Source organism: Ochotona princeps, chromosome 17 (assembly GCF_030435755.1).
Source record: "Ochotona princeps isolate mOchPri1 chromosome 17, mOchPri1.hap1, whole genome shotgun sequence".
Classification (NCBI taxonomy): Eukaryota; Metazoa; Chordata; class Mammalia; order Lagomorpha; family Ochotonidae; genus Ochotona; species Ochotona princeps.
Window position 1 is genome coordinate 24,087,976 of NC_080848.1, and position 144,179 is coordinate 24,232,154.

Consider the following 144,179-nt stretch of genomic DNA (forward strand, 5'->3'; position numbering starts at 1 on the left):
AGTAATCCTCAAAAATTTAGAATTAGTGGTAACAATAAAATTATGGTGAATATTTATACCATGTCTTTTAGGGGAAGCTACACAACCACTTAGAGAATGTATCAATGTAATAGTTGCATTATGTTTAGAGACAGATTCACAGAGATTTTTCACAGTTAACTCCTACGTTTGTCTCTTATCCATACCTTTGAATAACCAAAATTCTCGACCTTCTTTGCGCCTGTCCAGTAAATCCAATTGACAATAAAAACCAGAGGATAGTTTCAGAGCAAATTGTAGATAGAGACCTCATCTTTTATTTTCTTTCATTATAGATATCTTTCAGCTTTGTCTTATTTTTCTCTAAACTTTTTAAGCTAGTCAATACAAAACTGTTGAGTTCTTGCAGTGTATCATTGCCTTGTTTCAACTGTTTCATGAAACTTTGCAAAAAACTAAATATTTTGGGTGTGATTTTCAGTAGGTCATAAAACAAGTAAGTGCTGCGGATTCAAAGTCCAGATGCGTGGTACTAAGTCTTTTTACTGTACCATGACTAGTGGTTTGTTTGTTTTTAAAGGCAGAGACACAGGGATGGGAGAAAAAGACAAAATGAGCCAAAGGTCCTTCATTTGCTGGATCCTTCTTCAGATATCTGCAACACTTGGTGCTGGGTCAGCTTAAAGTCAGAACCAGGCCCAGTGCTAAATCCTCAACTTACAATGGCCAGGTATCCGATATGGCACTGGTTCATGTCCCAGCTGCTCCATTCCCTGTTCAGCTCCCTGCTTGTGGCCTGGGAAAGCAGTAGAGGATGATGCAAAGCCTTGGAACCCTGCACCCACATGGGAGACTTGTAAGAGGTGCCTGGCTCTAGATAGGCTTAGCTCTGGCCATTGCGGCTGCTTGAGGAGTGAACCAACAGATAGATCGTAAAGTCAGGTTCCACCTAGGTACTCCATAAAAGGATGCAGGTGTTCAAATGGGAACTTAATCACTGCTTTAAATAGCTATCTTTTCCCATTTGTTTTTTGTTTTACAGAGAAAGGGACACTTAATATGTGATTACTATGCTAGGAGACAAAAATATTGTGGTTGTCCTACATTTTTCGTTGGTGCAAAGAGTTAATTCACATAATTCAACCTAAATCTTCAAAAATAAACATTTTAAGTGACAACAGTGTACATCAGTTGACTGCATTAGAACTCTCCATATTATATGTTTAGTAATATATAATTTGATGATTATAAACACAAATCTAAAAAATATAGTAAATTCTTAGTGATTCTTGTTAGTTCTTACGCATAATTAAGTACTCTTTTGGTGTAAGTTTGCCACAATAAGACAATATGCCAGACAGAGCGAGGTACCTAGCAGGTCTTCTTATTCCAGCAGAGTAGGGATGGGAGCAGAGGTAGAGGAAGAGGGAGATAAGGGGAACATTTCCTGCCATGGTGGCAGGAGGTGGCTGCAAAGCAAGGGTGGTGGTGAGTGTGGGACAAGACGAAGGAGCAAGGGAGAAAGGCCGGGCAGAGGAACGGATAGCATGCCCAGAGAGGGGAGACAGACACCACAGTGTGCCTATTTTGTGGCAAGGGTAGACATCACAGGGCAGTGAGGGCTTGGTGGATAGGATTGTCAGAGCAGCAGGAGATTGGAGGGCGGGCGGGGATGAAGGACAGTGGCTAGAGGGCTTGGTGGATGGGGTTGTCAGCGCAGCAGGGGATTGGAGGGCGGGCGGGGATGAAGGACAGTGGCTACAGGGCTTGGTGGATGGGGTTGTCAGATATGGTGTCATGAGGTTACAGCAGATTGGTGGAAACAGGATTAAAAAGTTACAGTGGATTGGCAGACAACAAAATTAGAATCTGAAGGCATGCGAATCTGAAAGAAGCTGAGTCCTAGTGAAAGCAGATATTTAAAATAGTAATGAGCCCAAAATGGCTGGGGCCAATGTTTGAGTCACTCCTCACAGTTCTGATTTTGTTGGTATGTGTCATATATATATATATAAACACACACCAAAATATTAAAAATAAGAACACAATCTTTTCATCTGTAAGAAAATAATTAGTTAATCCTTTTAGGATGTCTATTATAATCATTGTGAGTCATAACTTTAATTAAATAAAGTTATTTTCCTCTATTCTATGCTTTAGATAATTTAAATCTTCATTTAAATGTTAATTGCCAGCAACACCAAGGAAAGTCGTTTATAATTCAATTTTATTCTGCTTTAATTTTATAAAATTGAAGACTTGTTTTACTATCAAGTATGATGGAGGATAACAATTAAGAAAAGGTAAAAATGAACATAAATTTCTGCAGTAGTGTCTAAACAATTTTGCACGGTGATTCTAAAAGAATCAAATCTGCTGCTTTCAGGTTAATTTCAGTGAATGGAACTTGAAATCACAGACAGTTGCAGAAAGCTGCCAAACTCTACTCATGCAAAAAAAGCAAATGCTTACCTTCTGGTCTTTTCATTATTATCAGCAAGTTGTTACAATTAGATTAGGAATGGCTGAAGAACTTACTTTCCATTTCATTCCATGTTACATTATCTATACAGAGCATACTGTGTATTTAATAGACGTTTAGGAAAAAGGTAAAATAGATTTATAATTTTGATGGGCTCAATAAGAAACAGAGCTATGGTTTCTGGTCAAATGAAAAATAATTTTTAAATATTAAAATGCAAACTGTGCTTGATTCCAAGCAGAATTATTGTTGGCCCATTCATAGACAGATGCTGGCTTGGCGTTTTCACAGGTGCCACCTGCATATCTAAGAAAAATCTGTTGGTCTCAGAACATGAACAGTTCCAAGAATCTCATGTTGAGATAGATGGTTGTTTCATCATTAGTAAAGACAGCTCACAGATTTAATATTTTTTTCAGAGGCCAGAGTTTAGGTTCGTAGTAAAGATGAGTCATCATTCATTCTAAGTAAGCTCTCACGCCTTATATGTGGCATAGTCATCACATTTGTGATACCTTCAACCTTTCCTGTACTCAATGTCATTGTTCTAATGACTTTTCATTTTTCCCCTTCCATGCTGCCATGTAACTATCCTGACCAGCACATGCCAGTATTTGACATTTACACAGATTTTTTTAAGCAAAGAACAAACAAATCCACTTAAGCTCTCACACCATTTTCATGTTTCTGTGAGAACATACTTGGGATCACCTATTGGGAGATGAAAAAAACATGTCTCCATTGCCCCTGTTGCTTCAGCCAGTAGTCAACCAAATACCAAACTGGCATGTCATCCCAGTACAACCAGAAGAACCATCCTGCCAAGTTCAATTATCAACCTGAATTTGTGAGATAATTTTATTCTGTTACGTTATTTTTGCTTTGGAGTGGTTGATTATGCGATGATATTGTGGCAGCAGGAAATTTATATGCTTTAACAAGCACCATTTCAAATAAGGAGATGAAAATGGCGGACTATTATAGCCAAATAAAAAGTGCCTTATCAGAGCACTTTCCTATTACTGGTGGAGGAATAAAAAAGGGGCCAGGAGCTGGGAAATCAATGCACCTCTCCCATTTGAGTCAAAGGTACTCCTCCTTGAGTCATCACTCTGCTGCCTCTACTGGTATCCATTAAGAAAGAAAAGACAAAAAATAGGGGGTAATATATTATTCAACACAGGAAAAAACACTAGTATTTATCCTTCTTTAATGGGTATAGAATGTGAATGGCTCCTTCAGATTTTATATCTGTAGTACAGGGAAGCAAAGTCATTCTAACCTAGCAATGTTAGCATAACCCTTTCACTTACCAAATGTTTAGTGGAAGTCAAATACATGTTAAGCCTACACCAGCTATAATATACAATAGGGACAGAATGGCTCCTTCTAAATGTCTTACAGGGTAATCAGAGGCACTTTGTTTACTATCTCCAAATGTATGTTTTTCAGCTATTGGAGTACAAGGGAATGCTTTCCTTGTCATTTTAATATAGTAATAATGCCTTAGTAGTTGTGGTTTAACTTAAAAAGTTGAAATTTAAAAAGAGATCAAAAGGGCAGGCACAAATGGAATGCAGGACAGATCGTACCAGTCTGCTGCACAAACCAGCATGTGCAGGAGCCAGGGCGGGAAGCAGGGTTGGTGGGGGTTAATGGAGGTTGCTCTGACTAGCTACAGTTCCCACTTGTGTGCATGAGGGGAAAGTGTGTGATGGGCAGGGTTGGACTCAGCCACAGCATCCATTGGTTTGTGTATGAAAGGGGGCTGCCGACAGAACTGACGGGTTACTGCAAACACCAGTGTGTGTGTGTAAGCTGGTGTGGGTAATGGACTGAGCCAGACTGGCTGGCACACACAGGAGTCAGGTCAGGGGTCACTTTTGACGAGGTATCTTTGGAGACAAGACCCCCCCCCCTCTCCAGACTGGACCACTCCAACCATCGGGAAAATCACAGGACTGAGGTCTGTTCATGGAGTGCAGGTGTCTGAACTGGGCCTCCTCAGGTGCTGAAGACAGTGCAGTGAATGAATGGTATGTTCATATGCTCATGGGGGATGTGACAGAGGTCTGCAGAGGACTTCTAGTAGCATGGCAGAGGATGGAGGGCAGAACAAATTGGATAACACCCACAGTCAAGCTTCGACAGAAAGTACCTGAACAAGTGGAAACTCTAAGGTGGACTAGGTCAGCTAACTGGCCTCAGAAGGGTTTCATCAACTTGCAGCAATGAAATTAGCAGCATCTCAGAACTTCTAAGGAGTACCCTCAGGACCTGCTCCACACTGGGGACCCTGGGATGACATCAAGTGCCTGTCTCACTTCCCTGTGTAGTGATGCAGTTAAGACTACTGGGTGCAACCCTCTCTACTCCTCTCCCTGCTTTGTTTAGGAAAAAAAAAAGAGAGAAGAAAAGAAAAGAGAAAATTGGAAACAATCACCTCATCCACTTTGCCTTTTTCTTCTCCCCTCTCCACCCTACTCAGCGGGCCACATGGGCATGCATCCTTCTCTACTATGTAAATATCATCAAAAATAAAATAAAATAAATAAAATAAAATGGCAAGCACTTGATATAGGGCTTAGGATGTGCTTGGAATGCCTGCATCTCTATCAGAGTGCCTGGGTTCAAATCTCGATCCACTTCCTAATGTCGTTGTTTGTGGTCACACTCTCCAAGAAGCAGGAGTTAATGACTCCGGTAGTTGACTGGGCAGCTGTATATCAACATGGGGACTTGTACTGAGGTCCACATTCTGAGCTAAAGCCTGGCCCAGCCCTACCTGTCATGGCATTTAGGAAATGAGCTAATGAATAGGTTTCTTTCTCTCTGCCTTTCAAGCAGATTTTCCAAAAAACTAAGAAATAATAGTTTCATCAGTTACTTAAATATTTAAGAAAACTTTACCACATAGGAAGATGCTTTTATTCTTAATATTGTCATATTACATCCAAAAAACCTTTTCTGATTTAGATGTGTTTCTGTTAAAACAACACATAAGTCAACTGTAAGACATTTTAAAGTATTATTTTGGGTTTCATATATGACAAATGTCTCACAATACTATCAATTCAAGTATTTATTTAGGGGAAAGTTTCCATCTTTAGTGGAGGAAATAGGCACTAGGTCCAATTTCCAAACAAGTATGAAAAATCAAAAATTATTTAAAAGCATAAGGCTAGTCACAAAAATACTAGATTATGCAGCTTTTACCACTGTAATAATACACATCAATCCACACAAATTCAGTGATTTCGGCACCACTTAGTGAATTCTCCTTCATATTTTCTTGGGTCAGCTTCAGTTTAGCCCAGCTTTGCAGCCTCATCCCCCAATCCCAGCCTCCCTGTGCCTCTCACTTTGAGAGTCACGCTGAAAGTAAAGCTTCAGTTCAGGGCACATTCTTCTCATAGCAGATGTCAGAGGTTCAAAGGTACTAGCAGAAATACACCAAAACTCGTACAGCTTTAGCTAAAAACTGACACACTGTCACTTCTCTACCCACTAAAGCAAATCAGAAGCCAGACCCACATCACTGAGGTGGAAAAATGGGCTCCTACAGAGGGGACATGGACTGAGGGCATGGTTGGTGAACATAAAGCAAATCACTCACACTCATCATCAGCTGTAAAATTTAAAGCATTCGTCAAAGACAGTCCAACTAATCAGATATACTGCAAATTAGTATAAACATCAAACAGCAAGGTGTTGCTTTGGAGAAATATGCTAACAGAAATTTTAGATGGCTTGAGTTTGACTTTCATCAGGATTGGAACTTTCTTCTTTTTCTGGTACATAATTAGATTTTCTTGCAGAAACTGCTCTTGTAAGTCATCTGTGATTTCCACCCTCTATTTAATGTGTAGAGGAAAACCTAAACTATTCTGAATACACAGTCCCTCTACATTCTGATATTTTTTTCTCTTTTCATTTCACCCGTGTCTAATTCAATATCAATTGGGTTTTTCTGCTAACTTAATTTTAGTGACTGTAAGCATTCAATGTAACTTTCGTAGAAACAATACTTTTTGTCTTTAATGTAATTAAATCTTGTTACTGATAAGTACTGCTATTATAAAATGGTTTGAGGGCAAACATTCAATCATATTAAGTACGAGTTTAGTTAATAGGGGCAGAAGTGTACTGTCCCACTACTGTAGTACCAGGCTGTCCTTTTAATTAATGAATCATTGTGTTCTACGATGGGAATAAAGACTTCATTCAACTACATAAGTCAATTAGGTGGACAATGTACACTGCTAATTTTCATGATGTTGATAATTGAATGAAACAAAAACATGTCATATATGTATATGTAAAACACATGTATTTTCCCAAAAAAATTGTTTTGTTTTACAAATATAAAGTGACTGCTTTTGCAAATATTAAAGTGACTGCTTTGTACCCAAATATGCAATACAATTTAGTGCTATTATTGTGTAGTCCCTTGATTTACACATAAATTTTTAATTTGTTTTTATGTAAAAAAAAGCACCTGCTGATTTCAATTAACATTATTTTATAGTAAAAATTGGACTAGAAAGAACAATATTCATCCATAGGAACACTTCTGAAAGAAAACTTCAACTCTTTTTTTTCCTTTTGCTTTGCTTCTTTCCCTTTCATCAGAAGAAGTTATTCGTTCATTTTGTTCTCCAAGATTAGCTGTTAGTGGTGTTCTATCTTACACGTCAACTAGAGCAGGACACACAGTTCCCTAATATGTTATTCAACATTATTATGTACATAGTGTTTAGTAGCAGTTAAATTTCCATATCCCTGGCAGTCTATTGGAACCTGCAGAGGATACCTGGCACCACAACAGAGGACAGAACAAATCAATCAACTACCCCAGCCATATGTTAGCAGTGAAAAACTGGGCAAACGGAGACTCTAAGGTGGACTATGTCAATCAGAAGATTCTTCAGCCACCTCATCGTGCTTGGAGTGGCGAGATTGGCAGCGATTCATAACTGTTGACTACATCATCTTTGTCTTGCTGTTGACTTCTTATGCACAAAGTGTTCTTATCCAAAAATAAATGACTGGAAGACTTCTTCAGAAGATAAAACTAAATCTTCCATAAACTGGAATCGGTTTACCATAATAAAAATGGCCTTAGGAAATGGTGATACAGTGTGATTTGCTTTACCACAGGCAGGGGAGAGGCATCTTCCCACACTGAGGGAACATGATTCTCTGAGAGCAGTGGGAGTTTTCAGTGTTGTAGGAAGGAGTGAAGCTGTGCAAAGGAGATATTCTATGAATATGCTAAAGTGAGAGACCCTGCTATTTGCATCACAACTTAACATATTTTAACAAAAATAACATAATTTATCGAGTATGTCAAGCAATAATCATGTGATATAGAAAAGAAGTTTATTATTAACACCTTTTTATATATGAACATTGCTACTCAGCTTAAGTGTTTTAGCAGAGTCATACAGCTAGGAAATGCCAAGGTTGTGTCCTGAACACACGAGACTGCTATTTTATTGGCCATTTTTACTAAACCATGTTTTATATTCCAATACTACCGGATGAGATGGCTTGAAGAACACTCTGTTCTCTAGTTTATCTCTGTCCTGCTTACCATCCAATCATGTAATGGACACTATTAGGTAACCAATTACACAAACTTGATGCTTTGTGTATTAACAACTTGTTGAAAAGTTAATGATTAGTGAAATCCAAAAGACTAATACATGTATATAGAGTCTGCTCTGTTCCAGCAGCTTTAGGAGAACTAAACTGGCCAACACAGATGGGTTGAGTCCTGTTTCCAGAATAAAACTTGATCACCTACCATTTCACTTGCTTCAAACTGTGTTGTCCCTGTACTTGGTCCTGGTTCTCTCTTGCAATATACCTGCTTTAGAATATCTACTGTATACTCACTTTCTCTCATGAAGTTAATGCCTCTTTCAATTCAACTTTTAGTCCCCTGACCTCTTTCATGGTGACCACTGCTCTATCCCTTTGAAATTGAATGGTTAAATATACCTCCTGATAAAGGAGAATCTTCAAAAGTATTACTTACAGAACCAAATAAGATTAGTAATAGGGAGAAGGGCAACATGCCTGAATTATTAAATTCTTTTAGAAACTTCAACTATATTCTTAGCTAAATGATTTTGACTTGTGCCTAACATACTCCTTCAAATTCTCATTCTGATGCATGGTGCCACCTACCACAGTGGATTTTCACAAATCAACCTATATTCTCATCTGACCCCTACCTGTAGCCCATACTCAGCTTTCTGAAAAAACACCTTTAAAACAAGCAAGAAAGGAAACAACTCAAACGAAAGCTCCACTACCATACAACATCAGTGAATGTTACAGATATTCCACGAAATGGAAGAAAAATGGATGATTCAACTGATGAACTATACAGAAAACTTAAAATTTCTGATTAAATACATTTATTCTTCTCCCTGAGTTTCTGCCCCCAAACCAGTGATCTATATAATGTCTCTTCTTTTTCTGTTCTATTCTCCCAAATAGCATTTCAAATAGCTTCCTCTACCCAGAAGTTTCTTAGCATTAATATGTTACACAATTGTGACCTTGGGGACTTGGTGCCCCTGTAGGCTTCTCTCCAGACTAAATTATTAATGTATAGAATAAATCTTTAGGGAGGTATGGAGAGTCACAGGATGGCAGCAGAGGTGAAGTTACTCTGGTTTTTCTAAGAAACAGAAAATCATTCCACATTTTTACAATGATGCTAGCACCAAAACTATATTACATTTTCAGACTTTCTGCCAATTTTTTGCTATAATATATGAAAACCCTTCTTACCATTTCAATTACTCATATAAGGATTTTATACAAAAATACTAAGAATCAACACAACATATCAGAGATGACCCAGTGTATGTAAAAGAACACAGATGGAAAGATGTTGCTGGGGAGAATACCAGACATGTTCAGAGAGATTTTACATACATTAAGGAATTTAGTTCTCAGAATAACACAAAGAGGTTAACAGGGTAGATAGTATAGAAATGTAAGGTTTCCTTAGTCTACAAAATCAGCGTGTGTTTAAGTGGTTATGTTCAAATCGATGGTATCTTTGAATTCAATAACTTTAGAGTCATTAACCTGCTCAACAGGTCTTCGTGTATTTTCTCCTTTTGGACATAGCAGGATTTCACGTTGTTGTGTCATCTTAAGACAGCTGTGTAGCTCATTTTGATCAGGGCAACATGGATAAAAATGATAAATCAATCACTTCTGGGTGGAAACTTCGGGAAAGATCACAAATTATCCTCATTGCCCTCATATGTCATGATGTTAGAAGAAGCAAGTACCAAAATAGAGCCCTTCTAAAACTCATCCTTGAGTATTACAGTAAGAAGGGGCCCACTGTCAACTGTCACTGACATTTAGAGTTTTGTGACATTTTGCAAGGTTTAAGAAACTACAGGGGCCAGCATGGTAACTAATAAGCTAATCGTCAGCTTCTAGCTCCGGCATCGCTGATGGGCAGTAGTACAATCTGTTTCTCTTCCTGTCCAGCTCCCTGCTTATGACCCAGGAGAGCAGCAAAAGATGGACAAAGGCTGTGGGCCACTGTACCCATGTGAGAGACCCAGAAGAAGCTCCTGGCTCTTGGGTTCAGATCAACCAAGCTCTGGCCACTGTATCCATTTGGGGAATGAACTAGCAGATAGATGATCTTCCCCTTTGTCTCTCTCTTCCGTAACTCTAATTTTCAAGTACAAGCAATAATTACGTCTTTTTTTTAAAAAATTATAACTTAGGAGTTACTTGTTGCCACAGCAAAAACAAATCCATCCAGAGTTACATGCTTTTTGACTTCCATATTTTTAATCTACTCATGCAACATCTTCACATAGTGTGAAGAAATAGCTAAATGACAACAGGACAATGAGTGTGAATGACAGACTAGTATCTTAATATTGTTTCTCTGTCTATAACTGGTAGTTTTGGCTAATGAAGAGAATTATCATTCTATCTTTTGCAAGAATTCCTTCCTAATACAAATCAGTGAGTAATTTTGCTATGTATCATCTGCCATTGGGAAATGCAATATAATGCAAATTAACTGAAGGTAATGAACACTAGGGAGAGTTACATTCAGAATTTGTGCCAAAAAGCATTCCTAGGCGGTATGAGCAAGAAGAAACAAGAGTGAACAAAGTGGTGCTGGGGCCAGTAGTGTTGTGCAGTGGTAAAGTTGCCACTTGCAAGTTAACATCCCATATGGTCAACGGTTGGTGGGCTACCTAGTTTATCTCTGTTACAGCTCTCTGCCAATGACATGGGGAAAGCAGGGGAAAACGACCCAAGTGTGTGAGTACTTTTCACATGAAGACCCAGGACAATCTCCTGACTCCTGGCTGCAGCCTGGCCCAGCCCTGGTCGCTGCAGGTGTCTGGGGTTTCATCTAGCAGATGGAAGATGTCTCTGTCTCTCTCTTTCTCTCCCAATTTTAAGCGGTGTTAACATAGAAAAATTACAAAAAAAAAAAAGAGTAAACAAAAGATTGAGAATAATGAGTGATTAAAGAAATAGGAGGAAAATATTGCCCCAGTAATCTAAGTTAGCTATTTCTTTTGTATTTTGTATCTCCTAACTCATAGAAAATAAAGACAGATCTAAATGCCCATAAAAATTGGGAATTTGTGATCTGTCTGCACTTGCTCTATTTGCATACAGATTCAGTGCTGATTATAAAACTGCTCTTCCTGGGAGTTCTATGCTGAATAGCAAGTATTCTAATAAGAAGTGGATAGTGGCAATTCTTATAAGATGTGTCAAAAATGTGATTTGAGATTTCATGGTGGAGTTTTCCGTTCACTGTATTTTCCAAGACTAATTTATAGTGTAGAGAAGTTGAATGGTCCCCTAGGTATCACAATTTGTGAGGGTAACTGAAACTTGCATGTCTTCCCAGATACAAATTGGTTTATCCTCTATTCTCCTTTATTTGTATCTTTCATTGAAAAAACGTCTTTCAGAAAAGATCCTTTATACCGAAAATTGCAACAATCACGGAGTTTTCCTTATTGGTATTCCTCTGGATTAGATATTTTCACCCATAGAGAGCTGAATTCAGAGGAACGATGTTTCTAGGCTACGGATTCTCAAATTTTAACATGGATATGGATCATCTGAGAATTCTTTAAAGACAGATTCCAATTCTGTAAGTCATGAAAGGGCTTTGAAATCTTGCACTTCTAACAATTACCTCAGCATGCTGATAGGACCACTGCTTAAGCAGAAAGGACATTAAGCCCTACAGCCATTGAGCAATTTGTCAGGGCCACCTTAGGAAGGGATAAAGCCAATCATGTTATCTGACTCCACAACTTTTACTCTTGGTCACTACTGCAATGCTGAAGAATCTCCTGGCTCCTGGCTTCACATTGGCTCTACTACTGTGGCCATTTGGGGAGTGAGCCAGTAGAAGCATGCTCTTTGGCTCTCCACTTGTCTGTGGATCTGTCTTTCCAATAAAAATAAATAAATCTTGAAAAACAAAAATAAAAATGCTGTAATGCTCCCCTCTAGAGAGATGCAGAGAAAAATTCTCTGGAAAGAAAGACATCAGCATGGGGGCCACGGATTATTAAGCCAAACAAAACAAAGCAAAACAAAACAAAACAAAAAAACCAGCTGACTTGTCAGTCCTCATTCTCCTTGGGGGTATCTGTGTCTTAAGCTTTCAGCCTTATACAACAGCAGCTGTTTTCACAGCTCCATCCTCTGAAGTCCCAACGTGGACTCACTAAGGATATTTACTGAATGAGTGATTTGCTGATAGTCAAGAGCAACTCTCTCCACCAAAGCAGCACAGGCTCTATGCTTGGAAGTTACATGACTAGACAAGACCACGGAAGGCATTTACCAGCCCTTCAACTTCGTATGGCGCTTCTCACTGCTCTGTGGAGTTTCGTGTTTCCAGTGTCCGCCAAGGCACACCAACACAAGAAGGGGAGGAGAAAGGTCTCCTTCAGAAGTCTCCAGGAATCATCTGGTGCTTCAACATTGCTTCTCAACAGCACAGATCCTCTGAGCAGAAAACAGGAGCAAGCTAGATGACATTAGCAGGAGAAAAACACAACAAACTTCGAAAATACCAAAGAAAATACCTCCTTAGTTTGAAAATGCAGCTGAACACAGAGACTGAGAGGAAGACCCTGGGAGGGCCAGGAAAAATCAAAGATAACTGTTTCTAATTAAAAACTTCAGGCAAATCCTTTTCTGTTATCAATTAACTTGGAAGAGATGCAACAACTTAGTAGCTCAAATAGGTAATTCCCCTGAATCTTTCTACACCTACACGTCACAAGGAATTCTAGGATCCTTCCCCATGCTGTCCCCAAGTCATTCCTTTCTGGTGCTCTTATTCCTATTTCTCCACCAAAAATGAGAATCTATCCTCCCTTTCTGCAAGTCTCTGCATCTCCTTTGCCTCCTCCTTGGTCCAAGTGGCAAGAGCCTTCCTACTTGTTCTTTGCTTTAAACCTTGCTTCCCCATGACAGCATGCATACATAGCAAACACAGCAACAGTTTTCAAATGAGAATTAGATCATGTGCTTCCTGGTGGTCTTCCCTCACACTCTGTAGCATCACAACACTGGTTGCAAATGACAAGTTTTACAAAATAGCAAAGACCAATTACACCGAATTCACCTCTTACCTAATGACTTCTCATGGCATCCAAGCTCGTAAGCCTTCATTCTATGTGATGTGGCCTGAAACACCTCTGAGTCTCATATGACTTGTTCCTCCTCATCTTTGCCATTGCTGTCTACATGCCCTCCTTCATAATTAGCCCAGACATCACCTCTTCAGGAGGCCCTCTTTGACCATCCTTGATTCTCTCTGTCATAGCATCCTGAAGCAATTAATCTCTGCTTGAAAATACCTTCCTTGCTCATGTCCTGACCTACACTGTCCTACTTGAAAAACATGTTCTAGTGACAAAAGGATGTTGGGTCTTGTTCGTTAGCTCTGGCTCAATGTAGGCAACTCGATCAGTACACATTTGTGAAACTGTATTGAATGAATTCCCCATGCAGAACTAATCACTTCTTATCAGCGCCCTCAAAGCACTCCAAAAAAGGCTCTAACAAAACAAATGTATATCCCATATTTTACCTACTTTAATCTGTGCTGGTTTCTTTCTAAACTATGAGTTACTTCAGTGTTATATGTCATATTTATCTTTCTATGTCGGCTCCCTATAATTGCAATAGATAATAGCTACTTAGTAAAATTAGGAAATAAGAGCGATTATACTATTCACTGCCATTAGAACGTTTCAAAAATAAAACAAAAACATTTCTTAATAGATAAGCCTGTAGATATGGCTATTGGGAACTAAAATCTTTTAGCACTGAATGAGTGACTTTAGGAAAATCAGGATTTAACATCAGGGAATGAAAACAAAACAGAACAAAATTTTTTAAGATAAAGATTGATCTCTTAAATGCAATGAAATTATCTTAACAAAATTTCCTTAAATCATGTTCCTCTTTTTTTTTCAAGAATGAAATCCTTATGAAAAGGTCATAACAATTCAGAAAAAGCAAATTTGACACAAAAGGACAGGGAGGTACTATGTGGCTACAATAGGACAGCAGGAGCCCTGAGTTGTAAGAATCAAGAGAAATCTGATAGCAAATATTTCAGAATGCGGTCAGGAGCATGGCCTGTTGAGGTCAATAAGCCTTAACTCTGACTCCTCAAGTTTCACCTAGTGGTACCAAGAATAGCCATGGCATACACACAGAAATTTATTTATCATGGAGAAATCAAAGATCAGTTCAAATGGAGTCAATGCTACCAAAAATATTTCTACTCATCACCACCTCTATGGCTTTTTATCCACCCAAGCTCTCTTGCAAAAACATCACCAAGACCCTAAGAAATGTATCTTGGCTTCTGACTTCCCATAGTGATTCCATTTAGGGTTATCTAACTAACAAGCGTAATTACTACATCCCTTTAATAAATTCTGTCTGATTCTGAAGTGGAATGAGGGACTTGGCTGGCTCAGGCAATTTGAATGGTTATCCCAAAAGGTTATGTTTGATTTTGTCCAAGGTGAACTGGTGAACAACGCTGGTCAGGCTGCTTTACAGCTCTTTGGTTAAGGCATGTTTTTTTTTATCTTCATTATGGCTTAATTTTTATTTACAAAATGGGCAGACATGAATGCTAACTTTTAGGTTTCTTACAAAGGTTCTGTGAAATAATCCAAGTAAATCATTTAGCACCATGCATGGCACATTCAGTACAAGATGGGCATGCCGATGAAGTTGCTATTGTTATATTTTTGGTCATACAAAGAGGCAATACTGGCAGAGATGAGCTCTTAAATTTTGAAATTCATCCCAGTCTGCAAATGGAGTTGCACAGAAAGGCCTTAATTTTGCTCATCAGGTTGGTGATTGATGCTTGTTTGCTAACACGGAAAATGTTGGCAAAGGCAGGAAGGAGGGCTGGCAGAGTAGCTGTACTAATTACTGGAGGTGCAAATTCAACATGTAGCACTCTTGCGAGGCATAATGAGCCTGGGCTGAGGTGGAGCAGGAGGTTTGTTACATACATTAGAATTAGATGCTCTAATTACTGAGCATCCCAAATGTGAATGATTCCTTGAGAAAGGAAAGAAAGCAATCCACCCACCTCTACATAGCAAGAAAAGAGTCCTGTTCCATTGAACAGAGAGGAAGCAGGGAACCAAGACATAAGGCTAATTTTCTCCAAACAACAGTTGATTAGATACGCTTCTCTCTGTTCTCAAATACTGCGAAAGAAACAGAAGAAACAGGAAGGGAACAATGTCCCTCATCAAGGGAAACCCGTAGCATTTCTTCCCCAGTTAATGTAGGAAAGAGTGGGTCATTTGTGCTACAAATTTGTTTAAACCATAAACATGGAACTAGCTGATCAAGCAATAACAAAGCCAGAAATAAGAACAGTTTTCGGTTTTAAGGAATACCATGTTTTATCCCAACTGAATTCAAACAAATTACACTTTAGATTTTCAGAATTTAGGAGAAATACATGCATTTGTGCCATTCTACAATTAAGTCATTTAACAAATTATTCAACAGTGCCACCTGTAGGCAAACATACTTCCTTCTAATGGAGTTACAGGAAGCTTGTCAGAAGAGAATTGTTATCACACAACATGACTTTTGGATCCGACTTAAAGTTTTAATCCTAACTCTGACTTTCATGATCTCCCTAAATTTATGCAAGTTGCTCAAACTTCCTGAACTATTCAACAGCTACTTTGCACCTAATAAAGCCTTTTTAGAAACAACAGACTCTACAATTATGAGTGGTTTCTAAATTTTTATCTTTTATTTATTTGTAAAGCAGAGAAAGACCCTGTATTGTTGGTGAACAATACCCTAAACTGGTTGAAGGCATCGTAGTAAAACCCCCAAACTGGGCTAGCTTGCCTGAAATATGGAAAGCCAATCACTGACATCAGGGTGGTAGAAGAAAGTAGGTATTTATTGCAAAGCACAGAGCAAGGAGCCAGGCAACTATTGCTTCATTCTCACACTTCCCAAGTAGTCAAAGGTCATAGTTCTTAAACATTGGGATTGGAGCTGTGAGGTATGTGATCAACACAGTACAAGTGCCTGTTTGGTCAGTGGAGCTTGTGATCTTCCTTTGATTGGTCAGAGAGCCCCACTCTTTAAGGAATACCTGGGCCAGGTGGGTTCCAGTTGGTCTAGGAGTGACAAAATACATCAGTTACATTCTGCCCACAATTGGAATCCTCCAACCCAATCACTTCAGGACTATTGAAGTTCTTATCTAATGGAGAAGTAAATAACTCCTCCTTTGGTTTGGTGATTAGAAGCCTGTAAGACCACTGGATCACAACCTTAAGTCAGTGAATTCTTTTCAATAAAGGGCAGGCAAAGGCAAGGGTACCCTGTACTAAAAGAGACAGACAAGAGGCTAGATTCTGCTTTTCCATTATGGGGGTTCAGTTTCTGCTGTTTCACTTCCCAAATGTCTGCCATAACCAGGGCTGGGCCAGAGCACAGTTAGAACTCTTGAACTCAATCTGAGTCTCACGTGGGTAGTAGGGACCCAACCACTTGGATTATCAGCTGCTGCCTCATAGGGTTATATCAGCAGGAAGTTGAGACATGAAACCAGGATTCGGATTCAGACACTTCAACACAGAATATGGGCATCCCAACCAGTATCCTAAGTGCTGTGGAAAATATCCACTCCAGAAATTCTTTATTGTGCCTGTTCGATACAACTGTATTAGCCATTTCAATTTATCCCCTGGAGATACTTAGATCTTTCACTGATATAGTTTTAAAATATTAGAAAACCACTATCCTGCTCCTGCTTAATCTTTCTTCTTCTAGACTAATTGTGATGAGTTGCCCTAGTCACTTTCTTATATGAGTTATAATTGAACAATAATCACTACTAACATCAGTAGTGGCTTTATGTATTGAAAATATTTTCTCAGAACTTTGGAAGGCATTTTTATTAATAATTTCCATCCATTTTCCCTATACTGTTCTGTTGTTGCTGTTTCTGTGTTATTCTCAGGTCTTTGTTAAAACTGAATTTGTTTGTTTTTGTGTAAACAAAATGAGATGGGCACTTGAGCTTGGAAGCATTTTCAATCTAATGAAAGCAACAATTTTCCAATTCCACCTGAGCTTTTAATCCTGCATGTTCACGTACACATTCACTGAAGCCCATCCTGGTCTCAAACACTCAGGAAACTTGCTGGGGCCTCAAATTAAACACTTCAATTTAAAAGATATTGAAGAGATGAACTTTGAACTTCTATTCTCCGCTCCATCTCACTTCCCACTCATCTTCGACAAATATTTTGACTCCGCACATTTCAATAAGTAAAACATATCTCTCAGCTTTCTTGATGTACTAAACACAGCTGCTAGTGCGTTTTCACACCAGCAAACACAATTTACCATTAAAAAGCCAGAAAGCTGCTCCGTAATTTGCAATTTGCACAGTTGCAGCGATTTGAAAGCTAGCTGCAGGTGTGTGGTAAGCAACCACCCTGAAGCCTGTCTCCTAGAAGGGTCAGCATTCTATACAAAAGAAAGGTGAGAGCATTCTTGTCTGGTGGAAAGATAGAAGGTTCAGGCTCAAGAAGTCAGTGGAAGTGTGAATCTAAAGTTTTCACAGGAGAGAAGGAAAGATTGCCTTTTGAGCTATCTTTTTCAGCTCTGTGAAGGTACCACAGTCACCAATCATCACTAGGCAGCTATTGTGTTTTAGGCATTGATTTTTACGATGAGGTACAGAGAATAGGCAAACGCTGAATTTTCATTAGCTCCTTGGGGAATGCAAGCATCCTCCAAAACCCAACTGTCCAGAACATATTACACGATAATTTATAAAAGCTAACTCAATGGAACTTAAACAAACAGCAGCAGTAGCAATAAAGCACTTCTGGTTGAGTTGCTAATTTCAACTAGATCATATCCATATTAAAGAACTGTCTGCTAAAAGCACTTCTTTTTCTTTTTACTCAAAAGATTTTAATGGGCAAACCAGTGTTTTCCTTTTTCTTCTTTAGTATATATTTTACACAGAAGATCACTATGACAAAAATCTGAAGAGTTAAGAGGAAACTCTGAATTAATGATACCTGAATTAAAAATTAAAGTCCCAGTCACTGATACTATATTATGCACTCAGACACCTAAGTAAGGTTTGGGGAAAGAAACTGAATGATACACTGCCACTGTATGGCATTTATGAAACCCTATTTGGCACCATGATCACTTGAGTACTGCCTTGTATAACTCTAAAGTTCTTTTTTTAAAAATTGTTTATTTTGCTTTATTGGAAAAGCAGAAAGAGATTTTCTATGTGGTACTTCACTCCCCAAGTGTTCACACCAGCTGTGGACTAAGCAAGGCCAAAACAAGGACTCTGTTCAGGCCTCCCACATGGGCAGCAGGGACTCAAGTAACTGAACCATTGCCTGCCGACTGTGGGGTGTGCATTAGCAGGAAACTAGATTGGAAGCAGAGACAATACTGAAACCCAAGACTTCTGGTACAGGATGCAAGTGTCCCAAGCACTGCCTCACCGTGTGAACCAAACACCCACCTGAAAAATAAAGTTCTTGAAATAAGAGCTGTTTTGCTTTTTTTTTTTTTTAACTCGGTGCAGTACCTAATGGATTGGCTCATACATGCTGAGTCCTTGCAAATGAAATATTCACTTCCTCTGCTAAGAATGTATCCTCTATGAATAAATTATGTGAGGATTTCTGTGTAAAGAATTTCCTGCAGCTATTCATTGTTTATATATATTTGATCATCTTGTGCACTTCCTGGGTGCCATGCCTGCTCTTCGGATTACTGAGAGAAACACAAGTGGAAACAGTCTCTACTCAGCTCACAAAAAAACTGGGAGAGTGACCTAAGTCAGACAGTCATAAAATGTAGTAATATCTTGAAGATTCATCAGAGCAGCATGGGATGAGTCAGACAGGAACCAGGCTGGGTAACATCTCGAAGGCCAAACTCAGATGGTTAAGCTTCAGCAGAGCCGCATGGAATGATATAAAGGGATTTAAGGCAGCGATGGTGAGAAAGAACAACATCAGATTTTCAAGAAATGTACCTATCCGGCAGTTCGCAGATGACAGGAGAAAACAAATTCAAGAAACAGTGGGTATTGTAGTGCAGCACTTTAAGTCATTGTTTGAGACACCCATATCCCATGGCAGTGTGCAGGCTTGATACCCAGAGGCTCCACCTCTCATCCAGCTTTCTGCTAAAATTCCTGGGAGAGCAGGAGGGACCTTGCCACACACATGGGAAATTCAGATGGAGTTCCAGATTCTTGTGGTTAGATTGGCCCATGTCAGGTGTTGCAGGCAATTGGGAAGTGAACCAGCATAAATATGTCTCAAAAAACACAAGCAAATAAACAAACTCAAGATCAATTGATCATGTTGCAATGATTCAAGCCATTTTTAGTGTTGATGAAACTGATGAAGAGAAGTGCATGAATTTGAGAAATCCTTAGAAAATGAAAGTGATAGTACTTATGAGGGATTTGATGAAAACTAAGTAGGAAAGTAAGAGGTCAAAGCTATAACAAATACATGCCTAAGTGTATACGATACAAAAAGCCTGGAAGAGAGAGCTTATTTGGTAAATTACATACATATTACTTCATCATATTAAAAAGAATGGGAAGAGATAACATTCACCAGCAGCTTAAATTTCCTTTGTGATTTTTCTAAGATTGATTTTTTGCTTTGAATATGGATAGAATTACAGAGTTTTATGAATATTTTTCAGTATATAGTATAGAAAGATGGTAGAAAGATAATAATAGGAAACACTTTGTGACATTTGGTTACTTGCTATAAACACTTCATTAACTGGTAGAATAAGCACATGCATGCACGTTTCGTTTCATTAAAAAATGACTAAAAACAGAGAAAGCACAAAGGCTAGGAATTTGAATAACAGCACATATCTAGTACATTTCTGAACTGGGAAATCATGTATCTTCTATTATTCCATTTCCTTAGACAATGTTATAGGGATGTTTTGAGATCATTTAGGTTTAAGATATTAAATAGTAGATGAGGGATAAGCTTAATCAATATACATGTAACAGTGTTGGGTTACAAAAATATCATTTTAGAATAGAATTTATTCTGTCTCTTCTCAAAGGAAAATTAATATATGTGAGAAAAAATTATGAAATAAACCTGCTTTAATAGGATAGCAATTTGAGAGTATATTAAATGGCCTAGGGGTGGTGCGAATTAGGCAGCTGCTGTCTGGGACACCTATGCACTGTATTCAAGCACCTGGCTGATCAAAGCCTGGCTGATCAGCTTCTGATTCAGCTGATGCACCTGGAAGGCAGCACTTGATGCTCCAAGCACGTGAGTCCTGGCTACCTACGTGGGAGACCAGGATGGAGTCCTGGCTTAGAGTTTCAGCTTGTCCCTGCCATGGCTGTTGCAGTGCCTAAGGTACCAGAGAAACTTTTATGCAGCTTGAGCAGGATTTGAACTGTCAGTCTTAGAACTGAAGCTTCCCCAGGTGATGTCAACATGACAAAGTCTACAGTTAGCAAAGCCAAGTCCAAGACCATTCCGTATGATAAAGCTTGTAGCAGACCAGGTCAGGCAGTTGGGAGGAAGAAATAGCAGGTCCAAAGAGTTTGAGTCCTCTCTCTCTCCTGTTCCTACAGTGATCTCCTGATGACGGAAGACATGTCAGCATGAACACAGACAGTGCTTTTGCTGAGAATAAAAGTAGCCGTGTGAGGCTCAGTCTGCATTTCTCTCTGCTAAGTAAAAAGGAATCCTCTGCCCTGACCCCACTCCAGCCCCCATCCTTTTAATTTTGTGTCTGACTCCTATCCTTAATTGCATGCTGTTTCGTTCAAACATGGCTGTGCAGCCCCAGTACTGCAGTCTTTCGGGGAGTGAACCAATAGATGGAAGAGTGCTCTCTCTACCCCATGCCTGCCCCACCATGAGTGAATGTGTCCCCTCCCTGGCTTCCAAATAAGTAAAAATTTTCTTAAAAAGAAAACAACCTATACTACTTATTTTTTTAACAAAAAAATCTTAATTCTTCATTACCAACTTTCTTATTGATCCTAGAAGTGATCTACTGTTTCAGATATAAACACAAGGTACACTAAACAACATTATGATCAATGCCTTCAACAACCATTCAGAAGGACTCCAAATACAGCCATTTCTTTTAATTATGCTAATCAAAACACTAAATTTATGAAGACGCTTTTATTGAGTGGCACCAAATTTATGAGTTCAGATCCAGATTTTTCTGTGAATATAGTTCAATTTAAAGAACTGAGAGCTGAATTGCAATCATGAAAACAAAATTAAAAAAAGTATAGTCCTTGTTCTCAGGGAGAAGACAACATTTAAGAAGTCAAACTAATGTATTATTTACTCTTATCTCTGAAAATTGTCTGTATCTAGTCAATGTATTAGTTAAAACATCCAAGGCCTTAACAGACAAGGTACACAAAACAAAATCACATCACTTTCTTTATTCTTTTACATTGTTTGCTATGTTTGTTTAGATGTTAATTGACTTTAACCAAAATTTTCAGATTCTGAACATTTAGAAATTGAGGTCTTACATAGAATTAGTACCATGTAATTTTGAATGATGTCAGAATGAGACTGAGCCAATTAATGCACAATATCATTTGTCATTATTGGTTTGGGATCACTTTTCCAAAAACGCAGGCACTATGACACACTGGAAGTTAAGTTATCACATGGGATCCCAGCATCCTATGTTGGACTGCCTAGGCTAGAATCCTGCTTCAACTTTGAATCCAGCTTCTTGCACACCCTGGGAGGCAGCCGATGATGCCCAAGGGCACGAGTCCCTGCTGCTCCTATGGGAGGGCTGGATGCAATTTCTGTCTCCTGGTTTCAGTCTGGCCCTGTCCAGGCTGCTCTGTTCCTCTCTCTCTCTCTCTCTCTCTCTCTCTCTCTCTCTACCTTTTAAATAAATAAGGAAACAAAATGATTCTTATTTTAATTTTCCTATATTTATGGTTAATCTTTGTCACTTAATCTATCAATTTACAGCTATTTCACTCACAGTGCATTCTATGTGGCTGCGAGGACAATACTGACACACCTTGGCCCTGTCTGCACCACACTCCTTACAGGATAATTTTGCATGAATTCCCATCAAAGGCAGATGCATTTGCCCCTTCAGACTGGGCTGGCCTGTGAAAACTTTAGTCAAGAGAACATGGCACAACAATACCGTTCTGATTCCGCACTGAGCCTTAAAGACATTAACAGACTCTGATTTCTCCCCTGGAACCCAAGTGGGCTACATGAAAGTAGCCAGTGTGGTGGGATGGACATTGAGTGTCACGTGGCCTACAAGCCTCAGCTTCCCCAACTGATTATCAATCAGCTCCAGGAAGAACTGTCTGTTTGATCCATGACGGATCAGGTAGATGACTAAGGATAATCTCAACTATGACATGTATATTTAGGCAGTTTTTCTTCCTTCATGTTATTAGAGAAGTTCTGTAGGTTCTTTTTTTTGGCTGAAAGTAGAAATAAAAAGCTGGGAATTGGTTGCAGAGAAGTTTTATTTGTAAAGTGATCAGGTGAATGTGGAAAGAAGAGAGAAAGGGAGAGCACTTCCTGGGAGACAGCCAGGAGGTGAGGTGCCTATTGAAGGGAAAGAGGGAGAGACACCAAAGATTTGAGCAAGGCTCTGAGATTTTAAGCCTTCCCTGATGCCTCCTTGTTGGGCAGAAACCTACAGGTCATAGATTCCCCATTGGTGGTCTCTTAACCAGTCAGGAAATGGGTGGGAAATTCTTATGCCACCCACTTGAAAGTGTGGCCAATAAAGAAGCCAGCTGCAGGACAAATGACTGCTGTTCTCCTGGTTCTATACACAGCCCCAGGGTTCACTTGTTATTAACTGATATGGAGAAGTGCTGGGAAAATAGGGATATTTTATCTGGCTCTTGCTCAGCCAAAGAAAATTACCTTATATTTCCTGTGATTAACTGTACTAAAAAAAAAAAAAATCCACTATAACTTTTCAAGACTTAAGGTTTTTGTTAAATCTTCAACTTTTGTGTGTTTGGAACTCAGAAAAGACATCAGGGATGAGTTGTACAAATGAATAGATAAAAACTGTTTGCATGGGTCTGATCTTGAAATGTAAATTGTGTCTTCATAATAGCGTTGCTGAGCACTTATCTCTAATAACACTGATTACTATATTTTAGAAATGTATCTCTCTATGATTATGTCATAAGAACAATATCAAATTTAAATTCAACTTTAATTAGCTATAATTTACCCTCACAAAATTTATCACATTGAACAATTCAAGTGACTGTGTCAGTCATGAATATTATTAAATAACAATGAAAGGTTTATAATTCTGCCTCACATCAAATTTATACATACTTTCTACAATATCGTAAGTATATAATCATTTAGCCATTGTATTAATGCTATCTATTGTTGGAAAACTTCAATTTTGAGAAAATTCTTTCTACATTGAGATAAAAGCGAACTTCGTATTACTCATTAGCCTTAGATATAGCTGCAAGAAAACATAAAACTGAACTTCCTTTTTGTTTGCTAGTCATTTCAATACATTAATTAGCCTTCCCATTTAAAGTCTCTGAGAATAAACACCTTGTATGTAAATTTTCAGATAGTTCTTAAAATATAATAACTATTACATATCGAAGGGGGCAAGAACTCAAGTTTACTCCTTATCCTCTCAGGATAAGCAGAAAATCTCGCACTGGGGACAATAACATTGTCTTTCAAGGACCAGTCTAACCTGCCTCCACCTCACTCTGCATTTCCTTCCAACTACCTTGCCCTAGGGAGCAGCACCTATCAAGGTTGAAATGCCCTACAAAAGCTGGCCTGATCCACCTACTCCTGCAGATATCCCAAGACCTTGAACTACAAAAAGCCCAGCCTGCTCAAGGACTGGACCTCTGCCATGTGGTCACTCCATTTCCTTGTGGGTAGATGGACACCTTCTTTGAAATTATTAATCTCTAATAAATTTAATTTGTTTCTTCTGTATTCTGTGCTCCTTTTCCTAATACATATGAGTATAGGTTCATCTATTTCCTTTATAAATGTTGTGATTAACATTTAACACTATGTAACATATGTGATTAAATGAGCACAGAATTCACTTGATCTATCACTTTTCTTGATCTGGAAACTGCACTGAATTAATGAGATTCCTGAAAGTGCTTTTCTTTTTGTATTTGACTGGTGCAACTACTGGCTCATCTAATACTATTTATGTTCATTAATGTTTTAAATAATACTAAAGTGCAATGTCCATCTATGAAAATGTATCACTTTCTAGAAGCAAATCTACCATCTTAAGCAATATGTTCATATATCAGAATTTTAAGGCATACACACATATACTCACTTACTTGAAAGTCATAGGAATTTATGCTGCTGGTCAGTCAGAACAACACATGCCTACTCCCTGTTTAATCGTGCTGTAATTGCCGACCACACAGTGATGGTTGTAAGGATTTTCTATGCTCAGTTAATATAAATGTCCAAATCTCCGGCCCTTTTCCTCAGTGTGCTTAACTTCCCAAAAGAATGCTCTAATTCAGGTGAAAAATCAAACATGTTTGGTCTGTTGTCAATGTGAAGCCTTAGGAACTTTACAGAGAAGTTAATCTCTTATGCTCCTCTGATAGACAGTAATACCAAGCTAATTAACTGAATCAGGCCAAACCAGTGACTACGTGGATTCCTTTTCTAAACCATTTGTAGTGATGCCATGAGCTCAATTTCAGGACTCCAGAGAGATGGGATAGGAAAGTTGAGCATTAGCATATTGACTCCCAATTGCCTTGGCATAAATTTTCATCATTTTTATCAGCCACAGTTCCCAGTCTCCATAGTAGTTCCTTAATTTTGCCTTAAGTTCCCAAAGGTGCATTCAATATTCAAGACTGAGATCCTTGGCTTGTGAACGCCCCTCTAATACCTCTGCATACGTGCACACATATGCATATACTTCCCAATATACAATTCCACTGATCCTGTGGATTTTCCTCCTGTTATATCCTTCATCAGGAATGACCACTCTGGGCCAGCACTGTGGAGTACATTGTGCTAACGCTGCCTCTTTAGATTCTGGTTTGTGGCTTATCTGCTTTGCTTCCAAATCCAGCTCATTGTTCATGCAGCTGAGTGAAAGCAAAAGATGCTCCAGGTATTCTGGCCCATGTCAGCCATATAAGAAACCTGAATGAAGCTCCTGACTTCAGCCTGGTTCAGTTTTCTCCCTCTGTGCCTCTCGTAACTTTGCTTTCAAATAAATAAATAAATCTTAAAAAAAAAAAAAGATCACACATCTTCTCTCTTCCATCCATATCCTATCCATCATTCTGATGCTGGTTATTATACTTCATCCCTCTTGTGAGGAATCTCAGCAACTCAAGAAGTTCCCAGCAAATAGGGGAACCAATTCACTGGGAGAGCAGCAGATAAAGAAGTAATTTTTGGGGGGGGGCCGGCGGCGTGGCCTAGCGGCTAAAGTCCTCGCCTTGAATGCCCCGGGATCCCATATGGGCACCGGTTCTAATCCCGGCAGCTCCACTTCCCATCCAGCTCCCTGCTTGTGGCCTGAGAAAGCAGTGGAGGACAGCCCAAGGCTTTGGGACCCTGCACCCACGTGGGAGACCTGGAAGAGGCTCCTGGTTCCTGGCATCGGATTGGCGCAGTACTGGCCGTTGCAGCTCACTTGGGGAGTGAAACATAGGATGGAAGATCTTCCTCTCTGTCTCTCCTCCTCTCTGTATATCCAGCTTTCCAACAATAATAAATCTTTAAAAAAAAAAGAAGTAATTTTTTTAACAGAAGTCATACAAATAAAGATGTTCCATGTCCTTGCTAACCCGTCTCCAAAATTAACAACCAGGGTAGGAGAACAATCAAGAAGATGATACCCACAGGGAGACCTTAACTGTCCTCTCGCTGTAACTGACAGCATATCAATAACAGCAAACACAAAGCCTGGCACACTGTAACCAAAGAGGTAAGGGTAGTCTGGCCAACATCTGGAAAACAGATCTTACGGAAAATGTGTGAAACAGAAGTTGGAAAAAGACAGCTTGCAACTGCACTTCTCAGTGTGATCTATAGGTTCTGGGGGTTGCTATTATGGCACTAAGATGCTGGTATCCTAGATGATGCCGGCATCTTGGATGGTTGCTGGCTTGTGTACTGACAGCTCCACTTGCTCCGGCCAGCAGAGCCAAGAATGTGGACATGAAGAGGGTCTGGGGATGAAGCACCGACAGGAGACTAGTGATGGTACAAGTCTCTGCGAAGTCTCTTTTATTGCCCCTTCACCTCTTCTTATATACTTATATACTTCTTATATACTCTTCCCCCCCACGTCCTAATTTAGCAGATATTGGGTATAGATGAGTCCAAATAGTCTAGGTGTTTTTAGCAACAAGCCCAGTTCCTGTTCCTGCCCAGGCTAAAGAGCACTAATCAACTCCTTAACCCACAACATCCACTTCCAACCATCTCCATGCTAATGGTTTAGGAAAAGCAGCAGAAGATGGCCCAAGTGGTTGTGTCCCTGCCTTGACTTGAGAAACCTGGAAGAAGCTCCTAACTTTGGCCTGGAAAATTCCTGGCCTTTGTGGCCACCTGGGGAGTAAACCCACAAATAGAAGAGTCAGTCTCTCTCTCTCTCTCTCTGTCTCTCTCTCTCTCGTATGTGTCTATATAACTTTAAATTTCCTCTCTCGTATGTGTCTATATAACTTTAAATTTCAAAAAGAATAGACCTTATAGGAGAGAAAACAGCTTAATGGGAATAATACAGGGGTAATTGAATTAATATGACTATAGTAGCCAAATAACAAAAGATTGAGTAATCAGCATTTGGAAAGTATCCTGCATCTCAAATAGACACACAAACCTAGGGTGGTGAGGAGAAAGATGTGCTAACCTATTTCTCATGCTTTGAAAATAGATATTATGGGGAAAACATCAGCTACTGGGCAACTAAGCACATTTTGCAAGGACAACAGAAATGTCAAAGGGATCTGAAAGCTTATTCTCAATTACATGAAACATGACCTGACCTTTAGACACAAACTTCAGAAAGTGGAAGGACAGTGACTGAAAAGTACAGAGAAAAAAATACATTTCCACATAAGAAGGGGATTTAGAAAACAGAGCTGCTTTCCCATTGATATGCTCTGAGAGACTCTTAAACAAAAGGAGAAATTGTTGGCCAGTGAGATGTCTTACAAGGTACCTTCTATCCGAAAGTCTATGATTTCTGATTCTGTGACATACTCTGCACTCCATGCTAGAAGGAGTATGAGCTGGATCACCCACATAAGAGTCACCTCAGGCAATTAATTAAAATCCAGATTTTTAGTGCAGTCTGAGGGATGCCACTCAGATTGTCCTAAGGAGAAGGTTGGAATCTACATTTAAACAAGAACCAGACTATTTTTTTTTTAAAGATTTTCTTATTATTGAAAAGCCGGATATACAGAGAGGAGGAGAGACAGAGAGGAAGATCTTCCGTCCGATGATTCACTCCCCAAGTGAGCCGCAATGGGTCGGTGCGCGCCGATCCAATGCCGGGAACCTGGAACCTCTTCCAGGTCTCCCACGCGGGTGCAGGGTCCCAAAGCTTTGGGCCGTCCTCGACTGCTTCCCCAGGCCACAAGCAGGGAGCTGGATGGGAAGTGGAGCTGCCGGGACCAGAACCAGTGCCCATATGGGATCCCGGGGCCCCCAAGGCGAGGACTTTAGCCGCTAGGCCACGCCGCCGGGCCCAGAACCAGACTATTTTTAATGCCCACTAAAGTCATGGGTTGGATTCTTTCTCACCCTTAATAACTAACATCATTCCTTCGCACCTTTGGTTCTTGACATTTCTACCTTCAAAGCCCTACGCTATAGAGGAACAGAAGGTAAGTGCACAGGCTCACTGCTCCTCTGGTAAGAGTGCTTCTGTTGGCTGCCATTCACTTTGCTCTATTTTCCACAGCCATTTAAAAAGCCAGGAAAATCTGCAGACAATAGTGCTTCCCAGAAAATAATACTTTTTTTGGCTAAAATGTCATATTATGTAAGCATCCCAAATACTATTAATATCTGTGGCTATTTTATGAAATATTCACAGTGTCTGTAACACTGAAAAGCAAGTGCATAGAAACATCAAAAGAATCTTCACAGTAATATCCAAGCAAAGAAAAAAAGAACCCTCTCCATTTTAACAAGGAGCGCAGGGATGCCTATAGCAAGCCATTGTGTACAGAATCAAGTCAAACTTGAAACTTCTTGAAGCTTCTTATCCGACCCTAATACCTCCCTTCCTAACTCTCTACTTGAATCAAGGGTCCCAGCACTAAACCCTAACTACTTAGGGAAAGGGTCATCGTCTATATTTAGTCTCAACACCCACTCTTAGCTACATAAGAAGTCACGAAGGACATAAACAGCCTTTGATTGGAGCTTTCGAAACTTCCTGTTGCCTTCCTCTTTTCTTCTCTTAGAATCAGTATCACATGAGTTCTCAGAGAAACGGGAGCCATGCTAAAGAATCTAAAACACAGGCCTTCTTTATTTTTTTCCTTAGGAGAATTCAAGGAACAAAGCCTGTGAACATACGTGCCCTTGTCCTTCCAAATTTCCAAATGACTGCCTCTTTTATTCTATCCAAATCCTTTTATGACCTGGTATTTATACAATATCAAATAGCATTTGAAATTAAAGACCCATTATTTACAGATTAACAATGCCACGTGTATACTGAATATATCTAATATTTATATGGAACATCATGGCTAAATAATAATAATAATTGAAAATGATAATCACTACCACAACATCAATAGTAAAAATAACTTCCCTTAATCCAAAAGGCTGAATTTTTTTTAAGATTCATTTATTTTGGTTGAAGGGCAAATTTACAGAGAGAAGAGACAGAAAGATCTTGCGTCTGCTGGTTCACTCACTAGGTGGTGCAACAGCCAGAGCTGAGCCAATCCGAAGCCAGGAGCCAGGAGCTTCTTCTGGATCTCCCACATGGGTGCAGGGTCCCAAGTCTTTGGGCCATCCTCGACGGCTTTCCCAGGTCACAAGCAGGGAGCTGTTTGGGAGTGAAGTAGCCAGGGACAAACCAGTGCCCATACGGGATACCAAAATGAGCAAGGCAAAAAATTTAGCCGCTAAACTATCGTGCTGGACTCAAAAGATTGAATCATAATCATTTTCTGTGAACTTTTCTAAATGCTTTATCTAGATCATCTCTTATACACAAGGTTAAATGATATTTCTAACCACCATAGTGTTATGTGTTAAACTTGTTTCTCAACATTCAAATATGAGATCTCCAAAAATCTTATGGAAAATGAAAATATATATATATGCATGAGTCTCAAAAAAGTTCATGCCAGAGTAATCATAGTGGTGAAGCAAGTTAAGCTGCCTACTGTGACACTTCATCCTATACAAGTACCAGTTCAAGTCCTGTTTGTTTCACTTCCAATCCAACTCCCTTCAAATATGTCTGGGAAAGCAGCAGGTCATGTCCCAAGTGCTTAGTCCCTTTTCACCCAGGAGAGATCCAGGTGGAGTATCAAATCCCTGGCTTTGGCCTGGCCCACCCCAACCCTTTCAGGCATCTGGAGAATGAAACAGTGAATGAAAGTGCTCTCTCTCTCTCTTTCTCTCTCCCTCCCCCTTCCTCCCTCCCTCCCCCTCCCTCTCTGTAGTTCTGTCCTTCAAATACTTAATATTTAAAATGTGGAAGCCAAAAATTTAAAAAGATCTTTAATTCTGTTTCCATTTTTTACCACTTAGGAAAAAATAATGCCTTGTCTTAACTGCCAATGCTTCCTAGTACAAATGTTTTTGGAACAGGGTCTTAAAGAGGAAATCTGAGTTCACTGGAATCCTAGGGTGTGTCTTCATACAACATGACATTTGCCCTTATATAAAAAGAGAGACAGAAGGGATGAGGGTGGAGAAAGGGCCATAGGAGGCCACAGAAAGGCAGCCATCTGAAATTGAAGGAAGAAGCTAAAGGGGGCAAGAACTCAAGTTTACCTCTTATCCTCTCAGGATAAGTAAATAGAGAATTTCCCACCAGGGACACTAACACTGCCTTTCAAAGACCAGTCTAACCTGTCTCCACCTCATTCTCTGCATTTCCTTCCAACTACCTTGCCCCTAGGGAGCAACACTTACCAAGACTGAAATGCCCTCCAAAAGCTGGCCTGATCCACCCACCCCTTCATTTTCTTGGAATTCTCTCGCCTCTAGGGACACCCCAAGACCTTGAACTACAAAAAGCCCAGCCTGCTCAAGGACTGGACCTCTGCCATGTGGTCACTCCATTTCCTTGTGGATAGATGGACACCCGATTCGAATTTATTAATCTCTAATAGGCTCAGTTTGGCTGTGAATTTGTTCCTTGTTTCTTACTGTGCCTCTTTCCCAGCATTTGTTTTCTGTGCCATTGTCGTAACATTTGGTGCCCCATTTTCTGCACCACCCTGCTCACAGATTGAGAAACAAAATCTGCCAACACCTTGATCTGACATCCAGCCTTCCAACTGCAAGAAAACACGTTTCTGCGCTGAAGTCACTAGCCCATGGTATCCTATTATGTCAGCCTCACCACACTGATTTTCATAGAAGACATGATGTATTTTAGAAAGATTACCTTGTACTTCTAAAACTGATTTAAAGCAAGAAAAACAAATGCAATTGAAAAACCAACCAAAATGCCCATCAGCAGAAGACTGGATAAGAAAGCTATGGTTCATCTACTCCATGGAATACTACTCAGCTACTAAAAAAAAAAATGCAGTTCTTTGTGGCCAAATGGGCGCAACTGGAAACCATAATGCTAAGGGAAATGAGCCAATCCCAAAAGGTTAGATACCACATGTATGCCTTAATTTAAGATGAAATTATGTCAATATGTAAAATAGTACCTGTAAGATGTAATATTATCTCAACATCAATGTGGTTAAGAACTTGTATTTTTTTTAACATATTCGTTACCCAACACTCTGTCCACTAATTCCATAACATTATAAATTGTTGCTGATGTTATGTTGGGGCTTTTAATTGATCAGGATGACACTCTACTGGCTCTACCTTCAGACCAGAGATGGTCTCCCCAAGAAGCCGTTGAACTTATCTGGACAATAAGATGCTGGACTCTATTTGGTATATGCTTGCAATGAAAGAATCTCAATTGAACTTGAACTGTGGCAATGCAGCAAGGTGGAGGAATCCACCACGGGGGGAGGGTTTGGGGAGGAGTGGGGGGAATCCCAGTACCTATAAAACTGTGTCACATAATGCAATGTAATTTAAAAAAAAAGAAAAACCAAGGATTGAATTCTAGTGATACTGTAAGGAGTTATTCGAATAGCCCATCCTGGACCCGGCACCATTTCCTCTTCCTCACAGCTCACAAAATCTCGCCAGTCCAGCTGTCCACCAATTAGCCATTTCACCTGAGAATCCCACTCCCAACTCCCCAGCCCCATCCCCAACTCTGCCCACTTACCAATCATTCTTAGACAATCACCCATTTTCCACTTGTGAATGATAAGAGAAAGCCTAAGTGGAGCTCATAAGAAAAATGCTTTTCATTATCTAAGCCCTAAACGTTCAAGAGACACTAACCGTACGATTTAGAGTTGGTTGCCTTCACAGCAAGGAAGAGCTCAGACTCTCGAAAGAGGGTCCATAGAGAACTCGCCTTGAAAAATCAAGTCCAGGTACAATTTTTCACTGATAAACTGCTGAAGGAAACGGAAAGATTGTGGCTAAACAGAAGTGTGTTTTAGCTCAATCTGACATCTGAAACAGTCAGTTCCTTAGTGATATTTTACAGAAAAGTAGCACGTTTTTATTCACATGTCTTACCAAGTTGAGAAATCTACTCTTCAGTTACAGTCATGTAAAACAAGAACAATGAGAGTTACTGTATTTTCTAGACGATTAGTATAGAAGTCTACCTCATGCTTCTGAGCATGCCTGAGTCTGTGCCAGTCCTCTAGCTAGGTTCATTAGGATGGATGCTGCAAGTCGGCATGGCAACCATGTTTTCTTCTCAAACAACTTTCAACAACCTGAACCAAGTCCTTCAGTATTAAGTCAGGGCAAGTCTCTCTCCCACGCTAAAACCATTCAAAAACAGCATTTGTTAAGAGCTTATTGTGCAGGCGATTTTATGCTGAAGAAAAGTAACAAAGAAAAATCAGCTTTTGCACTGAAGAAAATAAACATCTAAAATACGGGAAAAATAAATACTGAATGCAAAGGAGAGGAGCTGTCACAGATAGGAAAGTATCAATAAACTATGGTGGAGAATCAAAAAAAGGAGGGGTACGTTGCGGTGCAGGATAGAAGTACATCAGGAAGCATTGATGAAGGAAGTAAACTTTAAAATGGTGAAGATGATAACTGAAGATGTAATCTAAAAATGCTGAAGAAACAACGGTAGAAATTAGATAGCAAATTGCAAGGGATGGGATAAGGTTATTCCTAAAGCATTGGTAATGGTATATTTGTTATTAATAAAATCATCATAATTTTAAAGTATTTGATTTTTTCATTATTCAATTTAAATACATTAATAAAAATGTTTAGACATATGCTCAGCAGAACTCTGAAAAACTAGTAACAAAATAAAGAAACTATACTGTAGCTAGATTTGTTAAAACCAAACTGTGGTTCTTTAAAAACAGCACTAATTAAATATTAGCTCATCAACTGAAGGCCATCATAAGAATTTCAGGTTTGGGACCAGTGTTGTGGCATAGCATGTAAAGCTTTCTCCTAAAATACCATCCCATGTGGGGGCTGGTTCACATGTTGACTGTTCCATTTCTGATCTAGCTCCAATCCAGTAGCCTAGGAAAGGCAGCAATGGGAGATCCACACCCACACGGGAGCACAGACAATGCTCCTGCCTTCAGGAACCAGAAGATGGAAGAAGGATCTCTCTCTCTCTCTAGCTCTGACTTCCAAGGCAGACAAGGAAACCTTTTCAAAAAAAGGTTAAGAACTTTAGATTTTATCCAGAGTTAGATGGAAGCCATTAGAAGGTTGCAACAAGGGCCCGGTGCAGTAGCGTAGCAGCTAAAGTCCTCACCTTGCACACACCAGGATCCCATATGGGCGCCAGTTCTAAACCTAGTGGCCCCTCTTCCCATCTGGCTCCCTGCTTGTGTCCTGGGAAAGCAGTCAAGGACAGCTCAAAGCCTTGGCACCCTGCACCCCTGTGGGAGAACCGGAAGAAGCTCCTGGGTTTGGATCGGCTCAGCTCTGGCCGTTGTGGCTGCTTAGGGTGTGAATCAGCAGATGGAAGATCTTCCTCTCTCTCCTCCTCTATATCTGACTTGCCAATAAAAATACAGTAAATTTTACAAAAAATAAGATTGAGGAGTTCCAGTGGTGCAAGTAGTAAAAAATAACCAGATTTTGCCTATTTTTAAAGTCAAGATCACACACACAAAAAAAACCCCTTGAAAACTTGGTTAAGATTTATCATTAATGAGGACATGGGACTACAGGAGGGATGGTTTTGTGGAAGACATTCTACAGATCTGTTCTGGGCACATCAAGGTTTAGATGCTTCTTAGGCAGCCAGTGACAGTGCCCAGCAACCAAGAGAGTTCACAGGTGATTAACTGGGCCTTAACGTTCACCTCGACCCACTAAGGCTAAACAGGCTTCTTGCTGGTTTCAAATTCCCCTTTCAAATGATCTTAAGTCACTGTAAATGCTTTCTATCACTTTGTTATATAAATATTCTCCCAACCTCTTACTAGCTTGACAACTCAGAAATGTCTTTTCTCAAGGGCTTGAAGATCACACCTTTAAATATTATTATCAGGCAAGATAGAGCCCCTACCTTCCAACCTTGGTGGGCGTATACTTTCAATCCACAATTACAAGCACAAATAGCCTATTGCAACAGATTTAAATAATGTCTCCCACGTTTATTTAACTCCATCATGTTCAATTTTGTCTTTCACCAGAGAAATATCTATACTAGTACAAAATATTTGGAAGTCAAAGTTATTTCCTTTAACGTAACAGTTTTCTCTCTTAAAATCAATATTTTACAAGCACAAATACATTTATGTATTTTATTAACTGTCCAACCATTAGTAAAAATCAATTGATTATTAACAATCACTGTAATTATCATGACTAATGTTATACAAGATGAATTATCTTAGCTTTTGAAGGTCTTATTCCTGGAGCTCAATTACGCTATTCATATTCATAACTTCACCATGAGTCCTAGACTCAAAATCCTCTTCTTTTTTCCTTGTAAATAATTTTTATTTAAGAAAACAGATTTCACACATTTCACATCCATGATTTAAACCTATACGATACTTCGCAACTACCATTTTCCCTCCGTCTTCCTCCCCTACTTTTTAAAGTTTTTACAATAACATAATTTTAATTTACTGCATAGTCACAAGATTAATCCTTTACTAAACAAACAATTCAACAAGTAGAAAGAACACTGTTTCATTAAAGTATAGTTAAGGGTTACAAACAATAGCCCAATTTCAAAATGACAGTACTCACATACAGTTTTTATACTCTTATATATTAACGCCAAAATTAACAAAAAACTATGATACTTGTCTTTTGGAAACCGACTTATTTCACTGAGCATAATGGTCTGTAGTTGCATCCATTTTTTTTGCAAAACACTGAATTTCATTCTTTTTATGATTAAGAAATAGTGTATGTATGCCTCCCTTTTTTGGTTTTTACTCTCATCATCTTTTCTCTGTTTAGATGCATTGTCTTCATGTGTGGTTCCTGTGTGGGGAAAGAAAGTTCTCCATGCCTAAGCTAAAATAGGACCCAAGAGAAGACGGTAAATGGCTAGCTTGAGACTGATGGTATAGGCTTTTCCCTGCTACAGTCCCTCTTCAGTCCTTACCTCTGAGATGATTCTCTCAGCTTTTTGTATAAAAGGCCAGGCATACAGAATGTCGACCTTATATAGAGAGTCTCAAGAGAACAATGTGTCTCCCTTAGCTTTAGGCAGCTTCACTTTGTCTCTCTTACAGGCAGATACATTTTTTTTTCCCAAAACAACATTGATGCATGATTTAGCACAAGCCACCATGAAAAGGAGCTTCCAAATTTGGGCTTAAGGTCTAAATAAAAACTGGTAACAACGCCAGCCCTGTGGCATAGCAGGCAAAGCCACACCTGCCATTCCATGATCCCATATGGGCACTTATTTGAATCCCCAGTGCTCTCCAGCTCCTTGCTAATGTGTCTTGGAAAACAGCACAGTGTGGTCAAAGTTCTGGGGTCCCGTACCCATGTTAGAGACACAGAAGAAGCTCCTGGCTCCTGGCTTCTGGCTTTGGATCTGTTAAACTCTGGCTGTTGCAGCCACTTGGGGAGTGAACCAGTGGATGGAAGACCTGTATCTCTCTCTGTCTTTCTCTCTGTTAACTTTACCTAATAAATGCATAGACATCTGATACTAAGGACAGAGGAAACACCATGAGTAGACGAATTTTCAAAAGTATAATGTAATATCATGAGCACTCATTTGGCAAGCTGCAATTACTATTAGGGTCAGCAAAATTACAAATTTAGGCCTCAGGCCTGTGAGCTCAAGCTAAATTGAACAGCTGTTCAAAAGAAGTTCATTCCTATTTGCTTGACAGATGGAGAATGGTGAACACTAATGGCCCAAGTTACTTTGACACAAACTGATTTCCCTATTGTTAAAACTTATTTGCAGTACCAACTGCAAATAGCTTTGACAATTTGAACCTATTCTTCAGTGCTAGCATCCTACAGAACAACTTGTCAAAATCTGAGATCTTTATTTGAAAGAATATGACCATTATTGTAACCAACTTCCCCCAATTCTCTTGTAAAGGAGAACTGAGAAATAGAGAACTGTGGGTCATACACTCTTGCCAGTACTTAAAGGGGATTGTTAGTCACCTTTGTTTCTGATTATAATTATCTGGAGCTCATCTCTCCTACCTTCGGAAATAAAGAGGATGATGACTGCATTTTATTCAAATGAAAGGATTTATGAAACGTAAAATGTTGGTAGAAACAGATGTTTCTTTTTACTACAGCATTTGCTTTCTTTCATTGCTTAGGAAGTCAGCTGGGAGATACTACTAAATGTTGGATTGAATGAAACAAAACTGAGCATTTGTTACTATTGGAAATTATTTTTCCCTAATCATTTTTACAGAAGACAGTGAAATGTCCTTAAAATAATTTCTCATCAGGACAAAGAAGAGAGAAGATACAACTGAAATGGAAGCTATTCAGTCGGAAAAATGTATGAGGTTTAATAACAATAATTGAAAGAAATTTTGCATTTCTATAATAGCTTTTTGGGAAGCTCAACAAACCAAGGTTGAGCAAGTAAATTTCTTTCACTCTTACCAAATTATAGCTCAGACTATTTAGAATTCTAAATCTCCTCGGATAACTTTTGCTAATGATCAGCATTATTCAGAATAATGGGCTTCCTCATTCTATAACATGGAATTTGGGAATAGACTATTTTGTTGTTCTTACTTGTTTTAAGAAGTTGTGGGAGCTGGGTCCAGTGTAATAACCTAAACCTAGTGGTTAAATCCTCGCCTTGCATGCCTGAGATCCCATATGGGATCCTGCCTGCTCCACTTTCCATCCAGCTCCCTACTTGTGGCCTGGGAAAGCAGTGGAGTTTAGCCCAGACTGGGAACCCTGCACCCTCATGGGAGACCCAGATGAAGCTTCTGGTTCCTGATTTCAGATTGGCTCAGCTCCAGCCTTTGTGGCCACTTAGGAAGTGGACCAGCAGATGGAAGATCTTTTACTCTATATCTCCTTCTCTCTTTATATCTGCCTTTCCAGTGAAAAATAAAATAAACCTTTAAGAAAGACAAGTTAGCAATGTGAGCACACACTTAAATAACAGACTGATGGAATCATGAATCCTTATGAAGGACTATCCTATTGTAATAATAAGGGGAAAATCAGTTGGGAGGTGCAAATTTGCAGGGGGTGGGAACGGGAATCCCAGACTCTATGGAATTGCACCATAAAATTGAAAAAAAGTTGTGGGGGCTGGCACACTGACTCATGGTAAGTGAAATAAAAAAATCATTTTGGAATAAAAAAAATTCACATTGGGATGAAACAACTGAAAAGCATGTACTTTTTTCATAACACAACTTTTCCATGAACTTTATGAAGACTGTTGAAGGATTCCAAACTTTCTGCATCAAAATTAACTTTTACTTTAATTATTTTATTTTATTTTATTTTATTTTAATCTTTCGCAATAATCTTGAATAACATGTAGATAGAAAAGCAAACTGAAGACATAAAACAGCCAATTATTTACTTCCCATTTGAGTCCGAAAGGCTAAAAATCAAGAGAATCAAGGAACTATTTGAGGGCCATAGGCTTAAGCCTTATATTTGAGCTGATATTCCAGTTCATGTCCAAGAGCAGGTAAAATACTACCATTACAAACAATCAGGAAGGTTTCTCTTACTTAGGGCATGGTTAGCCTAATTATATTGTGGCTTTCAACTACTGGATAAGGCTCATCCACATTTTGCAGGGCAAATCTATTTCATTTTGCCAACTTAAGTGGTTATCCAAGTTACAAATAACCTTGCAGAAGCATGTAAGAATAATATTCTGCAAAATATATGGGCATTTAATGGCCCTGTTCAGATCCACTTCTTATCAACTTGTCACCCATATATATCAGCTTAACCTATATTCATCTCCAAACAAAGACAGCTAGAACATGATAAAACTATCCCACACCACCAAAAAGCAATAATTTTTCATTCAAGAGTTCTGGGTCTATTAACTAGTGCAGGTGCAGGAATTCACTGAGGGACTCTTAGATATTTTTATGACTTGGATTAGAGGTCTGTTTACTTTACCTAATACTTTTCTGATTCTATAGGAAATCCCAAGATTCCTTCCTATCCAACTTACTTTCAGGAACACACTGATCAATTAGCTAGCATCAGAGGTCTGTAGGAGTCAGATTTAGCCATTGACTCCAGTAATCACATCTACCTTGCCTTCAGCATTTGAAGGTTGTTGCTTGACCCTTGCTACTCTGGGATCTAATTATATCATCTGCATTTAGCATTCTCAATTCAGTGTCCATGCCTCCTATTGTGAAGCCTAGCTTACAGAAACGAACAATCAAGAGTTCTTCAAGGATGCTAAGGCTCTTCTCACAAATTTGTTTTTACAGTTACGCTGAAAGATATGTCTTCTGTACACTTCCAGGGATGGTAGGTAGATTTTAATTGGCCATTCTGCCCCAACATGGGAATCTCTAAAGACTTTTAATTCTTTCCTCTATACTCAACCAAATTTGTGACATTTCCAACTCAGCCTATGTGAGCTACATTCAGGCATATTTTTTTTAGCTAACCTACAAATCAACCGGTTAGAATCCTTGATTATTTGCTGTGATGTATCACTAATTGCAAAACTTCTGCTTCTTGTGCTCAAAGTAATGAATTTAGCCAAATCTAGCTTTATTCTTCTTCCTCCATTGTCACACACTTGTTCCCTAGGTTTCTGTCTATGTAAGCAAGAAAACTTTACAAATAGTTTTGAATATTATACTGTAGCACTTTACAGGTCACACATTTTGCACCTTATCTTTATGGGCCCACTGGGACTTGAGTCTTGTCACAAGTTTAGAAACAAGTGGGGGTATCTCGTAAGGCAACTGCCTCAGAGGAGGCCATTACTGCTCCTCATGCAATGGGGAGACTCATCCCCAAAGATGGGACTGGAGAGTCTTCTTCCATTAAGAATGAAAAGGTCACTTTAATTGGCTAAGAAGACTCATCAGAATATAGGGGTTTAATTCTGTTCGCCTCACATCATGTTCCTATTGCAAATTTCAGCCTCCCATTCCTTCCCAATGTTCTTCCAGGAGCGGAAGTTTAACACTTACCATAATTCAGCAAGTCAAAAAATGAGTTTCTGTGTTTGATTGTCACCCATCTCAGCCTGCCAGTCACAGAAGCTAAAGGAAAACTTCAACATCAACCCTTCCTTTTAGATTCTGGCTAATATATTATATTCTAGCACATACAGAAAGCAGGTTAAACAAACTTAACATGGGCAAAACACTGCCTACTATTTTGTCTCACAATAAATGGAACCAGCATCCACCTACTTCCTTTCAAAACTTCTAGTAGCCAATCTATTAACAAATTCTGCCAATTCTACCAGCAAACATATTTCAATTCTGTTGTTTTCTGAAAACACTGTCATATTTTGTCAGAACTATTCCATAACCTCTAAACTTGCCTATCCAGAGTCTACTTATTTGAAATGCAGGCAAAACAAACAGAATAACCATGTTCAATGAAAAATTAAATGACACTGCCTAGCTCAAAGCATCAATGGCCTCAAACTTTATGTGCAATAAACCAACCAACCCCAGTCCAGCTCTTCATCCTATTTCGTATCTGTGTTGTGTCTACTATGCCCCAATATCCCATGCCCATTTCTGTATTTTTAACATATCAGCCTTTCTCTCCTTTAAAGCCTTTGACTGCCCTGTAGCTTTTTCTCAGAATGCTTTTCTGCTATCTCTTTATACCTCTCAACTTTCACCTAGATATTAGCATAAATGCTCTACAGAAAGGCCTTTCTTGACAGCTCAATTTTTGGTAATCACACAGGTTGCTCCCTGGAATGTCACTGTTTGAATTCTCTGCACAGTACTTAACACTCTGATATTTTTCTCTTTTTAATATTTACTTCATATTTCCATTTTCCCTTACTCAGATGTAAGTCCACGGAGGAAGAGGCCTTTTCAGTGCTTTCATAGCAATGCCCTAAGAACCAGAAGAGCACCTAGCAAAGATCACATGCCTGATAGAGCCGCATGAAGTAAACCAGCTGGTTGAGTAGGAGGCATAACGACAACTGTTGCTCACTCAGGATGATATACATACAAGTACTTGTTTTATTACTCTCACATTTATATGGTTTGAATATTCAAAGGCATATAGATAGAATTTGAGGACTTATACGAAAGTTACTTGCTTGTATTTTTGACAGAACTTGTCAACTTGAACAGTTGCAACTCATTGAAACAAAGAGCTGTGTTCAAATGTTAGTGATGCTACATGAAGCATAAGACTGAACAACTGGGAACTGAGGCTTGCAGGATTTTTTTTTAAAGACTTATTTTATTTTTATTGGCAAGTCAGATATACAGAGAGGAGGAGAGACAGAGAGGAAGATCTTCTGTCTGATGACTCACTCCCCTAATTACTGCAATGGTCAGAGCTGAGCCTATCCAAAACCAGGAGCCAGGAACCTCCTCCAGGTCTCCCTGGTGGGTGCAGAATCCCAAGGCTTTGAGCTGTCCTCGAATGCTTTCCCAGGCCACAAACAGGGAGCTAGATGGGAAGTGGGGCTGCCGGGATTAGAACTGGCACCCATATAGGATCCTGGCACATTCAATGCAAAGACTTTAGCCGCTAGGCCACCGTGACGGGCTCAAGGCTTGCAGTTTTTAAAAAATATATATGGTATTTGGACCAGGCGTGGTAGCCTAGTGGCTAAAGTCCTCACCTTGCATGCTGTAGAATCCCATATGGACATCAGTTCATGTTCTAGCGGCACCACTTCTCATCCAGCTCCCTGCTTGTGGCCTGGGATGGCAGTCAAGCAGGGCCCAAAGCCTTGGGACCCTGTACCCACTTGGGAGGCTTTGGGCTCCTGGCTTCAGGTCAGCTCAACTCCAGCCATTGTGGCCACTTGGGGAGTGAATCGGTGGACAAAGATTGTCTTTTCTGTTTCTCCTTCTCTATATATCTGAATTTCCAACCAAATTAATTAATTTAAAATATGTAGTACAAAGCTGAGATGCCCGCATCCATATGCACACCAGCTTGTGTCCCCGCTACTCTACTCCATATCCAGTTTCTTGATAAAAACGTGGGAAAAGCAGTAGAGGATGGTGTTGGGTCTCCTGTTATCCTCCTAAATACTGAATGAAGCTCTTAGCTCCTGGCTTTGCCTTGGCACAGAATTGGCTATTGTAGTGAACCAATAGATGGAAGAACTTTCTCTCTCTCTCTTTCTCTCTGTGTATGTGTGTCTGTCTGTTTTTGTAACCCTTTCAAATAAACAAAATTAAACTGTAATTAAATGGTTGGTGCACTGCTTAGGACTCTCACAGACTAACAAAACCACACACCTTATCTGCTAAGGTCTGTGTAACGCAGAAATGTAGGATCTGTAGTAAAGCGATGGTACTCAGTGTATGAAGAAGCACCCAGCAATGTCCGAGGCCAAGAGATTTGGTCTCTTCCACTACAAGTCCATCAGAGTGGACTTGTGTGTGTGTGTGCGTGTGTGTTATGTGTGTGTAGCTTCCTTTCCAAAAAAATGAAATGATTAAATAGTCTGATTCTCCTTTTAATAACTAACTCCACTTTCTGTTTCTGCTGACCCAACACTTACAGAAATTCATTTAAATACCTTGGTACTTCAGACAAAATATTCAAACACCATAAATTGTATTAACATTGTAATTTCTTTGTATTCCATGCAGAATGTGGTTGGTGAGGTCAGAGAACTTGTCTTCTTGGTGACCTTTCAGAGAGGGAAAATTTCAGGGCCTACCTTCCTACCTACTGAATTAGAAGGAATCTACAGTGTACAAAATCCCTTCGTGATTCCCCCACACACCAAGTGCTAAAAGTGTAATTATGTGGCTCCTACTAAAGGTCCCTACATTAGCTGATATCCTTGCCAGTCACAACTTTTTAGAAACATCTGGTGACTTTCAGAGTAATAATATTTAATTTGGTACCAGCTTTAAAAATCACACACGTATACATACTGGTTATTTTGCTGAACCTTTACGTGGTTAAGATATTCTGACAGTCAGTCACCAATACACAGATGAGAAGATTGATACTAAACTGAACTGATGTGATCTCCCCTCCCCTAGGTCATAGTGCTAGAACCCATGAGTCTTTGGAGGACACATGACCTCCAACATCCCTGTTAACACTGGGAGGTGTCTAGAAACAATCCTTCCCTCTCTTAAAACTATGCAGTTTACGCCATGTCTGAGACCTGCTAGGGCTGATGAATTTTAAAATCCCCATAGGTACTGAAAAAATAAATCAAATACTCGAAGTCATTCTAGGTTGAGCTAAAAATCCAATTATCCCCTCACTAGCTGACATTGTAAATCTTTCCCAGTTCTCAGCATCTATGAGATAGCCTGGAAAGCATTCGTTCCCCTGAGCACAGGACTTCTTTCTCAAGTTTCTCAGCACATTCTTCCAGAGCTCTGATATGGGTTAAGATTCACCCAAGCAAGCCTGGATTCAAATTATGACTCTATCTCCTTTTCAAAAAGACTTTATCTATTGATTTGAAAGAGTGACAATCTAGGGGGCAGGGAAGTACAGGGAGGTACATCCACTTGTTCACTTCCAATATACACACAGCATCTCAGCCCCACCACCTAGAGTCCGTAAACTCCGCCTAAGTCTCACACAACGACAGACACTCAAGAACTTGAGCAATCCTCAGTTGCTTCGCATACCCAATAGGGCAGAGCTCAGGAAACAAAGCAGCTGGGGCTCCTGCCAAAGCTCTGGCGTAAACAGATATTCCAAGGGCAGTTTGACCCCCTTTAATGTCCACCCCTGACTGTAACTCTTTTTTCCAAAGTGAAACACAGTACAAATTATTTAGATTCTTTAAACACTAGATTTCACTTGTATAGGATGGAGATTCATTACTACTTATTTGAGTGGATGTTGAGTGAATGCTCCACTGTGCTTGATCCAGTCTTTAGCTCCCAATAAGTAGACTTCACTGGTTTTGATTATCACTCATCTAAGAAAGTTTTCTAATCTGTCGAATTGAGAGAAGTTATCTAAACAACCTCCAAAATCCTTTCACTGAAGAGATTTGAGATTTTCAATCCATGTTTATGTTCCCATCCTATCCCATTATTCAGAATTCAATATCGCTTTCATTGTTAACAAGGAAAGTGAGACACATGTGACTGAAATATGACACTGTTTCCTGATTGAATAAGGTTTCTAAGAATAGCTAAGGGACAGGGACCAGAAAGGTTCTTCTATTTTCATTTCAATAGTATACATTCAATCTAATGGGTTTGTGCCAAAAGAAAGAACAGGACAAAAGCAAAAGAAATGCATCTGAAATAAATCTTTTAACGTATTGGAATTTTTAAAAATGCCTTTTCTTAATTGAAAGAATGAAAATCAGTAGGCACTGGCTTTATCCTGAGAGAGCCAGAGATTAAACGACCTAAAATAACAGTGGATGTGCGCTGTACTGCAGCATCAGGCCTCACAGAGAACAGGGCAGCCAATGGAAGACAGGTAGTTCCCAGCAGGGCTCATCATGTTTTAATCCTACAAGAAAAACAGTGATTATTTACATCTCTCTTACTTAGATGTGTGCCTTCCCTTGAAGCTTCATAAATATTTCATCTGTAAAAGAAAAGAATAAAAGAGAGAAAAAAGAATCTAAAGCCCTCCAGCCTGTAACTTTAGTCATCCTAAGCTCCCAACTGCAGTAGCTAAGGGGATGGCTGCCCATCTTCACCTCCTCCATGAAGTACAATAAGAGCCTGTAAGAATCCAATCATGAGGGCCCTCAAAGAGCTAATACTTCCGGCTCTGGAGCACCGTTATTGTTATGAGTGTGACCTAAAGACACCAAAGGATGGATTGAAATTGCTGATTTCTTATCTTCTGTTTTAGAGTAGAATCTTAGATCCTTTCTTTTAAATGCCTAAAGTGTAATTTCTCAAAAGATTGAAGACCAAAGTGTCTTATTCTTTTGGAAACTAAGAACCAGAAGAGATTTTATTTCCTTATTGGATATTTGATCCTCTTTCTCCAAGATACTTTGCCCTCTATCGTCTAACTTTTGTTTAAAGTTAATAAAAGTATGATTACATCAACTTAAACAAAGGAATGTTCTTTGTGGTAACTATGTATGATAATGTTCTGCATTCAAGAAAACAGATGTTATTATAAGTTTGTTACTACATTAATGTTTGATTTTAAGAAACAAAGACATCTCCTGTATGGTCATGATTTAGCTCTAACTGTAATATGGACACATATATCAAAATGGAATTTCAGAGTCAACTTTGTTTTTGTCATTCAACCACCACTTACTGAATTCCCACTCTTGTTTGAATTTGGATTGGGATCGGAAAAATAATTATACCTTGGCAAATAATATATATTGGCAAATAATTATACCTTGAAGTTGAAGGGAAGATTCAACATAAACCTTTCTAACAGGGTATTTCAAGAATTTACAGAAAATAGAATTAAGAAATAAGTTTATTTTTAAATCCTTACATACAAGACATCAAAAAGTTTTGTTAAAAGCACATTTAAAAATACACATGGATTTCGAAACTTCCTGTATCAAAATATATTTATCTCCGAAGTCTATTTTCTATGAATTTCCTGAAGTACCCTAATATATTTCATCTGCTTGATTAGCCTTGACTTACTATAGAAAAATAAGATCATTTTGTTTTTATGTATTTATTAATGCAATCATTCAATAAACATTCGATAAACTTATGTGTATTAATGGTGCCAGAGTTTTTGTAGCAGTATCTCACAGTTAGGCCAGAAGGTGTTTCTACATCCCAAACCTATAGTTTTGGTTTCCCTGAGGTTAGCTTGCATATTTTTCAGATAGACCAAAAAGATAAGCTCTGAACAACAACACAAAAATGTTGTTGGCCATTTTCATTGTGTTTCTAATTATACTGATGATTCAAATGCTACGATAGCTAAAGTCCTGGCTTTCTGGCAAAAACCAAGCAAGACACTGAGACAAAACTGCACTGCAAATTATATTCTTCTCTGCCATATCACACTAAAAAAAAAAAAAGATGTACTTAAGAATGTCCATGTTGAAACAATATTGTGATTTTTTCATTAAATTTTGATAGTTAAGTACATATATTTTTAATATGTTGCATGACAAAGCAGAGACATAGAGCTGAAACATTTGTACTGCACAGTAAGTTCAATATTGCTTGCACAGAACATGAGTTATGTGATTGCTTGGGAGGTGAGTCGATCTTGCTACTATTTTAGTTGAATGTATAACTCACAGTGATTATCTAGACATGAGATATTCGGCAAACTCACTCTAAAAAGAAATGAAGTGATCTGTCACATCAAGGAAAATCATTGTCATTCTTTATTGGGAATGATATAACTTCAGTTTCTAAGTGAAAATTACACTTTTAGAAAACTTGTATTTGTTTCTGTTATTATAAGCTTGAGAGCATTCTGGTAGCAGAATAATATTTCAACAGCATCGATGGTGAGATTAATGTTTTGACAACTGAGGACTTACGTACTGAAGCAAATAAATATTTTCCAAATGGCCATAGTATTATGCTACAAAGTCAAATGTATGCCACGACATATTCTGAGAGAAGCTCAGATCAATCAGTTTTGAATATAAGATATCCACTGATGTGGACCCGGTGCAATAGCGTAATGGTTAAGGTCCTTGCTTTGAACAGGCCAGGATCCTATATAGGCACCAGTTCTAATCCTGGTGAACTGCTTCCCATCAGCTCCCTGCTTGTGGCCTGGGAAAAGTAGTCGAGGAGGGACCAAAGCCTGGGGACCCTGCACTCACATGGGAGACCCGGAAAGAAGTTCCTGGCTCCTGGCTTCGGATCCGTGCAGCACCGGCCGTTGCGGCCACTGGACGGAAGATCTTCCTCTCTGTCTCTCCTCCTTTCTGTGCATCTGCCTTTCCAATAAAATATATAAATCTTAAAAGTGAAATCCACTGATGTGACTTCAAATTGTATATTACAAATTATTTTATTATTACAGAAGCAGAGAGACAGAGTTTCTATCGACTGATTCGCAGCCCAAATGCCTGTAACAACTGAGGCACGGCCAGGCTGCAGCCAGGCGTCAGGACATCAATCCAGGTCTCCCATGTAGGTTGCAGGGACCCAACCACTGCAACAATGATCTGCAGCTTCCCAAGGTGTGCATTAGCAGGAAGCAAGACTGGGGGAACAGATGTAACTCCAACATGGGCACTCCCACACTGGATGAGGCCATACACAGCAGGGTTTTCTCTCCTACACTAAACACGCTCCCCTAGAAGGTTCAACTTATTTGTCTTGTCTCCTCAATAGTTTTTATGAGTACAAAGGGTTCCTGAAGCCAAAAAATTAGGGAGATGCTGGCATATCGGATATAAGACTATGCTACAATGTTAGATTAATTAAAACAATGTGTTTTTGGTATAAAAACTGTTAAGCATGTCAATGAGGAGAATAGAGTCCAGAAATAGACTCATATATATGATAATTAAATACTACAATAAAGTTTGCATTTTAAGTTAGAAATCATATCAGCCAGGGTCTTGACAGGAAACAGATGGCACTGCCAAATGAGGTAATTGAAGAAATTTGAATAAAGGGCCTGCTTCAAGGGTACGGGCAAGGCCAGGGGGAATGAAGTTGGGAGAGAGAGAAGCACCATTTTATTAGAAGCAGCAAGACTGTCTCCAGTCCTTGGTCTGAAGGGTTGAAACGAAAGCAATATGGAAGCTGGGGACAAAACCACTCCCTTAGGCATTTCATGAAAGGACTTCCAGGCAGGTATGACGGCCTCCACAAGGAAAGGATCCAGTGTCAATTAACAGGCCAGCCAGGGATGGAGAGAGCCAGCAGCAGAACAGCCAGACCTTAGTTCTTGTCCATCTTTCCCTGAATTCTTGCTGCCGCCTCCTGTCGGCAAAAGCGAGATCACTGTAGAATACAGAAGTCAACCATGACATTAGAAAGAGGATCTGATCAGAGGGACAAATAGAAGACAGCCATCTCTGCCTCTGGGTTTTTGTTTTTATTTGTTTTTCGTTTTTTTGTTTTTTAGTTATCTGTTTTCTTTTCACAGCATCTTTTTTTCTTTTTAAAGATTTATTCATTTTATTACAGCCAGATATACAGAGAGGAGGAGAGACAGAGAGGAAGGTCTTCCGTCCGATGATTCACTCCCCAAGTGAGCCGCAACGGGCTGGTGCGCGCCGATCCAAAGCCGGGAACCAGGAACCTCTTCCAGGTCTCCCACGCGGGTGCAGTGTCCCAATGCATTTGGGCCGTCCTCCACTGCTTTCCCAGGCCACAAGCAGGGAGCTGGATGGGAAGTGGAGCTGCCAGGATTAGAACTGGCGCCCATATGGGATCCCGGGGCTTTCAAGGCAAGGACTTTAGCCACTAGGCCACGCCGCCGGGCCCTCACAGCATCTTCTTTTATTCTTTGCTTAGACCTGTTCATGTCTAGCTGCCATTCTCTTTAATCACATAACACACATGTGCATTTCTGACTTTCTGACTGAATGGGTTAGATACTGTTCGGTGCTGCAGGGCAGTCTAGATGACACTGTCCCAGATCTCCCCTCTGGAGTAGGTTGGGATTCAGAATTGATGCATGTACCTGTAATCTGTGCTGTTAAGAATGTCATGATTGTTTGCCCCAGCCCCTAGTTCACGTTGCATCCCACTAATCACCAGTGGGAGAGTATTAGATATCAGCTGGTGCCTTTGAACCACACTTGGGTCAGGAAGGTAGAAACTAAGCAATTAGGGTATGCTGGCACATGCCAGGAAGACCACGTGAAGACATAACCAGGAAGAGGGTGGAACCAAGACACTAACCATGCTGGCACATTGATCCTCGGTTCTCCAGGAGCCTCAGAAACAAATGTTTGATGCTTCTGTCACCTATTAAGTAGCATTCTTTTGAAGCAGCCCAAACTAAGCAGGTCCCTAATTTAGAGCCCCTCATTTAAAAAAAATTTCTTGAGACTGGGTCCTTCCAAGCGGGAAGAGGCCATCCATTTCCTCTGCAGTGGCTCCAGGTTTATTTGTCTCTTCACTTGTCGTTATTGCTTTTCTGCTTTGTTGTCTTTTTTTTTTTTCTTTCTTCCTTTTTTTTTTTTTTCTGGTAGCTTCCTTCCCTGTTTCTCACTATCTTTTGGAAATTTCAAGATGATGTGACATGTATGGATCTTCTCTTATCCTTCAATTTGCTCCTTCAGAAGATCTTCTAACCAGAAGATCCAAAGACTTACTTTTTATTTCCTCCATACCGCTTTTACTGTTTCCTATCTATGAAGCTCTTTCATCTACTTAATCTTTGATTTGTATTTTCTTCCCATTTTGCATCTTTTTAAAAATACTATAATCGGAGAGACTTCCCTAACTTTATAAGACTTCCATTGACTTTCCAATTTTGCTATAGTGTTTTAAATTTACATGATCCCGTTCTTGTTCTCTAAAAGCATGCTTACCTTGCTCTGTGGAAGCAAAATCTTTGATCTTTTGATTAAATTAATGATTTTTTTAAAGACTGCTTTTATCATCCTGCATAATCTTTGATTTCTCTGGGCTTTGTTGTCGTTGCTGTTGTTCACATTGGTTTCTGTCTTTCATGGTTAAAAACTTTTTGCAGAGGTCTAGAAGTGGGATCATGGGCTGCCTGATCCCAGTGAATGACCACAGAAGGATCCAGGGAACTATGTGGACCTGACTGGGACTTATTGAATGTGTATTTCATTCTTAGGGTGCTCTTTAAATATTTCCCCTTGGCAGGCTGAGATTCATTGGAGATGACTCCTCCAAGGTCCTTTCTTTGGGAAGTAATTTCAACTTTTTGTTTTTTAAGAATCCCTCATTCTTAGTATGTGATTCCTGCCTTGAACTGTTCTCAGATGTCTGTGGTCAAGAAAAACCCTAAGATTTTCCAAAGATTCAGCCCCCACTTTTCTACTAGCATGAGTGATGACCGATACTAAGCAGGAAAACTGTAATTACGTATGTAAAATAATGTTTCCATCGGCAGTGACTTTTAACTCAGTCGCCCCCTCACTTTCCAAGTTCTCCAAAGCCATTTGTTTTGTTAAAAGGTTTTGTGAAGAAAATCAACTTGCAAGTGAGCCTATCACAATGCCAATTTAGTTTTCTTAAGATGATTGAGTCTTCTCCAGTATCCAAAAATTTTCTGCTGTGGTTTCCTGTATTATTCTTTTCATTTGTACATTGAAGCTTTTTATAAACTGTCATTTTGATGGGATTTCAGAAGACCATAAATAAAGGCATGCACTTGAATTACCATTTGTAATTATTCTTTGCTTTTGTTTGAACTGGCTTATAAATATACACACTATTATTTTTTATTTTATTACAGCCAGATATACAGAGAGGAGGAGAGACAGAGAGGAAGATCTTCCGTCCGATGATTCATTCCCCAAGTGAGCCGCAACGGGCCGGTGCGTGCCAATCCGAAGCTGGGAACCAGGAACCTCTTCTGGGTCTCCCACGCAGGTGCAGGGTCCCAATGCACTGGGCCGTCCTCCACTGCTTTCCCAGGCCACAAGCAGGGAGCTGGATGGGAAGTGGAGCTGCCGGGATTAGAACCGGTGCCCATATGGGATCCCGGGGCTTTCAAGGCAAGGACTTTTAGCTGCTAGGCCACGCCGCGGGGCCCGATATACACTATTTTTTAAAGAACACTTATTGGGATGTAAATATTTTAAAATACAAATGTTAAAATATAAATATGCATATTTGCTAAGCTAGTGAATGTGGATATGAGAGTCAAAACGTGCTTATGAATAACACAAACATGGATGACAGTGAAGGACTCTCAAACAGAAAATCCACAAAAATCTTCTCTCTGTTATTTGGCTTTTGAAGTTAACAAGCACGGATTCATGATAAAATTAAATTTTGAAACAAAAGTAAAGATAAAATGTGTATACAAACTATGTTTTTCATAACTGTATATCATGATATGAATTAAGCTGAGTTTTGGATAGATAAAGATTACTGATAGAATACATATTTTGAAATGGAGACAAACATACTAGAAACTAAGGCTGTAACAGACAGGCTTGTATTGCCAGGGTTCAATTATCCCGCCAAAAAATCCTTGTGGTTGTATAAAACAGCTTCATGTGGGTATGCATAAAATTTTTGCACACTAGATAAAAATCAAACAGCAATGTACATAGAGAACACAGGATTACAATGTGTGAATAATTTAAAGATTTTCTATTAGATACAAGAAGTTTATGGAGCTGGTATTACAGCATAGCAAGTTAAGTGGCTGTAACACCTACATCCCATACGAGCAGGGCTTCAAGTACAAGCTGCTTCACTTCCCATCTAGCTCCTAGTAAAAGCAACAGGAAATGGCACAAATACTTGGGCTCCTGCCAGCCATCTGGGAGACCAGGATGGAGTTCTGGGCTCCTGGCTTCACCCTGCGAGAGCCCTGGCTGTTTGAAGCATTTAAGCATAGACGACCTCTGTCTCTTCTCTCAGTATCTGACTTTCAAATAAATAAGCAAATATTTTTTAAAAAGCTTAAATTACAATTTAGTGTTACTCAACTACAAATTGTAAAACCTCCAAACTCACATATTAGTAAAATCTCAATTTAGAAAGGTTTCACAGCATTGTTTCCTTGGTTCCCCCATTTTTTTATCCTTCTTTTCTTCTTATTTCCCTTTTTAATCATGATTCCTTTTAATAGGTGAATGTATAATCAAATCAGGTTGATACCTATTCAGCAACCAAAGCATGAGCAAATCTTACATGCACACTGTTAACAGGTTACATGAATCAGCAATACCTTGTAGTCTCTGCTCGGTAGGAAGCTTCTGTTTCCTCCTACTCCATTGGTTCTCTTCACTGAGACATGAGCCTATTGTTTATCTGCATTTTCTCTGAGCACAGTCCGCACCACACCATCTACACAGAACTTTTCACTACTTTTGTTATCATTTTGCCCTCCTGGTGTTCCACTAACTTCTGTTCCTGCTTTCTACTGTTTCAAATCACTACATACTATGTCACAATGAGAAGGAATACTGTGAGTTAAATACTTAAGAGAATCTTCCCTTTAAAACTGCATTTTGACTCAGCATCACAACCATTTGCTGTCACAAGACTTCATAGTTAATGAAGTTTAAGTTATTCTACATAAACTTCTAACACAATTCCATAAACACTTAGAAACACTATGCAAGACCCACTGGTGTGTCTGAATTATTCAGTTCCTAGAACTTTCCAATTTACTCAAATCACGTTAAGATTGTTTTGCCTCAGATTTCTCTGTTTAGATTTGACCAAGTATTTAGCTAGTTCAGATTCTCTTTGCTTGTTTTTAAGGGAAAGCAGTATTGAGCCCTTATCCAATGTTTGACTTTCCATACATGTATCACACATACTGTCTTCCATTTATAAGAAGTAATAGGGAAAGTTATATCACATAGAAAAGGGCGGACTGAATTAGAAACCTAACTATGCAACCAGTTATTGTGCAATCTTCATCAAGTCATGGAACCTACAGGAATGTCAGATATAGTTTCTATAAGCAGTACACGAAATAATATGTGTAAAATTTTTGTAACTAGAGCTGTATTCAATAAGCACTATATAAATATGTTTCATGCATTTTACAAGTAGAAGACAGGAAAAGGGACATTTAAGTTCCTCAAATTCTGAAAGGTAGTAAGCAGCACCATGTCAATTAATAGTTATTTGCATGCCCATGTGCATTATACTAAGACTTTCAAAGAGTTCTGCTTTTATTTGAAAGGCAGAATTACACTGAGAAGGACAAACAGAGATCCTCCACCTGCTAGTTCACTCCCTAAAAGTCCCAAACTGTCAGAGCTGAGCCAATCTGAAGCCATAAGCCAGCAGATTCCTTAGGGCTCCTACAGGAGTCCAGAGCCCCAAGAACTCAAGTCATCCTTCACTGCTTTCTCAGGCAACAAGCAAGGAGCTAGATTAGAAGTAGAGCAACAGAGACATGAACCAGCTCCTATATGGAATGACAACACTAAATGCGGAGGCTCACCTGCTTAGCCATGGCAATGGCCCATATTTTTAGTTTTGAAATCCTGAAATGCTTTAGTAATACCTCTGTGTTTGATCTGCATGTGTATCAGTCCGTACCTACACCCTAAGACATATTGCCCTAGAGAAAATACTAAGAGTACACCACTGTTTAAGATTTTCATACCCTAGGGCCCAACCTGATGCCTTAGTAGCTAAATCCTTACCTTGCAACATCTGGAATCCCATATGGATGTCAGTTCACGTTATGGATGTCAGTTCACGTCCTACCTGCTCCACTTCCCATCCAGCTCCCTGCTTGTGGCCTGGGAAAGCAGTGCAGGGTATCCCAAAGTCTTAGAACCCTACATCCACTTAAGAGATCTGAAAGAGACTGCGAGGTCTTGGCTTTGAAACAGTTCATCTCTAGTCATTGTGGCCATTAGCGGAATGAACCAATGCATGATAGATCGTTATCTTTCTCTCTCCCTCTCTCTCTCTCTGTCTCCTCCTCTCTTTAAATCTGCCTTTCCAATAAAAATAAATAAATCTTTTAAAAGAAGATTTTTGATGTCACATACTACTCTCAGTTTCATCTCTTACCACCAAGAACAGACAGATGTGATTCACCTCGACTTTAGCACTATGGAGTAATAGTAATTTATTACACTAGAATCCATAGGCTTTCCATCTTAACACATATTTAATGAGATCATTTTATTTTATGGTGGTTTTTTGATCAATATTTTGTAAGAATTAAAAATATCAAAGCATCTTCATTTAGAAAATAAAGGTAAATATTCCAAACTATCTTCCCTATGTCATGGCAGTTCTGGATAAATTTTCCACATCCAGGTTGGCAAGACACTGGGTTCACATCTACTGCATGTTGCCTGGCATGCATTTCCATTCACTTAACTCTGTCTCAGGTGATATTGTGAGAAGTTACTTAGCAAATATTGTTCCTCCTCTATGAACATACTAGTTGAAAATGAAACATAAGTTGTTCGGGACACATTTTAAAGAAAAATATTTGTTTAGAACTCAATTTTTGTCTTCCCTAAAGAGTGCATTTTGGGGCCCACATTGTAGCACAACCAGTAAAGCCAATACTTCGAATAGCAGCAACCCATTTGTTCTGGCTGCTCTACTGCTCCAGTTCCCTTCTAACGGCCCACAAAAAGATGCAGAAGGTGGTCCATGTGCTGGGACCCAAGCTGTGTATGTGGCAGACCAGGATAAAGCTCAGGCTTCCGAATTCTAGTTAAGCCTGTCCCAGAAGCAACCACTGCAGCCACATGGGGACTAAAGCAGTGGATGAAAGATTTCTCTAGCTTGCTTTCTCTTTTCTCCTCTCTGTAATTCTGACTTTCAAATAAACAAATAAATATTCATTCTTTTTTAAAAGCAGTTTAAATTACTGTTTTACCCTTAAATACAAATAATGCTTATCAACCTCTGAAACTCTTCTTTTCCTGTCCAAAGTTTTGACAGAAATTGGGGTGGTAGCCAGTGTGGGACAGAAGGCAGTGAAGAAGGATAGGAAATGTGGGGTTCTGTAATGAAGGAATGTTTGAAAATATTTGTGTTTAATAAATAAGAATATGAACATATGGTAATAAATTTTTATGTCTATAATTCAGAAGCTCCTTTAATGTTAGAATCAAAAATAATCCAATTAAAGCTCTGAGGGAAATGTAAAGTCTATGTACTTCTTGAATAAATTATCAGTTTCCAAGCCAATACTTCTGGGTAAGTAACTAGTTTAAAAGAGAGCCTGTGCAGGCCAGTCTGATTTTGGTATCTGCCACATTAAAAAGAGAGAGAGAGAGAGAATGGGAGAGAGAAAGAGAGAGAGAAAAAGAAAGAAAGCAAGCAAGAAAGAAAAGAAAACAAAAGAGAAAAGAAAAGAAAACTTACATAGAATAATGGGATAGGTGCTTAGCTTAGTCTACCGGCCAAGGCACTTGCAACCCCCATCGGCACTCTTGGTTTGAGATCTTGGTCTAGTGCCTGACTCCAGCCTTCTGTTCAGGCAGACCTGGAAGGCAGCAAGAATATTTCAAGCAGTTGGGTCCTCTCCACCAATAGAGGAAACCTGGATTGAGTACTGGTTTCCCACCATCACCCAGCTCTTAATGTGCTGATCATGAGGGTAAGAACTGAAAGATTGAGAGTTCCCTTGCTTCTCTCTGCCTCTTCAATAAATCATTTTTTATAAAATTTATTTGTTTTTATTGGAAAGGCATATATACAGAAAGAAGGAGATACAGAAAGATCTTTTGCTGCTGATTCTTGCCCCAAGTGGACACACCAGTAGGAGATGAACTCATGCAAAGCCAGGAGCCAGGAGTCTCCCCAGGATCTCCCACGCGGATGCAGAGTCCCAAGGCTTTGGGCCACCCTCCACTGCAGGAAGCTGGATGGGAAGTGAAGCAGCCAGGACACAAATGGGTGCCCATATGGGATCCCAGCACATGCAAGGCAAGGTCTTCAGCCAGTAGGCTACTGCGCCGGGATCCACAATAAATCAATGTTAAAAATAGAATACAGATATTTACTCAGATTACACACATACAAATGAGTGCACCTATGTTTAACCATCAGCTCTCTGAACAAGAGAAAGATCTAATTTGTGACACCTGCTAATCTCTGTAGAGTAAATGTTCCAAAGAATGAGCAGTGACAAACTTACAACATGCTTTCTCTAGTTGTGAAGGTGAGAAGAGATGACACAATTGACTTTTCACAAGCCAGTACAAGCTGTTGCTCCAGCACAATGCCATCAGGCCTTAAAAATAAGCAGCATACATGTCTGGAACTGCAGCTGTCCCCATCAGTACTTACAATTAAACCTTTGCTGTGCTGTCCAATGTTGAAACATACCTTAAAAGTAATGACAAATCAACTCCCATACCTTCTCTGGCCCCCAGCTTCTCTGGTCAGTGCCACCATTTGAGCGCCCTCAAAAATGCTTCCTTGTTGATCTGTGAAAAATAAATGAAGACGACCTTCTTGAGGCTGGGGAAAATAAATTATTAACCCCTGGGGCCAGAGAAAATAAATAGGGAGGCATTGTTCAAGCTAAAGAAAATAAATTAAACATAAAAGATGCTATTTCAGGGACAAAGATTTATCATTTTTAAAGCTGGTTGAGGGCTAGCTGAATATTGCAAAGTTCCAGACAGTAGCTCTACACGGTTTCCCTGAAAAACTCATTATAAACCAGGCTACAGTCATCCTCTGAATTGCTAAAAAGCCCTAACACTGCTCTAGTAGTTTGCCCCTCTGCCTAGCTTCAGGAAATAAATTGCCTTCCTTCTTTAAGGAAGATTATGCCCCTCTTCTGCTTCTAAGATGCTTTGAATGAGAGCAGTAAATTGTCCTCATTTAAGCTCAGAGTCAACTTGTCACAAAACATATTCAAAGTCATTGTCTTGGGTTCCCAGTGTCTCCTGTAAGAGTTTTATAGTGTTGGGAAACCATCACTATCTACCTATGTTTTGCTGCAGTTTCAGTGTTACCTGTGTGCTGGAACTCTCAGTTAGATTATTACTTGACGTGTATAATACTTCTTATGCTACATATAAAAACATAAAATAAAGTCTGAGGGAAAGAACACAGCAGGTGCAAACTGGAAAAAGCATGCCTCTCATTGTTATTCTGTACTGAAACTTCCTCATTTGTTCTCTGGTAATTAGAAACATCTGGACAAACTTCAATATTCAAATTTCATTGTGAGCCTTTGACAGGCATGAAATACAAGTTAATTAGCATTTTTGAACACCAGCTCTTCCTTGACTTTGGAAATGTGACCGTGGCCCACATATCTGATGTCTGTGAGGCTTGGACTCTACAGCTTGTAAATTTGTGGGTTAAATGGACAAACAAGCCAAACTTGGTTCTACACGCAAGGATGGGTCACATGATTTAGATAAGTGACACACTCCTATGAAGCACCTTTGTGGGAAAATGGGAATTTACTCAAATGAGAGGCTGTTTCACCAAGCAGAGTTTTGCTTGGGTGGTCTTCGGCGTGTTTTATTTCTGATTCCCTGGGTAAAGTCCTTGGTTCACAGACTGCTGAATCTTATGATCTGGATATGGGGTCAAGGACTTACCCTTTCACCCAGAGATACTCAGATGATTTTCATGGATTCTGAAGTACACGAGAAAGTCATGTGGGACACATCTCTGTATGGACTTGAGTGAGCCTCAAAGGTCTACACCGTGATCAGTACCCATCTTCCGACCCACACAGCTGGACTTTTCCTTGTTATTTGTACTGTTGTCCACTATCTTTTGCATTCAGTAATACCTTTGTATAAACCACATTGATTTTTTCTTAGGGTCTCACTGATGCTCTAGATACTGTGCCATAAAGTGCAACTGGTTGCCTGATAGAAACATAATGTGTTTTTGATTGTTTGCTATCAGACTTCCAGGCTAAAGAGGTTGCCAGGCAAACAAAGGAGAACAAAGACAGAAGCCTACAACATGAGTTAAAATGACACCTGCATCCTTCCTTGAATAAATTCAACCTTTTAAGGCAGTCCTCCTCAATTACAAAGTGAAGATAATAGCATCAGACTTGCAGAATTGTTGTGAGAATTAAACATTAAGAAATTCGAGGAAAAGGAAGCACTCAGCGAAAATCTGAAGATAACTTTCTTCTTGAAGACATGTAGCAAATCATGTCAGGGTTAGCTGTCACCTGAAGTTATCAAAAGAAGCCAAGATGTAGGGAAAAAAGTTTCATAAAGTTCAATTGAAAATGCCCACTTCAAAAACACACAAAATGAAACATAAAAGTAACATCTATCAGCAAGAAAACGCTTTGCCTCCAAAAATTCTGAAACTATTACTTTTCCTATAAAAAAAGAACTAGAATTAGTGTAACATCCATGTTTCCCTCTTTGATTTTCTTAGTTGCTTAATCTTGGGATACACCTGAATGACCTCATGTTCTTCATATCATTTCTACCTTAAATGTGAGTGAGCAGATTTTTACTTCCCTGTTTCCCAAAGAAACCAATACATATATATCTATATAAAACCTCATATATATAAAATACCAAATACATATATGTATATAGATATGTATTTAAAACCTCAAATATATGCATGCATACACACATATGTGTGTGTTCATGCAAACCTGTCTGCCTATTCTGGAAGTTGCATAAAAGAACTGCGATAGGTTCATGGAAGAGTAGAATTAAATGTTTTTTATTTTGTGCAAAAAAATTTTGAACTCTGTGCATACTCTTTCATAACATACATTTCCATGAATTCTTTGAAGATGATGTGTATGTCTGTGTGAAGCAGGGAGGCTGATTTCTCCTGACAAAATTTTGACAATCATAAGTATATCTCATGACTTTCTAAACTGCCCTTAAAAAAATCTTCAGCTGTTGAAGGACTATATTATTTTATTAATATGAGGGAAAACAATGGAAGGGAAAATCCCCATGCCTACAAAACCGAATGATGGAAAATAATAAAAAAAAATAAAGGAAATAAATATAAATTTTAGATGACCTTAACACATAATCATGACAACATATGCTATCATGAGAGTAAGTGTACGTAGTTAAAGCTGATAAGATTGAATAACCACATCTAACAAGGCCAAAAGCAAAACATGAAGTATCTGTGCATCTTTGCACACACAGGGACACACACACACACACACACACACACAGTTGCAAACCTCACACCTTTAATTCCAGAATCTTTCACTTAAAATTACTTGCATTCCGACAACACCAGTGATAAAGGCTGTTAGTGTGAAACAAGCTCTCAACAGCAAGTGATTCCAGCTGCCAAACATGGATGGGTGACAAGGCAAAAGGTAGCTCCAAATCAGATGCAAATAACATGGAAACTGTAGTAGCTGAGACCATTTCACCAAAGCAGCGCAGACACCTCAGGAGTGACAGAGGGACTGAGACCGTTCATGTACCCTAAGGAGTCCAATGACCGTGATGTCCATTGTGTATCACCAAGAAGTTATATTATACTTAATATTATTCATTTATCAAGACTAGAAAAGTAATGATACTTGTGATACTAATTGTTTAAATCTTGAAGGCTTAATTTCAGTATAAAGAGTTAAGATTCATTCAGTCACCCAGCTTCTTGAAAAAGATCCTTAAATTCAGAAACCAGCATAAATAAGATATGCCCATGTTAAGAAAGACCAAGAAATGGGTTCATGTGTTTGTGTTCTTCTACAGGTAAGTTTAATCTCCAGCCACCATGAAGAGTACAAAATGCCAGTTCAGTGTAACTCTGAAACCCAAGATGATCCTAACACACTGCAGCAATTCTTAAAGACAAGTCTGGAGAACTTCAGCAAGATAGAAGTTCTGCCTTGACGCAAGGTTTTTAAATGTCCCTGGAAAGATAAGTACAAACCATATCTTCTAAGTGGGCATCACACTTTTATATAAGTATTCTGACCTAAAAATTATGAAGACACAAGCAATTCCTGAAACACTCTCCAGATTTGCTTATTCCTCTAACAGCAAGAAGCATAGTGTTTCCTCTACAATAGGGCAAGCGATTATTTCAACAACTAGTGAAAGAAATCAATTGCTGAGACAGCAAATGAGCACTTGAATCGCACATAGTCAGAAGCCACATTTTAGAATTAGGATTTCCATGCAACCTCATTTCAGATGTTTTAAAAAGTTAAATTTGTCATGTTATTAGAAAGCCTTCTAGGGTTTTAAACTTCCTGACTTAGCTACAGATCAATAAATTATTCAGATTTTTCCTCTGCAATTAGGCATTGATAAGAGATTGTCATCCATTCATCTTTTTAGACTTCATTAAAACTTCATGTGGATTATTTGTTTTCTTTATTCTTTAAAATAAAGTCTTGTACTGATTATAAAATGATCGGAGTGGCAGCTGTGGAAGCTGATGGGGAAAGGCAGAGGACAGGGGTTGTAGATAAAGAGGAGCTAATTATCATAATTCCTCCAGTGAGAAACAATAATATTTAATGCAGCAATACAATTTCCAATTAGTTCAGATCATATTATGCATACACAATTTTAAGGCCTAGCTTGCTTCTATTGTCACTGAAAATGTATTGCATCATATTTTAATGTCATAATAGGACTTCTGCTGAAATTGCTTAAATGCTATATTCAAAAACAACTGGTAATCACCTATTGATACTTACATTGACTTCAAATAGGTCACAGATCTCACAGTTCCTTTGAGAAATATAATTTCAAATAAGATACCAATAGACACTTTTATGTGGTATAGAAATCAATCAACATTTACTGAGTATCTTTGATAAGTCTCAAAAAAGTTAGGGGCTTTAAAGAACAACATACTTGGGCCCGGTGGCATGGCCTAGCAGCTAAAGTCCTCACCTTGAACGCCCCGGGATCCCATATGGGCGCCGGTTCTAATCCCAGCAGCTCCACTTCCCATCCAGCTCCCTGCTTGTGGCCTGGGAAAGCAGTCAAGGACGGCCCAAAGCTTTGGGACCCTGCACCTGCACAGGAGACCTGGAAGAGGTTCCTGGTACCTGGCTTCTGATCGACGCAGTACCGGCTGTTGCAGCTCACTTGGGGAGTGAATCGTTGTACGGAAGTTCTTCCTCTCTGTCTCTCCTCCTTTCTGTATATCTGAATTTGTAATAAAAATAAATAAATCTTAAAAAAAAAAAAGAACAACATACTTTACAAGTAGGAAGAATTGGACATGAGTAGAAATGAAGGGCAGCATCGTGCCAGTAAGAACAAACATCTGACTGAGCTCTAAGCCCTGGGTTCTCATTTAACCTACATGACCCAGTGCCAGATAACTAATATAAGGCAAATTGTTCAATTCCTCTGAGTTCATTTCTTGTATCTTTAAATAAGATCTGAATGAGATACAACAAATTTAAAATTAGTAGCCTGTCCATTGATACTGTGCACTATCCACTGTGCTACACATATACTTATACACACTGTTGTCATAACCTTCTAATAGCTCTGTGGAACAAATCACATTAACTCCCATCATACAGGTGAGAAAGCTTACGTAAGTTCCATAGTCATTTAAACTTGTAGGTAGCCCAGACAGGTTTCAAATCAAGCAGACTGACTCTAAGGCAAGCCCTGAAGTAACAATGCTTTCTTTCAAGGAAGGACAAGTAAAAAAGATGAACAGAAATATGTTTGTAAAACAATGTATTTTTGAATAATTAACAATTGTCATTCATTTATCTGATCTACAACTTTAACTTTTCAAGTAGTGTGGTTAGATCAGAATTTATTTATGGAGAGATCATTACATATCAGGATCTGCATTTCATGTTGAAGTTATAAATGTGGATGAGCTAGATATGATCTTAAACTTCAGAAAGCAATGGAAGGACATGTAATCAATACTGATAAACTGATTTATTCGACTTGAAAGTCTGAGAGTTCTGTATCTTATGGTAGAAAAGAGCTTCCCAATGGAAATATAACCTGGAACAGAGCTGAAGAGATAAGTACAAATAGGTATTTATCACATGATCAAGGAAGAAGGGACAGCCCGAGCAGAATGAACAGTACACCCAAAGGGAAAAAATCATGAATGAGCCTGACACCCTCAGTTCAGCATTACTAGGCCATTTAATCAAGAGCTGGGGAAGTGTTAACTGATGAAATTAGGGAGGTAGACCTAAAGCAGCATCTAGGACATCCAGAAGACTCATCACGGCTTGGTTTAACCAAAACACAGACTGAGCTTTAACAAGATGAAATGTCATTTTCAGGCCATATACAAGTAAGTATGCCATGAAACACAACTGAACTACACACCACTTTGTAACCACATAATAGCGAGCTGCAGAATGAACCTTAAGGGACCCTAACCTAGTCTCTGCCCAACCACCTGATAAACTTCTTCATTCTAATTGCCCCTGTGTTGACCACTGACTGATGTTTATAACACTTTGTATACTCAAAGCTAATTAAGGCAAGTATGTCCACACACTACATTCATTAGTTCAGTGAGTAATGTATTTTACTGTAAGAAATAAAAGATGGCTAGGGGATTGCTTTTCTCACTTTATAAGAAGGCAAGATTATTAGTCTTGTAGTATAGTAATACAAGATGTCACACAAAGAAATGATGCTATAGTGTCTTTCTCATGTCAGGAAATAGCTTCTGAAGCTCCAGCTATCATTTCCTTAAAAAAGGGGGGGGAACAAGAACTATCAATTATATTGATCACTTTTATTACAAAAACAAAACTTGCTTCTAGACATGTGTGTAAGACTACCCCTTAGATTTTGTTAGGTAAAACTGGCTTTTCATGTGCCTAACATTAGCTTCAAGGGAATGGAAGAGGGTGACAGAATTATAACTTGATTCAGACAATTTCCCACAGTGGAATCTGTTATCATCATCCCTAAACAAACTTATGATTTTATTAGTAAAGAAAGATATTAGATAAGGCAGCAAAAATGCCAATATTCTATCCACTAGATGAGATATTGTTTTCCTAAATCAATTTAAGTTTCCAAATCGACATATGAAAATATTTGAACTTTATTTTAATTACAGTTATATAAATGAATAAATTATGACTGTGAAAAGCAAGTGGTTTTATCTATTTCAAAAACATGTCATGCTTGGAAATTACTGAAAATGGCAATAAAAAGCAAAAAAGAGTGCTTTAAAAATGTTCACATCCTACTTCCCAGAATCTGTGAGTGTGCTAGATTACCTGACAACACAAATCACAAGTTGTAGATGAAATTACACATACTCGTCAATCAGCTGACCTCCAGTCGGAGGTGTTATCCTGGCCTATGTGGGTATGCCCTGTCTGACAACAATGCTTCTGGAAAATGAAAGGAGGAGGATGTAGATTCAGAGCCACCCAATAGGAGAAAAACTCACCTGTCGTGGCCAACTTTGGAAATGGAGCCAAAGAACTCGGGCAACCTCTAAAAGCTGGGAATCCCAACGGAAAATGGGCCTCCCCTGAGACTCTGGAAAAGAACACAACTCTGCTGACACCTTGATTTCAACCTAATGAGACTCTGAGTTTTGGCCTCTGAAACTGAACGCTGCAGATCTGTGCTTTCTTAAGCCACTCAGTTTGTGGTAATTTGTTATAGCAGCATTTGAAAACTAATGTTATGGTTTTTAAATGGCTAAATTAATGTAGAAAGGAGGCCACAAGAATCTTGAAGGGAATCATGAAAATATTTTAAACTCCACATTTAAACTGCTTTGCATGTATCTTTAAGTTTTTGTTCCTATTTAAAAACAAAAAACTCATGACAAGACATTGTGGTACAGCACCTTAAGTTGCTGCTTGAGATGTTGTATCTTATAGAGCTCAAGTTCAAGTTCTGGCTCTGCTACTTACAATCAGCTTCTTGCTAATGCATCCTGAGACAGCAGAGGATGACTGCAGTGCTCACACCCCTGTTACCCACGTGGGAGCTGTGGACAGAGCTTTCTGGCTCTCCCAGGCATGTATGCAATAAATAAGCGGATGAAAGATTCCCTGTCTCTCTCTCTCACCAATTCTCTCTCCATGTCTCTCTACCTCTCTGTTTCTTGCTCCTTCTTCTTCTCCCTCTACCTCCCCTGTCTATGTCTCTTTCAAGTAGATGAAAACAAATGTAAAAAATACAGAAACCAAAAAATGTAAATTATGAAACATAAAATACTGTAAAAAGAAAATCAGGAACTCTGGTATAACATCCTTAAAGATGTTGATCCCGTATGAAATGATTCATAAATAAACAAAAGCAATAAAAATGCTAAAACAATTTCATAAGAGGCCCTGTTTTAGCTTACTTTGAATTATCTGATGATTTAATGCATTCACTATTAAATCACTGATTTATTCCACCACCAACAAGAAGGAACCATTTGGTGTCAGCCAGTGAAAGGTATACATAGACGAACAAAGTCGATTAGCAGATTCTTTGTCTGAAGGGCACAGAAAACAAGTGTTAGCATTGTAAGTAACACAGGGAAACCCCAAGTCATACGGGAACATCAAGTCTTCACTATCCACTGCTGAACATTTTGCACTGTGAAGTTTCTATAGCAATTACAGAAAACTCTAACAGGGCTTTTTTTTTGCACACATATTACATGCATTGTTTAAAATGCATACCATCACATCTAAATATCACTCATACACACTAAACACACCGAGGATAAAACGGTTTTGTTAGGTTTAGCGCTTTCCAAAGCTCTGGAAGTTTATCACCAACATAAAAAGCCATTGTTGAGGGAGAGGTGAAGAGGGAGAACATCAAGCGTCCTGGAGAAGATGATGCATTTGCAGCTGTATTGGGCAGGATGTCAAATCTGTGAGCTATTTCGTGCCCTGAAACGCTGAAGTCTCAATGTTTGGTCTGATCAATTTTTGCCTCCTTGGCTTCTCCTCGCGGGCTGGACCAAATTACCATGCCGGGCTTGCCTCCAGGCTCTGCTCGCATTTTTAATCAGGATACTGCCTCTTTTGCTCTTTCCTCTGAGGTATCGTCGCTATGCTCGAGTGGATTCAAGACCATGTAGAAGTAATGGAATCAGGCTGTCAGCACAGCCCTGCTTAATATGTTTTTAGTCCGCCTTTGTTTGAAGGATTCATCTTTCTTAAATTCTCAGCACTCTTCAGCACCACCGAACAGAATAACATTAACGTGCACTTGTCATTATATCACTAGTTAGACATACCCTTCTTTTGCAGGAGAAAACTCAGAGCAATAGCACTCATTAGCTCCTTACATTAAAGGCTTGACAAAAGCCAGGTTGGAGTGTGAAAACTCATTTGCACCTGCTGGAAGGGGATCATTAGCCAGCTGAATGATGGGCGGAAGTGCGAGTCCAGGACTGGAAAGGACAAGAGGATCCTAGAGTTGGAAGTGGGAGCTTTTAATGCCAGTAGTGTAGAGCACTTCAAGATTCTGATCAGAATTAGTTATGTGACAAGGCAAGTGACATAGTCTTAAATGACTTGAGGGACTTTTCTTCATTCTAAGAAGAGCAAGGTTAGGAACATGCTGTGATTAGAAAGTGCCACGCACGGTGATCAGCAGTTCCCTTCATTTGGTATGTTTTGCTTCAAACATCCTCAGTGATGTGGAGTGATTTCTCACCACCATTTTTTACTTCTCTTTTCATACAAGGAGGAAAGTTGCAAGGTTGTGTGGTCTTATTGATTTCTGTTTTGTTTGAATAGAACTAAGAGATACACAAAGAAGCAAGAATAAAAAGCAACCCGCAAAGTTACAGACCAGGTTTCATCCTTCTAGTCCAACTTTTGGGGGAGGCAGTAGCAGATCTGGGCTTGAAATTGACTCTGAAGTCTCTGGATCCACTTAAATAGCAATTTGAGTGCAGGGAGACTCATGCAATACTCAAACGTTCTGTACAAGGAAAACTATAGAAGGGAGACTGATGGAACGTACTCTATTACATATACAACTTCCATCCCCTCAGCCAAGGGAGACATTTCTTATGTTTAGTAGGTTCATCTGTATACCAATAATCCTTGCTTTATTTTTTGATCTTGCATTTATCTTTTCAAGTGTGCAGTAGGTGTTTTGACCGACCTTTAGGACTGATGATCCAAGGCTCAGTTATTTTAACTGCTCTGAGAACAATCTGGAAAATGGTGAGATACTTTTAGTTCGGCTTCAGAAGATTTTCAGATGATATGCAAAAGTTGGTGGCTGTGTTACATATGCTTTACAGTAGAGCACATGAAGCTACCAAGTATGCTTTTGAGGCCGTTTACTCACTAATGAACAAGACAAGAAATGAACAAGTAGGATATATAATTCTAAAAAAAAAAAAAAAAAAAACCAGGATTTTCTAAAAGGTGTGGACCACTTTCATTAGAATTTCAGACTTGAAAATGGCGAGCAGGTGGTAAGGAGCAGTCAATTAGCATTGATACACTAAATCCTTCGACACCTAGGACAAAATGTAAACAGGTGACACACTTCATGTGTAACTAGCTTCCTCCCTGCTCCAAAATGAACATTTTACTGGCAGCTAATTCCACAGACCATGTGCATTGTATTCTTAATTTCCCTTCCTAGATTTTCCAATTAACTAAGCTTAAAACTTTTTCTACATTTTGAAAATGTTTCATTAATACAAAATACTGACATTAGCATGTAAGTCTATTTTTTTTTCTGCTTCCAACATTTGGGGGTTTGATTTAAGCTGTTGTCACCATTTCTTAAATGCAACTTGTTTTTAAGAAGATATTTAGGGCTTGGCAGCGTGGCCTAGTGGCTAAGGTCCTCGCCTTGATCCCATATGGCTGCTGGTTCTAATCCCGGCAGCTCCACTTCCTCTCTATCTCTCCTCCTCTCAGTATATCTGACTTTGTAATAAAAATAAAATAAATCTTTTTTTTTTAAAAAAAAGAAGATATTTAGAAACTCTTGGTAGACTTTAGTAAATAAAGTCCCTTCAAGTGATGGTCCCCTACTCTTCTGATCCTCTCAGGTTCACCTACTGCTACAAATGTATTTGTGCCTGGAGTCCTGCGGAACTAATCAACAGAATTTCAGAGAGGGCTCCCTGTTGGAAACACTCACTCTCAAGATTCTTACGGTAGCATGTTCTCAGAAAATTTCTACACATAGCAAGAGTAAGGCCTTTTCAGAACTTTGGAAAATTGATAGAAAAGCATAATTTGTGTGAGTTTAAAACGTGGTCTTTCCACTTCAGTGACTTGACACTAAATTGTGTTGTTCCTCAGATACTAAGTCATCTCATTACCTGTAGGAAGGGTAGAATATGTAGTTGAAAACAGCCATTGATAAACCAGGAAGAAGGCCCTCACTACGCACTGAATATGCCAGTGATATGATCTTGAGCTTCCAAGGACCAAAACTGTGAGAAACAAATTTCTGTAGTTTATAAATATTCCCTTCCATCCACACAGGCACATACACACACACACACACGTGCACAATTTTATTTTGAAATTTGGCAACTGGGATGGAGAGATATAATGGATAATAAAGTATGTGTCAGGACAGGATTGTGATGCTATGGATTAAGCCACCACTCTAGATACTCACATCAAATTCAAGTTGCTGGCTACCCTATTACTTACTTGGCCTTGTACAGATATGTGTGGGAAGCAGAAGATGACAGCTCTGGTACTGGGAATTCTGCTACCCATAGGAGAGTCCTGGATTGAGTTCCTGTGCAGCCCCAACTATTGCAGGTGTTTGAGGTCATAAATCAGTGTATAGAAAATTGACATAAAGGTTATTTCTCTCTCTGACACACCTCATTCCTTCCCTCACTCCCTCTCTTCCCACTCTTCCTCTGTCATTCTGCCTCTCAAATAAATTTTATTTTTTAATAAAAGAAAGTATATGTCTATATTGATGTAAGAGTAGTCATCCATACATGGCACAGAAAACTGTGGAATCAGTTAGCCCAGACATTAGGAGCACCTGCCTGCCTTCAAGTCTTGCCACCATAATTTGCTAGCCCTGTGACTCAGATGAAGTTACTCAACTACAAATGACTCCTAAGTCGTTTTCCTCATCTGTAATCTGAGGATACGTTTTGTGTGTGAGAATGAAACTGGTAATATAAAAACACCACTTAGGGCAACAGCACACATTCTCTTAAATTCAGGAGAAACCATAACTATTGGTAGTGTTGGCAACAGCTGCAAACTTAGATTTCCAGAGATAATGAGATGAAAGAATTAAAAAAGGAAACCTGGGATCTACAGAAAAATCTGATCTAGGCCAAACAGTTCCTGAAGACAGTCTTTCTAGCTCCATGACAAGGGTTGTTTGCTTTCCTGAAGACTTTGCTTCAAACAAATCATCCCTAGACCTACTGCTCTACTCCATCAATTACACCAGAACTAGTTAGTGACAGCCTTGGGAAACAGCTTCTAAAGCATTTAAAACAAGCATGAGGAACGAGCACTCTTCTTTTCCTCCTTTCTACTTTCTCCATTGCTTTCCTATTTTGTTTTCTCTCATAGATTCCTATGTCTCTTTGCTATAAAACTAAGTTTCTTACCCTGCTTCCTAAAATGCAGCTAGACATTCTATACAAATAGCATGACTGATGGGGAATGCTAAAGGTGTCTATAGGTCAGGAGACAGCCTGACCCTAAGTGGCCCAGTGATGATTGGCAAGTCATCTTTATTTCCGTCTAGGTCTCAGCTTCCTTCATTTACGAGTTCATCTGATGAATTCTAATGCCTCCCTCATTTTAAATCCTTTATAGCCATGATTATAAGTTCTTATTGGAGCAATGCCCTTTGACTCCTCTCTGGATATGTGAGAAATTTTTAAGTTGTGTTGTCTTAGAAACAATGCCCTGAGCTTTTCTTCCTGATCCTTGATAATGACCATTACTGGAAATTTCAGGCCAATTAGCTTGAGACATTTGGGCCAGAAAAGGCTAATTGGAGGTGTATTTTCACTGACAGAGCATGTCCAACAACATACACTGAACATGTTGTGACCAGTGCTCATTCTACTCTGGAGTAACGGCCAACGGCACAGAGTCCTAGTCTCTGCCTAGTTGCAAACAGAAAAGGCAGCATCAGTTCCCAGTGTGTGCTCTGGATATTCACCTAGTCCACAAAGAAAACTCCTAGAAGTCTCCATAAGTCTTAGAAGCTTAAAGCATCCAAATAAAATTGCTACTGATGTCTTAACTTTAGGGCTGCTGTAATAAAACATCATACACTAGATCGTTTATAAACATAAATGTATTCTTCACTGTCCTAGAGGTTGAAAATTCCAAGAGCAAGGCATCGTTTGATTTTGTATGTGATGACAGTTTTCTCTCTGCTTTACACAGGGTGACTTCTTCCTGTATCTTCAGAGGGTGGGAAGAAGGAGGCCCTCCTGGACTTCTTTTATAAGGGCACTGACACAAAGTCACTAAGTTACTTCTAACATATACTGCTGGTAGAAGATCTTGACATTACAATTCCCTGCTTGATTTTTTTCTGGCCCTCAAGAATTGGATGCATTCTTGCCATTCAAAAGGTATGCATATGAGCTGGTCCTCTAATGGCCTTCCTTTCTCCCTGTCACTCCATTCGGTCTCATGTCCCCTTCCTCAAATAAGCAGAGAAGACAGAGAAGCATTATCTACACATTGGCGACCATGAAGACATAAGGAATGCCACCTTTTCCTTCTTACCATTGCTCCCCAGTTTCAAAATGACATTCAGATGTTTCTCATATCATTTGATTTCCAAAGAAAGAGGACCCATTTAGTCATGAGATCTGTATTTATCCTTCACATTCCTGCTCTTCTTCTCTCTATAAAATGACCTCATGCTGGGAAAAGAGAGCAAGTTCAGAGAGTTGAGAAGGTGTATGTGACCCTAGCTTTTGTGGTTTCTTCTTAGCTCTCTCCTTGGCATTTTGGTCATTTAATGAATCGGCATCCTCAGTTTTGTGCCCCTCTCTCCATACAGAGAAAGCAAGTAGAGTCCCGGTTAACGTATCTTCCATTGAGCTCACTTAAGAACAGAGCAGAGTTAGCTCTGCCCTGTTAAGAATGCAACCCTCCCCCTGATTCAGCAATAACTCAGCTCAACTCTAGGCTCACTGGAGTTGTTGAACAAGTGGGGGAGCTGACTGCAAAGAAAGGGCTCCCTGAGGAGCCTTTCAGAAGCACTAACTACATCTCTGAGCCCTGCAAGCATCTGTTCCTGACATGGCTCCTCAGAAATCACAGCAGCCTGCACTAAAGAAAAAGAGGGAGGGAGAGTTTGACAGGCCTGTGTTCCTTGTGGTTGAATAATCACTGCTTTCCTAAATGTTCAATTAGGGAAGAAAGGGAAAGGCTTGCTTTTAGGATGAACAATGAAAAAAAGTCACCCAACCTGAAAAACATACTTTTTCTCCCCAGAGTTTCTGCATTGTCACCACAAGCACCAACTTCTTATATTTTGACAAAAGGGAACTTGGTCATTGAGACTGTGGGGCAATTTAGCTTATCAGAAAATTTTTCTTAAAGGCAGGCTGCCAAAGTGCTGGTTCCACCAGCAATGGCAAGATACACTTCAGATGAAGGGGAGAGAGAGAACCTCAGTAAATTCCATTTCAGTTCTGGAATATGAAAGTGTGAGAAGCACCTGTTTACTTGTTGTCTTAAAGAGGAAGTATATCTATATTGAAATCGATGTGTAAAGAGAAACACCAACAGTGCTTTGCATCCTTATTAATCCTCCCCAGCGGATACAAACACACAAACAAATTTGTATTTCTGGATGAAAACAGGCTTCAGAGAAAGTATCTGTGGAAATCACAGAAGCGAACCCCACAACGCGGTCACTCTATGCTGTATTTGCTCAGACTGTGGACAAGCAATAAATCAACAAAATTTAAATCCCTATATTAAAATTCAGAATAGCTGTAATACTTATAACTCTTCAGTTTATAAAGTACTTTCCTTTACATGATTTCATTTAGACCTGAGAATGGTAATATAAAGTTGCTATTTGCTATTTAAGATTTTATAGATTGGAAAGCAAACCCATGAGGTATAAAGGATGTGCTGAATGCTGTGTACCCAATAAATGACAAAGTTAGTTCTTGACACCAGGTGTTACAGAGCCGCTTCTTCAAACCGTGCTTTTCTCTTTATTAGCTCATTAGATCGTCCAATATCATGCCTACCTATTCAACTTTATTTTATAATGTAAAGGTACTCCAAAAAGTTTGATGGAAAGTGGAATTAAAAGCAAGCTTTTGCCACAAATTTGAAATCTATATATAGGACAGTCATTGGGCCTAGTGGTTAGAGTACTTGATAAGATAACCACTCCCACTTAGTAGCTTATCAGAGTGCCTTGGTTCAATGCTTATGTTACCTAGTGTCAGATGTGTACAACCGAAAATACTAATCTTTAATAATATATGGCTACTGAGTGATTGAAGTGTACCTAGGCCAGTTTAGCTGCCCAGACTCACAGTTAAGTCCGTGAATCGAACTCTTCCTAGTTTTATAACCTGCAAATTTCTAAAATCTTTCTTTATTCTGAGCCTACTGGAATCATTCATTCCCTCCGTGGGAATCTCTTAGCATTAGCACTCAATTCAAATCTATAAACTTTCATTATTTATTCTTCATGATTGCGTTGTTGACTCCAGCTATAACTGAACTCCCAATGGGAGGAAGTTATTCCTCTACCTACCATTTGTGAAGAGTTGTGGTTTAGCAGATACAATTTCACTTGAATGACTGCACTGATTCATTTTTCTGGGAAAACCCAGAAAAACCATTGAAATGTGCAAAGGTTATTTTATACATCTTAAGTAATTTAGAGTTCTAACTGAATAAAAACACGTGTTTATCTGGCAATCATAGGGGAGAAGTTTCTACAGTCATCATGCACTAGTTGGGAAAATAAAAGCAACTAGAAAAGAAGAAATTAGAAAAAAAAAAGCCTGTGTCATTCTAACAGACAACTCCATAAAACCAATCAGATTCAGGAATTTCTTTTTTTTTATATATAGTATATTTATTTATTTTTTAGCAAGATCTTTTCCTTTTTTTAATTCATTAATTACATTATTCATTAATTACATTCAGGAATTTCAAAACAGCCACTCACTAGACCTAATCCAGAGACGCTTGTTTGTTCATGTATTCTTGTGCTACCTTTGTGTTACATGAGAAAATTATAAATATTTACAATAGAGCTCCGATGGTTTACAAAGATGAAAATAATAATGAACTGGTTATTTATGGAGTTTTTTTGCCAACTCCTAGTAAAACCAGAAATCTTTCCTTGAGAGTTAAAGCAGTGGTGGCAATGTGATAATTCATCAGGAGATTCATTAGAGAAAGGAACTATGTAATGTCTTCTTGATCAGGGACAAAAACCAACAAATACCACATCTGTAATTAAATTCAGTTGAATTTATTGTCCCATTGCAATATGAAAAACAATATGCATGGGGATATGTAATTTGTCCCAGAAAGATAGGATAAGGTGGGAGTTGTGGGAGTTATTACAGTAACTCTGCTTGTATGAGGTGAAACGGAAAGTGTTGAAGACAGTATAGTTTTATTCTTCATCTAGTGCTACAAGAGAGTGTGCATGTTAATAGCTTGTATCTAAAAAGCACAATAAACAGAGGGAGTTAATTGTTAAGTGAAGAAGCAACAGTCGCTCTTTTATCTGGGAGAGAGAGATGTTTGACAATTCCATGGTCCAGATGGATACTTAAGACCAGTTGGCTGACAGTAAAGACTGGTTTTCTCCCTCTCAGAAACTCCTTTCTCTGGTACAGGCATTGCAGCAAAGATAGTTAAGCTATATGAGCATCAGCTCCACTTACACTTTTGATCCAGAAGCCAAGGATGGTCTCAGAGCTTGGGTCCCTGCCATCCACACAGGAGACCCATTTGAGGTCTTTCTCCTTTTATCTTTAGCACTGCTTTTCAAATAAAAATCTTTAAAAAAAGAAAGAACCTCTCCTCTCTATCTTGGGTTACCATTCTTCATTTAATCTCTCCCCTTAATTTCCTAATATCAGCAGATCACATAGAAAAATGAATACATTTATAACCCTATTCCAATACAGACCCCATGACACATTATGGTTTATCTCATAGTAGGATGGAGACTTAACAGAATAAAAGAGATCCAAGTTTAAATCCAAACTCCACTTTCAACAATATCATTTCTGGGAAATCTTAGAGTCATTGAGCCATAATTTCCTTATAGGTAAAACAATAAAGTTATTTTAAATAATGACATAGTATCTGTATTAGCACAAATAGTTATGTCACACAAGAAGATTTCAACAAATCATGCTTATTACTAGCAAGAAGTGACAGGCATTTCCTGCACTGAATTTTTTTTTAATAAATGTGAACAGTAAAATGCCAATAAGTGTATCATTAATTAGAAGTGTAATTTATTTTTTTAGGTGACAGACAACTTAATAACATATTAAATATTGCCAAAGTAGCATATAACACACACTGTAACTTCCATAAATAAAATGTCTTTGAACTGCTTACTAACTCTGATGATTTAATTGACTATTTTCATCTACTTGTCAGTGATTTATATTTCTCCTTCAATCCATTGGATATTTGTATTTTTAGCCATTTATGTAAGTTGATTTTTCCCCTTCCTGTGTTGTCAAATCCAAATTAATTGAAAAGGGAACTTTCTTGCCTCTGAAACAAACCTGTACTTATTTATTTATAGAAAAAAATTACATTATTTATTTGGCTCCAATCATAAAATTCATGATGTCATGCTGAAAAATAATAGGAAATAAAATTACAATTCTACAAAAAAGGATCAAAAGGAGTTTTCTTCACTGTAAGCTGCAAAAATCCAGCAGGTTGAGCAACAAAAAGTCTGTATTTGAGCCATCTGGTTTCCTCCAAATTATTCTTACAGCTGACAAATACGTTATGATCCATTAAAAACTTTTTCACTTGGCCATCCATAAATTACAGTACTAATCAGTTGGTTTAGATTTGACATGGGTGCTTTATGAGGCATTATACAGAAAGGACTAACTCTTGTATGACTTCAGAATGATTTTATATCAGAATATTGACAGACAGGCAAGTATTCCAATTATATATTCTGGTAATAGCACAAGAATTTGGCATGAATTCCATATGTTGAACAAATAGGCCGAGGCATTTGGGGTGACATCAGAGCTCAGGGAAACCTAGAGGACTGTAGCAATCCTACAATCCTGCCACTTTACCAAGTGCTTGAGAACAGAATGTTTAAAACATTCCCGTGCGTTTCTCCTAATGACTGCCAATGGGACATGAGCAATTGACTTTTGACACGGTGAACTTTAGCCCAAAGTTGAAAATATAAAATGTGAAATATGTACATAAATAGCTATTCAGACAACTTCAGAGAATGTACAGGATACACATTTTTAGTATCTTAAAATCTGGTATGGAATTGAAAAACATAGAAAACATAGAAAATTCTTGGTCTCTAGTCCTCATCAGCTGGGTCACTCTACATATTCACTCCAGGGAAAAACAACAACTGCTTTTGTTATTCTTCACAAAGTCCATGACTGAGGCCCTCTCAATGAAAGATAGATTAGCAAGAGAAAAATTTATAAATTAATTTAATAAGTCTTACATCACCAAGCAACTTCAGAAATGAGGAGCTAGAGCAGAGAAATTTACATGTAATTTTGATGAAGAAGCAAATAATTCTGTAGAAATATGATTGAACAAAAAGGATAGAGGTTAATAATAATAAATGGAGAACAGAGCTCTCCCTGCTACCACACCCTGCAGCCCTGTACTCAGAGAGTCATCACAGGCAGGGAGGAGAGAAGAGAAAACCAGAGGTTCATCCAAAATCCATAAAAACTTCAATCTGAAAGCATCTTGGCTCGCGGTTATTCACTGATACGCCATGTAGTTTCTTCACTATTTTTCTGCTTCAATAAAAAAAGAGGGGGAAGCCAGTCTTAGGGTATTTGGGACACCATAAAACAAGTTAATATTCTAACTTTGAGGATTCCTGGGGGCAAAGAGAAGAGCAGAGATTTAGAAAACCCATTTAATGACAAATAGCTGAAAAATTCCCCAATCTGGAGATAAAGAAGTACATCCAAGTTCAGGAGGCCCATAGGACATCAACAGGTCACCAGCAGAAATGAACCCTATCATGACACTTTATAGTCAAACTCTCAAAAGCCCAACATAAAGAGAAAATCCAAAATTTCTCAGAGAAAAACACTGGGTCACTTTTGAAGAGAACCCTGCATTATGTTGACAGCAGATTTTTCAGTAGAAATCTTAGAGGCCATGAGGGAATGAAAAGCTACACTCCAAGTTCTGAAAGAAAAAAAAAATCTGCTAATCCAGAATACTTAACCCACCAAAGATATCTTTCATAAATAAAAGAGAAATAAAGACTTCCCAAGACAAAGAAAACTTCATTCATCACCACCACACCAGACTAAAAAGATGCTTAAGGGAGTCTTAGGCACAGAAGTAAAAGAAAGTAACAACCATTATTTTTTAAAAAATGTGAAAGTATAAAACCTGAGAAAGAATAAAGAGTATTCAGAATAAAGAGAAGCATTTTTAAATAATAGGACTAAATCACACCTGTCAATGATAACCTTTCAACTAACTCCCCAATTAAAAGATACAGTTTACAGAGTAAACAAGATCCAGTAACATACTGCCTACGGGAACAACATTTCATCAGTAACGACACACACGCAAAAAATGTGAAAGGATATGAAAAGATATTTCATGTAAACAGAAAGCAAAACTATATAGGAATAGCTATTAGATCCATCAGACAAAATAGACATCCAGGCAAAAAAGCATAAAATCAAAAAAGGTTACCGTATAATATTACAGAGATCAATAAAATCAGTGTGTGCACATCCAACAGACCACATTTACATATCTAATTTAAATAAAATAGCATTGTACTGCCAAAAAAGATACATACACCAATGGATCAGAGATTCAAAGTTAGTCTACAGCTCTATAACCAGCTCATCTTTGACAAAAGTGATTTTTTTTTCTGGAACAAAGATTGTCTCTTTAATAGATGGTACTAAGGAAACTTGATACGTACATATAGGAAACTCAAGGGCTTGCCCTATCTCTCTTCCTATGCAAAATTCAACCAAAATAATCTAAGATCTAAATGTAAGATCTGAATATGTTAAGAGGAAAATGCAAGGGAAACATTTCAACACATTGATGTAGCCAATTACATTTAAGATCCCCAAAGCACCAAAATCATAGTCAGCAAAAGCCAAGAGGATAAACTGAAACATGAAACTAAAATGATCCTGCACAGCAAAGGTAACAATCAATAGTGATAAGAGATAACTAACAGCACTGGAGAAAATACTTTTAAAAGATGTATTTATGTGAGAGGCAGGATTACAGAGAAAAAGGGAGTTTTGGGGGTGAGAGACAGAATCTTCATCTACTGGTTCACTCTCCCAATGGCCTTTATGGTAGAAACTGGACCAGCCCCAGGCTTGGAGTCGAGCGCACTTCTTCGAGGTCTCCCACACGAGTGCAGGGGCCCAAGGACTTGGGCCATCTTCCACTGGGATTCTGGTTCTGCAGATGGCAGATTCACTCGTCATGTCACATTGGTCCTCAGAGAAAATATGTGTATACTACTAATCAGGAAAAAGATTAATATCCAGGATATATAAGGATCCCTTGAAGATCAACAATAACAACTACAAAACAAATTACATAATGTACAAATAAACTGCGCAGACTTTACTCAGAAGAAGAAATACAAATGGCCTACAGATACATGGAAAAATGCTTGCTATCACTAGTCAACAGAGGAATACAAATAAGAATCACCATAAGGTATCATCTTACTCTACAGAAAATGTTCTAAAACAAGACGCAAGGGTCTGGCCTTGTGGTGCTAACAGGTTAAGCTACCACTTAAAACTGGTGGCTGGGAACTCGCATTTACTTTTAACATATTTACTCATTACTATGTCAATTAATTCCATAATGATGTAAATTTTTGCTGATGGTATGTTGGAGCTTTCAATTGACTGGGATGATACTCTGCTGGCTCTGTCTTCAGACCAGAGAGGGTATACCTAAGAAGCCGTTGAACTTGACTGGACAATAAGATGCTGGACTCTATGTTTGGTATACGCTTGCAATGGGGGAATCTCAACTGAACTTGAGCTGTGGTTATGCAACTAGGTGGAGGAATCCACCATGGTGGGAGGGTTTGGGAAGGGGTGGGGAGAACCCAAGTATCTATGTAATTGTGTCACATAATACAATGTAATTACTGAAGTTAAATAATAAATAATTTAAAAAAATTTAATAAATAGCATAGCATTTGATGTTCAAAAAAAAAAAAAACAAAACAAAAAACTCCAGCATTCCATATGGATACCAATTCAAGTGTTGACTGTTCCACTTTTCATTTAGTTCCCTGTTACTGCTAGGATGGAAGTAGCACAGGTTGGCCCAAGTCCTTGGGTCTGTGCAACAGCACAAGAGAGATAGATGAAGCTTCTGACTTTTGGCTATTGCAGCCATGGGGAATAAACCACTGAATAGAAAATCTCTCTTTCTAGCTCTTCTTTTTAAATCTCTGTAACTCTACCTGTCAAACACATTCTTAAACATCTTATTTAAAAACAAAATAAAAAATTTCTGGAAAATATGTAGAGAAAAAGGTACCCTTACATATTTTTGGTGAGAATGCAAATCAGTACAGTCATTATGGTAAACAATATCAAAGTTTATAAGAAAGAAAACAAATAGATCTTAACGATTCATCTATCCCATCTCTAAGTATATAACCAAAGGAAATGAAAACTGCATAGAAAGAACATCACACTATGAAGTTCACTGCATCACTATTCCTAGCAGTCAAGACATGAAACCACACTATACATCCATTAATGGAAAAATGAATAAGAAAAGCATAGTATATATACACAATGGAATCTTAGTCATGAGAAGAATGAAATTCTATTTGGTGGAAAATGGATAGAACTAAAAGTTATATTAAGTGAAATAAGGCAAACACAAAAGATAAACTAATAGTATTCTCAAATGTGGAAGCTAATAATGTATCCAAACTTAAAATAGTGATTATTAGAGGTTGATAAGGTAGGTGAGGAGGAGGATAGAGAGGTTGGACAATGGTACCAAGACACAGTATTAGAAGCAATGTAAAGACCTGGTACAGAAGAGCAGAGAGGCTCCAGTCACACACCTACACACACCCCAGAAGAAGAAAGCCAAGCTCTCTGGCTTGATAAGTTCACTTATGTAAGTGTGTAAAAATCTACGTGTTAATGTCAGAATTTTAGACCATGAACAATTAAAACTGGGAAGAATGTCACAAGACCTGTGTATCCAAATTCTCCTCTTCAGAGATAAACCTTTCTTCCAGGTATAGCATGGAAACCTCTTAACCAAAGGGTCATAGGATACCTTTAGGAGAAAGAGAATTCTCTAGGATTTATGGCTTACTTCTGGGGAGAAAAGCAAAAGACGGAAAGGAAATCTCTCGGTTGTTTTCTCAAATGCCAATACAAACAAGTTGCTCACTGTTAACACACTTTTGCTTAGCACTTTTTGCCCTGACTGCTTTCTTGTGCTTCTTGTCCCATCAGCCCTCCTCAGAACCACCCTGAAAGAATCCTTATCTCAAGTACTGTTTCTAGAAGATCCCACCTAATATCCCTTTTTTGTGTGCGCCACCCCCCAAAAAAAAACCAAGTCACAAGAAACATGCCTCTTCCAAACTAATGATTAATTCAGCTACAAGGATGAAAATCCTTCTTCCCAATCAACATTTTCCCCTTTATTCCATACAATGGTAAATTTCGCCTAAATTACCCATCATTATTTTCTTTACAAGCGGCATACATTTGGTTCATCTTTCCCCACTGCGGCCCAGCATATAAAGTGTGCTTAACTTTGTATTTCATTTGCCATTCTGGCTCAGGCTTCTAATCTCAGGGTGATGATGTATCTTTCATGTACAGAAGATCAAATGCTACTCTTATGAAAAAGGCTTTCCTTCTAGTCCAAGAGTACTTGATTTCTCTGACATTTGGTCATGAATAGCATCATCAAATTATGCTTTTGGTGTAGCCTGAAGCCCTAATTAACTGATCAGAGTTCTGTAGACCCTCACATGGGTCCCCTGACCAATATAGTGACACAGGCGCTATTGTCATTTCATCATTATTCCCCTAGCTTTCCCCCCTTCTGAAGAAGAAAAATCTTGAAAAATCATTGAATCTTAAATTGCTACCTTGCATACTTGAATTGCAATTGAACAACTTGACCAGGTCCTTACAAACTACACATGGATATTTCAGGAATAGGAGACTCACTCAGTACAACCATTTTCATTCTTAATGTATAGACTATTTTAAATTGAGAACACTGTAGACTAACAATCCCAGGTCTTTCCTCTCATGTGGTGATTAAAATTAAAGGTCAGATGGGAGATATTATTTGTAATTTTTCATCTGGTACCACCACATCCTCTTTCCCTGGATTTCCAGCTTTCTGTCTTGTTCTGAAACAAAGGAAGACCCAAGAAACTCATAGTAATATATGACAAGTTAGAAATTTTACAACATAAGCATTAATGCTAGAAAGTTCTTGATAGTATATATAGTTTTGGTTGTGCACATTAAGAATCCATGCCAGGAAATGAAGGATTTTGTCCATGTCATGAAATTTTTACATCTATTTGATTGAGGACTTACTGAATCCTTAATTCAATTCACCTAGACATTACCACTTAGACAAGAAAATCTCAAAAGTTCTATGTGCATTTGAGTTTATTTTTTCAGTAAATCACATTCTAACCTATAAATCCAACTTTTTTTAAGATAAAGCACAAGGTTTTCATTTTGCTGTGATCTGAATAATGAACAAAATGGCAACACTCCTACTATATTTGTCATCTCTCTCTCTCTCTCTCTCTCTCTCTCTCTCTCTCTCTCCCTCCCTCCCTCCCTGCCTCTATCTCCCTCTCCTTTTAGTGTATGTATTCACTCACTGAATGTCCATCAGTGTGTAGTCAGTAGGCATTCAAGACTTTGCTGACCCCTGGGATCAGGAAATGAAAGTTTTCCTTATGCAGCTGGAGATTGACACTTGTCATTTTATACAGAGGCATGTATGGGAGTCCTGCACATTCCTGTCTTGCGTTGACCCTTGAGACTGAAGGGGTACGTGTGAGAGGAGTTACCAGTTAAGAAATTAGAAAAACATATTCCTAAATGAAAAGGAAGAAATCACAAAGACTTTCTGAGTAGGTTTCATGGAGGACAGGTGTAACCGAACCAAGTCTCAAAGACTAGACGGGAATGCACCAAGAGTACTGGGTAGGATCAAACAACCTAGGTGTGAGAATGGCATGATTGGAGTTATAAAACACAAGACATGCTTAAGACACAAGGGTTGCTCTTTTCCACTAAAATATAATGTGCAAGTACCAATGACAAGAGACCAAGAAATACAGGCAAGAAGGAAAGAAATCATAGCTATATTTGGGCACTTGTCAGATTACTAGCAGAACTTAATATCTTTTGAAGTGTTTATTGGCCATATAAGATTTCTTTTTTGTGACTTCTCCATTAAAATCCTTTATTGACTCTTACTTACTAATTTGTAGGAGTTCTTTATCATCCTGGAGCCTAACCATTTTTCAGACACATGCATTCCACTTCTATCTCCCAGACTCTGCCTAGTCTTGGGTCTTCATTTTTAGGGGTTTTGTTTGAACAGAAATATGACCTTTTATAGTCAGATATAGAAATAATTTTCCTTTTTCTATTTAATTTAAAATCGGTATCTTTTTCTAAGGACATAAATGTGCTCTCCTATGCATGCATAGCCACCAGTAAGGACCATTTGGCCTTTGCAATGAACCAGCAGGATACACATCTTCTACCTCAGAGTTTCTACTTCTGAATTTAGTCCTTAGCAAAACAAGAAAGGCAATGAAGCTTTTATAAATACTGTAACTTTACTTGCATCCATAAAAATAAAAATAATAAAAAGCAAGAAACAACACAAATATTCATGCAGGTAGATAAACTATGGTACATTTATATAATGTCTCAACCCCCATAAAAAGCTAACATAAATAAACCAACCATGTAGCAAAGAGCATAAATAAATCTGAAAAACTTAATGCTGAATAAAACAAGCATGTTATAAAATAATACATATATGTAACTCTTAGAATCTACATATTATCACTATGTAGGATGCACAGATACATAAAAATTTAGAAGAACATATGAGAATGATGGGTACCAAATTTGTAAAATATCTATTGCGCAGCTACTAAAAATTGTATTAGATGGGAGTCCAATAATTGTCATACAAGTGATTTACATGCATTTAGTCCCAACATTTAACCATCAAACAACCTTTTAAGATATATATTGTTCCAAGTTTAAAGATTTAAGATTTAAAGATTTAAGGAATCCAAAAACCCAAGCCATCATCTACTGTCTACAGGGAGCACTTCAGAACAGCCAGAGTTCTAATCCCAGCATTTCAGTATGGGAGTGGAGCAGTGGCTTAACCACTGTGTCAAACATCCACCCCCCAAAATGGCTCAATCTATTCTACTAATAAAACCAAAATCTAGAGTTTAGAAAATGTGTTCTACATATATTGCCATTCAAATACCCTCATGACTGTCTAAAGGCAAGCACTGTCATAATCCCAGCTGAAAACCGAGACAAGACACCTGAGACTTAGGAAGCATAATAACTTCTCCAATATCCCTCCAGCTAATAGGTCACGGATTAGGACTCCAATTCAGGTTCACAGGCTAGAATCCTCTTCTGCCTCTCAAACACCAACAGTTCAAAGCAACCACATCTACACTAAATTGACTGACTTTAAAAATGTATTTACACAGTCTTTAGTAGCAGTGATATTCTTTAAACATAAAACCGCCATCTCAGACATCATTTCCTGTAATCTATATCCTCAGTACTTGTGCTTGCAGAAACATCAATATTAATTTCAGTTTTAAAGCGGGGGCTCGAAAGGAGCCTTCACTTTATACTCTTTTGCTATAACTTTTTTTTTAAAGATTTATTTTATTTTTTTTTATTACAAAGTCAGATATACTGAGAGGAGGAGAGACAGAGAGGAAGTGGAGCTGCCGGGATTAGAACCAGCGGCCATATGGGATCAAGGCAAGGACCTTAGCCACTAGTCCACGCTGCCAAGCCCTTTGCTATAACTTTTTGACTTTGAAGTTGACATAATTACCAAATACCCACTTCCTCTTTTAGTAGATTCTGTCATTCCTGAAAATTTGAGGTAATAGGAAGGTAACCCTGCCTCAAAATGCAAGAGAGAAATATTTAAAGGGAGAAAAAGCTTATGAATTGATGTGTGTATCATTCCATGGTCATTTCCACTTAGGTTCAAACACAATTTGGGAACAATGAAGAGTTCTTCAGTTTCCAGTTGGACAGTACTCTGTAGAAAATAACAGATTCTAATACATCTATAATTTTATTGGGACACAGCAGTTAACATTGTTGTGGGCTGTGGAGCTGATTTACATTGCTTTAGCTGAGCACTCAGGAATCAGGCCTAAGGCAGTAGCACCTGGCCTTTGCAGACTCATTGACGTCCTATTGTCCTGTTAATGGACTTGGGGGGAAGAGGAGATAATATGTAATAAGGAGGCTTTGGAGCAGACAGCTCCCAGCACTTCTACCACCACCATGGTCTCCGTGTGCTTTTCACTTGGACATTCCCCGTGCCTACTATGCCAGCTCAGTGGAAGAATTCTAATCTGTCCAGGCATTTTCATTATTGTGAGACTGGCTTTTTACACAATGTGAACTTGGAGGTTAATGTCAATGATAATGTCTTACAAAAGGGCCTTCTATTATTCCTACTGTTTTGGGTGTCCCCATTGACCTTATGCTAATCAAGGGACCTGTATTTAGGGTTTCACCCTTTCCTTAATCTTTAGGTTCTCCTTTGTGATACAAGATTAGGTTGTAGGATAAGAATCGTAGCAGGAATTTCTATTGTTTTTGGATAAAGCAGATGGCATGGTTGTTCTTAGAAACACCCACTTGACCATGACGTGGAAAGTCTGAGCCAGAGTTTAACTGATTCTGTATAAATAAAGCAGACGGCTTTATTGCCGTGTCCACTATCATCATGGAAACCTAGTGGTCCATCTCTTTCTTTCTGCGCCTCGTCCACGCACCCTTCCCGAGTTCCGAAACCCAGGCTGGAGCTGGACTCCGGCATAACATGTGGCAGTGGAATTTGCCCAATGATTTTTGCTTTATGAAATAGGTTGTCCTTTGAGAAACTTTACCCTTGTAAGATCTTGATATCCCAAGTTTTGTGAAAACATTTAAAACATGATTAAGATCTAATTTATGCCCAAATTCTCAACAACTTCAAAATAGCACTGAAAAAATAGCACCTGCCTTATTCTGAATTTAAAAATTTTTATAACATTTTGGATAAATCTGGTATTCCCAGGAATTGCTGCCTTGTGCTTCCTCTGTCATACCAGGGCCACTGGCAAACATCACCCACAACTTCATCACTCAGACCACAGCAAACCAGCATTGGTGTTTATTAATTTTATTGGGAGGAAGACTCAATTCATGAAAATGTAGATTATGAAATATATTTTAAATAAAGCCAAATTGCCTTATTTGCTTGTAAAATCTACCTTCTTGTTTTTCTCTATTTTATTTTTGCAAAATCAAAGGCCAAGGTGAGGCGAGCATTCAGTTTCATACCTGACTTTGCCAGCTCTTCCTTTCCATGAGAGTTTAGTGTTCATTTCTCCATGCTGAATAGGATCTGCACAATCTGATGTGCAAATACAAGCAAGGTATCTCCAAATCAAACCTAATTAACATCCTGGTTGATTTAGCCTTCTGTGTGACATTTCTTGTAAAATCTGAGACTTCACCAAGAACTTCCAGATGCCATCTACCCCAAAACAGGCTTACACCTGGAAAACGGGAGGAATGTGCTATTCATTTGCCTTGATCTCTCGCCTGAGGACCAAACAGTGAAGAACAGTGAATACCAGAGCAGGGACTCCACATCATTCAGAACGGAGAATTGATGTCAGACTGCTCCCCAACTCTGCCGCTTTTTTAACCAGGTTCCACTTGATGCCCAAGCATAAAACCTCTTGCTTTGCTTCCTCATTCTTTTCTGAAAGTCTTTCCATGTGTGCTTTAACAACGGGCCAGATTCCGTTCTAAGTCCCAGCTTCATCTGATAACTAGAGATGGAAGAAGGAGCTCTAGGTCCTGGGCACACACACAGACAGGGAGAACTCCAGGTTTCCAATGAAGATCTGCCTTGCTGGGTACCTCCACACATCAACATCCTCTTTCCAGGTCTGTAAGGCGTCCCTACCCTCCTAACCCGGGGAAGCATTTGAGACATGGCTGTCCTGCTTTCGACTTTGAAGTATTAATAATAAAGATTTGTTTCACCTCAAAAGTTAGGCCTTGGAAGATAGCTTTTATCTATGATAAGCATAATGACTGAGAAGAAGAACTAAATATGAAAGAAGAATTATATTAAGTATGATATATTTACATATACATAAGAAATTTTAATGATTTATATCTGCAGTTGATTAGATACAAGCACTGCAGGACATAAAGACAAGCAGCATAAATTTAAAGGATAAATTCCATGTCCCTTTTCTGTTAATCTCCTTTTAAGATATGAAATTAATTCTATTTTTTAATAATTTTTCACTGGTAAGTAATTTTATATATTACATACTTATAAGGTACAGTGTAATGCTTGCATATATTAAATTGCAGAATGAATAAATCAAGTTTTCAAAAATATTAACAAAGCTGAAATATTATCAATATATGATAAATATTAATTTTAAAGAAATGAACTAGCTTGAAAGAGAGTATACAGTAGCAAATGGAAACAAGGTCGTTTTCACCTTCATTTGACCTAGGTAGTATTAAGATCATTTCTTCTTTAAAAAAATTTTTATTTTTATTGGAATGACAGATCAGGTTTCTGGAGAGAAGAGACAGAAAGATCTTCAATCCAATGATTCACTCTCCAAGTGATCGCTACAGCCGGAGCTGAGCTGATCTGAAGCCAGGAGTCAAGAGTTTCTTTCATGCAGGTATGGGGTCTTTCCAAGATGAGTTGCTTTGAAGGGCCATCTATATAAGATAGTTAAGAGAAGCATGTGTGTGAAGTAAAATTAGTTGGGTTTGTACCTCAGCTCTATCATTAATACTCATATTTTTTGCACATATTGTTTCATCGTAAATGCTGTTTGGAATGTGAGTTTAATATGAGAGTACTTCAAAAAAGTTCAATGAAAATTTAAAATTATAAAGGAGCTGCACATGGATTTGAAACAATTTTACACTAAAATAAATTTATATTCTAATCCCATTTTCCAGCAGATTCTGTAGAGTTGATTTATCTCAAATGTGAGGAGAGAAGAGTCTTAATGATCTTCAGTCCACTGGTTCACCCCCATATGCTTTAACAGTGACCACTGGGCCAGGTGAAAGCCTGGAGCAGGCTATTCCTTTTGGTTCCCTTAGCTGGGTACCAGAAATAAAATAAATATACTTCAGCCACCATCTGCTGCCTCCCAGGAAGTACTATACCAGCAGGTTGTATCAAAACAGTTAGGATTTGAACCAGGTATATATTATCCAGCCAATTAAAAAAGACATTTTTGACGCATTCTGAAGTTGACATTAAATGAAAATATGCTGCTATGTATTATGTTAAGTGTAATCTCTATGGCAAGCAAAAGAAAATATTTTTAGGGGCCAGTAATATAGTACAGTATGGTAAGCCTCTGTCAGGGACAGGAGCATCCTATATGAGCACAGTTCATGTCCCACAGCTCCACTTATGATCCACATTCCTACTAATGCACTGGGAATGAGGCAGAAGATGGCCTAACTATTTGGACCCCTGTCACCCACATGAGAGAGCTAGACAGAGCTCCTGGCTTCTGGCTCTCACCTGGCATATCCCTGGCCATCACAGTCATTTGAGAAGTGAACCAGTGATGGAAAATCTCTCTTTCTCTTTCTCTCTATTTGTGTGTGTCTGCAGCTCTCCCTTTCAAATAAATAGACATTTAAAAAACAAGAAAGAAATTCATAACTCATTAACTGCCTGGGGGGAATTTGATCTTAGTCTTTCAAATTAACATTTTTTTCATTGCTACTAAATATAATACAAAAAAAAAAAGCTGATGTTATGACTGCCCAACTGAAGTTGGGACTACCTCAGCTAAAGTCCTGGACTACTTCAGTTTCAAAAAAGACAATATTAACAAAGGGATTTTTCCTGCCACCTGCATTTTGCACTCCAGAGGAACTTCTATACTAGGCTCCCATGGTTGTCATAACCCTCATTATAGTATTTCAGGGACAAAAAGAATCATGCATCTGCAATGATCTGTCCCTAGACAAGCTGATACATGAACAATATCATGTCTCAGTTAATCATAACCAGGAACTCTGTGGGATATATTTACTCTCCACAGTGCAAGCATTGAAAATAGAAGAATCATAACAATCCTCCTATCATCTAACTTAATAATAGGAGGCATAAGTTAATATCCAACATTCTCCTATAACAAGGTGGAGATTAAAAAAATCTCACATGGTTTGTGTTAGGCATCATGAGGAGAACTAAACAACAAAAATACTCTATCCCAACAAAAATCAAAATTCCCAGGCGAAAAAAAATTCCCAAGAAGCAGAAAAAAGGAACATATGAAAAAGCATAAAAATATGACAATATAGAGGATTAGAATTTTTTGAGATTTCCAAAGATAGAAAACAATCAAGACCACCAACCAAACATGGACTCTTAAACACTTAGCTAGATTTTAGGAACAAGAGTCAAAAATGGGAGACTTACCAAGGACCCAGAAAAGGGTTCATGGAAAATAAACATAAAAGAAAGATTAATAAGAAGTCAAGAAACTGACCTATTTGGGAACATTTTTAAGAGAGTGGTGGGACTGTGGGCCTCATGTGGGCTAGATAAGGGAAGGGCCACGGTGGGCTGACTGTTCCGACTGGTACAAGCAAAAACTAGAGTGGTTGAGGGTGGTTGGGCTAGCCGCAGTACTAGCTGGCAGAGGCTGGCACCTCGAGCTAATTCTGTCAAGTCAAATGCCAGAGCTACCTGGAGAGTGCATAATCTGGGAGTGAGTGTGGCCAGAAGGGAAATAGTGGGCACCTCCTTCGGGGCTACCACTCTCATTGGATAGCACGAACACCAGGTCAGGGGCAGGGGTGGCTGGACTGAAGGGCACCTGCCAGTAGGTGTGTGGGCTGGATAGTAGGTTGGTTGGGTTGAGCTGGGCTTCAATGGCCATCGACACATGCGAGAGCTAAACAGGATGTGGGACAGACTTGACAAGCCTGCGGTGCGTACTGGCAAGCATGGGAACCAGGGTAGGGGGCAGAACTGGTGGGGGTTATGGAGAGTCACCTCAACTAGGCCGCAGCTCCAACTGGTTTGCATGAGGACCGAGTATGAAGTGGGCAGGATCGAACTGGACTACAACACCCGTTGGTTCACGAGGAAGACAGGGCTGGAAACAGAACGAACCCAGCAATCCCAACGACCAGCATGAGCATAAGCTGATTGGTGTGATGGACAGTGTGGGCTCTGTACTAGCAAACTCGCGCAAGAATCAGGCCTGGGAGCATCTCAGACGAAGTTTCTTTGGAGATCCCTCCAACTGAACTGCTGATCTTAGAACCCCAACCATGAAGAGACTGTCAGCCAGTGGATTCTGAATAGGGTTCATTGCGATTGGAACTGAGAGATTGGCAGCAATCCAGAACTGATGAACTATCAAAACTGTATGAGCAAGACCCTCAGAGTGAGCCTCCCCTTGGGGATCTGGGATGGGTGGGAGGTTGGGTGGGGCTTTTCCCTTTGTTTTTTTCCGTGACCCCAGATACAAGGTGAAATGATATTGATGTGGAAACAATGGTATTACTCACTCTCAAAAAAAAAAAAAAAAAAAAAAGAGAGTGGTGGGAAACTGGTACCCAAGAAATAAAGAGAGCAAAAAATGTGTCTCTTGCTCAATAAGACTATGAAGGCAACCAGAGAAAAACCACTAAACTGCCAATGCAATTAGAGAAATGCACCTAGACTTGTAAACACATAGCCATCTTCTGCCAAGTCATCTTCCTTCATCGCCAAAAACTGATTCCATCCCAGCTGTTCTCAGAATTTTCAAGAGTGAATTAGCGAAGTATAAATTAAGCAATTTCTAAAAAATTATGTTTTGACTTTCTCAATCCAGAAGATTTTTATTCTATTCAAACTCATCTCCAGGAATCCTATAATATGCTGTATGGAATCAGTTACAATAATTTATTATAATTGTTACTGTTATTGCAATAGTAGTTGAAACAAGTTGGATTCATTTTAAACTCCTAAATTTCAAGAGATAATATTTTCAGATAATATTTGATACTGTTCTGGGAACATACATTTGCTGCTAAAAAATCAGCACAAACTGAAAGCTTCACAAATTTTATCATAATTTATATGTGCTACAGCAAGTTTGCTATTTAAAGCATTCTATTTTTCTGGCTACATCAATTTTTAACATTGATTTTAAATAAATCTATATTTTCTCATGCATATTCAGAGAGAGGCACCACAATGCAACCAGCAAAAACTGCTGATATGTATACACTATTTTCAGGTGCAAGCTGAATATTAAACAGCAGGCAATCTAAGGCAGCAATCCATTAAGCCAACTACCCGTTTTGATTGCTTTTGGTCACCATTCCTTAAAGCCATTAGGAATGATAGCTATCCTTTCCTGACACACTTTGTTTTGCTTACAGCCTACTCCCCACCCCTCCCTGTTTCCTATATATGTCTACAAAGCCAGACCAGGATTAGTTTACTGCTAACAGTGATTGCCGGTCAAATGCCATGTTTGGTCAGGCATATTACACAAGCCAGGTATTAAACTATAGCTTCAGATTTGTTTTGCTTTTGTAAAATAAATTTCTATTGGACATCATTTACAATCAATTATTTCCATGTTTTATTCTTAGCTCATTTTTTATTTTACTTGAAAGAGAGACGGAAAGAGAGAAGAAAAGCGAAGAGGGAGAAGGAGAGAAATATTCCATCTTCTGTTTCATTTCCTCAGTGCCTGCAAGAGTTGGGCCTGGGCTGAGCTGAAACCAAGATTCCAGAATTCAGTCTGTTTGACCCAAGGATCCAGCTACTTGACCCATCATCGTCTGCTTTCCCAGAGTGTATGTCAGCAGGAAGCTGGATGAGAAGCATAGTTAGGGCTCAAATCAGACATTCCAATAGGGGCTGGAAGTGTGCCAAGCAGTGTCTTAAATGCAGTACCAAACATTTGCCCCTACACATTTTCCCTTGCTGTTTTCATACTACAAGAGCATAGCTGAATAACTGAGATTGTAACATAGGGTCCTCAAAGACAAAAAAAAATTTACTATTTGATCCCTCAAATAAATTAGCAGGTCAGATATGAATAAAAATGAGCATGAGGGACTGTGATTGCCAATAAGGATATGCTGTAACTGAAGCACGTAAAGATGACTACCATGTAGAAAAGCTTGACCAAATTCAATATTTCTTAAAAGCTAAAAATCTAGATTTTATATGAAATGTTCACTTTATGTTCTAGCTGATCGTCCATTTTTAAATAAAACAAATGAGTTAATATTAGAAACAAGAACATTGATCTACCACCTGGGTCCTCCAGTTTGCAATTGCTAAATTGGTGAAGCATTCCTACATAAGAAAGTTTATCGTTGTCTCGGTTTCTGCCACACAAACTCTTGAGCATTAAAAATACCTGTTCAAACAAAGTTTGTGTTTGGTTTACTCTGAATAAAGAAAACAAAAACAGTTTTATTTATATGGGGAAATTGGGAGGGAAAAATGAAGAATATTTACAAGTTTTTGAGTGAGGGAGAAGATATATTTTAATGATGTAACTCTCAGCTTGGGGCATGATTAAGACTGAACAAATCTCTGACATAATAGTTTACGTTTCGTGACCATAGCAAAGGGAGGCTGTGGAAACAAGTAATAACTTGGCTTTTATTTTATCAATCTACTAATATGTGTGTGTGTGTAAATTGTTTTTATGGTGCTTAGTAATTGAATGAATTATTATTCCCAAAATAAATATGGAGTATGATGAAGGCTGGTTAAATGTTATATAATTTACATAAATCTATTTGCAGTAGGCTCTGAATAAAATGGCTTCAACTAGTGACCACTATGCTCAGTGAAATAATCCAATTCCAAAATATCATTTGTCCTTCCTATTAAAAGGCAACTTTCATGCAAAATACAAGGCCCGGTGCATTAGCCTAGTGGTTAATTACTTGCCTTGTACATGCCAGGATCCCATATGGGCACCGGTTCTGATCCTGGTGGCTCCACTTCCCATCCAGCTCCCTGCTTGTGGCTTGGGAAAGCAGTCAAGGACAGCCCAAAGTCTTGGGACCCTGCACCCACTTAGGAGACCCAGAAGAGGCTCTGGGTTCGTGGCTTCGGATTGCCTCAACTCTGGCCATGTGACCACTTGGGGAGTGAATCAACGGACAGAGGATCTCCCTCTCTGCCTCTCCTCCATTCTATATATATCTGAATTTGCAATAAAGTACATAAACCTTTTTAAAACTTACAAGATTGATAGAAATATTGATACACACGTATATACATGTAATCATCTAGAGGAACTGAATGAGGAGGATGAGCATATCGAGAAGGGAAGAAACAATGCAGATGCGTCACAACTCCTGAATAACAGACAGACTCCCAATGAAACTGTTAAATATATCTTGACAATAGGATGCTGGCTTTTCTGCCATTGTCTATACCTACAATGTCAGGATATCCTTAAATAGAAGAATGCTGGATTTGTGAATCTTGCTGAAGGACTTTACCATGGCAGGAATTTAAGGGAAAACAGAGGGTAGAAGGGGAAATTCCTGATCTTATGGTACTATATCATGTAAAATTTAAAAAGAAAATTAAAGAAAATAAACCCATCAGAATCACAAAGTTGAGCACAAAAAGCAGTCACAATCAAAATAATTACACTTCCCATGTGCACATAGTGTAAATCTCGGCCAGGAGAAGGGCATGCTCACGCTATACCAAGAGAATGGATCCCAGCCCCAATCAGGAAGATATTCAGAACCATAATTGGAATTGTGAGTCACACTGCATAATTTATTATTTCTTTATTGCTTGTCTTGGGTTATTATCAAATATTAAACATCCTAGATGGGTCTGAAGATATATAAACATGACATTCTTCACATAGCCCATGTTTCCCTGTAACAGGCCAAATTACATTAAAATAGATTTTGTTTGCAAGCTCCCATCTGTCTGATTCTATGAACACTTCTTGCAGCATTTTCTTCTCGGTAGCCATTTTCAAATTACACCTGGTAATTTCTTATTTTGTCAGGTGCTTAAAAGAATAAAGTAAAGAAGTTTGAGGGTGGAGCAAAGCTATCTAGAATTCCCATTGAGTACATGCCAGTCCCATCCACAAGTCAAGGCAAGGAGTTTGCTTTTTGTTGTTGTTGTTGTTTTTCTGAGTTTTTAAATTATTATTATTATTATTTTTCTCTTTGTTTGTTTAAAGCAAAAGGCAACAATCAGATCAAGCTGAAGCCCAGGTATTATCAGGGACAATTCTAGAGGCAGGTAGCAGTTCATTATGGTGATGTTGTAGCCTAGGTTTGGGCCTAATTTTATTTCCTAGGTTCTTGCCTTTTACTTCAAAAGCAAGTTAAATACAGGCACTGACACGGTTTCAGAAAATGGTAAGGTTTATACAGAGTGAGGAGTACAAACATACATGGGCCATATTCAGGGAGAGTGAGCTGGGAATTGAAAAAGGTAAGGGAGAGAGATTGCTACCTTCTGTCTTCAGACTCTGTCCACGGGAAGCAAGAGAGCGAGCAGGTACTTGAGAGGCCAAGAGCGTGTACGGAGAGTGGTCAAGAGAGATGAAGAGCAAGCGATGCAGAGAGAGAAAAGGCCCCTCCCAAGCACAGGCTTCTAGGGACTTGGAGAGGGGAGTGGTTCCACTGCATCACCCCCTCAGTCCCAGCTTATGATGAAGCATCCTTTGATGCACAAGTGGGCAAAAGAATTGCACAGGTGGGGAGATGTGGCTTCTGCACTGGTGATCCTGAGCTAGTAACTGCCTGCTCACACACACTCACACACACACACAAGTAAGGAGAGGAAAAGGTAAATCTAAAGCCAAAGAACTTTGGAGTTGAGTTTAACCAGTTCAGACTGGGGAAGTCTACAGAAGCCAGAAGTCTACAGTTTCCTTCCCCTGGTCCTTTGAAAAGCTCTGTGTCCATAAACATCCTGCTATGAAATCCATCTTATGTAGAAAGATACATTCTTAAAAGAGACAGAAATCCCCTTTTCCTAGGCATGACAATTTTTCATTTCTAAATTTTATATTTTTGTCTGTCTGATGTGTGTTATCTATGATCCTCACTCCATGGTCAAGTTTGGTTATTCAGAAAATCAATACATTCATTTAAGTAAGTCAAGGTAGGGGGCTATGCGGCTTCCAAAGAAATATGTATATAAATTTAAGTGTCATGTGACATTTTTTATTAAATCATAATTAAAATGCAGACTGGTACTAGACTCAGCAGAGAATGACCAGGGATGCAAAAAGCAATATGAGGAAAAGGGCCTTATAAATAAAATGAGATAAGTTTAATCTGAAACTGGCACCAAACAGTAAGAGCTGCCTGATACTGAAGTCCTTTAATTTACTTCAAAAAGGAATCCAGCAGAAAGTCGAAGCATATCAAATAGTGAACAACAGACATTTCCCTGAGAAAGCAAAGATAAACATTCCACACACAGAGCAGGCCTACCTGGAGGAAAGCAGTCCAGTCTCTGAACTGAGTTGAAGTTGATATGGATCATTTACTGGAAAGAAGGCTGCACTCTGTTAAAAGTGACGTATTTTAGAAAAGGAAAGGACCATTCATGGGTTTTGTGGGAAGTAGGTCAGGATTTCCTGAATTTTACCTGTCTTCCCTTTTTGTCATTTACACGGTCTTATGTTTTCCTGTCATTGTGGTTGGTAAGTATGTCATTTAGAATACTGATATACTATAATGAATGCATAATGATATGCAGATCAAATTAAGTCAGCCTTGGCCCCTGCGTTGCTTTGAACATGGTCTAGGCAGAGTCCAACTTCAGAGCAAGAGGAATGAACCCCACATCCTATAGGTCTTGTGATGGCAGGAAATATCATCTCAAGTCTACTAAATTATCTCTTCTAGTTGTCTTGAAACTAAAGAAAAAAGGAAAAAAAGTAGCTCAAATTTGCCAATTGAGGCATATTAGCTTAGATTCCAGTTATCTGAACATCGTTCCAAAGAGTTCAGTTTGAATTCTACCCTCAGTGTATGCACATTTTCTCACCTGGAAATCCACATATTCACATTTAATTATAATCCCTGTATCAATATCCATAGTGCTTTTAAGATTATTCACAGTCATGCACAGTGCACTAAAAAACCTGAATTCCCCACATTTCCAGCTGAGCAGCACTCTACCTTTTTCTGTTTCATCTCCTACTTTGTAGCAAGTATACTTTTGCAATTTGTTGAGTGCTCAACTCTTTTTGCATGTTTGTGTTTTTGTTGGTGACTTTGCTACCCAAAAAATGGCTCCAAAACACACAGCTGCAGCACTATCTACTTTCTTTTTTTTTTTTTTACTGTGTACAAAGTGAAATATCTTCAGTGTCTGTGGTCACACACAATTTCTTTTATTTTTTATTCATTGATTACATTGTATTATGTGATACAGTTTCGTTGGAACTGGGAATCACTCCACCCCTCCCCCCGCCCACTATCTACTTTCTAAATCAAAGAATGAAGTGTCTTATAAAGTAAAATGACACCTCGGATAAGTTTAATTCAGGTACATATTATAGTACTATTGACCATGATCTCAATGCTAAGGCATAGACAATATATACGAAATCAGGTGCCTTTAACAGAAAAGTAATGCTGGGCTATGTGCTGATCATTTGACTAAAATGTTACTACCAAAGGCTTCGGAACCTCCACCTACATTTTCCTGAGGTGCAATGATTTGTTTTGCAGTATCTTAGCATTTGTGTCAGCTTTATAGAATATTACTACCAACAAGACTCCATTGTGTCTACATCTCATTATTGCATCTGTTTGGTCCAAATGTCCCAAATGCAAGCTGTCTTCCCTCATAAACTGGTTTTAAGGGGACAAAATTGACTTTAGATTCAAAAGAAATAACTAATTTCCTTGGATTTAAACTTTTCCTATTGTTTGAAAAAATCAATAATGATCTTTGATGTTCTTTAAATATTAAGGACCTGCCTAATATTAAGATCAGATTTTATGGTATTTCATAAGATTTAAAAGAATTCTTTCACTGTTAATTATCTATCAGAATTTCTTCTTCTTGTGGATCTATCCTGTGTACCACATTTGACTGCCTTTAATCAGAAAGATGCAACTTTATAAAGTTCACTTTGATATGTTACTTCATAAGCTGAAACAATTATCAGCAAGCATCCAATGTTCCTTTCTAAAATCTCAAAGCTGTTTCTCTCTGAAAACCATTAAACATGTATGTAGTCTAATATATTTAGTGTTCATCAATCCATTTGTGCTAAAAATTAAATTAACAAATGCTTACTACCCTATATTAGATGTGGTTATAATGATTAAATTGTTTTCTTCCCCTAGGAAACCAGACTCTAATTAAAATATTTGCTAAATATAATGAGTGCTTTTCATTCTTAAGCCTTCTTTTATAATGGCTTACCAGGTTTTGGCATAGTTGACCTCTCTCGTCTTTAAAGATGATGTATCTTGGAGCAAGTGTGGTGGTGTAGCTAACTAAGCTGTTACCTATAATGCTGGCATCCCATAGGAATCTAATCCTAGGTTTAAATTCTCCTTTTCCTATCTAGCTCCCTGAAAATGCATCTAGCAAAGCAATAGAAGATGGGCCAGTGCTTAAGCCCCCGCTACCTACATAAGAGACCTGGATAAAGTCCAGGCTCCTGGCGTCTGCATGTTCCAGCCCAGGTCTGACCCTCCTGGCTGATGTGGACATTTGGGGAGTAAATCAATGTATGGGTGATCTCCATCTCAGTGTCTGCAATAAGTGAATGCATCTTTAAAAAAAAAGACAGACAACCTGTCTTTAAAAATTATTACTCCAATTGAGATGTAGCTACTAGAAATCTGACATTTTCTCAGGTTATAGGTGGGGATGATATAGGACTGTCCTTTTACAGGATCCCCATTCCTGACTCCCCAAACTCAAGAAGGAATCAGGGCTTCACCTTCTCGCCCTGAACGCTTCCTCACCTTGTACCTTAACAAGTCTTCATACTTTGCCAAGTCCCAGCTTTGAGACATGGTCACGCACATGCAGAAATAGAGTACAGCCTGTCAGTCAACCTGGGCACAGAAGCAGAAGGAAAAGTTAACCAACTGAATCGGACAGAACACAGCAACACTGGAAGCTAAATGTGTCAGAACACATTCAGAAGTGAGAGTTTCCTGAAATATGAAAATCAAAAATTAAAAGTTCATCTTTTGGGGTTGGTCTAATTCCAAGAATCCTATCAGAACTTGTTTTGTCTGGCATTTCTACATCCCAGCTTTTCTCTTATCCAACCCATAAGCATTCCACAGACCTTCTGGTTGAGAAGTAGGATTTGAGCCATTTCTTCTGCTTCCTCTTTGGTCAATTTAGAGTTTTTCTTCTCAAAAGACAGGAATCTCAGAGAATGATAGGAAACAATGAATAGTTGATCCGACTTTGTTTTCTAACCAGGTATTCTAAAATTATTCTCCAAGCAACATTTAAGTCACAATCTCAGTGGTTTATTTCATGGCTCAAAGGGTGGGGAACTGGCTTTAATATGGGTGACCTAGGATATCCTATTAAATGTTTATGAAAGAGGTAAAGAAGGCATTTCTCCAAAATGTCTTCATTTGACCTTCTTGGACCATGAAGCAGAAGGGATTGCTACCCTATATGGAAGCAACTTTCTGTATATTAAAATTTGAAGGAATTTGGTATATTTAAATTCCAGTCCCATTGAGTTTGTGGTTAATTCCCTTCACTTGTGTGTGTTGCACAGAGAGCATTGGTTCCTCTTTCTTATGATTCACATTATTTCTTTTTCTTGTCTAGTTGAATCAGACAGCAGTTCCACATGACCACTAAAAGTGAACAAAGACAACATGATTTTGCTCTTCACTCTAGTAGCAATGTCCCCAATGTTTCATATTAAAACAGAGGGGGCTGGCACCATGGCATGGTAACTTAAGCCTTTACCTGTGGCGCCAGCATCCTATCTGGGTGAAAATTCAAGTCCTGGATGTCCCATTTCTGATCCCGCTCCCTACTCAAGTTCCTGGGAAAGCAGCTAAGATGGACAAGGGCCTTGGGAGCCTACACCCATCTGGGGTACCGGGAAGAAATTCCAGACTCCTGGCTTTGGACAGACCCAGCTTCTGCTTTTGCAGCCATTTGGGTATAATCAGAGGATGGAGGATCTCTCTCTCTCTCTCTGCTCTCTGTAAATTTGCATTTTCAAACAAAGTAAATAAAACGTTAAAAATGTCAGGATACTGACAATGCTTGAAAGTTTCACATAGTTTCATTACTCTGCTGCACTTTTACTTATTTTTAAAATTATTTTGCTTTATTATTTTATGATACAGTTCCATAGGCTTTGCAATTTCTTCTTCCAACTCCTCAAACCCCCTTCCAATTTTGTCTATATTATTACAATAGTATAGTCCTTCATAAAAAGTTGTAAGTCCATAATTCTGCTATTTAAATGTATCCTGACACTGTAGGTATGGACAATGGCAGAGAGTCCAAGATCTTATTGTGAAGATATAGTTAACACTTTCAGTGGGACTCCATTTTTGATTTGGAAAAAGAGATGCATACTGCATGGTATCTTCACATCTGGATAGGATAGTTTCTATTCCACAGTTACTATACATCCCTTAAATGAAAAACATAAAACAAAATCAGCAACAGGGAAAAAAATATAAACTTACAACAACATGAAGTTAAGTAAAACGCTGCTCAATGACCAGTGTGTCACTGAAGAAATGAAAAAGAAAATCATAAACCTTCCGAAAGGAAATGATGCTACAGTATGACCTGTGTGTCACTGAAGAAATTAATAAGAAAAAAATCTATTTTGAAGAAATGAAAATAAAAACAAAAATATCAAAATCCATGAGAAGTAGCAAAAACAGTATTGAAAGGGACATTTATAACACCACGTGCGTACAAAAAAATCAAAATTTCTCAAATAAACGATCTAATAATGTATCTCAAGGATTTATTTTAAAAAGAAAAATGAACAGGAAGCAGGGAATGTTAAAAATCACAGCAAAAATAAATGGCAATGAAACTAAAAATTGCAATAAGAAAGAGCCATTTTTTAAGGTGAGCAAAACAAACTTTCAGCTAGACTAGCAAAGAAAAGTAAGAGAGAAAAACCAAGTAAAATTAGAGATGAAAAAAAAAACATAAGAAACTAGTAAGGTGATCTCTTGCTGAATGAACCCTTTGATCATTACATGCTCTCCTCTTATAACTTTTTTTTACGTCAAAGTATATATCATCTGATATAAGAATGGCTATGCCAGCTCATTTTTCTTTTCCACTAGCCTGGAATATCTTTTTCCATCATTTCATCATCAGTTTCTGCATATCCTTTTTAGTGATGTGTGTTCCCCATAGGTAACATATAGATGGGCTTTATTCTTGGATCCAGTCTACTTATCTGTGATGTTTCATTGATTAGTTTAAGCCATTTTCATTCAGGATTAATATCAATAGGTAGTAATTTGATCCTGTCACTTTAGCAATGAATTGTTCACTGTTTGATTCGATCTACTTTTGTTTTATTAAGATACTTTGTATCTTCTGTCACTCTTGATCATTGCTATCTCCTTAGGGCCAGGTACTGAGCCGTGTGGCACTCTGGCCTACAGGTTGATTTTACTGAATGCGTTCAGTAATCTGTTCTTCATTTGCAGTTGCTTGTGCCATTCCCTCCATCGTGTTTCAGTCCTGGGCTCTTGTGCTAGGCTTTCACCATAGCCGCAGCTCCTGGTTCACCACTTTCTACCTCCTGTAATCCTGTGCTGTGGTCACACCGCTGTCTGCATAGCCTTTCTCCCACTCCCAGTTCAAGCAATGCCCAGGATTAGGGAGACGCAAACGGTCTTAAATCACTGGGTTGTTGCTGGTGCTGATCTTGCAAGAACCTGCTGGTTATTAGGTCTGAGGCCACCTGGACCAATTTTGGGTGGAACCCATAGGATTCTATGTCAATACTAACTTCCCTGAGACAGTGCAGTGTGCTGAGCCAGGAGTTTTCTCGCAGCTCAGTGCCTGCACAGCTTGCTGTTGTTCCTTCAGTCCCACATCCTTTTCCTGAGTACACCAAATGGTGCCTGATGTGGCTCTGATGGGGTCTGAGCTGTAAAATCCACCTTGTTCATGCACCCATCTGCTTGGGTTCTGCCCTCTGCTTCTGCTCATGCCTGAATCAAGCAAATTAGCAGGATGGGCAATTCAATGCCTGGTTTCACCTCCTGAGATCCCGGTGAACTCCCCTTCCCACCTGGCCACTGATGGAGCGCCAGTCACCAAACACTGACACTACTGGGGCATCTGGTCGCTGCAACACTGCTCCACTGTCTCTGCTGCTTCCCCGTGCCCACTGCTCTCCAGGTGTTTCTCTGCCATCGGCCTGTCTTCTCCTGTTTCCCAGGATCACGGCCTCTTTGCTTCACTCTGGCTAATGATTCTCTGTCCGTTTAAACGTGTGCCTATCATAGTACCCCATTTTGTTTCCCTACTTTGTTGTGCTTTTAATTAAATTACTTTCACCATTGTCATCTTCCTAGGATGAATTATTCTTTTCATTTACAGCTAGATTCCATGTGCTTTAAATTCATTTACCTAGTATTTTAATATTATATTTTGGGGCTGGTGTTGTGCTGCCATGTGTCAAATCACTGCCTAGGAGGCCTAAGTACGTGGCTCACTTTCATGTATTTTTTATGAAGATTGATAGATATCTTCAAAATGAAAAAGGGTGTCCTAGTATATACGCAAGTGTGTTCTGTGGGCTGGTCAAAGTGAAAGGACGGCCTTTGTAAGCACATCTTACAGACTGGAATATAGGTGTAATATTTCCAACTGATTCATCTTCTTTACCTTTACTCCCTTGTGTTTGTGTATTTCCATTTTATCTGTCACTGTCTGAATGATATTCTGTGTCTAATTCTCTTCCTATTTAATTTTTCTTTATATGCTGGGATGATATTCAGTAACATTCTAAAGACTCCTGACATTTAAATGTTTCCTATGAATTACATCTGTTTTAATCAAAAAGTGTCCTAGTTTGCCTCCTTTAAAGCTCTACCTTACATCTTCCTTGTTGGATGTGAACACTGCAACACTAAAATTACCTCTGTACATATTTGGTTTTTATCTTTTTAATATCAAGCGTGTGGAAATAGGACACTTCACACCTCTCCATGCTGCCACGACCCTTAATTCTCCATGCTATCACTTGGAAGATTTGGGTTCATCTGAGATTAGCAGCTCTTTCAGCTATTCAACAGTAAACAAATAGATCTGCAACCATAGAGCAGAAAATGAAAATAAATGCTAGGTAATTTAGTTATCATAGTCCTGAGAATAACACAAAAATAAATCCTGTCGACATAGTGTGTTGACTCAGTGACTTCCCTTAGTTGCTAACTCAGCTCTCCTCCACAGGAGTTTCACCTTTCAAGTTTATTTTCCACCTCTGGCTGTCATTCAGTTGTGGGCACTGGGTGGGTCACCTAGCTAGGATTATCCCAGGTTCTTAACTCCATATGTGAAAGAATTCAAATGTAGAGACCTAAAGGATGTATGCAAAACACAGGATTTGTTCAGAGCAGAACAAAAGGGCACACTCAAGAAGGTGAAAGAGAGAGACAGCAAGAGAGCAAATAGACAGTGAAAACACAAAAATTCCTCAGAGAGGAGCAAAAGCCCTCTCTGACCGAAAACCTCCAACAATATAAAAAGTTCCTCAACAAAGTTAGACCCTCTCCTTGTCCTCTCCAGAGGCACAGTGGGTGATTTCCTGGATGGTGTACGATGGAATATTGACAAGGGAACAGCATTGAGGCCAGGTCATGATCACAGCCCATCTCTTTTGGAAATCATTGGTTTATTACTAATACAGTAAATATACTAAAACAAAAACTACTTTATACTCCATAGTTTGCTTATTCTGTGGTTCTTAACTCTTGCGTGACATTGGCAGAAGCGTAAATTGTATCACCATTGTGGAAAGCAATATGGAGTATCTTGTAAAAGCTCAAAAAAACAAAACTACCATATATGCCACCAGACCTAACTCTAGATGTATATGCAAAGGAAGTAAGGATTGTCACAGACACGCCTGCATTCATGTGCTTGTTGCAGTGTCATTCACAGTGACTGGGACACGGAAACAAGCTCACTGTCCTCAGGGAACCGAACGAGAAGATTGGGATACATGTACACAGTGGATTAGCTTTTCTATCATACAAAAAAAACGAAATATTGTCATTTGTAACAATATGGATGAACCTGAAGGACATTACAGTAAGTGAAATAAGCCAGACACAGAGAGGAAATACTGTTTAATTCTAATTACATGTGGAATCTGGAGAAGCTGATCATATAAAAGCATAGAACAAAAAGGTTGCTGCTAGGTGCTGGGAGAAATGTCATGATATTGGCCGAAGAGTACAAAGCTTCAGTTACAAAATAAGCTCCTCAGGTCATGGTACATTGGATAATCATTGCACAATGAATATGTATAAGAAAATATCCCTGGTATAACTTACTGTGCTCAATCTTTGTCAGTTAAATAGTTTAAGATTAAAAGCTTTAAAATTATTCTAAAGCTTTGGATGAAACAGCATTAATCATGCTTCCCTGTTAATTTTCTAGTTAATACTCCATACACTCAAATTCCCTTTGTTTGATGCGGTTATACCCGTTCGTTCTCTATGTATCTAGAAGAGAAGCTCTCTCCTGCTACAGAGAGTATTCTAGGAATGCTCCATTTCCTTCTCCACAGCCTCCTGGCCTTCATCTCCTCTTGCCTCAGTCAAACAGTTCTCAAAAGAAATCTTCACAGAGCAATTCTGATCTCCGTGAACACAATTCCTAGAAAATACTCGTCACATTTGACATCGCTCATTTTGTGTTCTTCTCCACCTGCAAACTCCTCGAAGGTAGGAAGAAGCAACACACTGTGATCTAAGAACCTGTCATACTTTATAGGCTATAGCAATGCTTAGTGAGAAGGGACCAACTACAAGAGAATGACATGAAAATGACTAAAAGGAATGGATAGAAAATGCAGATGTTTGCTTCTTTTTTTTTTGTTTTGCTATTCCCCCTTTATGTTAAAACCTACTAAAAAGGTATTTACCCCAATACAAACAAAATCAGCTTACATTAAGAAAATGATATCCGCTATTCTAAATTAGAAAATCACTATCATTGTTAAAAAGACCTGTGATCACAAGTTTCTTTTTCTCAGTTCTTTGTTTTCTGTCAATCTAATGGGCTCCTGGAACTGTAACAGGTAATTCCCTCAACTTGTCTAATGATCTCTAATCATGCTCAACTTATTCATGCTCTGCTTGTCATGTTCTGAGTCTTATTAGGAGATCTGGGCCCTTGGCAGTTGATAATTGGCAACTCTATACAATTAACAAACGTTTTTAAATAGAGGCTAACAAATAGCCATTTTCAAAGACACAGAGTTGCACAGTAAACTATTTGTAAGGAACAAAGAAATTCAATAGCAGTATTTCCACTGTTTTTTTTTCTAAAAATACAAAAGATCAGTCAACTGTAATTTGTATGGTACATAAAAGCAGCAAACTCCACTGATGGTCTTGTTAAATTGATGTTAAATAAAGGAAGTCATCAGAAATGTGAGGCGGGGCCCTGTGCGGTAGCCTAATGGCTAACGTCCTTGCTTTGCATACCCAGGATCCCATATGGACTCCGGGTCTAATCCAGCTCCATGCTTGTGTCCTGGGAGAGTGTGCCTTGGGACCCTGCACCTCATGGCTCTGAACGTGTTTAGTTTCAGCTGTTGAGGCCACTTGGGGTGTGAACCAGCAGAGAAAAGATCTTTCTCTTTGTCTCTCTTCTTTCTGTAAATCTGCCACTCCAATTAGAATAAATAAATCGTTAGAATTTCACACACTAGGATCAGGGTTTCAGACAGACTAGAAGCTAAAACATTGGTCCTCCCCAAATGCTGCAAAGATATCACAGATGCAACATTGTTACCAACATTAGTCAACCCAATTTGGAGAATTAAAATATAGACATAAATTCAGAGCTGCGGAAGCTACTGGAGTGGAGCTCTAGATAACATTCACAAGTGATTAATTTCACAAAGTACAAACCTGTTAACAAAAGAATGATGGGGCTGAACACAAGCAGTGTTGAAACTGGGAAATTTGAACATTATAATGTAGGAGAAATGAAGGAAAGGTAGAGCAGTATTTGCAAAAGAAAAATTGATGGTGATTCCAAGAAGGCCGCATAAACTTTCAAAATCACATATTGGCAAAGAGAGGAAATATCTGAACACATAAGACGTTGTATTCACTTAAGAGTGATGAGTTCCGTTTCTTTTACAGATAGAGTTCTATAACTTTTCAAAATTTTTACTTCAGTTTTTAACCTTTATTACCTCTTGTTTATCATCTTAAAAATGGGCTTAGTAATGTTTGTTATTCAAAAAGCCAATGGAAAATACATATTATGAAAAAATATTCAGAGCTTTCAAAGAGTTTGCACCAAAATAAATACATCTTTCAATTCCATTGTGCACTATTATTTTGAAAATTTATACCTATTTGTAGTATCAGAGATCAGAGTGGATTTAAAGTACTAAAAGGGATAAAATTTCATAGGTAGTCACAATTACTAAAACAACTTATGCATATCTTATGCTGATGTGGTTTTAATGCAGAATAATTACGCAGGTCATATTCTATTGAACACACTGTGATACACAAATCGCTTGACAATTAAAAACAGAAACACAACACTTTTAGCAGAATATCTGTTCTTTCTTCCTTTCTTATTCTTTCTTTCCTTATTAGCTTCTTCCCTTCGTCCTTCCTTTTTCTGTCACCCTCTCTTGATTATTTGATCAATTAACCATTAAAAGAGTGTACATTTCTTAGCATTCTCCCCTTGGGGACACTATTTTCAAATTTAGTCTCACCTGATGAGAAGAGGGGAAGAAGAAGGTAGTGTGGTCATCTTTGAGGCGCTGTATGTATGAAACACACAAAATTTCTTCTCTTGAGAGCAATAATTCTTAAAAATACAAAGTTTGCTTTCTATCCAATTAAAATTGATACTGTATTTAGGGAATACACAACATCTTTTCTCTATATTCATAATATTTTACAAAATACACTTTGATCCTCATCCAATTAAACTAAACTAAGCCACACACAGGTTCCTACATTACCTTGTAAACGTGGCCTAAGGGAAAAGCACCAGATCGATTACAGAATACACTGTACCTAATCATAATCAGCCACTAATTACTGAGTAATTGTTGAAGCCATCACGCTTGGCTGTGTGGCCCTCTGCACAGAAGCCACAGAGTCCCCCCCACACTCCTGGACTCCACTACCTGGCATCAAACACCTGATCCAAACAAAACGCTGATATCACACGAATGCCTGTTTGCATGTGTTTAAAAGATCATCACTGTTTGGAAGCCACAAAGCGTTCAGTGTTTAGATTTAAAAAAAAAACAAGATCAAAGTATGGTTGCATCGAAGCACTTCAATGCCTTATGATCTTCAGCAAAATCTCGAAGAGGCCACTCTGGTAGGTACGCTTGAGCACCACTGGAGTGGAACAGTAAAACCAACCTGTCCCTTCTCTTCTTAAGATACACTGTGGCTTCACACATCAAACATTTTACAATTATTGTTCCTCACTGCTCTTCAAAATTGAGGGCTGCACAGTGCAATTGTTATGTTAAAAACAATTACCTGTTTGCAAATGTTCCGCATATGTTTTACTCACTCATAATCTACATTAATGAAGCAACAATTAAGCTCTTTCTTTTCAGTCACCAATTATGTAACTATATGAGTTCTCCTGAAAGAAAACCTGCAATTCAGCAACTGTGTCCCACATTCCTTGATTGGCATATGTTATTTGGGAAAGCTGGAGAGAGCAGGAGTTGAAACAGGAAAGATAAAGAATAAACATGAAGGGCCCGGTGCGGTAGCCTAGTGGTTAAAGCCCTTGCCTTGCCCATGCCAGAATCCCATATGGGTGCCAATTCAGCTTATGGCCCAGTAGCCCTGCTTCCCATCCAGCTCCCTGCTTGTGGCCTGGGAAACCAGTGGAGGACAGCCCAAAATCTTGGGACACTGCACCCACATGGGAGACTCAGAAGAGGTTCCTGGCTCCCGGCTTCAGATCAGCTTAGTTCCATCCATTGTGGTCACTTGGGGAGTGAATCAGTAGATGGAAGATCTTCCTCTCGGTCTCTCCTCCTCTCTGTATATCTGACTTTCCAATAAGAATAAATAAATATTAAAAAAGAATAAACATGAGGGTGCATTATTGCGATGATGTACAAAAGATTCCTCAGTCTGACACAACCATCTTCCATGTACTCATAAAAAAATTCTTGCTTCTTCGAGCTTTTCTCACAATCTTTTATTCACCTGTTCCACTCACCACTATTTTTTTAAATATTTATTTATTTTTTGTTGGAAATTCAGATTACAGAGAGAAGGAGAGACAGAAAGATCTTGCATCTGCTGGTTCATTTCCCAAGTGGCTGCAATGGTTGGAGTTGAGCTGATCCAAAGGCAGAAGCCAGGAACTTCTTCCTGGTCTCCCAAGTAAATGCAGGGTCCCACGGCTTTAGGCCATCCTCTACTGCCTTCCTAGGCCACAAGCAGGGAGCTGGATGGGAAGTGAAACAGCTGGGACATGAACTGGCACCCATGGATCCCGGCATGCGGAAAAAAATAATTTAGCCACTAGGCTACTGCACTGGGCCCTCCACCCACCACTATTAAAATGTTCACTCTATGCAAATTAACATCAGTACACTTCTAGATTACACAGCTGTGGCGTCAAGACCCACTTGTCTCATCATAGAATAACAAGCTGTACAGGAGGATGACAAGTACTGTCAGACTGTGCCTATGTGGGCCTTGTCATCTCAACAAGGCCTATGTGATGGCCACATAGAGCTGGTCGCCAAGAGTACACTATTGCAAAAGTAGGACTTCCTTTAATCATCCATCATTCTGTTGTCAGTCTGGAGATACAAAAGCAAAACAGTACTCTTCTTGCCTTAACATTGCAGTAAGGAAGCAGACATACAGAAAAATAATTTTAAAAAGTATGATGACTTTTAAAATGGGAAACATATAATCACAAAGAAGTTCTATACTATTGCAAGTAATCAGTAGAAAGAGTACAGCGAGCAGAGGCATGGGTGACACAGTATGGATTGACCAGGTTCAGAGGTCAGAAGGGAGAGCTCATAGGCCAAATTTGTAAGAAATTACAGCAGGGGTGGGTCAAAGGTCAACTGATGCTGTTGAAGTTTCATATATCATTAGAGGCTGATGTGAAATCACACCAGGTGGGTTTGCAGAGACATTTCATGTTCTATGAAGAAAGTTATACTTTTGCTATATGGGGATCTATTGAGCAAAAGGTATGAGCAGGAACAGAATTGGTAGATACATATGTTAGAATACCCTCACTCAAGTGTGGATGATGAACTACAAGGGGGAAACTGGAGGATGAGTTGGTTGGAAAAAGACATAGAATTTTTGAATATCTCTTCTCTCTGTTTTATATGATTGTTCAGAGTATTGAACACAACCTTAGCTATGAATTCCAGGAGCAACTATAAAACATCACATAAATGCACTAAAGAGAAAGAATGAGATAGTCATAGCCATACTGTGAGTGTTCCTGGGGTCCTCACCCCATGCTTGTCGGCCTCCCTCTTCCAGAGAGGTGACCCGGCAACGGAGGATGAGCCATCTCTACTTAAAAGAGGATCTTTATGTGATTCTGATGAACACTGATTTACCTCTTTGGAACTTCAGCATTCTTTACAAACCTGTGCAAGCATTAAGTGTTGGGTTTTTCTGCACAAGACTGAGTAAGGATTGGTCTAGAGATCCCTTGGTGGTGACTATAAATCAGGATGATCTCATCCTAGGAGTCAGAAGAATTTACCAGGATAATTCTTCCTTTTCCTCTGAAGTCTTGTTAGAGGTATCCTGCCCAAGTTTTCCAGGAGTTGTAGTTTGGAATCTCCTAAGTCTGCTGAGACATAATGTCATTTTTCTCAAGCCAGATGGATTCTGTTCCTGAGAGGTCTGTATAATTTGTATTTCCTTTGAAGGCCCAGAGGAAACAAAGAGACTGGCAGGAAACAAGCAATTAGTGTGCACATTTCCACTCAGGTGCATCTGCACACCGGGGAGGAATCAAAGGCATGATATGGGAGAGAGCCAGATGGACTCCTGCTTGATTCAGTTTCATCAGACTGCTTTCTGAAATGCAGGGGCTAGGTTGGATTGTCCACATTTCTCTTGACTAGGATGAGCCCTACCCAAAGGGCTTTCTGCCCTGGAATGTCTGGTAGGATCAGGTCTGTAGTAGCAGTCAGAGAGAGGAAATCAATGCTAGGATACTCAGTTCTCTCTGCAGAGTCTGCGGCAGCCTGGCTTTGTCTCTCAGCCACATCCCAGCTCTCTGTCAGGCAGTTCTCTGCATACAATTCCTTACGCCGGGCCTCCTTATCTTCACCCTTCACTTCTAGCATGCCCAAGAGCCTGAATTCTCATTCTCTCATTCTCCCTCTGCTCTCTCCCTCACCTCTGTCTTTCTCTCAATTCCAGTAAGCACTCCCTGCACGGCTTACATTCTCAGCACAAAGGGAGGTTACTAAGGGTCCTCAGCTGCCTGATTTTTTTTATGCTTTTTGTATAGTTTGGTGAATAATCCCTTTACAAAACATACTTCAAGTTTTTCACTTGCAGTGTGTGCTGTTTCTTACCAGATCCGTGAAGGCATGTCTATCACAACACAGCACGTACTTCAGGGAATATTATCATCCCTCTCTTACTTACCCTACTGTTACAGAATTTATATTATCATGAGTCAAGAAAGAAGCTTAATCTTTAGACCCATAAAAGGAGAAGAAAAGTAGACACACTTTTTTCAGGGGAACATGATGCAATTGTATAACCTTCTTAAAGAATGAGAAAATGAGTTATCTTACTTTCTTTTTCTCTGTTGCAGTAACAGATTACCATCAATTAGAAACTTAAAAAGCATTTTTTATTTCAATTCAGGAAATAAAAAAGCTGACAAGAGTTTCACTGGGCTTCAATCACAAAGCCTACAGGTTGATTTCCTCTGGACGTTTTAGAAAAAAACATTTTCTCTCACTTGTTTTGCCCTAGAGGCCATCTGCATTTGTTGGTTCACAGCCCTGGTCTTCTGTCTTCAAAGCCAATTGTGTAGCTTCTTCTAATCGATTTAAGACTCTCACCCTTCTGCCTTCCTTTCTACATTGGCCTGGAAAATCTTAAGGTTAGTTCCTGTGAGGATCATCATTCCATCCATCATGGATAGTAATGTATTCACTGGTGTGTTACGGACTACCATGGGCCACCCTACTTAGGGAGGTACTATTATTCTGCTTCTCTAAGGACAGAAGAGATGCAAAATCAAACTCATGAAATTGTAGGTTTTAACACAATATCTAATCAAACAAAAAAACAAAAAATGAATTTGAAGAGGAGGTGTGGCCAACAATAAATTCAGAAAAGTGAGCTTATGCAATTTCTTACTCTGCTTTACACAAAAAGGAGTGTTCCTAGGGACTCCCAGTTATACCTATGATACCTATCATCCATAATGCCATTCAGCAATGATGATTCTATTCCCAATTTATGATTAGAAAACTATGACTCACAAACATAATTTTCCTGAGGTCACTTTGCTACCAAGCAATAGAGCCTGGAAACCTTCCAAATCTTGCCGGCTGCAAGATACAAAGTCCTCCAAGGTGAGACAGCATACGGTGCAACTCCATAATTATTTCAAAGCCTTTGTCTTTTTTAATAAATCTTCATCAAATTATGTCAGACTCCTGGAATGATGAGAAACATGGTAGGGCTCAGTAGAAGATTGCCCAAGCCTTGGGACCCACATAGAGACCCTGCAGACGTTCCTGGTTCGTGACTCCTGGCTCTTGTCTTTGGATTGGCTCAGCTCCAGCTGTTGGTGTCACTTGGGAAATGAACCAGTGGATGGAAGATCTTTGTCTCTTGTTCTCTCTGTAAAATCTGACTTTCCAATTTAAAAAAATTGAGTCTTGATGAGGAGAAAAACATAGTTGGGATAATCGGAAGTTGAAACAGACATGCTGCAGGACACCTGGGAGTTAGACCTCATGCTCTCAAAAATTTGTAATCATCAGAGGTCTGAGATTTTTCCTCCAAAAAGCTAAACTTTCTGAATTACTCCACATCAGCTTCATTTGCCCTTCACAGCTTGTTTCCCTGGGCTAACAGGAAGCAGTCTTGGACCATCTAGGGTACCCTTAGATAGGCTATAGTTTCTGGATCAGAAAAAGCAGTTCAAAGCAACATGTCATTACCCTGCTGCCCACACATTCTACCAGATTCTGACCCCCACTGTTTCTAGACACTTGGGGCACATAGATCTGGAAGTCTCCTGTGGACCGTACCCAGGTCCTCAGGGTTTCAAACACTCTTCTCTTCAACATTTCCCCAGCTTCAGAATATCCTTCAAAGCTGACACGCAAAATATTGCAAATTTCCTGGAGTTCATCACAATTTTTTCTTAAACTGCCATGTTGATTAAAAAATAAAAATATATTAAAGTGATTAGCAGTAATTTTATCCATTCTGAATTTACTGGTAAAAGCTTTCATTCTGCATTCCAAATTTCCAATCATGTCTACTATTATTCCTTCAAGGAGATTTCCCTATGTTCTATTTGTTCCCAAGATGCCAATGAAAGATTTTTCTCTGATCTGACATTGGGTGAGAAGGGACTCTTTCTCACAAGCCTTCTCTGGGACATTTCACACCTGCCTGGTCACTGAGCATCCTGTATTGGTGCCCACTCAGGTGTGTTTGGACCCATCTGGTCATTTGGGCAAGTGCTAATACCAGCTGCTAAAACCCATAGCTATTGCCAAACCCTTCAGTATTGAGGTCCCCAAATGTTGTCTCTCTATGCCAACTCCATTCTACCAAACCAACATTTCTTTGGGAAATTCTGTAACCCTTTGGGATGGGGATGCTTGATTCTTTTTTCACGCCTTGATGCTAAGTACAGACCCTGTGATACTGCCTTCCAGTCAAGACATCTGAGCACCTTAAGCAGGAACAAAATTAGCATGAAAAAAGTTTTTCTGGAATTATTTTGAAAATATCCTCTTGTTACAACAGTACCTGAAAATATCACATTCGCCCAAGTAATTGGCTGTGTGTACAAATCTATCTATTCTGAAACTGTTCTCATCTTTAATACTTTATAAGTTCCATACACTAGTAGGATCTAGGAAGAAGTTCAATAGAACAAATGAATATTTCAAGAATAGCCCCATATGAAAACAGAGAAAGGCAACTGGGGTTTGACACAATGAGAGCTAACAGAAGATACTGGTAGAAAACTTGGCAGGGAGTACAACAGGCAAAACTAAAGATAATGCCTTGGAATCTACTACAACTAATTGTTGTACCACAAGTGCTTAATATGAGGTAGCTGGGTTTTAGGTAGATGATGCCAATCATTAGGGAGAAGAAGACATGGAGCAACAGGCAGGGATCTCATCTGAGAACAGAGTAACGATCTGACCAAAGACAGTCCCTCAAGCAGGAAGGAAGGAAGGTTTGGAAAACTGGGGCTACAGTAATCAGATTCTGAACCCAAAAGCATTAGGTGAAGGCCTCTTATTGCTCCACCTAGGAATAAAATTAAGAGACTGACTAACCACCAGCAGGAAATAAGGTCAGTAACCCTATCAAAGGAAAACAAGCTTACAAAGGCTGGAAATCAGGCAGAATTTATTTTAATTGAGACCTGTTTAAGGATTCTATTTTTAATTCTAGCGCAAGTTTTTCCTTCCATTTTTAAATGATTAATTTTTTAAAGATTTATTTATTTTATTGGAAAGGCACATGTACAGAGAGGAAGAGACAGAGAGGAAGATCTTCTGTCCAATGATTCACTCCCCAAGCGGCTGCAATGGCCGGTGCTGTGCCAATCCGAAGCCAGGAGCCAGGAACTTCTGTCTGGGTCTCCCATGAGGGTGCAGGGTCCCAAGGATTTGGGCCGTCCTCAACTGCTTTCCCAGGCCACAAGCAGGGAGCTGGATGCGAAGTGGAGTTGCCAGGATTAGAATTGGCGCCTGTTCAAGGCGAGGACCTTAACCATTACGCTATCATGCTCGGCCCCATTTTTAAATTATTATTATTATATAGTTCCTTGGACTCTGTGATTTCCATTACCCCCTCCTCAAAAGTCCTCCACCACCTCTCACTGATTTTCCGTATATTATTACAATAGTATAGTTCTTCATAAACATTCATAAGTCCATCATTTCAGCATGGACAATGGCAGAGAGTCCAGTTTACTGTTGCCAAGAAATATTTTACATTTGGTTATGATAGTCTCCATTAATTACTATATACATTTCCTTATACAAAAAGCCACAAATCAAAATTAACAACAGGAAGAAAAAGAGCAATTTACAATGCTATAAAGTTAAATAACATGCTACTGAATGACTGATGTGTCACTGAAGAAATGAAAAAGAAATCAAGAACCTTCTTGAAGAAAATGATGTTACTGTTTGACCTATGAGTCATTGAAGAATTTAATGTGAAAAAAAGACAGTTTTGCAAAAATGCAAATAAAAGCAAAAACATCAAAATCCATGAGATATAGTGTCCACTGATCTTTGTTGGTGAGATGTGTCTTGTTTGGATAACAAATAGTTATTTTTTTTAATCTAGCCTACTAATTTATGATGTTCGATTGATGTATTTAAGCCATTTACATTCAGGGTTAATATTGATAGGTGGCAGTTTGGTCCTGTCATTTTAGCAATGCATTGTTCATTGTTTCATGTAGTCTTTTGTTGTTTTATTGGGAAATGCTCCACATTTTTCTTTGGTTTTGATAGTGTTATTTCTTTTCTTTTTTCGTTCTTTCTTTCTCTCTCTCTCTCTTTTTTTTTTTTTTTTTTTTTTTGTCAGGAGAACATCTGTAAGTACCATGAATAGGGCAGGTCTGTTGGAGGTGAATTCTCTGAACTTCTCTTTACTTGGAAGAATTTCATGTCATTTTCAAAGACAAAGGAATGCTTTGCTGGATAAATTATTCTGGGCTGACAATTTTTCTCTTTTAGAATCTGGTCTGTGGAGTTTCCTCTGAGAGGTCAGCTGTGAGTCTGACTGGGGTTCCTCTACAGATCAACTGATTTTTTTTCCATGTGCACATTTAAGGATCTTTTCCTTATGTTTGATTGAAGAGAGCTTGATTATCATGTGTCATGGTGAAGACTACTTTTAGTCAACACTGATGGGAGTTCTGCCCTGCTCCTGTATGTTGTTTCCTAATTTCTTCTCCAGATTAGGGAAGTTTTCCTTTATCATATCATTAAATACAGCATTAAACCCAGCTTCTTTTTCTGGAGCTCCCATAACTCTTACATTCAGCTTTTAATAATATCTCTTAACTCTTGAATACTTTTTTTTAGCTTGACCCAGCTCTGCTTCCAGCTTTTTTATTGTTTTCCCATTTTGATAAGAAATATCTTTCAATTTTGAGTCTTTCTTCTGCCTCCTTTATTCTATTATTAAGAATTTCCTCTAAAATTTTAATTTGGTGTATTGTGTCCTTCATTTCCAATAATTTGGCTTGATATTCTTTCATTGTTTCTATTTCCTGTGTGACCTAATCCTTAAATTCCTAATACTCCTGTATTGCTTCTCATTGTTGATAAAAAGCTTTGTAACAAGTTTTCTGAATTCTGTATCCCTTATTTCCTCAATGTATTCCTCAGTTAACTCTGAGATTGGAGAAACTTCATCTCCTCTGCAGGGAAACTTTAGTAATATTCATTGTACCTTTGTTTCTTCTTTTGCTTTTGGTCATTGTACTTCCGGTTAGCAGATTCTTCTCCTTAGAGTAGATTTCTAGGCTGTCATTCACAGGTCTACAGCTCGATTTCACTTTTTGCAGTTGGTATCCAGTTCTTTGTTTGCAGTCATTTGTGCCACACCCTTCAGCAAGTTTCAGGTCTGAGCTCTTGTGTTAGACTTCCACCATGGACTCTGCAGCCTCAGCTCCTGGCACACCACTCTCCACCTCCTGTGATACCATGCTGAAGCTGCATCATTGCTTGTACAACCTTTCTCCCATTTCCGGTTTGGACAGTTCCCGGGATTAGGGAGACACCAGGTGTCCTAAATAACTAGTTGTTGATGGTGTTAATCTTGCTGGAACCTGCTGCCCATTATGCCTGAGAGCCACCTTCACCTATTTTGACATATAAGATGCCAAATTCAGTGTTATTGTCTATTTGGGACCAGTGCAATGCACTGAGCTGGAAGTGAGTTTGCTCCCAGCACAGTGCATGTGCAGCTCACTATTGTCCCTCCAGAGTCACAGCCTTTGCTGCATTGTACAAAATGGTGCTTGATGTGCCATTGGTGGAGTTCTTGATCTGCTGGCCATAAGGTCTGGGGCTACCTGGAACTGTTTTGGGTGGAACCAGTAAGATGCCACATCATTGCAATTCACTGAGCCAGAAATGAGTTCACTCCCAGCATAGTGGTCCTGTCTCATAGCATTTCCCTCCCTACTCAATATGGAGCCCAATGTGGCACTAATGTCAGTCTGAGCTGTGAAATCCACCCTGTTCCTGCACTGCCTGTTCGGAATAGGTTGCTCTCTGTCTACCCCTGGATGAATCAAACAAACCAACAGGACAGGCAGTTCTTTGCCTGGGTTCACCTGATGAGCTCTCAGTAAACTCTTCTTCCCACCTGGTTGTTGGTGGAACTCTGGCCACTGGTGGATCTCAGATCACCACTCATTGAATGCCACTGGGGTATCCAACAACACCACATAGTTGTATCCATTGCTTTCCCATGACTAATAATCTCTAGGTATTCCTCTGCAACCAGTCTGTGCTCTCCTATTTCCTGGAATGTGTCCTCTCTGCTTCACCCTGGCTAATAATTCTCCATGCGTTTAAATGTGTCCTTACCCTATAATGTCATCTTGATTCTCTGCAAGAAGTTTTTATAAACATCCATGGTCTTCTTGAAATCCACCCAAAATTTTTTCAAGGCACATGAAAGACTCTTACTGTTTTGTGCCTTAATTGTAAATCACACTGTATAAAGAGAAGCAAGTTTTTAAAATGTGCGTTCTATATCATTGTAATCGCTTTACTACTCTTTTAAATAGCAATGTAGCAAATACAAAGAAAACTGCACAGAGCATAAATGAATTATCACAATGTGATTATACCCACATAACCAGAACCTGGGTCAGAACTGGAACATGATCAACAATCTAGAGTTTGTCTTCACGCCTACTCCTAATAACTTCAAGTAATTTCTGAAGTGTGTTTTGAGAAAGAGAATTTCTCTTTTTGAAGAAGTGTCATTATATTCTCAAACTGTGTCTATGAACCACACTGAATCTGTTCTCTGTATATTAATATCACATTCACATGAGGATTGTGCTCAGTAATTACGTATTTGTTGTAGTCCTGAGAATCTTATGTATTAATAAGTTTAATTTTAAAAAATTAAAAATTTTAAAATATGTATACAAAGAATCAGAAGAAAATTTTAAAATGCAGTGCAGAAAATCAGGGAAGAAATAGATTGAAGATCAGTTATAAGTAAACTAAGTTATAGCAACATCAGGCTTCCAGGGGTAAGGAAGTAGAAGATGGAATTCACTAGAAAGTAAGAAAGATAATCTGATAGAAAAAGAGCATGCAGTGACACCTTCTTTTTCATTTGTGCTGTGTAGAGAAGATTAATAGTGTTAACTGAAAGTGGTATTAGATGACTTAATGGTGTATACTATAATCTTAGACTTACCAGTAGACATTCAAAAAATACACATACTGATACTATATACTGATATATACTGATACACATTTGGGTATACATACTGATACACTAAGAGAAAAGTAAGAAAATAAAAAGTAATCATATAAAATCAACATGGTATATATTATATTACAAACATATATTAATCCAACTACATTGGTAAACCTTTCTTAAGTATGCAAATTGAAAGATAAGATTTTGATTACTGCTTATAGACCCTGTCTATACTCTCTTGAGGAACAGTGCTGTTTCTACTAACTAGCTATTGAATTCTTCATTTAATGGAGTGTTAAACTTGTGACTATAAAGTAAATTGAAAGTCTGTCATTGTAACAATTAAAAGGAAAACAAGAAAGGAAGGTTGTTGGGTGGCAGGGAGGGAAGAAGGCAAGACAGGAAGCATCATTATGCTCTCAGAGCTGGATATATACAGTTCATTTCCTCTCTATAAATATTTTTTTCTTAAATTATAAAATTGTCCAACTATGATATTAAAAATACAAATACATATTCAACAAGAAGTACATTATGAATCCTAAAGATTCATACATGAAATGAAAGGAGTCAGAGAAAGACACCACTTACCAAGACTATAATTCCAGTAAAGTAGAATTCAGCACCATGAAAGTTGTAAAGGTTAAAGAGGGTACAATTCAGCAATAAGATGAACAATTCTCATTGTAGACACAACCAACCCTAATATATATCCTCAAAACAATAGATGTCAAAATATGTGTAATGAAACTAGCAAAACTGAAACAAAAAAAGATGAATCCCCTATTTCAGGTGGAGGCATCTATGCAAACAACTCTGCCAGTGATGGACAGTGTAATCAGGCAGAAAACTGGCAATGAGGCACAGCACCAACAGTCAACGTTTTCTGATTGGCATTCCTAGAACACTCCAAGCAACAGACACAGAATCTGCATGCTTTCAGGGTTCATAAAGAGTAACCAAAATGGACTGTATTGGCCACAGAGCCCATCTCATCAAACTTAAAAGAAAACCTACCAAGAAACTAGACAGGAAACAGCCTAAACAGCTCTATAAATATCTAAGCTTCTGGAAATTAAATCAGACATTTGTAGATTGTACATGAGTAAAAGAAGTCCAGACATAATCAAGGGTCTTTGTCTTTCCTTCCCTCTGTAAATCTCCCTTTCCAATAAATATAAGTAAATCCTTGAGAGAGAGAGAGAGAGAGAGAGAGAGAGAGAATCTTACTATAGGTACTTCACCTGGCCCAAATAACTGTCTGTTTATAAACTTACTAAGTTATTGGAAGAATAAAAGAACCTAAGCATGTTTCACACTAAAATTTTAACCCCAAACATCCACAGAAACCCAAAATTAGCATGAAGAATTATTTGACTAGGCAGTCAAAACAACCAACCCATATTTAGAAGAATCACTGTTTTACCACAGCCTTCTACTCCAAGCAGAGAAAACAAATAACAAAATGACCGTACATGCAGGTACAACCTTGAAAAGGCTCTGGAGAGTCTGGAAAGCAAGGCACCTGTTGCTAGCTTAAACACGGGCCAGATGTAAGATGTTGTTACAGTTATTCAGAACGGGAAAGATAATATTTGATGATTTTGCATCTATGAATTCCTGATTGTGCTTGTGTCATTCAAAGTCATACAAAGGAAATATCCTTTGTGTGTATCCATGCATTTCTTAGACAGTTGGAAGCACAGCAGGTAGGTAAATACTGGCATTCTCTTCCATGAATACCTTCAAAGGAAAGGTCAAAGATAAGCTATCAAGTAAAGTAAATGCAGATTAGATGGAGCATCTACTGTAGAATTACAGAGGAAATACTCATTGCCTTTTTGAGACACTTTTCCAGGCTATCAATGTGCGCCATTTTAATTCTCTATTCATGCCAGCCTACCACACTAGCTTCCTGAATGATATTGATAGCTTGATAAAGATCCATAAGGAGTAACTTTTGATCTCTTTCTTTTCAATTACATATTATTTATTTTACAAGCAAAATGGGGGTTAAACTTGCAATGATATATCGTCTAACCCCATTTTGAGATTTAAAACATTTTAAAAGAAATAACTTTTGAACTACCAAGTTATTCCTTTACATTTAAAACAACAAATTAAAATTTCCTGAGATTTGGCCATGAGCTGAATAAACTATATCCTTGACTGACAAAAGGGGAGACTGTTGTAAGGAATAACAAAAGCAAATCAATCTGATTTTTATCTTAGTTTACACCCCCACTTCGCTTTTGCAGTGTTTGATGCTGTTCATTTCCTCCCACAAATAAATTCACCTCCCTTGGCTCTCAGCTCTGTTACCATCCTTCTGTTCTGTCATATGCCATACATTCTGCATGAACATTCTTTTTTAACTAGTGGCTCTAGATCACCTAGGTGACATTCGGTATCAGATATATTCTTCATCTAGTTAATTTTTCATTGTATTATATACACTGGACATGAAAGGACAGCAACACAAAATATTTTTGTTTGATTTTCATTCTAACAACTAGAATGTCACATTATTGCAATAGAAATCCAATCTAAAACATTGAGTTTAGATTGGGCTAGGTTACAATCTTAATTAGATTAAGTTCAATCTAACAAGTTTACCTTCAACTTCCCCAAACAATCATCATGAATCAACCCATTGGATTTTTGCTGTATTTGAAATGGGAATTGGATTTAGGCCATAGTTTTACATAGTGGTGGTTCATCTATTAATTGAAATCCAAAAGAGCCACAACATCTAAATACTCTAAAGCTTATACAAAAATATTACTTGCTTTCAAGTTGTGGTATATATTCTTAGGTAAAATTTTTGGCAGAAAGGAACCATAGTAATTTTCACAGCAAATCTAGTGAGTCTGGTTACATCCATATTCCAATTCATTCCAAAACAGTGTCAGTTTAAGACTCAACTAGTTTCTTCTCAACCCTGAAAGCTCTGTTCAGGTCAGTTATTCCATCTGAAGGCATCCACACCACATACTCCTCCCTCTCCACCCCCAGGCATAATCTCTCTTATACAAAGGTCTCCCTCAACTGTGAAACTCAGTTCATCAAAGTTCCTTATTTTCTTCATAACTCTTTCAATAAGTACATTTTTTAACCATTTATTCTTTTTACGATGGTCATAAATGCTTTTGCAACTGCAAACAGAAATCTACTCAGACCAGAAATATGATTCATCAACCTGTGTACCTTACTTGGAACACTCTTTGTTAGAGTCCTTATTAGAGATCATTTTATACTTCCATGTATACATGTCAACTAACAGAAATATTCCTATTTCACCAAGACATTAGAACTCTCAGTCACTGAAAATTATATTTAAAACTAGCCTCTCTTTTAGCTGAATGCTTTTCAAATTTTACTATTGATCAATCAGAGCCTAATCTCTATATTTCAAGTGTGAAAATAAAATGTACCCTCAAGGTGCTGGTGCAATGGCTCCATTACCTAATCCTCCACCTGCAAATCTCGGCATCCCATACCGGTGCCAGGTCCCATCCTATCTGCTCTGCTCTCCATACAGCTTCCTGCCTATGGCCTGAAAGCAGTGGAGGATGGCCCAAAGCCTTAGATGACTATCCAAAAATAAGTGGATGAAGAAACTGTGGTACATCTACTCCGTGGAATACTATTTACCCACTAAGAAGATTTAAATTCTACCATTTGTAACCAAATGGTCCCTAGTAGTGAGCATTATGTTCAGTGAAATAAGTCAATCCCAAGGTCAAATACCATACATTCTCTCAATTATAAGGCAAGCTTCATACAAACTATAAGATCAATAGCCCTTCTAATACTGCTTTTGTTGTAACTTATGAGTTTTGATATTTTTGTTTTTATTTTCACTTCTTCAAAATAGTTTCTCTTCTCTTAATAAATTCCTCACTGACTCATAGGTCATACAGTCACATCATTTTCTCCAGGAAGGTTGTTTTGCTGTGTTTTTCCTTTCTTCATCAACATATTGGTTATTCAGCAGCATACTATTGAACTCCATGGTGTTATAAATTTTTAAAACTTTATTTCTATTGTTGCTTTTGTTTTATGGTTTTTCATTTAAGGGAATGTATGGTATCTGTGTAATAGAGACTATCATATCTAGATGTGAAGATACAATGCAATATGCATCTCTACTCACAAATCAAAGACGGACTCGCAAATGAAGCTGTTGGATATATTTTGGCAATAGGATGCAGGAGTGTCTGCCATTGTCTGTACCAGCAATGTTGAGATACACTTGAAAAACAGAATGATGGACTTATGACTGCTTATGAAAGTCTATGCTATTATAATAATTTGGGGCAAATCAGTTTGTGGTCGGGATTTCGGGAAAGGGATAAGGAAAATCCCAGAGCCTATGAAATTGTATCATAAAATTTAAAATAATATAGATGGGGAAATTGCCTTCATTACATTCATAAACATTGAACAGATTCTGTCTAAAACATTGCCTAGCAACTAGCAGACCTGCAGTAAAGATTTTTATGACTTTATGGTACTGTTACTAGGATCCTTAAGTACCTCCTTTACTTTCCACCTCTCTAACTCTGCCAGAATAATCAGCTGATTCATTTCCAGTTTATGTTCAAAAATGTATTAAATGTTAAGGCTCTTCTTTGCTTACTAAATCGAATTTTCATTTCCAATTTGGCTATTAAAGTTTTTCACAATATGGCCTTGAGCTATATTCATATTTCCAGATTATTTCTTCCTATGTACCTTGACTTTCAACCAATTTGGAAGAATATTCCCTAGGTTTTGTGAACATGCCCTCTGTTTTCCATCTCTACTCAATTATGCCTGATACAGATGGAAGATTTGTTTTTCTCCTTCTACTCTTTGTTGTTGTTATTGTTAAAATCATGAGCAAATATCCTCATCATCTTAATACTCAGCCTAATTCTCCTGGTTTGTACCTCTCTGATTACTTTTGTATTAGAGTGATTGCCTGGGTTTCCTTAATTCTGGAACCAATGTGGTCTTGAAGACAGTAGCTCTGCTTTCTATGCCATATCACTCACTGTACCTCCTCCCAACCCCACCCTGAGAAAACCACATGACATAAGACTTTCGTTATAACATGGGAATTTTTTATCTGGAAAGTTACTGTTCATTATTAAGTCTGAGGACATACTTTACTCACACTGCATATACAAAATGTAAGAGAATTCACAGTATATAATGAATTAAATTCCTTCGTGTGTGTGTGTATGTGTATGTATACTCAATTAAGAAATATTCATGTTAGATAAAACCAACCATGATTTTAAGTAAGGGAAAATATGTCCCACAAACTCCATTTGTTATCCAGGTTACACTTAGATTCATCGTAGTAGAACATTTTACTTTAATTTTACTCTGAACTGAATAGAATTAGAAAGGTCAATCAAGATAAATCATTTCTCCTTGTGATGGGTATTTTGATGCAAAAATACTAAGTCTGTAAGGCACTGCTGTGACTGAGACATCTCAGGACATGTAACATTACCCAGTTATGCATTTTATAGTAACAAATTCTTTCATACACTGCCATCCTAACTCTTCTAGACAGTTTTTAAAACATTGATTCATTCATTAACATTAATGCCAAATTTTAATTCTGAACATATTACCTCCTGAGTAACAGCTCCCTGGTCATCTCTGTCCTCCCCTGATCCCCAGCACAGGGCCTTCCTTATAAGTGGGGCAGCATGGGAGCCCCTCATTCACATGTGTATCTCAGGGCAGACGCTGAATCCTGGCACCAAACAGGTTTGGCTTAAGAGTTACGCACATAAAATCCATATGAATCCATAGTGTCAATATGTCAGGAAGGATCACCCTCAGCCTCCCAGAAACTGGGAGTTTTTAAAAGTGTGTATGTCTCGGGTCCGGCGGCGTGGCCTAGCGGTTGAAGTCCTCGACTTGAAAGCCCCGGGATCCCATATGGGCGTCGGTTCTAACTCCGGCAACTCCACTTCCCATCCAGCTCCCTGCTTGTGGCCTGGGAAAGCAGTTGAGGACGGCCGAAAGCTTTGGGACACTGCACCCGCGTGGGAGACCCGGAAGAGGTTCCTGGTTCCCGGCTTCGGATTGGCGCGCATCTGCCCGTTGCGGCTCACTTGGGGAGTGAATCATCGGATGGAAGATCTTCCTCTCTGTCTCTCCTCCTCTCTGTATATCTGACTTGTAATAAAATGAATAAATCTTTTAAAAAAAGTGTTTATGTCTCATTGTATTTGAAAGGGGGACAAATAGAAAATAAAAAATGTTCAAGTGAAACAAAAAAAGAAGGTAAGGGAGGGCAAGAGATTTTCCATCTGTGTTTTCCCTCTAAAAACACCCACAACAGCCAGGAATCCACAACTCCAACTGGGTCTTCCACCGAACAGCACGAACACAGTACTTGACTTCTCCAGGGATGTCGAGGAAGCTGAATTGGAGATAGACTAACCATCACTATGATATGGAAGCCAGGTGTCCCCTGGGGTAACCTAAACGCTCTAAAACAAATGACCACCCCAAACACCTTTTTTTAAACAAGACTTCCAGTGCAAGGGAAATTTCAAAATATGACCATATAGATGAATCATAGTTGTCGAGGCAATTATGGATGACACATTCCTAATTAGTGTTCAGACATAATTCTTTTTTTAAAAGATTTGTTTATTTTTATTTAAAAGTCAGATATGCAGAGAGGAATAGAGACAGAGAGGAAGATCTTCTGTCCATTGATTCACTCCCAAGTGATCCCAATGGCCAGAGATAAGTTTATCCGAAGCCAGGAAACAGGAACTTCTTCTAGGTCTCCCACACGGGTGCAGGGACCCAAGGCTGTGGGGCATCCTCCGGTGCTTTCCCAGGCCACAAGCAGAGAGCTGGATGGGAAGCAGGGCTGCCAGGATTAGAACCTGCACCCTTATGGAATCCTGGTGCATGCAAGGCAATGACTTTAGCCAATAGGCTACTAAGCCGAGCCCCAGATATAATTCTTTAAAAAAAAAATTACATTTGCTTCTAGTAAATAACAAAATAACATTCTCAAATAAAACAAAAAATACAAATTTTCATACTTACAGAAATTTAACTACCTGATAGAGGTAATTGTTAGGGCCTCTTCTAGCCCTCCAAATCAATGGTATTTGTTACATAGTTCAATATTTTTCCAAGAACAAGAGAGTATAAACCCCTGGATCTTTCCTGACCCAATCTTGACTTTTTCTCTTGGTTACAGGATTACCAGCTTACAACTGGTAATTTTTAAAGAGATTTATTTATTTTTATTGGAAAAGCAGATTTCCAGAGAGAAAGAGAAACAGAGAGCAAGATTCCATCCACTGGCTCACTCCACAAGCAACTGCAATGGCCAAAGCTGAGCCAATCTGAAGCAAGGAGTCTCCTTGCGGTCTCCCACATGGGTAGAAGGCTTCAAGCCATCCTCCACTGCTTTCCCAGGCCACACACAGGGAATTGGACAAGAAGTGAAATAACCAGGTCATGAACTGGTGCCCATATGAGATCCTGGCATTTGCAAGGTGAGGATTTAAACCACTGAGTCATACCGTTGGGCCCACAATTGATAAAACGTTAAGCCTACAAGGTCCGAACTGCTGAAGAGCCTCAGCCTCCCCACTAACACTACCACCCCTGGCCTTCTAAATTCCAACTATACACATTTTTGTTTTTTACATTTCCATTTCAACTTTAGTGTTTGTGACATGAAGACATGCCACTTAGATTTCTATAATATTCTGTCATCTGGCCCGGCGCCGTGGCCTAGCGCCTGAAGTCCTCGCCTTGAACGCACCAGGATCCCATATGAGCACCGGTTCTAGTCTCGGCAGCTCCACTTCCCATCCAGCTCCCTGCTTGTGGCCTGGGAAAGCAGTCAAGGATGGCCCAAGGCTTTGGGACCCTGCACCTGCATGGGAAACCTGGAAGAGGTTCCTGGTTCCTGGCTTCGGATCGGCACAGCACCGGCCATTGCAGCTCACTTGGGGAGTGAAACATCGGATGGAAGATCTTTCTCTCTGTCTCTCCTCCTCTCTGTATATCTGACTTTGTAATAAAAATAAATAAATCTTTAAGAAAAAGAATTCTATAATACTCTGTCATCTAGGCCATTCAAATCCAAGTCTACAAACATCTTGACATTTATCAGCAGCACCCAAGTATTGCCCCGACTTCCTTGATGTGAGGGGAAGGGTGGGCAGAAATTGCCAGTTGCCTACTGGAGAAAGGTGGTGTGAGTGTGATGTCAAAACTCTCATCTACATAAGACTTGCTGGAAAATTGCAGAAAACCACTTGACCTCTCTCCTCCACTTTCCTAATTTAAACACTGAAAAATAGAACAACCTCTGGAAAGCATTCTGAAGTCCTTGGAGAAATGAAAATGCACTTGGCATTAGAGATTGCTATTATCCCGTTTGTGAAGCCCTTCATCTCCCTGTCTGTAAGAGTCTGTCCGCACTAAATCTGAGCATGTCTGCAAACTGCCAATGTCCTGCATTAAGGACTTCCTGTCATCTGTGCTTGCCAGAGATAAGTTTACAGATATTTTGTCAAAAGCATGCATAATACATACTGTTGAATACAATATCAATCAAGGAACAGCTTCAGTGACTGAAAAACATTACTCAACCTCCATGGTGTGATTTCTCTTTCAATTAATGCACTCGAAGTATAGGGTATTTCCACTGAGTCATCTAGTTTAAACCAAGACCCAAAATTGCAAGTTGTACCTATTTTGCAAGAGCATCATGATGCTCTCAATATGCATAGGAGACAAAAAATTATTATCCCTCTTTTTCCTCCATTACAATTGAAACTGTACTATGGAAGGCATGAAATCTGTTCTCCTTGTATTAATAAAAATAATAATAAAAAGAGAACACCCTGTTGCCAATTTCAATCAAAAGCTAACTCCTTTCTTCTGGCTACTGATAGAATTAGGGTAAGCAGCACACCTAGTGACAAGAACATTAAGCAGTATCTTAGCTAATATATCTTTTCCTAATTTCTATTCCTAATATACATACTCCTGGGATAAACAGGTTTTGAACAAATTATTTTATGAGTGCTATGAATTCCAGCAGGGTGTACTTTGGTAGCTATTTTAAATGGCATGGTTAATTCTGAAATCTGTGCAAATTTATCTCCCCTCCACTCAGAACATTCTAGCCAAGAACTGAAATTTTCCAGAGGTGAGATGTGGAAAACCAGCCAACCAAGATCTCAGGTACAGACTGAGTTATTACATACACAGTGTGCCAGGGTGCTTTTCTAAATCCTCCATAAACACATTCCAGGCTAGTTTGTCCACGATAAAATGCATCTTTTGTTCCATTCAACATACAAATGGATGAGGATGGACCAAACTTTTTTCTTCCTGGCCTTAAAGTCATTGATGTCTTCTTTGAATTTGTTACATTACAATGCTTAACGTGGTGTATTCACTGTTCCTTTCCTACATTAACCCTCTACTGACATTGGCACTGATGACAGAACTCCCACTGAACATGACAGCTTACACCAGCTATGAAACAGACATGACCAGGTAATAATAAAGTAGTGAGATGGACACTCAGGGAACAAGAGTGTGGAAACTTGCACAGACTCCTTGTGCCTAATCCTCACCCATAAATAATATGTAAGGAAATATTTGTACATGAGGCAGTAAATACTTACCTCATTTATTTCTTCACCTAAGTAATAGTCAATTGCAACAACATACAATAACTTATTTGATCATGAGATCTGGGGTAATTCTGCTCTCACTATTGTAAACAGCTCTACTCATAATTACGTGGCTCCCTAGAATACATCTGTAAATGATAGAAGCGAAAATGAATAACCCAATGGTATATAAAATCATTCTCCAAAATTTGTATTTAACTGCTGACACTCTCACCAAAAAGGGACACAGTAGAACGCTTACTAGAGCACACAATGGCTCAGTGGTTAAATCCTTGCCTTGCATGTGCCTAGATCCCATATGGGTGTTGGTTTGTGTCCTGGCTTCACCACTTCCCTTCCAGCTCTCTGCTTGTGGCTTGAGCAAACAGTGGAAGATGGCCCAAAGCCTTAAGACCCTGCACCCATGTGGGAGACCCAGAAGAAGCTCCTGCCTCCTGGCTTCAGATTGGCTCAGTGCCAACCATTTTGGTCACTGGGGAAGTAAAAATTTGCAAATGGAAGATCTTTCTCTTTGTCTCTCCTCTCTGAAAATCTGACTTTCCAATTAAGAAAAAAAGAACAGAAAGTTTACTTCCCAAAATTTATGCCAACGTTGAGCTTTGTTTATTTTTATTCTGTAATGTTATATAGTTCTAAAACACAATGTTTCAATGTTGTTTCAACACATATTTTTTGTTAACAAATGAAAGTAAATATTTTATTACCCAATGTTTGTTGGTGAAAGTATTTTAAGTATTTTTATGTATGGAGATGTGTTAAATTCTTGTTCTTGATTTTTTTTCTTTATTTACCACTTTCCCCCCTAGGATATGGATCTTTTCCTCAGTCATTTACCAACATTCGCATACTAAGGGTAGCAACCTTATTTAAATAGTAGGCCAATATTTTCCCCTGTTTGTCAATTTTATTTTAATCTTACATTTATGGTTTTTCATGCATGCTTTGAGAAACTGTTTAGAAAAGTGTTGAAATGATTTTGTGGGTTTTCATTTTGAACCTTCCTCAAATGAGACTGTGGATGGGGCATGAATACTATATGCTCTAATCTAAGCTAAGTTGGAATCCTTCTAACGCACTGCTCTCTGAACCATCTTACCAATGATGAACTCAGACATTAACAATTACGTCATAAACATACATTTTTAATTACTACACATTTGCACTCTCAGCTAGCCATGATCATTTCCAGCGGCATAGCTACGTTCAACCATAAAAAAAAAACTAATGCAATTATTTTTTTATCTTGTTTTTGCCTTTACAAAGATCTGTTCCAAAAAGCATTTTTTTCCCTCAATTTTATAATGAAACCTAACTGTATGGATTAGGGCACACAAGCTAGTTGCTATTCAAAACAACCCCCAAATACCAGTGATTTATCACAATGAAACTTTATTACTTATAATATTATAGTGCAAAACAGGACTCCTGAGTGACTTTTTGAAACATTTACTCAGTGTGTAGCTTTACTTTCTCACAGTACTTTGCTTATAGGATCACAGACAAGATGATGAATATATATAGAATATATACACAGATCTTCTATGGTTAGGTCTTCAAATAGTCTACATTACTTCTGAGTTTCCAAGGACTAGGATACAGGGATTGAGGCTCACCCAGAAACAAAGCAGGCTAAGAAATGTTTATTTCCTGCTATTTCAAGAAATGGAAATAGAACAAATACTACTTGTAGCCAGTTGCTACTCTATGAAACTTGACTTTCAAATACATTTTAAGTATATGTAGTATACATATGAGAATGGAAGTAATGAATAAGAAATAAAAAATACTTGTCATTTTCTATTAGACATATGTAATTAAGGTCAACACTTTTCTTCGATTACCAATGCAAAGAACTTATCTCCAAATAAGATTATATTCTGAGGTTTTCAGGGTTAGATCTTAAACATAAAAAATTTTATTTGGGAGAAAATTCAGCATCTAAAAATTTTTTTTGAGTCTTTATGGAATAGGTGACTGAAATGAAGATTTTCATGAACTTTCTGGTAATGAAAACAAAGGGAACACCCGGGCTTTCTCATAAGCTTACTGAGTTGTAGAAGAGATAAAGCAGAAAGAATGGGAGGGCTTCAAACATTAGAAAAGAATTTTTTGTTACTACTATTTGTCCTCATTAGTTTATTAAATGCTTCCTAACCCAGCACTGCCATGTGATTTTAATGAAATATCTTAAAAATATTAACAATGAATATATGCTCACTTAATTACCTCTCTTTTCCAAAATGTAGCAATATATGTTACATACATATAATCAAGTTGTCAAAGTTTTTCAGTCAAAAATAACATGAACTTGATCAAAATAGCATTAACTCTTTCTGTTGTGTGGGAACACTTGACATCTTAGAAATGACTGGTATTCCTATCCTGACATGCTGTGATGTTTCACTGGATGGACTATGCCCTAAGCACTGGTGGTAGCCAGCCTTCAAGCTGACCCCAGTGATCTTTACAAGCTGGTAGCAATGCTGTTGTGCAGTGTGCTCCTGCATTTGGGGGGATTTTTCTGAGTGACCACGTTCATAAAGCACAAGAGCTGGTATGTTGCTTCCAGAGCCTTGTCCTTGCCCTCTCTTGGACCCCTGAAAGAATCCAGTCACCATTCTAGCAGGACCTTCTAGCAATCCTACAGAGGGGTCTTAGTGAGAAACTGAAATCCTGCCACCCACAGTCAACTGCCAAATCAAATTGCCAGAATGTGAGTCATCACAGAAGTACATCTGCTAATGTTAATTCTGTGGATAATTATGTCCCTTGCCAACATCTTAATTGCAAAATGTATCTAAGTTTTTTCCAAGTTTCTGGTCTTCCTGAAACATTCTGGATAATATGTAACAGTTGAAGACTCAAGGTGCTGCGATTTAGGGTATTTATACAGAAATAAATCATTAATATCATGCTTGAATTTAGTTTTATAATTTACTCATGAATGTATTACACAAATCCTAGTAACTTGATTCTTTGGTATTTAACTGCCTTTATTTACAACATTCAGAATAGGCAAAGTGCACCTGTGTTAGGTACAATTTGTGTTAGCGGCAACACTTAATTTGAAGAACACTTGGCATAACTTGAGTCACCTAACTGCCATCAGGGGAAAAAAGTCAAAGTAGAGAATACACTCATTTCAGATTCTTGGCAGAAACTTCCAGCTTAGTAGAATAACTTGATGGAATAAGATGAGGGGTAAATAAACCCAAACTGAAAGAACGAATGATGCCTATTTAATGCTACATATTTCCCAGCCTGAAGCTCATATTCTTCCTGCTTATCTAACCACATCTTACACAGAAGAAGGCACATTCACCAAAAGAGTTAAGAAATGCAAATGTGGAAGTACGCGTTTTTTAAAATTTCCTCATTATTGTTCCTTGATATTCTGTAATGCGTAAGACCCATCTATTAGCATCACCTGTTTCTGACACTGGACTCACTTCCAGCATCTTGGTGATAATGTGACAGATGGGCTAACGGGTAGTCAGTCATGAGAATTAAAGGTTTACAAAATGCTTGCTTCTGTCCAATGGGTACTTTCAGCATGTCAAAAGTACCTTCCCACCTTTCTGAGTTTTTAGTTTAACATGACGATGGGAAGAAGCGTCCAGACTCACCATTTGGATAGCTTTTTGTATTATCAAGAGCAAACTAGAAAGATAATTGTGTGCTCTCACACAAATTGTACTTAAAAGATACCACTTCCACCACTTTGAGTGTTTCCTCATTTGAAGTCCACCTCCTGATGTTGTGCAAGACATATCTATCTTTAATACATCTTGCTTTGCACGCTGAAATAGTTCACACAAAAATTCTTTTTTTGTAAGGCAAGACCTGAAGTCACTTTCATTTTTACATATGAAATTTGCCCATCACAGAAAGGATATGATTTAAACTTATCTTTGACTTCCCAGTATCCATAGCAGATTCTAAAATCGTTGCTTAGGTGATTCTACTCACAAAACATGCTAGAAGCACTAGCATCTGTTAGACAACAGTCATACAGTACCTTGCAAACAAAAAAAAAATTTTTTTAATTTATTTGCAATACAGACACATAGAGCGAAAGAGAGATAGGCAGAGAAAAGAGAGACAGAAATTGGCAGAAAAGAGTTGCTCCTCTGCCAATTCATCCTCCAATAGCCCACAAAGACCAGGCCTGAGCCAGGCTGAAACCGGTGTTGCCAAACAACACCCCAAGTGGTTGGAGGTGAGACATTCCCTGCTGGCTGAAATCTTGGCCACATCTTCAAGTTGGTGGAGCAAGAATTGCCCACCCATTTTCTAACTTGTTAAGAGACCGCCAATGGGGATCCTTTAACCTATAGATTCCCATCCAACAAAGAGTAGCCAGAGAACGCTGAAAATCCCAAGACCCTTCCTCAAACCTTTGGTATCTGTTCTTCTCTCCTTTCAAGAGGTGTCCCACCTCCTGGGTTTCTCTCAGGAAGCTCTTGCCCCTTCCTCTTCTTTCCCCACTCACCTGGTCCCTTTGCTAATAAAACCTCTCTATCTGCAACCAGTTGCTGGATTTTTATTTCTATATTAAGCTGAAGAAATAACTCACCAAGCTTTTCTGGTAACAGGCATTGTTGTGAAACCCCCAAACTGGATCCACTAACCCAAAGTACAGAAAGCCAGTCACTGACATGAGGAAGATGGAAGAAAGTAGGTCTTCATTACAATGTGCAGAGCAAGGAATTGGGCAACCTTTGTTTAATTCTGAGGCTCCCAGAATGGCCTGGGGTAAAGGTTTTCATACACAGAAAATTGGGGATGAGAAGTATGTATATCCAAAGTTCCTGCTTGGTTAGCCATGCAGTGATCTTAAGGGAATTTCTGGTGATCTGGTGGGCTTCAACCCATGGGGGTTATTCGAATGTAGTTACAAGATTTCCTTCCAGACAATACTGATCATTAAGGTTCCTATCTATAGGGGAAGCAAATGACTGCTGGAGATAGCTCCCTTAAGTCAGTGATTTCCTTTGGATAAAATGTAGGCAAGGACACTAGTGCTAAGGGAGGCAGACACAAACACCTGGGGCCAAGGGAAAGAGTGTGGGTCTGAATAACGCTTTTACATTATAGGGAGATGGTTTCATCAGGAACCTACAACTCAATCCAGGTATCCCACATGGCTGGCAGGGATATAACTATTAGAGCCGTATCACTTGCAAGAGGATGGCAACCAAGAGGCGTGACATGAACATTAAAGAAAGTACAAATAGCACCGCTACCTGCTGGGCTAAGATAGAGTATTCAAAAGGCTAGAACATACTTGGAAAGATCATCCCTCTCCCAAGGCTGAGAATCTGCTGTGCTTCAGAAGTTTGTGTCTGTGGCTCATTGGAGAAGGAACAAATTTGCTTGACCTAAGTTAGCAAGCAGGAAATGCCTGTGGGAGTACCAGGAAGACTCCCTTGAGAAACACCACCGGGGGATGATCGAATTCAAAAGGAAGTTGCCAGTCCACTGCCATGCCACAGGTCTAAGAAAATCAAGAAGGTGCTGTCTGTTGCAGCATTCCTCCAGTGTCCTCTGCTGGCAAGGGCTAGCACTGACAGCTAACACAAGCTGCCCAAAGAGAAAGGTGGATTTTGAGTGCAGAAACAATAAGCAGATGACTGACATATACTCCAAAACAACAAAAATCAGAATACTAAGAAGCAATAAAAAATAGTTTTTATAAAAATCAAGGAAATCATAGTTTAACTAGCCCCAGACTGTACGTGAAACCTGGGAGCTCAGTAGACCTTATTCTAATTCCCTGTTACAAATCTCCGTAGGCGTGCTCAACACTAACACTTTTATTTTATGGACAAGTAATATTGTAGGTCAAAGGATGAGCACAAAATCGAACCCTTTCCGGCCTTCACAGTCTGAAATTCTCCGGCTGGGGGCGAAGCCCTAAAGTTCAGGTTCCTGAGAAACCACAGTGCTCTGAAAAGAAAGGCTCTCATGAAATACCAAACTGTTCTTTATCACAATTTCTATTTTCCTTTCATCTTGTTTCATTCTGATAAATTAAATATATCTGCATGGATGCAATAAAAAGAGGAATAATAATGAATCTTTGACCCACAGGGAACAACCATAAGCCTATCCACCCTCACTCTGCAAGCTGCTGACATGCAGAGGGGAGAAAAATGCCAATGGTTTCTGCTTTTGGTGAGAGAAAGCACACAAGGATATATACCTGCAGGCTGGAAGTCTATGATCAGATCGGCTTTGGGGAATGAATTCTTGCTTCTTTCTTACTGCTGTTGGAGTTTTTAGCATAATAAGCATTTTAATCAGCTCAGCTCCACTAGAAAGCTTCAGCTATTTGCATATCAGTACTGCTTGCCTCCTTTTTCATTATGAACATTGACATCTACCATGTCTCAACTCAGGATGGCAGAGCCAACCACCCTAGGCGAGTCACAGCCCAAATCCAGCCACTCCCTCAGCAACTGCAACTGCAGTCTGGTCTTTGCCTCTTGTCTTTTAGACCTTCATTTTACCAGTTCTTGAAAAATCCAGCTGGTTCTAACCTACCCTAAACAAATCTGGAGAAACATCAAACTGCTTAAATAAAAGAAACTTTCAACAAATACATCCATTGCATGATAGAGCACTGATGAGCCAGAGAAAAACTGAGAACATCCCAAATAAGTGTAGCAATGCTGAGATATTTGTGAAATTTTTTACTGTTTTACACACTGTATTTAAACAGGAAGAAACTACATACTTCAATAAATTAGATACCATGTTAGAAGTACTACTAAAGTCATCTGGTTACAATGCATTTGCAAAATAAAACTAAGCAATCAAGGCTTCCTATGCAGTCATCTCCTGGGGCAACAACCTTCTATACACATGAACTCAGCATTACTATTAAAGTATTGAATTTAATTACTGACTTTAAAAATATCATGTCAAGTGTGAGCTAGACTTCTCTTTGATCATAAAATTCATTCTCTCTTGCAGCCTGCTTAATGCTGAGGGGTCGCCAGGTGAGCAATCTCACCCAAGGAATGTGCCAAAAAGTAATTCATATCACGTTCAAGACATGGCTATTTACCACCCATGCCCCCTTCCCTTCAGCTGAATGCAGAAGACAACTTGGTTACATGGATCATGGGAGACCTACAGTTTGGCAGGAATCTGGGTCCCTGAATCACCCTTTGAAAAATGTCTCTTACTGAGCTAAAATCACTATCTGCGCATGGGGGAAAATAAACATGCACGGAGCTTGAACCATTATATATTTCAGTCTCTCATTATTACATTCTTATTTATATATCAACAAAATAGAATATTCTGAGCCCACTTAAAAGGCCTAAGGATCAGATCACTCTATTCCTACATGCTATTTAAGTCAAGCCAAGTCATTTAATCTTTTAAGCTCTGATTTTTCTGACCAAACGCCTACATTTGTTAGAGATGTCCACATAAAACATCTTCAGGAACACTTACAGTGCATTTTTAACATGTGGCCAAAATGTTGCTGCATCAAGGAAAATAAATATTGCATGTTTTCAGGCAATTTTAGAATGTAACAGATGACATTTACAATTTGGATTACATTTGGGCTTTTGGCACATGCCAGCACTTCCCCTCTGACACTTATTAAAAGTGACTTGTGACCTACAAAACACCAAAAGATCCATCAAAGGAACTGAATCAACATGTTGCAAACTATGAATTCTACTACAACAACCTGAGTTGTGCTTTTAAAATTCACTACGGCCCTTCACACTAAGTACTGTTTCACTGAATTTGATTGATTTTAATTTAATTGATCAATCAGAAAGGGCAACTACTTTTCTTAACTATAAATTGACTGATAAAATCATGAGAACTTTCAGATTGGCTCTGTGTAGTCCATAGCTAGATTTCACATACTTGTCTATCCTTGTCATTACTTAACTTGACTTCATAAATGATCATCTTGGATTTTTGCTAGCGTTGGGTACAAAGGCTTTCTTTATCGGTTTTATTTCTACTTTTTAAAACGTTATGAATCTGTTTGGTACATCTTTCCAAAATTATATTTTCTCTTGTATGTAGATACTCTTCATAACAACAGCATACCTCCGGCTCTTTGGGTTTGTTTTTTTTCAGAAACTGTTCCCTCTTTCTTGGAGATTTTCTGTCTTAGCATGTTGGTGCTGCTTTAAAAGAAAACATCATGGCCTGACAGCCTATAAACAACAGAATTTTATTCCTCTTGGTATCAGTGGCTGTAAGCACCAAGAGTAGCGTGCCAACAAAATCTGTGCCTGAGAACAGGCCATATCCTACAGAGTTTTTTGCTACTACCTCATATGGAAGAAGGAACAAAGGCCTCTTTTATAAGAGTTTTAACCTGTCTCATGTGGATTCCATCCTCAACTCCTACTACCATTGCCTCTGGGATTAGGATTTCGATATGTGCATCTGTAGGGACACATGCATACAGGTCATTGTCTTTCCCATCACCTTTGTTTAGCATTTCAATCTTTTCTCGCTGAACTGATGTTGTCCCAAGTTTTGTCTGCTGATGCAAATGTTCCTTGGGAATGAAGAACTGACGGAACATTTCTTTCTCTCTTCCTCTATGTAACTCTGATTTTTTTCAAATAAATAAATCTGATTGCTTTTTCCTTTCCTCGTACTTTTCCACACTTGAGATCACATCTCTTGAAACAAAGGCTATATGTAGAAAATAAAAGATGACATTCTTCTAATAGAAGCAAACTGAATCCCTAAAGTGTGTTTCTGCTTCCCCATGCATGCTGTTTGATTCTTTATTTTGGGACTTTAGGACAAACTCATACACATTTATGAATATCTACATTTGTTCAAATTTAAGAAAATATATGAGTCTCTGAAGGTGGCAAATTGCTTAATATATAGATGTTCACAACTACTTTTCATATTCTGAGAATTTGTTTTATTAGACCAATTTCTGGACTTCCAAGATAAAAAACTTTAGAGTAAAAAAGATCAGCCAGAACAAAAAAGGTGGTAGCATAAAAGAAACAAGAAAAAACAGTAGAAGTGACTTCACAAAGGATAACAGAGGATTTATCATTTAGATCATTCACCTAAACCTCTATTCATCACACATTGAGCACTTCCATATGTTCCACACACTTCCAGGCCCTCTAGACAGAACAGTAAGCAGATCTACCAAGAATGTGATCAGTGAACAAATTCTTTTCTCAAGCCAACATTCTAGATGGAGATAGAGATAAATATGCAAACAAATTGTCTTTCAGTGTATGATAAATATTAAAATCTAAATAAACAAGACATTGAGGTACAAGTAGAGAAACTGGGGGCCTGAAAGGTGACCTGCAAAGTCCTCCAGGGATAGCTTGAAACTTTGAAGGATCCAAGGGGTCTTCCCTCTGAGAAAATGAGGAAGGGTTGGTCCTGGCAGAGAACCTGAATCCTGAGACGAAAAAGGGCTGGCTCATGTAAGGAATGGACTGCTGTATAAAGGAAATAATGAAGAACAGAGCATGTGAGGCAGGAAAGGAAAAGCAGGGGCTAGGTGGAGTAAGCATGATACGACGCAGTAAGGGGTTTGGATTTTCTTCTCAGTGACAGTACAATCTGCTCCAATTTACACACATAAAATGCAACCATGATTTCTTCAGGTGTTAATGAGAAATCAACTATTTGGGAAATGAGAGTGGAAGTATAGATACCAGTGAAGATATTACAAAAATCCAAATAGGAGGTAACAGTGGATTGGGCTAAAGTTGGACATACGCAGTTGAACAGAATTGAATCAGGTTCAAGATGTAGTTTGCAGATAGAATGAATAAGCTAATGACAGATGAGTTTGCAACAGCACACACAAAAGGGGACAAATAAAAGCTGATTCTTAGATTTCTTATCTTAAGCAACAGTGAAAATGATAATGCAATTTTCTGAAAGCACAAGAATTAGAGCAGAGAAATTTAGGGAGACAGAAATCAATACTGTCATAGTCATTTTAAATTGAGATTTCTATTAAATGCACAAATTAAAATGTCATCTAAGCCATTGACTGTAGGTATCTGGATCTCAGTGGAGATGATAAGTCAAGATGTAAATTGATGCATAATTAACAAATTGCACTTCAAGTTGTAGGACTACATGGGATCACTGGATCACCTAAGGAAAATGCATACACTGAAAAGCAGAGCATTGATGTCTGAAAAACATCAAACAAGCTGCAAGTAGACACTGGATTTCCCAAGAAATCAATGTCCATGGAGTCCTGCAGATTTGTTTTACGGAATAATGCAGATTTATTCTTGCTCATTCTACCCGAGCAGAAAAAGAATGAAGATGGAAAGGAATGGGAGAAGGGAACATAACTCTTTCCAGAACTGTTTTGGGGAAGAGGGTCAAGATGAGATGCATGGAAGCCTCAAGGCCATGTTAAGGTGTTCACTAGTTTGTTCACATGCTAACTGGACTGATCCTATCAAGAGGGAGGTTAACAAAGCAAGAAGGAGAAGGACTAAAGTAAGACTGAAATCCCCTTGGAGGCCAGACAGAGAAAAATTCAGAGTGTAAATAGGATGCTGGACTTCCCTTAGAGAAGAAGGTTTACCAGTGAATTAATTTTAAATGGTTGCTGACTACTAGAGTGAAATCCTTTCACACTACACAAACTTCAGTTTATATTTAAATCCCATAGACATATCAGATGGTATTGGCAAATGTCCTATTTATTGGCAAATGTCCTCCTCCATCAGTGATTTTGTAGCTATCACTTAATTTTGTGAAAGGAGATTAGTGTTTCTATTGATTCTTTCAGTGTTTCAGGTAGGTTTAACATCAGGAAGAAGAAAAAAAAATGCCTTCCTCTGGCAGCAGTGTTTTCACAGGAGTTTACTGTTTCCAAATAAGATGAACAACACTGTTACATACTGCTACGGCTGTCTCCAGAAACACAGTTTTTTTTTTTTAAAGATTTATTTTATTTTTATTACAAAGTCAGACATACTGAGAGGAGGAGAGAGAGGAAGTAGAGCTGCCGGGACTAGAACCAGCGGCCATACGGGATCAAGGCAGGGACCCTAGCCACCAGGCCGCGCTGCCAAGCCCAACACAGTTTTAAGCTATCATATTACGCAGACATCTGAGATTATATATCCTAAAATTCTAAAAATTTCTGTCTCCCTCCCTCCCAACAAGACAACACAATGAAACAGATTCAGCTTGATAATCAAATAATATTTCCTTCTTCTTTCTCCAAAGCCATTTCGGTATGATGCCTAATCAGACAGGATAGTGATTTCACTATCCTTTTAACTAGGTCCAAAACACTATGCCAGATTGGTATAATTCATTTTTGACCAGATTGGTATAATTCATTTTGACCAATAATTCATTTTGACTACCCTCATCTTCTAATTAGTAGAACTGAGTTCAGACACTTTACACTAATTAATGAAATTAACATTATTTTCATAATATCATACAATCATCAACAAAATATGAGTTAGGAAGTTTATGCGGGTTTATTGGCAGGCAGGGTAGGGTGCCCTGGTGCAAGATGTAAAAAGCACAGAAAATGAGAGAGCTTCTGTGTTTATGCACTCATGGCAGATTACAGAATGGACAAGTAGACTGCAATTTTCCTTAAAATCTTCCCTTAAAGCCAAAGGACATCTTGTAGTTTTGTTTATAAAGTAATTACTTATGTATTTATTTGATAGGCATAATTACACAGAGAGACAGAGAAAGTGAGAGAAAGATATCTTCTCTCTGCTGCCTCACTACCCCAAATAGCCACAGTGGCCCAAGAGAGGTCGATCCAAAGGACATTCAGAGTCTCCCTCATGAGTGGCATGAGCCCAGGGACTTGGGCCATTCATTCTCTGCTACTTTTCCCAAGCAAAACAGCACAGAGTTGGAGCAGAGGTGGGGCAAAGTAGGACTCTAACCTGCTCACATATGCGATGCTGGCACTGTAGGCAGCGGTTTTATCCACTGTGCCACACCACCAGCCCCAATGTACCTTTCCAGTAGCATTTACCCAAAATTCATATTGTAATTAGGTGAAATAACAAAAATATTATGAAGCGCAGGTTTACATCTTAGCTGTGTCCACTAAAGGCAGGATCCAGTCATCAGTTCTCAATGACCTCAAGACTATTTGGTCACAAATTATCGTATTGATTAAATGAGAAAATGTTTGTGCAAGAATATTAAAGTAGAAAGCAATATGAAAGGACTTTGCTTTTGCTGTATATGTCATCATCATCACATGGTAATTCTTGCTAAAGTTCAGGCCTTTACAAACATCCCTTAAAATGCTTGTGCAATGCTGTTAATGCACATATGTGTATGAGTTCAGTTGGTCATCAACTTCATAGTAAGTTAAAGCTGAATCATTTTAATTTTTATTCATCATGAACATTCCTAAAACTATATCAAAATGTTTATTCATTGTTTTATAAGTTTGTTCCCACAATTTAAAAAAAATGCTTCCCATCAGCTCAGTCCTCAATTTTCAGGGAAGCTCTCATTTACCAAGTTCTTACTTAGAGAAATGATCCCAAGCATCTTAAATACAAAACTTCACTTCGTCCTCCAACAACTTTGTTAGGTAAAGGTCAAGATCTCTACCTTAAAAATGCGACTCCTTCCATAGACTGTTTCTCATGTTAGAAAGAACATCCTTGCTTTCAAACTGGAAAGACAAATAAATCAGGCATGGTCCCCGCCAGGGGATTCTGTTAGTCATGACAAGGGATTTGTACTACAATATCTTCACTCTTGGTGACGGTTTGCATTTGACACTTCAACTTCCTTGCCCAGCATATTTTGTGACTTTTTACTAACTTTTTAATGGAAATGTAGCTGAGCCATCGTCTGTCAATTTGGATAATTTTAAAGATGAGAGGGTGATCTTCACTGACCTCATTTCAATGCAGCATGATATGGATATGAGGTTATGCCAGCATGAGCCTTGGAAAACACGATTCATGGGGGCAGAGTTTATACCGCCCACAGGGCCTAAGACTGTGAAAAATGTAGGCACTCAAGAATGCTTGCCGAGTTAAATAAATTAAAATTGCTAAATTAGATAATAGCAGAGAAGTCAGAGCAACAAATGACAAGCAGGTTAGCTTGTCAGTGAAAAAAGATGACAGAGGAAAATTGCCCCCCTCCTTAGAATTGATAGGCATGGTATGTTGTTGCAGAGTACACTTTTGGAAAAGTATTTAATGATGGATAATTTGAGTCATTTTATCATTTGCCAAGAGGAGGGAAAGATGAATCAGTACTTGGAATCATTTTGAACAAAAATCCTCTGTTCTATCAAAGCACATTATTCTTTTTTTAAAATGGAAAATGGAAAATATCTCAAAGTTTTAAAATACTTATCAAGTCTAAAACATGAATGCAATAGTTTACAACATGTAGCCTTTTACTCATGATCAGCCATTCCTTCCCTTAAGCAACGACATTCTACAAGGTGGTGATTTGGGAAATCAAAGGACTTCAAATCAGACAATCAGGTCTCCTTGCCAACTCTGCTACACTGACCCTGAGCAAGTACCTCATGTTAGGACATTTCTCAGATTTGAGATGGGTAAAAATTACCTGAGATACCTACTAAATGTAGATTTTCCCACAAACTTGAATTGTGTGTGTGGCCTGTTTTTTAACAGACATTCTGAGAGTAAAAACTGTAGCCAAGAGACCTTCAATCCACATCAGAGTACCTTGCTTTGTTCCTGACACCAGCGTCCTGCTAATGCAGAACCTGGGGGGGTAACAGGTGGATGATCTAGACTCAGTTCCCATTCCGGGCCATCTGGATAGTAAACAGGTGGAGGAGAACTTTGTCTCTCACCACCTCTCCTTCCTCCTTTCTCTGTATCTCCACTTCTCAATTTAAAAAAAATGTTCTAAAGATTCATTTTTATTCAAAAGGCAGATTTATAGAGAGACGAGGAGAGACAGAGATTTTCCATCCACCGACTCACTCCCCGTATGGTTCCAATGGCCAGTGCTAGGCTGGTACAAAGTCAGGAGCTGGAGCTTCTGCCAGGTCTCCCATCTGGGTGCAGGGAACCAAGGACTTGGGCCATCTTTTGCTGTTTTCTCAGGTGAATTAGTAGGGAGCTGGATCAGAAGTGGAACATCTGGGACTTGGAACCAGGAACTATGTGAGATGCCAGCACCTCAGGCACAGGCGGTGTGCATTGGCACTGACCTCTACAAGAAACTTTTAAAAAAAAGATTTTTATGTATTTCACTTAAAAGTCAAGAGTTACAGAAAGAGAAGGAAATATTGAGAGACAGACAGATCTTTCATCAGCTAGTTCATTACCCAAACGGCTGCAAGGGTCAGAGCTGGGCCAGTATGAAGCCAGAGACCCAGAGCCTTTTCCAGGTCTCCCACATAGATGCAGGGACCAAGAACATGGGCTATTCTCTGCTTTCTTCCCAGGCCATTAGTAGGCACCTAGATCAGAAGTGGAAAAGCCAGGATCTGAACCAACACTCAAATGGGATGCTGGCAGCACAGGTGCAGATTTCACCTCATTTGCTATGGCATTGGTGCAGAACTCCTGCTTGAAGAAATTATATATTAGGAATCCATAATTTCTTATTTCTAACTAGGAATTAATTATACCCACAAGGAGCAGGTTATTTGAGTAGGGTGTCACATGAGCTAACACATGTGAAATCATAGAATTCAATGTTGGTTGCAAATGCTAACTAAATGTTCTCAGGAGTCATTCTAAAAGGTATACAGGTGCCAGCCAGCAAAATCACCCCCTTCTACTCTCCCATATTAAGCTTCCCTCACGCTGTTGCTGCCACTGGTAGAAAACACACCAGAAAAACCCTAACTGGATGAATCAAACTGTAGCTTCTTAAACATAGCTCTGAGCCCACTGATAAAGAAAAACATATAGGATTAATCACTGTAAAAAAAAAAAAGCAGCAAAAAACACTGCTCCAGGACTTCAAGCCCTTAAGCCCAGTTCCATGCAGATGCTAAACTCACCTGTCAGTGTTCAAGGAAACAAAAATGGCTTCAGATAGCTTCAGTGGGAAAAATTTCATACAGCATTTTCAGAATTTTGGACGGACTGGTAGGGGAAAAAAAGGAAGGTCTAGTTCCTTCAGCGTTGAGTGAAAACAGCAAATCTGGTTATCCTATAAGGCCTCCCAAGTGCAAGAGAGAACACTGTGGTCATCCTATGTTCCTAACTGCTGTATCACTGAGGCTGCTGGAGCACCCACTGTAATGCTGCAAACCCATTTTAGTACCCTGTCCACTTGCTGATGCTAAATATATTCAGTCACTTTTTCACAATTCCCTTAACCAGACAGATCTCCTTGAATCTAGAATGATCCTTCATGTTCCTGATATTTTTAAAAGGTCATTTGGCTATTAAACTGTCTGTTCTACATACTAGATTTGTCTGGCTGCTTACTTATTATTAAATCTGTTTAATATTCTGGCAAGAAGATGACATACGTGTGGTACAATTTCTTCTGATTCACAGTAGAGTCAAATGTTCATTGTTCTAATGGGAGTGGAGAGTGGTTAAATTCAACTATTTGATAAAAATAGTTTATACAAAATCTTATTATAAAAGTAATTTTCCTTCATTTAACAAGTAATAAGTAGAATAATATTGGGGGACCATGCAAATACCCTGTTCCCTGGAAAATCATGAGTTTCACATTCATTTCATGACCCTCACACTCATTTCATGACCCTTGCCTCAGCTATCATACTGACAGTACCAAAAATAATTATATTTTAAAATATAATAACCAAATAACTATATTTTAAAACTATCATTTCTTATAATGTGTTACCTGACATTCTTCTGTAAAGAAAACAATTTCACCCTCCTCCATTTTTGACATCATTATGTGTCTATGTATTATAACATGTTCTCATCATTCTCCACAAAATCATTGTTTTTCAGATTGCCCAGTGGAAGACTTCATTTTGGCTCACACCTCCTGTAGACATATAGACACATTTCCATTATGTCCCCAATAGACTTTGAGTACTTCCATACTTCACCAAAAAGTCCTAGGTTCACCTTGTACTTTCTCTCCCACAGTCCTGGAATTATTCATTATTCAAAGGAACCCACTACCCTTTTATATGGTATTTAGCTGCCTAATTTTCTTAAGCCATTTAACCAAAGGTTTTCAAGCACAGTTCTGAGAAACAATTTGCTAGTGGGACACTTCATCATCCTCACATAATTTCAAGTTGGTATTGATTGGAGATTCAAACCCTGATTGAACTGTTTGAAGAGGAGCATTTGATGTTCTCAGATTTTTTCTGCCTATGCTGTAAAACGTTAGCAGTGAAAATATAGGGTATAAAAAGTATATTTGCTTTTTGATCTGTGAAAATATTACAAGTAGTTTATATCTCAACCTGTGTGTTTCTGAAATTTAGGTCAGAAAATGCATTACATAAAATACAATACTTTGATTCCATGTCAATTTTCTTTCCCGCTAAATACTTAAAGCTACGTTAGGATTATCCTGTCAGTTTGGCACACTATTTTGAAACAGAGACCAACAGATGTTATTTTTGTAAAAAAAAAAAAAAAAAAAAAAAAAAAAAAAAAAAAAGTTTGGAAGTCAGGCAATAAATATATCGTTTCTTGGGCAATTCAACCTCTATTGCAACCAATTCACTCTTCAATTTTATGGCAAAATCAGCATAAACAACACATAAATCAACAGGTGTAACTATATGTCTAAGAAAACTCGATTTGCGAAACCCAGTTCCTATTTTGTCAGTTCCTGTTATTTTTCTAAACGGATATCATTACCAATTATGACAACTCTTACTTACATAGAATTATTACTGCTACTACTATAACAGCTACTTTTAGTGATTGTACTAGAATACAAGACATTTGCTATAATGTTTTGCACTGTTTCTTCCAATCATTAACCTGTACTTGTTTTACACACTGGCGGCTGTTCTACAGACATAGATTTCTCCAGCATTTCCATGCAGTTTTATAATCAAAACATTTCTTTCTGGCACACACAATGGCTCAATGGCTCAATCTTCACCCGGTAGCCACGAGGATTCCATATGGGCACTGGTTCATGTCCAGGCTGCTCTACTTCGCATTCAGCTCCCTCCTTGTAGCCTGAAAAAGCAGCACCAGAGAATGGCCCAAATTTCTGAGTCCCTACACTTGTGTGGAGACCCATAAGGGACTCCTAGAACCTGGCTTTGGATCAGCTCAGTCTGGCTATTGCAAGCATTTGGGGAGTGGACCAGCAGATGGAACATGTTTCTGTCTCTCCTCTGTAAATCTGGTCTGCCTCTTCAATAAGGATGAATCTTTAAAATATATACATGTATATATTATTATATAATATATAATATATATAAATATATGTATCCCATAAAGCAGAAGCTACTTTTCTCTGTCCGTTATACCACACCACCTTCTCAAACATCACCCATAGTTGAAATGGACATTCCGAAACCTGCTATAACAGCTCCTGATTAGCATTCGATAGTTTCTCTACCAAAGACTTGCCAGATATATGAGAGCTTGCAGGGCAACCCCAGCTGCCATGGACTCGATCTTCAAGGGCAATCCTGAAGCAATCATTGAAAATGTCAGATGCATAAGCCAACTTTGGTTTCTTGATATCCAGCTTGATCACACATCACTGCTATAATTTTGGCATTTTTAAAATTTGCTGATATTCTCATTTTGCTACAAATTCTTATAAATTATACTTCAAGTATTATGTACTTGCACTAATTTTAATGGATTTAGGTTAATAAAATATTCTTCCACCTAGCAATTACATGGATTTTTTAGCTTAATTTTGGAGCAATCAAATTAAAGTGAAAAACAATTACAGCAAAGTAAATGAGATTTAGAACTGAATTTTTAAAAAAATACAATTGTTGTGGTGATATCTTTTTCACATTCAGATCTCCAACTTTTTGAATGGGTTGGTTTCCATAGTTCAGTCTTGGAAACAGATTCATGGGCCTAGCACGTTGGTTCAATTAGCTAATCCTCCTCCTCCAAGCATCGGGATCCCACATGGGTGCTGATTCATGTCCAAGCTTTTCCACTTCAATTCCAGCTTCCTGCTTGTAGCCTAGGAGGGTAGTCAAGGATGATCCAAAGTCTTGGGATCCTGTACACACATCAGAGATCTGGAAGAGGCTCCTAGCTCCTGGCTACAAATTAACTCATCTCTGTGGTTGCAACAATCTGGGAAGTGAACCAGTTGATGGAGGACCTCTATCTCTGTTTCCTTCTGTAAAAATCTGCCTTTTCAATGTAAGCAAATGAATAACAGCCTCTCACAAATGTTTAAATGGTATCTTGACATAGATATCATATTTTGAATGAAGAATCTTTGTAGGCTTTTATCATCTTTATTGTAATTTTGAATGAAAAATATTTTTATCCACCACACTCAAAATAGTTTTTAAATATTTTCTTTGTATAGTAACTTTGTATGCAGCTGAATTTGTGCATAGATTCTAATATTATATAGAAATGCACTTATACATTTGTATTTCAATAAGATGCCACCAGCAGTATAAAAGACTGTACGGAAAGCAGCCTTCTGATATTTACTGTTAACAATGATACAAGAATTTTAAGATGGCCACCCTCATTTACAAAGATACATTTTGGTCTGTACTTTGTTTAATTTCTGTATTTATTTAATATCTTAGTCTCTTCTAATTCCAATATAATGGCATTTGTATTTTGTGGCCATTCTAAGCAATTCCTAAAACAGGCAAGGTTTATAATCTCTTCAGTATTAAAGAGATTAATTCTTTTATTTTCTAAATTTGCAAAAAACAGTCTTCAGCCTTCTTTTTTCCAATAAAAAAATCAAATATTAAAATATGTATTCGGGCCCAGCGGCCATGGCCTAGCAGCTAAAGTCCTCGCCTTGAAAGCCCCAGGATGCCATATGGGCGCCGGTTCTAATCCCAGCAGCTCTACTTCCCATCCAGCTCCCTGCTTGTGACCTGGGAAAGCAGTGGAGGACGGCCCAAGCTTTGGGATCCTGCACCCGCATGGGAGACCCGTAAGAGGTTCCTGGTTCCCGGCTTCGGATCGGCGCAGCACCAGCAGTTGCGGCTCACTTGGGGAGTGAAACATCGGATGGAAGATCTTCCTCTCTGTCTCTCCTCTCTGTATATCTGACTTTGTAATAAAAGTAAATAAATCTTTAAAAAAATATGTATTGCTCATTTATAACACATACTTCCCTGAAGTACAGGGGCATTGTTCTTTTAAAAGTTTGTCCTAGGGCCTGGCAAGATGCCCTAGTGGCTAAAGTCCTTGTCTTGAACACAGTTGGATCCCATATGGGCGCTGATTCCAATCCCGGTGGCCCTGCTTCCCATCCAGCTCCCTGCTTGTTGCCTGAGAAAGCAGCTGAGGACGGCCCAAAGCCTTGACAACCTGCACCCATGCGGGTGAAGGGGAAGACATTCCTGGCTCCTGGCTTCAGACTGGCTTAGCTCCAGCGATTGCGGCTGCTTGGGGACTAAATCATTGGACAAAAGATTTTCCTCTCTGTCTCTCCTTCTCTCTGTATAACTGATTTTCCAGTAAAAATAGAATAAGCCTTAAAAATATATTTAAAAATAAACAGATGGAGAAACATGAGCCAGTGTGAAGCAGAGAGAGCATATTCTAGGAAATAAGAGTGGACAGAACAACAGCAGAAGGGACACCTGGAGACTGACAGACATGGGAAACCAGCGAACACAATGGTGTGGTGTAGCCGTGACTGATATCCCAGTGGCATTCAGCAAGCAATGGTCTGAACTGCACTGGCAGCCTGAACTCCACCAGCAACAAGGTGGAAAGAAGTGTTCACAGGGAGCTCAGGAGGTGAACCCAAAGAACTCTCTGTTGGTCTGTTTGATTTGACCAGGAGCAGAGAGAGAGTGGCAGGTCCCAGACAGGCACTGCGGGAACAGGGTAGATTTCACAGCTCAGTCTGCCCCCTAGAATCAAATAGGGCACCATTTTATGTAGGGAGACAAAGGCTATAGGAGGACTGAGCATACACTGGCTCAGTGAACTGCAACAACGTGGCATCCTACAGGTTCAACCCAAGATAGGTCTGGGTTGCCCTCAGACCTAATGACCAGCAGATCAAGAACTCTAGTGGTGGCACATCAGGCACCATTTTGTACAGTGTGGCAAAGGCTTGAAGACTACAGGGACAACAGTGAGCTGCGCATGTGCTGAGCTGGCAGTGAACTCACTTCCAGTTCGGTACATTGCACTAGCGCAACAGGAAAAATAATATCATCTTTGGCATCCTAAGTTCAAAATAGGTCTATGTGGCCCTTAGACCTAACAGCCAACAGGTTCTAGCAAGATCAGCACAACCAACAACTAGTTATTTAGGATACCTGGTGGCTCCCTAATCCTGGGACCTGCTCCAACCAGAAGTGGGAAAAATGTTGTATAGACAACGGTGCAGCCTCAGCACAGTATCACAGGAGGTGGAAAGTGGTAAACCAGGAGCTGGGGCTATGGAGTCCATGGTGAAAGTCTAACATAAGAACTCAGACCTGGAATGGAACTCACTCAAGGGAATAGCACAAGTGATTACAAGTAAAGAGCGGTGTATCAACCACAACAAGTAAACTGAATTGTAGACATGTGGGTGTGTGTCAGACAAACAGATCAGACCAGAGATGACCCAGTAAAGAACATTCATCTAGTTTCTATGCAGACTATTCATACAACACTCACTGAAGACTCCTTGATCCTCATACAAGATGCTGCAAGATACTGTAATGTGAAAGGGCCCCAAAACCATGCAGAAAACCCAGAATAGACAATTTTAGAATGCTCCTAAGAAGCTACTTTTTCCCAAAAGATTAGGTGTTCACCTCTGGGAGTAAGAAAGAACAAGACACAGCAGCTCATGCAAAACTAAGCTTGCACTTGAAACCTTAATCATGCCTTTGGCTCTGACACAGAAATTGAAAAATAATCTTGTATGTTGTCTAACTAGAAGAACAAGTGGAAAAAAAGAACAAGCGAGTCAAAGACAATATATGCTGACACATTCACACAGGCATCAATGGTGCTTTATTTCTGCATACAAAATAATTAAATGCTGGAGTTTATAACTTGGTAATATTATAACTGGATTTCCCATCCCTTCCTTATTGCTGCCCATGTTTCCCCTTCTATTGAATCTGTCATTTCCTACACAGGTGCATTCCAAGTGATGCCAAGTGTAAACCAACAGATGTTACAAAAGAAAAATGAAAACAAAGAAAAGCACCACTTTGAAACAATATAATCACACCAAGTGTTCAGGGTCATGCACATCAGACTATACATTGCATTTTTCTGAATTTATTATCATGCCATGTCTCAATGGTGGATGAGTGTGTCCTTTTGATAACAATGGAGGGAATATTAATGTATTTGATCAGCTGTATCAATGAATGTGACACCTGTGACAGTAGAAA